The following is a 137,743-nucleotide window of genomic DNA, read 5'->3' on the forward strand; positions in this document are numbered from 1 at the left end:
TTTGATGCAGGAATTTCATTAACAACTCTTTGGTAAAGCAGAAATTTCTGATAAAAGTGAACTTTTTCAAAACAACTCTTATTGATTGGAATATTTATCATCTTCTTCTTCTTTCTGGCGTTACGTCCCCACTGGGACAGAGCCTGCTTCTCAGCTTAGTGTTCTTATGAGCACTTCCACAGTTATTCACTGAGAGCTTACTATGCCAATGACCATTTTTGCATGTGTATATCGTGTGGCAGGTACGAAGATACTCTATGCCCTGGGAAGTCGAGAAAATTTTCAACCCGAAAAGATCCTCGACCGGTGGGATTCGAACCCACGACCCTCAGCTTGGTCATGCTGAATAGCTGCGCGTTTACCGCTACGGCTATTTGGGCCCATGGAATATTTATCAACAACTCTTTGTTAAGTAAAATCATCCTTAATAACTCTTTGCTCCATCGCCAAACCAAACCATTTCATTGAATTAATCAAGTACAAGAATATGAATGGTAAGGAGAGGCAGATGGTGTATATTTTGCTGGCGTTACTTTCCAACAGGTCGCCGGTTGGCGCTGACTGCTAATCCGTCCACTGAATGATTTTCAGTTGTTGCTTTCGCTCTCTGGTTCCGTTCGCTACTCGCACACTGCTGTGGCTTTCACGCGCTCTTCTTTGCTGCTCCGCTGCTTGATCCGTTCGTTATGCCGTTCGATTTGTGAATGAGCTGGGAGCAGAACAACCAGTGGTTTTATTTGCTCGAGCTTCGTTCACCGATGGCGAGTGGTGGGGCTCTCGCTTGGTTGTTTCGTCACTCCGTTCGCTACTCGCACGCGATTGGTTATTGCTTTCGCGCTTTTTTCGTTGATGGTGTGATTCTTCGCTGAGAAATAAAAACTTCAACTCTTTTAATTTTTCATGCAAAGTGACCAACTTTGATAAACTATATCTCAGTTATTTATGGACTGATTTGAATGAAATTTTAACAAAATATCAGAAATAACTTAAATTTTACCATATGTTTTTGAGTGATTTTTCCAATCACACGTTGAAAAGCAGTAACGGTTTGACTAAAGCGAATTTTTTGACGATTTTTTATGATTGACATAACTAAATATATTGAAGGAATAGCTTCATGGTATCTTCAGAAAAGTTGTAGATTTTGACGAGATGAATAAGTTTGCTGAAGACAGTTTTTGTGTAAGGCTATCAGATTTTAAGATAAAAAGTTTTGAATTTTTCGTCGAAAATTACAGTTTAGTCAAACCGTTATTACTTATAAACTTGTGATTGGAAAAATTTTCAAAAATATATGTTAAAATTCAAGTTACATCTGATGTTCTGTGAATGTTTCATTCGAAAATATTTCCATAAATAACTGAGATCTAACTTACCAAAGTTGGTCATTTTGTATGGAAAATCGAAAGAGTTGCAAATGCATGCGAATAAGTTGGGGCCTTCCTTAGCCGAGTGGTTAGAGTCCGCGGCTACAAAGCAAAGCCATGCTGAAGGTGTCTGGGTTCGATTCCCGGTCGGTCCAGGATCTTTTCGTAATAGAAATTTTCTTGACTTCCCTGGGCATAGAGTATAATCGTACCTGCCACACGATATACGAATGCAAAAATGGAAACCTTGGCAAATAAAGCTCTCAGTTAATAACTGTGGAAGTGTCATAAGAACACTAAGCTGAGAAGCAGGCTCTGTCCCAGTGAGGACGTTAATGCCAAGAAGAAGAAGAAGAAGAAGAAGATGTGAATAAGTTCTCTGTTTATTCGACAAACAAACCTAATATTTCATGGGTACACAACAGCAACAGAGTACATACACAGGGATTTAGTTGAAATCTGGAAACGTAGCTCAATCTTGAAATCTTGAGCAATTTCACAAACCAGATTCTGGATTAACAGCTCAGCAGGCTTCTAGCAGCGAGGTACTTCTCACTAAGCAAGTTCGGAGGAGCTCTTACCAGCTCGAAAGCGGAAATGGAATGAAACTGAATCCAACGAAGGCAGCATGTTTTATAACCTTGGAATAGAAGATGATGCTCCTCCCTTTTGTGCTCTTTGCTTTCTGATCGACCAATCTGGGAAATGAATATGTGCCAATAATGTGTTTTGCTTGGAATTACTTGAAAATTGCGGAGAATACTAATACGTGAGAAATTGGTCGAACATGAATTGTTGGAATGATTGGCATTCCCTAAATATTCAATACGAGCTATTGATAATTAATAGTTTTCTTTATTATGACGGTAAATTTCTGATCCATGGGTGCCAAAATTATTACAATTGTTCAATGAGAATGTCTTTTCAAAAGCATTCTAAATATGTCGCAATTTTGTCACATGGGATAATTTTCCTAATCAAAGTGTTCCCACAAAATATGGAACATAAAAGGCGCTGTTGGAAAAGCCACTCTATTTTGCAATCGTTGTGAAATGTTGAGCACTCACCCCGACGGCACTGCAGCAGCGTCCACGAGTACAATCTCAAATGGTTGAGTCATAAATTATTCACGACAAATGAAATTTTGTATGAGGCCGTGAAATTGATTTAGGAATACTAGAAGTTATAAATAAAGTCGGAAATATTTCTCTTTTAACTCTTTTCCACAAATTTGTTGGCTCTGAAAAGAACCGATGGCTTTGTTAGCTTCGATGTTGTTACGAATAACTGCTCGGACCAGCAAAACTCAGGGGGCTTCTGGTATTTGCTCCTAACGGGATTGCTTCTTGACCACCAATGATGATTTCATCACGAGTCGAAATTTTGAAGCGCGGGTCAACAGCTCCTCGGCCGATGAAATTTGCGGCGGCGATGACGATGGCTGGGTGAACGCAAACAAGCGGTGAACCACAAAGCGAGAATGACTCGCCCGACCGTGTTCACAGTTCGACCGCAATTTCTCCTGTGGACTGCTTCCTCTACTTCTTCTAGGCGGCGGCAGCGGTGATGGCTTTAGCTTCGGACGGCATCTTCTCTCGCTCGCTCGACAGTTTGATTTGAGCGAAGCAAGACAAACGGGGGCGTCCTTCGCTATCGATGTCTGTGCCTGAGAAGCACGCCCGGTCAGAACAAGCCGATCTGTCACCTGCTGAGATGCGAGCCAATCGGAGAGTGAAAAGCAAATGACGTCAAATTTTCTCTAGTCACCCCTATTTATAGATTTGCTTGAAATCAACGTTCTCTTTTAAAACAGTTATTAAACTATTTGGACAGGTATGTGGGATTCAGTAAGTAAACGACATGAAGCTTTGATGTCTTGGCTTTCGATTGAGATGCTAATCAAGAAATTTCGTTAAGCCAGCGAAAAGTTATAAACGTTTAAAATATTTCATGCCAACGTAACGCTCTTGGTTTTGAAATTCCAATTTTACTCCTGTATAGAGAAGAGAGACGTACTTCTACGTCAAAAATCGTCAAAAAATTCGCTTTAGTCAAACCGTTACTGCTTTTCAACGTGTGATTGGAAAAATCACTCAAAAACATATGGTAAAATTTAAGTTATTTCTGATATTTTGTTAAAATTTCATTCAAATCAGTCCATAAATAACTGAGATATAGTTTATCAAAGTTGGTCACTTTGCATGAAAAATTAAAAGAGTTGAAGTTTTTATTTCTCAGCGAAGAATCACACCATCAACGAAAAAAGCGCGAAAGCAATAACCAATCGCGTGCGAGTAGCGAACGGAGTGACGAAACAACCAAGCGAGAGCCCCACCACTCGCCATCGGTGAACGAAGCTCGAGCAAATAAAACCACTGGTTGTTCTGCTCCCAGCTCATTCACAAATCGAACGGCATAACGAACGGATCAAGCAGCGGAGCAGCAAAGAAGAGCGCGTGAAAGCCACAGCAGTGTGCGAGTAGCGAACGGAACCAGAGAGCGAAAGCAACAACTGAAAATCATTCAGTGGACGGATTAGCAGTCAGCGCCAACCGGCGACCTGTTGGAAAGTAACGCCAGCAAAATATACACCATCTGCCTCTCCTTACCATTCATATTCTTGTACTTGATTAATTCAATGAAATGGTTTGGTTTGGCGATGGAGCAAAGAGTTATTAAGGATGATTTTACTTAACAAAGAGTTGTTGATAAATATTCCATGGGCCCAAATAGCCGTAGCGGTAAACGCGCAGCTATTCAGCATGACCAAGCTGAGGGTCGTGGGTTCGAATCCCACCGGTCGAGGATCTTTTCGGGTTGAAAATTTTCTCGACTTCCCAGGGCATAGAGTATCTTCGTACCTGCCACACGATATACACATGCAAAAATGGTCATTGGCATAGTAAGCTCTCAGTGAATAACTGTGGAAGTGCTCATAAGAACACTAAGCTGAGAAGCAGGCTCTGTCCCAGTGGGGACGTAACGCCAGAAAGAAGAAGAAGATGATAAATATTCCAATCAATAAGAGTTGTTTTGAAAAAGTTCACTTTTATCAGAAATTTCTGCTTTACCAAAGAGTTGTTAATGAAATTCCTGCATCAAAGGGTCGAGTTTCTCCCCACGAATATTTCCAGCCAGGACCAGTCATGGAGGACAATCCATCCCGAGCATCACGGCCCCCGCTTCCAAAATTCTCGAGTACGGAAATTGGAAAATTAATACATAATGCTCATCTTGTACATCCCTTGCCAAGGCATCAATTTCATATAGCCTATTTCTCAGATTAACGCAATAGACTAACATGTAGAAAAATTTCAGATCAATAGTTGCTTATTACAATTGGTCAGGAAACAGTTTATTGAACAGTATTTAAAATCTGTCGCAATTTTAATACATTTTCCAATTTAATACTCGAGAATTTAGGAAGTGTCCCCCATTATATGATAAATCAACGATGCTGTTAGAAATACCATACAATGCTGAGTAGCATGATGTTATTACGGTCCGACGGCGCTGCAGTGGTAAATTCTCAAATTCATGTAATTATGTGGGGTAAATTATGTGAACCAAATTGTAGTATACCGCGATATTTAGATCATTATAGATAAATCAGTAAATATCATCCAATAAACCGTTTTATGAACGTATGTTGGCCCTGAAAAGGGCCGATTGAGCTTGGATGCTGTGACCACGAGTTTACCACGAGGCGAAATCTAGAAGCGCGGATCGGTCAACCTAGAAATCTTGAGCGATTTCACAGACCAGATGCTGGATTGGCAGCTTGAAGAATGACAGCTCAGTAGATTTCTAGCAGCGAGGTACTTCTCGCTGAGCAAGTTCGGAGGAGCTCTTACCAGCTCGAAAGCGGAAATGGAATGTAACTGAATCCAACGAAGGCAGCATGTTTTATAACCTCAGAATAGCAGATGATGCTCCTCCCTTTTGTGCTCTTCGCTTTCTGATCGACCAATCTGGGAAATGAATATGTGCCAATAATGTGTTGGGCTTAGAATTACTTGAAAATTGCGGAGAATGCTAATGCGTGAGAAATTGGTCGAACATGAATTGCTGGAAGGGTTGACATTAACTAAATATTCAATAAGAGATATTGATAATCAATAGTTTTCTTTATTATGACGGTAAATTTCTGATCCATGGGTGCCAAAATTATTAAAATTGTTCAATGAAAATTTCTTTTCAAAAGCATTCTTAATATGTCACAATTTTGTTACATGTGATAATTTTGCTAATCAAAGTGTTCCCACAAAATATGGAACATCAAAGACGCTGTTGGAAATGCCACTCTATTTTACAATTGTTGTGGAATGCTGAGCACTCACCCCGATGGCACTGCAGCAGCGTCTTGTGGACTGGTTCATATTCTTCTTCTTCTTGGCGGCGGCAGCGGTGATGACTTTGGCTTCGGACGGCATCTTCTCTCGCTCGCTTGACAGTTTGATTTGAGCGAAGCAAGACAAACGGGGAGGTCCCTCGCTGTCGATGTCTGTGCCTGAGAAGCACGCCCGGTCAGAGCAAGACGATCTGTTGCCTGCTGAGATGCGATCGAAGCGGAGAATTGAAAGCAAATGACGTCAAATTTTCTCTAGCACCCCTATTTATAAATTTGCTTGAAATCAACGTTCTGTTTTAAAACAGTTATTAAACTATTTGGACAGGTATGTGGGATTCAGTAAGTAAACGACATGATTCTTTGATGTCTTGTCTTTCAATTGAGGTGCCATTCAAGGAATTTCGTTGAACCAGCAAACAGTTATAAGAGTTCAAAATATTTCATGCCAATGTAAGGCTCTTGGTTTTGAAATTCCAATTTCACTCCTGTATAGAGAATTTTTATTTTACTTTCAAACTGTGCGGCATAATCAAATGCAAACGCATTCAGTTCCCGATGGTTAGTGCCTGTGCTTTAACTGTTCATAAGTCGCAAGGTGGAACTTTCCCCGAGGTCGTGTACGACTATGACAAAAGCCAGGATCAGCAATTGGTATATGTTGGTTTGTCGCGGGTTACATCACTGCAAGGACTATTTTTGACAAACTCTACCAATTCTTCCCAGTTCCATCACGCCAAAGGCAGCAATTCCAAGGGTTGACTTGAGGAATGAGCTGCAGCGCTTAGGCAATCATCGATTAGTGACGCTTTGAGACGAACTGCGTGAAATACTGGATCATAGCGGCCAAGCCTGCATATTGATGAGTATCAATGTACAGAGCCTAAATGCTCATGCAATGGATATTGCTACAGACCAAAGCACTGGACCGATTCAATCGATTACCACGATCGAAGCACCCGAGCTATCAAACATCTAATCTACTGGAGGAGTTTGGTGAACTACAGCTGGAGCCAGAAACCGATCACCCAACCAAGCAACACAAGGAAGCAACGACCAAACAAACAAATTCAATCATCTGGCATTATTCCTGGAACACCATACACTGGTTCTCGAAACCACAGAACGACAAATGGTTCTTTTCAGGACTACCAAAATGAGTCCAAAAAGAGTTAACTTCTGAAAACTTCATCCGATCAATAACAACACAAAACTAGTACACTTACAAATTCATGCACATGACAAATCAAATTACTAATCATCGTAGTTCTACGTCAACCCCGCGGTAATGTAATAGACATTACCCACCCCAATTTTTTTTTTTCAGAAGCTTTCAAAGCTGAGTTCAAATAGAGCAGAATGCCACTGTAATACAATATACCATAATATTTCATATGTTCCTATGACGGCAAATATTTAAATTCATAGAATTTACCAAGGAAATTATTTTAAAAATTTCACTAAGACTAGGCAACTCTTCCTCAGGAGATTTCTACACGATTCTCTTCCAAAAAAAAAAAAAATTTATATAGTTTTTCTTAAGGGAGAAAAAATGCTAAAATAGTGGTAAACAATATTTTTTTAATACGTTTTGAAACTTTCATTGAAGGGCCCTCTTGGAATTTTATTAGTTACCTCAAAAATTCACGGAGGGATTCTGTTGAATCTTTAACTATACTGTAGCGTCATTAATGGACTCACTTCAACTGCTCGAATAGTTACATCAATAGTTGTCTCGCTTCCGCTCATGTGCCAATATTATTAGAAGATCACAGCATCCGATCGGATTACCGATCGTTATCAGATCCTATCTCTATACCATCTTCCCGCTTATCGATAAAACTCGATAGCCATCAGAGCTCTAACTCAGTTACAAATAAACTCTTAACCGCATCACACTGTATATCGCCGCGTATATTCAGTCGAGCGAATAAAGTCGTTCTTTCGTCACACCCCCCCAAAATCGAAGCACAATCATTCCAAATTCAAAGTATGGTCCTTCGAACCGGATGATTTGCTTTTGGGAATTGTGCTTGCGATTTTGTCGTCGTCGGTTTGGAGTGATCTCGAGTGATTTCGTGCAAAAACTGTGACTGATCGAGAAAAGAAACGGACAAGTGGATAAATGTAAAACGAATCGAATTGAACGATTGAACCTTAAGTTGCGTGGTCGCTGTGATCAAGTGGTTGGTGCTATCGGTCGCTGATAAAGTGCAAAAAGAAGCCACCGAAGAATATTTCAATTGTGAAGCCGTGCTATTGAGAGTGAGGAAGTATTGTTCCAGATTTCTTTGGCGCCGAATTCGATAGCTTGGCTTGGGTGTCGCTGAGCAGCGTGGCTTGGGCATCACCGCGTGGGGTGGCTTGGGTACCTTATCAACGACTGTAAGTACTGAACTGCATGCTGCATGTGACCCGATCGTCAGGAAATACCACTTTTCTGCAATTTCCTGCATCGCTGAATTTTTGAGAATTTTTGCATGAGCTGATTGGTAGTAAATCGTGGATTTTTAGAATTTGCTGATCTGTGTTAAGCACGTGTATAGCCTACTACGATTGTTTAAGTGCTAATGATGGCTCCAAATTTGAGAAGGTTGGCGAAAGGAGAGCGTTTCTGCCGCGATTCATTGAAGAATTTAGCGCATTTGGTAGATAACTATCAAGAAGATAGAGATAGGGTAATGCTTGAGGGTTGGAAGGAGCGTTTAGAGGAGATTTTTGATGATTATAAGGACACTAGGTTGCAGTTAGAGGTTTCTGAAGATTTCCAGAACACGCTCAAGCAACAGTTGGAAGCAAAGGCACTAGAACAATCGGAGGCAGGAATAGAAGTTGATCCACAATCTCTCGAGCAAGTGAATAGAGAAGCACGTGCAAATTTTGAATCCACGTATTTGAGGCTGAAGGGTTTCATTTTATCCAAAATTCGCGCTAATGGAGATATTCCTCGGGAACCCACACTGGTCCAGGCACCGGTACAGCAGATTCGAGTAAAACTACCGGAGATCAAATTGCCAACTTTTGACGGCACTATTAAAGAATGGCCGTCGTTTCGTGATTCCTTTCAGTCGCTAATTGCCTCAAACCCGCAACTCAGCGACGTGGATAAATTTTCCTACCTTCTTTCGTCACTCTCGAAGGAAGCAAAGCGTGTGGTCGAGGTGATTGAGGTAACCTCCGCCAACTAAGCAGTGGCGTGGGAGCTCCTTGAGAAGCGGTATGAAAACAAATACCTGATTGTAAAGTCGTATGTTGAAGCGCTGTTTTCTGTCGATTCAATAAAGAGGGAATGCCATGAGTCTTTACATCGCCTAATAGATACTTTCGAGCGTAATTTGATGATGCTGGAGAAAGCAGGAGAACAGCCAGCCAACTGGAGTACGTTGTTGGTCTTCATGGTCAGTTCTCGTCTAGATCCTGCAACGTTACGTCACTGGGAGACTCATCGAAAGTCAACCATGGTCCCTACATACACTGAACTCATTGATTTCCTACGCAGCCATAGCCTCGTCTTGCAATCAATCGACACTTCCAAAGGTCGACCATCCGATCCCTATCGCTCCTCCACACACCGTCCCCCTACACAAGCAAACAAGCCGAATTTAGCACATTCAGCCATTACCCCTCAAAAATCCTGCCCCTTCTGTAAACAGGTAGCTCACTCGCCCTACCAATGCGAAGTGTTTCGAAAAATGACTCCTGCACAGCGGTTTGAAGCCACGAAGAAAAACGCTCTTTGTATCAACTGTCTGTCACCTTCGCATATCGTTAAAGCTTGCATGAGTGGAACCTGCAGAGTGTGCCAGCAAAGACACCACACAATGTTGCATCAGAGACCCGTCGTCTCGTATAATCCATCGGTCCAACCAATCATCAAACCGTCAGACTCTCAGCCATCGTCGTCCACAACTCCGACCAACCGTCCTCAGTCTAGTCTTCTGCATAAACAGTCTCAGCAAGTCGAAATCCAAACCCAAGCCACCGCGGTCCCTGCCCCTCAAACCAGCCACTTTTCGATGACTTTCACCGAAGCCCAGCGCACTGTTCCTGCCACCGTTCTTTTGTCGACGGCTCTGGTGAAGGTTTTCACTTCATCTGGTTCTCCATTGTGGGCCCGCGCCTTGTTGGATTCTGGATCGCAGCTGAACTTCGTCTCGGAGAATCTCGCCCAAAAACTGAAGCTTCGTCGAACCAAGGAATTCGTTCCAATCAGCGGGGTTGGCCTTTCGTCCGTTTCGTCCAAACACACCACACCTATCCGTATCCAATCCCACTGTGCTGATTTCGAAGAGACTTGGAAATTCCATGTGTTGTCCAAGCTAACTTTGGAGCTGCCGAATCAAGCTGTCGATGTTTCTCGATCTAATTGGCCTTCGGATATTGTATTAGCAGACCCAACATTCGACCGCCCTAGTTCAATCGATTTGATACTAGGCGTGGACATCTTCTACGACCTGCTCCGTGACGGTCAACTCAAGAATGGATGCGGAGAGCCAGTTTTGCAGAACACCGCCCTAGGATGGGTGGTATCCGGAAAGGTAGAAGGGAAGGTTCCTGTGTCGGTCTCCCAGCTTGCCCATATTTCGCCAAGTTCTACGATCGAGGACCAGTTAGCGCGGTTCTGGGAAATAGAATCGTGCTACATCCAGAGCACGCACTGCGTTGAAGAAGCAGAATGCGAGGAGTTTTTCGCAAAAACGACTGTAAGGGATTCTTCTGGCCGTTTCATCGTCGCGCTTCCTACCAAACCTTCGTTGATCTCGAAGCTTGGAAACTCCAGAGACACTGCCAATCGTCGCTTCTTTTCTCTGGAACGTCGCCTCAATACTAGTCCTGCACTTAAGCAAGCTTACTCCGCGTTCATCCATGAGTATGTCCAGCTGGGACATATGAAGATTATAGAAGATGAACAACCGGGTCCATTTCCGGCTTACTATTTGCCTCACCACTGCATTGTCAGACCAGATAGCCTCACCACCAAATTACGGGTGGTTTTCGATGCGTCTTGTACTACCGACAGCGGCATTTCCCTCAACGACGCTCTTCGAGTAGGTCCTGTCATCCAGGACGACTTACTGACCATCGTCCTTAGATTCCCAAAGCCCCAGTTTGCCATCATCGCAGACATCGAAAAGATGTATCGGCAAATCCGAGTGCGGGATTCAGATCAGCCTTTACAAAGAATCCGATGGAGAGATTCGCCGACTCAACCATTGCAAACCTTCCAGCTTACTACGGTTACTTACGGAACGTCTTCGGCTCCGTACCTTGCGACAAAATGTCTGCAGAAACTTTCCGAAGAGGGTGCCGAAAGTCATCCCGCTGCTGCCATTGTTCTCGGTCGTGACTTCTACATGGACGACATGCTCACCGGAACCGATAGCATCGATGAAGGTCGGAATCTCTGCCAAGAATTAATCGAACTGACTAACTCAGCTGGTCTACCTCTCCGCAAATGGGCTTCAAACAGTTCGGCCATTTTAGAAGCAGTACCTTCGCATCTAAGGGATGAGCGAACTCTTTTCGAGCTCGATTCCTCAGCCTCACCCATAAAGGCATTGGGACTTCAATGGGACACTACTTCGGATCTCTTGCAGTTCAGCGTTCCGACTGAACTGCAAGAGATCCGGACTGTCGGACATAGCTCGCTTGTTTGACCCTCTAGGTCTAGCTGGTCCTATATTGGTTCAAGCAAAGCTTTTTCTTCAAAATCTTTGGAGAGACGGTTGTGAATGGAAGGAGCCGCTCACAGAATCTCGTCAACATCAATGGTTAGAGCTTCGAGATAGTTTTCGTCAACTGGCCGACCTCAGTATACCCCGATGGGTTGTCGCAACCACCAATGTCGTGAGTCTCGAGCTTCACGGATTTTCCGATGCGTCTGAAAGAGCGTACGGAGCTTGCGTTTATATTCGCGCGGTATCCAACACTGGTAGCATCCATGTCAACCTACTTACTGCTAAATCCAAGAAGGGAAAGGGATTGAAAGGAGGAGTTGTAAGTCTTCCTCGCCTCGAACTTTGTGGCGCTCTCTTGCTGAGCCACTTGTTCGAGAAGGTCGAGTCCAGTTTGAACCTGAAGGCCAAGAATTTCTTCTGGACAGATTCTGAGATCACGCTCTATCAAATTACCGCAAACCCTTCTCGTTGGAAAACCTTTGTCGCCAACCGTTGTTCAGAAATACAGCGGATTACAGCCAATGGCATATGGTCTCATGTGCCAGGTTCGGAGAACCCTGCGGATATAATCTCCAGAGGAATGCCTCCAGCTCAACTTCGTGAACACATTATCTGGTGGAAGGGACCAGATTGGCTTTCGCAACCATCCAGATTCTGGCCGGCTCTTGGTCGTCCAACTAACCGAACGTTCACTTCCGAGGAACTAGAGGAAAGGACAGTATCGCTACCCGCCCAAATACAGACCCCAAACGAGCTCTTTTCGTTGTATTCTTCATACTCCAGGCTCGTCCGAATCGTTGCCTTACTTCGTAGATTCGCGCATAACACAAAGACTGCAGATAAGGGAAGTCGTCGTACTGGATTCCTCTCTACTACAGAGATCAACGAAGGCACAGTAATTCTCGTGAAGCTTGCACAGACAGAACGGTTCGGTCAGGAACTACTGGATGTCGCACGTGATAAAGAAATGAAACCCAACTCTCGCATCGTCGCTCTCAACCCGATTTTGGTAGATGGCGTCCTGCGGGTCGGTGGCCGGCTGCGCCATGCTCCTATTTCGTTCGAACAACGCCATCCGAAGATTTTGCCGGATAAACATCCTCTCACCGAGCTAATAATGGTCCACTACCACTGGAAACTCTTACACGCCGGACCGCAGCTTCTCGCCGCGGTTGTACGGGAACGTTTTTGGCCGCTTCGGGTCAGAAATCTTGCTCGACGAGTGGTCCACGCTTGCACACGCTGCTTCCGCTGCAAACCGAAGGTTTTGGAGCAGCTTATGGGAGAACTACCACCTGAACGTGTGCAACCAGCCTTCCCATTTCTTCACACCGGGGTCGACTACTGTGGCCCATTCATGTGTCGTCCTACCCGCCGCGCCACGGCAGTGAAATGTTACGTCTCGGTGTTCGTCTGTCTTGTGACAAAGGCGGTCCATTTGGAGTGCGTAGCAGACTTGACCGCCAACTCTTTTCTAGCCGCCTTGAAGCGTTTCGTTGCTCGCAGAGGCAAACCGAAGCTAATTCAATGTGATAATGCGCTCAATTTCCAAGGAGCTAAACGGGAACTTGAAGAGCTAGCCCGTCTGTTTCGGTCTCAACAGCATCGAGATCAAGTCACCCATAGTTGTTTGGAAGATGGAATTACTTTCAAATTCATCCCTCCCAGATCCCCGAACTTCGGTGGACTCTGGGAGGCGGCTGTAAAGTCCATGAAGAACCATGTGCGTCGGACCGTAGGGAATGTGATTCTCTACCAGGACGAATTTTGGACCTTGCTAACCCAAATAGAAAGCTGCCTTAATTCTCGTCCTTTGACACAGCTATCATCGGATCCAAATGATCTAGAGGTGCTCACACCTGGGCATTTCTTGGTCCATCGATCGCTCACAGCCATCCCAGAGCCCAGCCTAGCCGACATACCGTCCTATTGACTGGACCGGTATCAACAGACCCAGGAGTACGTCCGTAGAATCTGGAGTCAATGGCAGTCCGAATATCTGTCCGGGCTGCAGCCTCGTACTCGGTGGACCAAGCGGCACAACAACATCCAGGTTGGCACGTTGGTACTGGTGAAGGAGGACAATCTTCCTCCGCTGAAATGGAGCATCGGACGTATCACGAAGATCTACCGGGGAGACGACGATTGCATCCGAGTCGTCGATGTGAGGACAAAGGACGGAGAATATCGCCGAGGTATCTCCAAGATCTGCGTGTTACCAAATCAACCCGAAGGTGGCGACGCCGCCGAACCCAAAGAAGGAAACTAGGATCCTTCCATCGAACGCAGTGTTCCACTGCGCACCATTGGGAGGTCAAATGGCCTCCCATTCATGTAAGTCGTTGTATTTCATTATATTTCAAAAAAAATAATAGAATTTTCGTCCCCCTGCGTCTGCGATGTCATCGAGCACCGATCTACCACTACGAGAGAGGTTCAAGCTGGCTTCAACGGTCTGTAGCTGACCCAATGCATCCACTGTACGTCGGATAGACTTGTGGATCAGCTAGGTGGAAAGCGAAGACTTGAGATACCAAGCTAGTAACCAATCAACGTCGAATCCCGCTTCGAAGGATGTTCCGCTACCCAACTCATCATCACTCATTGAAGGATGTCACCATTCACCAAATCAGACTCATCAATGCACAAGCGCGCTCAGTGCTTCGCTGCCAACGGTCATCGTCCGATAGAGGACCCGTGGAGGCCGGTTGCCTCCGCTCCAGTTAAGTATTGTTTTTATTGTGTTCTCGATAGTATGAAAAAGCCGCCTATGTTTGTTTGCAGTATACCACCCCGAAGACGACGACCCGAGGAGCCCGATGAGAAGGAAGCCCAACACCCACCATTCACCCCATTTCCATCCAAGCAAGGCCAAGGTCAGACACGATCGGCCATACCCGAACAGTCACATGGCCCGATCCAGCAATTGCCGAACTGTCGCCGAAATAGCACGTGGAGAAGTACCTAAATACTGGACGAAGTTAGCGCGAACACCGAATGAAGACGGCAAGCAGGAGACCCAGCAGCAGAAGGAGCGACATGCCATCGTAGCACGAAGAATAAGTTATTTGAACTCTCAAGCGACGGATAAAGCGGATTGGAATTGGAAAGAACCAATAATGAATTCGAAATAGTAGATTAGGACATAGTTTAGTATGAAGCCCGGCCAATAGGATTAGTAGATAAATTAGTTAAAATTTGCATTTTCACGGTGGCCGGCATGTTGAATCTTAAACTATACTGTAGCGTCATTAATGGACTCACTTCATCTGCTCGAATAGTTACATCAATAGTTGTCTCGCTTTCGCTCATGTGCCAATATTATTAGAAGATCACAGCATCCGATCGGATTACCGATCGTTATCAGATCCTATCTCTATACCATCTTCCCGCTTATCGATAAAACTCGATAGCCATCAGAGCTCTAACTCAGTTACAAATAAACTCTTAACCGCATCACACTGTATATCGCCGCGTATATTCAGTCGAGCGAATAAAGTCGTTCTTTCATCCCCCCCCAAAATCGAAGCACAATCATTCCAAATTCGAAATCCTACAGATTCTTTAAGTTGTCCGTAGGTGAAATTCTTTAAGAATCCTTAATGATTTTGAAAAATCTTTCGGATCATTTGTTATAATAAAAAAAGTGTGGAGATTGGGAAAAATCTGACATTTCAATTAAATTCCTGATCTAATTCTTTAGCAAACTCCTTTAGAAATCCATAGAGGATCTTTTGGAAGGTTTTAAAATAAAATTATTGATTAGTCATTTATACTTACCTTACCAGTCAGGCTAAGGCCTGGGTGGCCTCTGCTGTACGTAGGAGACGTCTCCATTCGACTCGGTCCATGGCTGCCCAGCCACGCATTCTGCGAAGGGTCCGCAGATCGTCCTCAACTTGATCGACCCATCTTGCTCGCTGCGCACCACGTCGTCTTGTGCCGGTCGGATTGTTTTCGAGAACCATTTTCACCGGGTTGGTATCCGACATTCTGGTGACATGCCCGGCCCACCGCAGCCTCCCAATTTTTGCGAGGTGGACAATTCATGGTTCATCCGCCTTCTCCACGTTCCGTCTTCCATCTGCACTCCGCCGTAGATGGTCCGCAACACCTTCCGTTCGAAAACACCAAGGGCGCGTTGATCCTCTGCACGTAGGGTCCATGTTTCGTGCCCATATAGGAGTACCGGTCTAATCAGCGTCTTGTAGATGGTCAACTTCGTGCGATGGCGAACTTTGCTCGATCGGAGCGTTCTACGGAGTCCAAAGTAGGCACGATTTCCAGCAACGATGCGTCTCTGGATTTCTCTGCTGGTGTCGTTGTCGGCGGTCACCAGTGAGCCCAAGTACACGAATTCTTCGACAACCTCGATTTCATCACCGTCAATATGAACTCGAGATGGGGGCGTGTAGTGTCTTCTCTTGAGCCCCTCGCTATCATGTACTTCGTCTTTGACACATTGATGTTCAGTCCGATTCGCCTAGCTTCAGCCCTTAGTCGGATGTACGTGTCCGCCATCGTCTCAAAGTTGCGTGCAACAATATCAATGTCGTCGGCGAAACCAAGTAACTGAACGGACTTTCTGAAAATCGTGCCACTCGTGTCTATCCCCGCTCTTCTTATCACACTCTCTAAAACAATGTTGAACAGTAAACACGAAAGGCCATTACCTTGCCGTAACCCTCTGCGAGATTCGAAGGGACTCGAGAGTGTCCCTGATACTCGGACTACGCACATCACTCGCTCCATCGTCGCCTTGATCAATCTTATCAGTTTGTCCGGGTAACCGTATTCGTGCATAATCTGCCATAGCTGTTCTCGATCGATTGTATCATGGCCGATTTAAAATCGATGAATAAATGATGTGTGGGTACATTGTATTCGCGGCATTTCTGCAACACCTGGCGGATGGCGAATATCTGGTCTGTTGTTGCTCGTTCGCCCATAAATCCTGCCTGATATTGTCCAACGAATTCTCTAGCAATTGGTGATAGACGGCGGCATAGAATTTGGGAGAGTACCTTGTAGGCGGCGCTCAAAATTGTGATTGCACGATAATTGGCGCAACCCAACTTGTCGCCCTTTTTGTAGATGGGACACACGACACCTTCCATCCACTCCTCCGGCAATACTTCCTCCTCCCAAATCTTGGAAATAACCCAGTGCAGCGCTCTTGCCAGTGCATCACCACCGTATTTTAGCAACTCGCTCGGAAGTTGGTCCACTCCAGCGGCTTTGTTGTTTTTCAACCATCTAATCTCCGTTTCTACCTCTTGGAGATCTGGAGGCGGAAGTCTTTCATCGTCCGCGCGTGCTCCCAAAGTTATTTCCGTGCCATCTCCGCTACTGGCCACATCACCATTAAGGTGCTCGTCGTAGTGCTGCCGCCACCTTTCGACCACCTCACGTTCGTTCGTGAGAAGATTTCCGTCACAGTCTCTGCACATGTCGGCTTGTGGCACAAAGCCTTTGCGCGAACGGTTAAGCTTCTCGTAGAACTTCCGTGTGTCTTTAGCGCGGAACAGCTCTTCCATCGCTTCGCGATCTCGTTCTTCTTGATGGCGCTTTTTTCTTCGAAAGATCGAGTTTTGTCTGTTCCGCGCCTGTTTATACCGTGCCTCGTTCGCTCTCGTGCGGTGTTGCAGCATTCTCGCCCATGCTGCATTCTTCTCATTCTTCAACTGCTCGCATTCGCCGTCGTACCAGTCGTTTCTCTGATTCGGGACCGCTGGACCTAGTGCTGCTGTTGCGGTACTACCTATGGCGGATCTTATGTGCCTCCAGCCATCTTCAAGAGTGGCGGCGCCAAGCTGCTCTTCCGTTGGTAGGGCCACTTCCAACTGCTGCGCGTATTCTTGGGCTACTTCTGAGTCCCGTAGCCGCTCGATGTTAAGCCGCGGCGTTTGGCTTCGACGCGAGTTGTTCACCGTCGAAAGTTTTGAGCGCATACATACAGCAACTAGATAGTGATCCGAATCTATATTCGCACTGCGGTATGTGCGAACATTGGTAATGTCAGAGAAGAATTTTCCGTCGATTAGAACGTGGTCGATTTGGTTCTCGGTTAGGTTATCGGGTGATCTCCAGGTGGTCTTATGGATATCTTTGCGGGGGAAGAAGGTGCTCCGGACTACCATACCACGAGAGGCTGCAAAGTTGACGCATCGTTGGCCGTTGTCGTTAGATACGGCATGCAGACTGTTCCGCCCGATCACCGGTCTGTACATCTCCTCTCGTCCTACCTGTGCGTTCATGTCGCCAACAACAAGTTTCACGTCACGCGGAGAGCATCCGTCATAAATCTGCTCCAGCTGCGCGTAAAACGTCTCCTTCTCGTCGTCGGGTCTCCCTTCATGTGGGCAGTGTACGTTGATGATGCTGTAGTTGAAGAAACGGCCTTTTATCCTCATCTTGCACATCCTTGCGTTGATCGGCTGCCACCCGATAACGCGTTGTCGCATCTTGCCCAACACTATGAAGCCAGTTCCTAGCTCATTTGTGGTGCCACAGCTTTGATAGAAGGTAGCCGCTCGATGCCCGCTTTTCCACACCTTCTGTCCAGTCCAACAAAGTTCCTGCAGCGCTACGATATCGAAGTTACGGGGATGTAGTTCGTCATAGATTATCCTGTCGCAACCTGCGAAACCAAGTGACTTGCAGTTCCATGTTCCAAGTTTCCAATCGTAATCCTTATTTCGTCGCGTGGGTCTTTGCCGATTGTTCCGGGTCGTATTATCTCCTATGTTATTCGCAATAAGGATTTTTACGGGTGGCTTATTGGGCCTACGCCAACACTCCTGTCTCGCCGGAGCGCCATCGTGCCAGCTCTGTTTAACGTCCCAACTAACACTAGGACGATCGCGCTGATGGGGCCACCACCTTGGATTTAACTGTGCGCGATTCAGCATTTCTTACTCAGCCGCTGGATACCAGAACAGACGCTGTTTGAGCCGCACCTCCTGGTGAACAGACGCTCGAGACGTACCTCCTCAATCTAGCTGATGTCAGAAGGACAACAGTGCCCAGGCTGCACTACCAGCTAAGTACGCAATCCTTAGCTGGCGGTCTTTGTCATCGTTTGACCCGTGGAAGCGTGAGGTAGGAACTTGTGAGGACCAGAGCTGTGTTGAACGCTCCTTCCTAGTTGTCGACTCACCGTTTTGCAGCCCATAAGTCATTTATGTGACCATGAAAAAGGCTAGTTGTATTTTTTGGGATGAATTTCATGGATTGAAAAAGGGCAGAAATCATCCAAGTAATCCTTAAAACTTCAAGAAAATTTTTTTAAAGTAATTCAGAAAGTTAAATTGCACAAGAAACAGTAGAGGTAATGTTTTAGGCATAGAGATTTGCTAATATCTTAAAAATAATGAAAAAATATATTAAAAACATTTTTGGGGATAGTTTAAAAATTATCCCTTACTTGTTACTTGTTTGCAAAATGTTTGCAAAATTGCTAAGATTTTCTTGGTTAATCGCGAGAAAAGTTCAAAGAGAAGTATGAGGTATGGGCTACTTATTTCACGAGTGACAAATTTATTAAAGAGCCTAAAGAAAACCATGAAAATGTTCGAAATTTTTTTTTAAAGAATCTCTGGAGATTCCGGGATAATTTGTTGCAGAAATCCATAATGGAACATTTTAAGAAATTTTTGGAGGAAGAACTAAAAGTTTCTCGATGAAAAACTTCAAATAATCTCTAAAAAAATGACACGCAAGGAATTATAAAAAAAAAATTCTGAAGGAACTCGTAAAAGGTATTCTGATAGAAATTGCATTTATTAAATTATATGTTTATCCATTTATCCATTTTGAAATGCTTGTAGGAATACAATCATATTGTCTTGGAAGAATCCTTCGATAGTGTTGTAGATAAATTTCATGGAACATCACTGGAGAATTATGTGGATAAATATTTGATGATATATTTCAGTGAAGGTTTCAGACGAATTCCCGGTTGAATTCCTGATGAATTTTCAAGAATAGCCATGATCAGCTATTGCTTGACAAGCATACATGACAAATTTTATAGGAATTTAAATAGATTTTTTGTCATAAGGTGTATTGGAGAAATTCCTGGAGGATTCCTTGAAGAAATATCTTGAGGGATCTCTAAAGGGATCTCTGGTGGAATCCTTGGAGTAATTTCCAAAGTAATACCTGGAGCTATTGTAGGAATCCCTATAGATATTTTAGAGGAATTTTGCAAGGAATTCCTGAATGAAATTTTGTGAAATAATACCTGTACGAATTCTTGTAATGGTTAATTAAGGAATTGGTGACCATGACAGTTCAAAACAAAACAAAAATGTCATGGCTCGTTCATTATTCAAACCCGAATACAAAAAGACTGGAGCTCAGTGGTAACACGATTTTTTCGGTTTTCGGAGTTTTGCATTTTTGCTCCATGAATACAGCATAAAATTGAATTTGTTTATATGTATCGCAACGGAATTATTATGCTTTTGCTGTTAGATTCCAAATAATTGGAAATCTGTTTTTATAACTAATAAAGCTAAGAAGCAAACTCTGTTCCAGTAAGGTCGTAACGCCAGTAAAATAAGAACAAGAAGAGTAAGAGATACGGTAGCTCTAAATTTCAACAAGTGCTAACAAGGTAAAAACTCATTCCACTACTTAGAACCAAGATGGCCGCCAGATCGTTTCATTTAAATTAAAACTCTTATTTTTCACTCGACTTCAAGAAATCACTAACTATTGAAAACTTGGTTCTTTGTCGTACAAAAAATGATGTTTGCATTGATTGTGTTATACATCAAAATCGTAGAACATGATTAAGAAAATCGTTCATTTCATAGGGTTAATACTTTTGCTCACGTAGTCAGTTTTTTCTCATCTTTCTGATGGTGATCTCAGAACTCAAACGGGTTTTCTGACAAAATTCAAGAAGACGGCTAAATTTAAAATGGTCGCCAAATTTTTTTAGCTTCATATGAAAGCTACATCCTTCCTCTATACGATATATTTCCAGAGGAATGCATGGCGTAATCCTTGCATAAATTTGTGAGGAAATCCTAATTGACTTTCTGAATCAATTAGTGGAGGAATGCCTAGAATTCCTGGAAAAATGCTCAGACGAATTACTGAATTAATTTATAGAGGATTTTTGGAACATTCTCTTTGATAATTTTTGAAGGAATCTCCTTGATCAAATTTAAAGAGGAATCCCTAAAGTAAGTTCCCGAGGAGTACCTGAAGGAACTGATGGAAGAATCCCTGAAGCTTTTCCGGACGAAATCCCTGCAAAACTTCCTGGGGGAATTACTGGAATTTTCAGAGATATTTCTGATGAAATTGCTGAAGACACTCCTGATAGAACACCTGAAGTATACTATGAGGATTTTTTGGGGAGATTCTCGAAGGAATCCCTGGAAAACTCCTTGAAGAAAGCACTGGTGGAATTCTTGGAGGAATCAATCCTAGACGAATTTTTGAATGAATGTCTGAAGTCAACTTCTGGAGAATTTCTGAAAAAAACGCCGAAGGAATTTTTGGAAGAAATTCTGGAGGAATTTCTGTATTTTTTTTTTTCTTAAGGAATCCCTGGAGAATTTCCTTAAAAAACTCATGGTGTGATTTGCTGAGGAATTCCTGGTTAAATTTTTGGAATAATTTATGAAGGAAGTATAATTTATGAAGGAATTCGTTTGGGAATTCTTGACGGAATTTCTAGAGACATTTCTTGAAGAGTTCATAAGGCCATCCTTGAAGGGATAACAGCATGGATCTCTGAAAGAATTTCTGCAGGAAACCCAGAAAGGAAATTGCAATTAAATTTCTGAACCTCTTCTTTTTCTTGGCATGACGTCCTCACTAGGACAAAGCCTGCTTCTTAGCTTAATGTTCTTATGAGCACTTTCACAGTTATAAACTGAGAGCTTTCTATGCCAAATTTCTGAAGATGTCTCTGATGATTACTTACACATTTAGAAAAAATCATTGATATTTACGTCATATGTGCCCGACATGTTGAAGCAAGTAAAATGACGAAAATCAGTCAAATTGGACGTAATTTTACAAAAATAACGTATTTTAAGTTCAAATACCATCAAATTTACGTCATTTCACTTTTAATTCAAGCATTTAGCATACCATGAAATGTACTTCCAAAGTAATATTGGTTTTTTCTTAGTTATTTTATACACACTAATCCCTGGTGGAATTTCTTAATAAATCGCTGAAAGAATTTCTGGAGCAATCAACATTTATGACAAAATATAAAAAAAGGATTTGACTCTCAAAATTTGAGCAAAATCAGAGCATTTTTGAAAAGCAATCTTTTCCGTATTTGTATTCAATTAAATTTCTCCATACAAACGTCAAGCTCGTTCAGCCCCCGTTAGAGTTGAAGGATTCCGCACAAATTTTCACAGCTGATTATGGGGTCCAAAAGAACAAATTTGGAGGGTATAACTCAAGACATTGTTGTTCAATTATTATGGGCCACTCTAACCTGGATATAAGAAATTAATGTTATGTTTGACATGATACTAATGAAGAAATTCAAACAAAATCATAGCCAAAGTTCTTATTAACCTTCCAGTCGTCGCGCGGTTAGCCATCGTCAAAGCCACTACGCTGCTGTTGTGGACAAAAAGCGAACTTTTTTCACTAGTGTTGTACAAAATACAACAGCGCGACGACTGAAGTGTTAAAAATCAAATCCCACCTCAGCCTCGGGCTGAATTTCCCCTTAATAAAGAGTCAATCAATCAATCAAATCCCACCTCACTCTAAAGCAAATTCAAACCCCTATCAACCAAGGTAACCAGTACATTGTTTGTCTGTTCGAAACGTTGAAGCACGGCTGATGTAATTCTAATGCATTTTCAAACACTCACTTACCTTTACACATCACTGACAGCACATAAAATAGAGCAATGTCTTTGTCCTCCCCCTTTCCAGAAACTGGACCGCACCAAACCGCGTGCGGATTAATAGACAGCGAAGAGCAACTTATAAGAAGGACTCCTCCTAGAAGGGGCATCTACCTCGCGTACGTACACGAACACCGGATAATTTGCAAGAAATTAGGGAAACGTGAAAGTTTGCAATCTTGCAGCGGCAAACGTAGCACGACGACAGCCCGGGACAACGACGACATCGAGGGATCTGTTTAATTAAATTTAGCAAATTAAATTTAATCAAACACAATGTGCACTCCTTGGACGTGGTGGCTGGAGGTGGTTGAGATTTCCAGATTGGGAAAGGGAATGTAAATTTAATCTGAAAGCTCCGACAACGCGACCGCACAGTGGCGTCGCATGGTCGCAGAAAACCTCAAAACCTTATGTTCTCTAAATCACTTTTTAACATTAGTTATAGTCTTCTGTACCATTGAGTGATTAATTCCAAAAAATTAAAATTGATCAGATAACGTTGGATTGTTCTAACAATGTATGTTGGAAAATTGAAGTTTATTGATTTTACAATCAAGCCTCCATGCCAAACACTGTCGAATGCTTTTTCTATGTCTAGAAGAGCAAGACCAGTAGAATAGCCTTCAGATTTGTTTGAACGAATCAAATTTGTTACACGTAAAAGTTGATTCGTGGTCGAATATCCATATCGAAATCCGGACTGTTCATTGGCAAAAATTGAATTTTCATTAATGTGCATTCCGTTCAAAACGACCTTTTCAAAAAGTTTACTGATGGAGGAAGCAAGCTGATTGGACAATGCTAAAAACTTCAGCAGGATTTTTGTCCGGTTTCAAAATTGGTCCGTCCTTTGTATGAGGGCGCGCCACTGCACAACGACGAAGACGACATCGACCGAAGAAAGCGATCTTTTATAGTGACATCGTTATTAAGCTTTCATTTTGATGAAGACAAGTCATCGGATAAGGGGGAGAAAAGAGAAATCCTTGAAGGAAAAGTGCCTTCGTTCGTAGTTCATGCTAATTTATGGTAATCGCTGATTAAATTAGATAATTGATGTCATCTTTTTTAGAAACAATATTCCTTACAAATTTATTCACTGATTGCAGGGAAACAGGGCACGAAGGGTCAACAGTTGAACCAGAGCCAACGCAATCAGAACCACGGGTTGTCCAAGCTGGGCCAGGATGGTGCTGCTCCGATTGCAGGGCGTCCTTCCAGCGGCGGATTCACACACGCAAACCTCAATCTCGCGACCGCTTCGATCCTCGGTATAGCACGTAGAAGTCGTTGACGATTCGTTGTCCACGTTCATCTTGGCGCACATGTACGTGATGTTTTCAACTGTGGATGAAATGGAATTCAGTAGTGAGATTGATTGCTACAGGGATTGCGTCAGCAAGGCGACATTTAAACTTGTCCCTCCCGTGAAAAATATAAAATATGGAATATTTGCCACACATTGTGATGTAAATGATCATTTTAGAGCGTTTCCCAGATATCTTGCACTACCTTTGAATAAATGCCTTATTTTTGGAGGAGCTTCATGTTATACATTTCTTGACATTCCAAATGGTAAACATGTCAAATATGGTTCGAAATATCTTCAAAACAAAACTATGGTATATTCTTTCGCATTAGACCGGTTGAGAAAGATATGCTCATGATTTAGTACAGAAACTGCAATTTATATAGAACAACCTTCACGAAATTTGAAAAAAAAAATCAAGAGGGTCAATTTCAGCTGACATCTCTAGGTCACATGCTGTGAAAAATCGAAATATACACTGATCGATCTGGAACTTTGGGGAATTGTTATACAACACTAAAGAAATCAAGAAAAGATATTCGAGAAGGAATTTGCAAACTTCATTTTTTTTACTTTTGCCAGCTTTGGGCCACTGTGCACTATGTCGTTTATAACTTATTTTTGAATTGAGATAGAAATACTAAAAAGAAACTTTTACCCCTACTTTTTAATGGTCCCGGCAAACTTCGTCTTGTCATCAAGTGGGTTGTTAAAAAACCTCTTTTTTCTTATTCCGATTATTTTGGGACTTACCTGAACTTTTCTTTATAAAATACGTCGGAGTATTGGACGAACGAATCAGTGAAAGAATTATGCGGATTAGTTGACTCGTTTTCAAGCCAACGCGTGACATACAAACATCATTCCATTTTTATTCAGAACTAGTGGTCCCGGCTGTAGCGCAACCAGGATTTGGCTCTGGGGGGGGGGTTTGTAAACTCCAAATTAATGCTATTTGTGAAGGTATTTTTAGTAGAAAAAATCGACTTGAAGAATGTAACTATTTTAACAACATTCACTATTTTAACACGCATAGTACAAATTGATTAAACAAGAATAAAATACTTTGACGTGACTGTAAGGACTGCTCATTTTATAAAGTGGACACCTTGTTTATGCTATATCTTTTTTATTTATTTAAAATCGTAATCTGTTTTCTGCTAAAAATCCTTCGTTTTTCAGGGCATTTTATTAGAGTTACGAAAATAACATATTTGTAAACTTTTGATATAATATACAATTTTATGTTGTCTTTTGAATGCCGTCAAAAGATATTTTTCTGATTGCCCCAATCACAGATAATCACAATCAAAGTAGGCATGTGAGAAAAACGACAATAACTCCCTAACGGAAGGAGATAGCGAATTTCTTCAGTCATCAAATTACGCATTTTTCAACACCTCTAAAAGTGATTCATAGACTACTTTGATGAGGTCTTCTTCTTCTTCTTCTTTCTGGCGTTACGTCCCCACTGGGACAGAGCCTGCTTCTCAGCTTAGTGTTCTTATGAGCACTTCCACAGTTATTAACTGAGAGCTTACTATGCCATGACCAATTTTTGCATGCGTGTATCGTGTGGCAGGTACGAAGATACTCTATGCCCTGGGAAGTCGAGAAAATTTCCAACCCGAAAAGATCCTCGACCGGTGGGATTCGAACCCACGACCCTCAGCTTGGTCTTGCTGAATAGCTGCGCGTTTACCGCTACGGCTATCTGGGCCCCTAATGAGGCCCCTGATGAGGTATTTGAAATGAAAACGCTAGAGCCTGAAAACAAATTTTGTTTGGACCTCCCTATGTCACCGTAAGAATAAAGCTCTAAATCGGTCAATTTAAGAGATAGAAAAAAAAAACTTTTTTTCGGCAATGTTGCTTGAAATTGAATGGTCTACAACTTGCTGAAGGATGTATAATATAATTTCTACAAATAAGAAAGATAGTTACGCAATTTCTATGAAAACATGGACAACCCTAATTTTCAATAACACCAAACAAAGGGCCTTACTAATACAAACAACTTTGTGGAAGACCGTTTTCGTCTAATGTTTCATTCTAAAGCTCAAAATGCATCTTTCCGCGTAAAACTGATTCCTGGACCACTGTGCAGTGTTTTTTAACCTTTGGGCGCAGTTTCGAATCAAAAGATTGACAAAATTTAGAGTTTCGCCCTTTTTGAGGCACAACCATCAGATGCATAAATTTTAAATAGATGAAAGGTATTCTAATATCGTAAATCTTGAAAACGACGAACTACTTTTGCATACCGCAAAATATGTTCATAATCCGCTCTTTTTCTATAGGCTCAAGCACTATAAGACATTACGAAGCCAGTTTTTAATTATTATGAATCATGATATATTTTTTATAGCATAATAATCTGGATAAGTAAAAGAACTTAAGCACTGACATTTAACATATTTAAAACTTCACTTTACCTAACTTAACACTTGAGAAATATGAGCTTACGAGTGTGTGCTGCTATCCATGCTTTGATGATTTTTTTATCAATCTTTTGTATCAAATCTAACTCTGTTGAACGGCACAATTTTAGATGTAATTTCAATATAACTTCGGTGTAAGGCGATGGAAAATTTTGAATGAGCTTAATTTTCATACCTTATTAGTTTAGCTTACACAAGACGTTTCTAGTTTTGCATAGATCATAACTAGAAATTGGAATAATCGAGATACAACAGACGAATTTCACGCCAACTCGACACGCGATTGGCAGCTCTCTTTTAGAATTCAATGAAACTTTCTGGGTATGAAGACTATGTGAAACTAAGATACTTTGCATATTTTGTTTTTTTTTAAATCTATCTAGACTAACATTTGGAAAGAGTCAAACTTTTTTTATTTTTTTTTTTAAACCCATATAACGAAACTGGAACGATAACTGGAAGGTTAATGAAAATGAGCTTAAATCCATATACAACCTTCTGCAACTATGTTCATTAGAGTATCCACTAGTAAATTTCTCAATCTGAGTTCATTTGAATGCGATTGATAAGTAAACGGAACCAAACAGTGACATAGGGTCAATTTTCAATATATTTGAAACGAATATTCCGTACAAACTTTGAATCGAATGCGCCAGCTGGGGGAGCAACCAAATGAGTTGAAATTTTGAGAGAGCTTTTTTCATACCCTAAGGCATATATCTAGGGGGTGCCCCGTTGAGTTTTACAACTTTTTTGTTTAAGGGCCAGTCTAATGTATAAGCTTCCATTTCAATTGGTCACCCTGACAAGTTAAGAAACACCAGCCCTTTATAACCGAAAAAGACAAGAGAAAAATCATCGTACACTTTAGGTTATACATTTTTTCTGAACTATTGAACTCTCTAATTCTTTGTGTGTTAGTTTATGTTAAAGTTGAAAATCTTCTTCGATTTGTTTATAACTATACAATTTTTTAGATGAATTTTAAAATAAAGATCTGCAAGTAAATTTATAACGATAAATTCAAAACGGTTGTTGTATTCCATAGACTGAGCAAGTGGCTCGGTAGCTTAGTTGGTAAAGCGCTCGTCTAGCATACAAGAGTCCTGGGTTCAAATCCCAGCCGAGCACGTGGATTTTTTTTTTTCATAATTTCACCCATAATTTGTCCATCTTTACCACGCGTAATTAGTTAATTAATATAATTTACATAATTTAACTGGCTTCGTAATGCTTTAAAGCACTTGAACCTATGAAGAACAAATAAATTGTGAGAAACAATTATGACATGTAATTGAAGCTTATCATTGGCAACATGTGAACAACATCGTTTTTCTTCGCGTTTGACGTTTCACACTATCGCTATCTGCAGGTTGCATGAAACGGTATTTTGGCAACATGTTCACCATATTAAGTTAACTGGGCGATGAATTTAAAAAAAAATGCTTTAAGTGTTGTGTCTGTTTATCTGTGGTACTAGAATACCTTTTGAATCTATTTAAAATTAATGCGTATAATGGTTACGCTTCGTTTTGAAAATCACTTTTGTTTTAAATACTCAGTCTAGGGAATACAAACAACTAGACAACTAGCATTGCACTTTTTTATGGTATAATCCTTCTGATAATCACGGTACACTGTCTAAATATCACTGATTCATATCGTTTTTTAGGTCTCATTAAGAAAATAGCAAAAAAAACTTATTTATCCGCCAGTGACTCTGAGAGGAATCCGCTAAAGGTCCAAACGCAATGATAGCGGAACGCCAACGGAAAACTTAACCGGTTCGCCAGCATGAATCACATCTCGACTGACCCGTAAACGAATGCAATTGAACCAACACCAAGTCAACAAGCATGTTGTAGTTTATGCTGGCGAACCGGTTCCGCATTCCGTTGCGCTATCATTGCGTTTGGGCCTTAAGTATTGTCTTAGAAATTTGTCAAGGATAAATGTGGAATTCTAAAAAAACATGAACAAATTACTTCGTTAATTGCAATGCATACGCAATGTCAAAGCGACATTAGAGTGCATTCGTGCCCATTTGACAGTTGTGTTTGATAACAAATTTACAGTTAGTTGTCTTTAATTGTGAAATGTTGCAATGAGCAGACTTGCAATTGAAAAGCGTTGCAATAAACGAATGGTCACTGTATTTTACCAAATCGTTAGAGCAGAAGCTTTATGAACATCCTTCTTTTTCTTCTTCTTCCTATTCTTCTTCTTTTTCTTCTTCTCCATGGCATTAACGTCCTCGCTGGAACAGAGCCTGCTTCTCAGCTTAGTGTTCTTATGAGCACTTTCACAGTTATTAACTGAGAGCTTTCTTTGCCAAAGTTTCCATTTCCGCATTCGTATATCGTGTGGCAAGTACGATTATACACTCTATGCCCAGGGAAGTCAAGGAAATTTCCATTATGAAAAGATCCAGGACCGGCCGGGAATCGAACCCAGACACCTTCAGCATGACTTTGCTTTGTAGCCGCGGACTCTAACCACTCGGATAAGGAAGGCCCCTTTCTAAACATTAAGTCATGAATTTATAGGAAGTTGTGTACTCCATAGATAAAAATATTCTAGTCAAACACATGTCAGAGGGCGCTGAAGAGTTAGTATCATACACATAGAATTCCAGAAGAGCATCTTCAACATATTCAGCTCAACTTATTCAAGCTTAACTTGAACAAAAACTTCTAATGCAAAGTGTCAAACGTCCCGCGTTTCGCGGGATACAGCCATTCAAGCCACAACTGTAAGCAGTTAATAAACTTGCCTGCATAACTAATGCTTCACAGCAGCCATGGTAGTTGAACAAAAGTGTAAGTTGTATAAAGTGATGATCATATGTTGCATATATTCTTAGCAGCGCTTTTGTTCCTCACTTTCATAGCATTTTGATAGCAAATAGAACCAAAGTTGAAGCAACGTTGGTTTATAATTTAGTTTGGTTGTCTTAGAGCCTCTCTATAATAATTGAAGATGAGCTGTTCCTCAAGATCCAAACTCTGTTGTTCCATATGCGACATATAATTGAATAACAAGCTTTTACCATTTTTAGCAACACTTGTTTAGTCACTTTTTCAACAATACTCAAACGGGTCAAAACGGTAGTGAAGATTTGTTTGCTTTGATAAGCTTTGAATTAAACTTTTCAACCACCCATAATATAAAAGCTTTTAAACATAGTTGTAGGTAGATCGTTGTTTAAAAATTGCAGAAGTGTGGTAGTAACCATTTTCACCGATTAAAATTAAAATTTTCAATCACAAGTATCGTTAAACTTTCCAAGGAACAATTTCTTCTTTAAGAAAAGTTTCTGAGAGCTGTTTTATTCAGCTATTGATTGTTTAATAATTGCCTTAGTAAAAATAAAACTATTATTCAAGCCTTATTCGCGCAGAAAGGGAGAATGTATTCAATAATAAACCATTTGATTAACGTAATATAGTACATCTTTATTCAATGACCTTACCTCGGCTGAACATTAATAACATTATAAATAGACTCTACAATGTGTATTCGACAATTAAAACACCAGTTGTCCATCGAACATTTTGAAATGCTTGATCATCGTTTGTCTAACAAGGGTTTATAACGAGTACTAATTAAATTGTGGAAGAAAAGTTGAACAAGTCCTAATTATATATGATCAGAGATACAGTGGTAATTCAACAACATGTTTTGATAACGTGATTATTCATCTGTTACTAAACTGTAATCGTGGGCTTCGTGGCCGTGCGGTTAGCAGCGTCAGTCGTTTAGGCGTATTGTGTCACGGGGTGTGGGTTCGATTCCCACTCCGGTCGGTGAAAACTTTTCATCAAACGAAAAATTCATCCCTGAGCTACTGGGTGTTATGTATTGTCCGTTGCCTAATGTTAGTGATTGTTCAGTCTGTGCAACCTTTGGCTGAAGACGGTGTAAATTGTCTTATTTGTCTTTATAATAAAGCTGATAGCTTGAATAAGTCTTGCGTTTGAGACCTTTTTAAAACCAATGTTCAACAATGATGTTAACATATACCGCAGACAAGCAAAATACTTAGACAATGTTTAAACAACATATGTACGATAATTTGTTCGAGTATCTTATTATATCTTTGAATACTGCTCTTTATATAATGTTCTATAAAACCTTGGTTAGAGCAGTAGAGAAGCATGTGCCTGTAAATAGGAAGGTCCTGAGTTCGAGACTCGACATCCCAACAATGTTTGATGAATTGAAATTTAATAATGAAGTGCCAAATTCCTGGGCATCCAGATATGAGTATTTGATGAAGTGCGCAAATAACTACCAATGTTTTTGCTCTTTTCATTATAAAACAATTGTTGAAGAAACATCGAACAAACATTTTTTGTAAGTTTATACAATTAATTCTATAAATAAATATGATGTCTAATTCAGTTTAACAAAACACTTAAACAGACTTATTAATGGCATCTACAACTTTTCTTCGACAATTTAGAAATAACATGTCATGAAATCCTGTCAAACAAACGCCTAATAAGCATCTCTGGATGTTTGGTTTATACCTGGTGGATTAAATGTTGAATAAACATTATAAAGTCTACTTATAATGTTACTACTGTTTAACAGCCAAGATAAGGTCATTGAATAAGCATGTACTAAAATACGTTAATAAAATGGTTGTTGTTGAATAGATTCTCCATTTTTGGGCGAATAAGGCTTGAATAATAGTTTAATGTTAACTAAGTCAATCATTAAGAAACTAACAGCATAATAAAACAATTCTGAGAAACTTTTTTTAAAGCAAAAATTATTTCTTGGGTATTTTCAACATAATATTATAGCACCATATATAATTGTTTGACTTAACTGAGCATTTACATCATGATTTAGGCCTAACATGATTGTAAATCACACAACACATGAAAATGATATTTAATTTGGTACGAGATCTTGTAGAGCGTCCTGCGATTCGCGGGACATATCTCGTTGCTTTATTTTAATGAAGAATGACCATCTTTCCACTTTGCCTTTTTCAAGCTTGCCAAGTCCTTCATAGCCTTACTCGTAAGAGATTAAACCTACCCTAAGTTTGTCCTGATGAGTGGGTGATTAGTAGATTTATCACATCGCTTTTAGACAACGCGATTCATCATTGGATAATGGAGGTCGTATGGATTACGTATTAAGTTGATTTAGATTACTAAAGCTCTAAGATGGTATTGCTCATTGTGTGTAATACAGCTAATACCCAGATGCTAAAGTATGATTCGTGTAATACACCATGCTCAAATCAACACTCCATTAACGAAAACCCTCCCTGCTGATAGGTAGGTTATTTACAGTACGCAACATCCCGCCAAGTCTTACTTGCACCGTTGTATCGATAGGTGAACCTCGCGCACACCTCGCCTCTCACTAACCGACACGCAATTTGCGCCGGCTTGTCTTTGTACTCGTTCCACATGTACTCCGTATCGGGCACGTTGCTATTATCTGCAAGGATGTAGGTGAAAAAACATGAGTCCATCATCCAATCATAGGCAAACAGACGTATCACTGATTAAATTTTCATGGACCACTTATTTAACGATCATTTCAAATTCACTTTGTTATAAACCTCACAACCAGAGCATGCACATCACTTTTCTTTGTGCATGGTTGATGTTTCACACTAGCGCCATCTGGTGCTTTTGTTGCACAAAACAGTATTTCGTGCAACGTGTTCACCAGATGAAGATATGAGAAAAAATGTAAGTGTTACGTCTGTTTGTCTGTGATCCAACTATGATCCCTGCGAACACACTCACTCGTGACCACCAGCGGATGAAAGCACGGAATCCCGTTGGCCTTTTTCAGTAGGCTTTCGCACGTCACGTTCTTGTACTGACTGTCCTTGTTGTACTTTGGCCCCAGCCAGGTGAACCGAAAGCAGTACGGATAGTTTTTGTATTCCTCCGCCGGGGAAAGTGTCGTCACCAGAGGGTCATCTTCATCATCGGTCGCTGCACATTTTCGGAAAGCAAAACCAGAATCATGACCGAGTCTTCATTTGAACATGTTCAACATCCTACATGTTCTTCACATCCAAGAACAAATAAGTTTTGGCGAATTCTAGACTAACATTTGAAAACACTCTATCTAACGAAAGTTGCGAACAGAGGTAATCAATGTTAAAGTTTGAGTTTTGTTTACATTTGCGACAAACGGTGTTTTCAAATGTTCGTCTAGATTTCTGTAATTTCCCGGAACCGAATTTCACACGCCTGAAAGTCCCAGAAATCACTCAAACACCAATTTCACCCATTCAAAAACAATTTTTCCCACAATTGAATTACCCCCATCGGCAGCGATCACACAACAGCAATAAATCATCCCCAACAGTAGCAGATAATTCGATTTCATTATTTCGGGTGCCTTATCTTTCCGCGGGTGTATTCACTTTCGTATACCGGAAACGGGACGGATTCCCCAAAAGGCCCATAAATCACGGCCGCCGTGCGCGCGTTGTCACTTTATGACAAAGAAAATGCCAGCAAACGACTAATCAATTGCCAGGCCGCAAGACGGTTCCCTTTCTCAGGTCGCTCACTTGAAGCCATTGTAGACAACAGCAGATTTCAATAAATTGTCACGCTTATCTTATCTTTCGGTCATCATCGATAGATAGCAGCCAGGGGCGGAGAGGTTCGTCCCGTCCCCCCGAAAAGTGAAGCACTTCAAATGGCTTCAAACACCCTTCAGAAGGCCTATCTATCGCGTCTTGAGTTGAATGTTATCTGTGGAAAACAGGTGGCTGATTCACTTCGTCATATGGAGAAAGAACATTCTTTGGAATTCGAAATGGAAATGTTTCCTACAGTCGGAAGATAATCATTTCAATGGATGGAGCTTTCGTGCTGTTAGGATAAATAGAGCTTTTCCCATGATAGCGAACATCGAGCTTTACAGCCGGAAATGCAACTATAGGAGAAGATAGCCAACAGTGTCGTGTGGCAACGGAATCATCGCTTTCAAAATACTTCCGTTTTGAGCCTAAAATTTCTTATTTCTTTTGCAACAAGTGAGGATGTTTCATTGACATTTTATATTAAACTGCAAATGTTGTATAATTTATATTTTTGAAACAGTACTGACATCTATCACTCGTTACTGTATACTATATTTTGTTTTCTAGAAATTTTAGGCGTGTTTAAAAAAAGTTTCAAGTGTTTTTTTTTTCTTATTTAGCTGATATGGGGTAACAACATTTATCACCCATGTAAACATTGTTCGGCAATGTTGAAAATATCGTTACTTATTAAAGCCGAATTTTAAGGTCGAAACAAAGACAAAATAAATATCTTCATGTTCCTTGCAGTTGCCTAAAATGTTATGGCACATAAGGCAATAGAACAAAATCTAGAATTCCGTGAAAAGTGTACTGCGATCTGTCAAACTTGGGTACCTTTTGCAGTACTAAGGCACCAAATGCAGTACTTAGAAGTAGGGAGACTTACGGCTTCGGCACCATTCGACTATTATCGGCAACCTAATTTCAAACGTCAAGTACACAGTATTTTTCTATCAAAACACATCAGTGGAAACATATAGATGATTCTTTGTTCTGCCCGCTTCCCGCTGGCGAGATTTCCGAGACTAAACAAACGATATCGCCGGAGATGTCATCAATTCAAATGAGCACGCCTCAAAATGCGACTGATTTGGAGCTGCCGAAGAGATTCACCAGCAGTTGTTATGGGAAAGTTGCCGAAGAGAATGAGGCTGCCGACAATAGTCACACTGACAAGGGATGTTCGCAGAGTTGTTAAAACGTTTCCAAAAGCATTTTGCCAAGTCTGTCGGTGTGAATCGATAGAGGATTGAGCAACGCATAAATGTAAATAGACAAACACGGAATTTGTCTGCTGATGTCCTAGAAAATTACAAAAGAAGCACGGCATCGGCTTAAGCTACCGAGAATACGTAAGTTCCCCTAGTACCCATCTGAACAGATCTGAACCCTACTAGGATGCAGGGTCACTTGGGCACTTCCATGATTCACTTTGGCATGGGGGGTTTTCTCGGCCGGATTGTCTGAAACTTTTCAATAAGAAGCACTTTAGTACGACGCATATTGTGACCAAATATGAGCTCTATAGCTTTCAAAAAACCCCACTGCCGAAGTGAATCAAAAGTGTCAAGAATGGGATCCGGCTCCCTACAATGTTTCCATTCGTCTCTGGCCAAAATTTTACAAGTAATTAAATATATTTAGGAATTTCCTCCTAGGATTCCATCAATAGTTCCTACAGGAATTTTATCAAGGCCTTTAGTTTTCATTAGAGTTCGCCTTGGGATATCATCAGGAGTTCCTCCAGGAATTCCATCAAGAGTTCCTTCAGAGATTTCACATAGAAGCCCTCCAATGATTCTATCAGAAGTTCCTCCGGAGATTAGATCAGGAGAAGTTTCTGTAGAGATTACATCAGAAGTTTCTCCAGAGATTTCACCTGGAATTCCTCCAGAGCTTATATCGGGAGTTCCACAAGGATTTTTTTTTTTATTTTAAGCATTCCATCGGGAATTCCTCAAGGAATCTTATCATTAATTTCTTCAGAAATTTTAACAGGAATTTCTATAGAGATTCATCTAGGAGTTCCTCTAGAGATTAGAACAGAAGTTTTTTCAGAGATTCCACATAGAACACCCCCAGAGATTTCATCAGAAGTTCCATTAAGGCTAAGTAGCCCGTCATTCGTTTTGGCAACAATGATGACTTTTCAGCTTGCATTTTAAAGTGATAAAACTCAGTCTTGATAGTTTATATTGACTTGAAAAAGTATCACTGTACGCGCTAACATGCATAAAGTATGCTGATACTTCTTCAGCTGTGTCAGTGCAACCCCAACTGATTTCTTTGATTCAAAATCGTGAGATGAATTACCAACAATCATCAACGACGCATACAAATTTCAATGATGGCCTACTTCGCCTTAAGGATCCCGTTAGGAGTTCCTTCAGAGATTCCACTAGAAGTTCCTAAAAGGATTACTTTCATAAGTAAGGGGTTTCATAAAAAGACCTTCTGGGGATTATTTCAGGAGTTGCTCCGGGGTTTTCATTAAAAGTTTGTTCAAAGATTCTAACTGGAATTCCTACAGGAGTTTTCTATTTAATTCTATCAAGAGTTTCTCTAGGGATTCCATCAGAAATTCCTCCAGGGATTACATCAGAAGTTTTTTCCAAGGATTCCTTCAGAAGTTTCTTCTAGGTATTTCATCTAGCGTCTTTCAATAGATTTCATCAGGAGTTTCTGCATAAATTCCATCAGAAAATCTTCCGTGCATTTCTTTCGTTATACTTCAATTATTTCATTATAAAATCCTCCTGGGACTCCATCATTAACACATTCTGGGATTCCTTCAGGGTTTATACTATCAGGAATTCTTCCAGAGGATCGTTTAGGACTTCAGTGTTATTTTGGGTTCCATCAGACTATAAACCACGAATTCCTCCAGGAATTTATAAAGGGATTCTTCCAGGGGTTTCTCTAGTCTTCAGAATAATTCAAAGGATGCCTCCCGAAATTCCTCAAGCCATTTATCTCGGTATTGTTTAGGGAATTCCTACCGGAAAAACTCCAAAGATCTTCAAGGGTTAACAGGAATTCCTCCAGAGATTTTACCAGACTTTTTTTCTAAGTATTTTGTCACTGGAATTACTCAAGAGATTCCTTCCGGAATTTCTCGCGGAATATCTTCAGGGGTTCTTGGGGGTTTTCAGGAATTCCTCCATCAATTAACCCATACTGGAAGGAATTGATGAAGAAATGCCCTTAGGAATCCTCGGAGAAATTTCTGGTAGATTCTTGAATTAACTCCTTCAGAAATCCCAGGTCGAATGCCTCGTAGGGTCCCTTCAGCGATACAAAGAAGAATCTTTGAAGGAAACACTGGAAGAATTAATAAAAGAACTTATTGAAGACTTTCCGGGAAATAACCTGGAGGACACTCTCAAAAAATTGCAAGCGGTATCTCTAAAGGAATTCCTGGTAGAATCCCTTGAAGGAAATTTTTTAAACTCTTTTGCAGTATTTTTTGTGGAAACCCTGAAGACTTTCTGGTGGAATCCCAGGAAGAGCTCCTCGATGAATCCTTGGAGAACTTCTGGGTAGAATCACTGTCAGAGTTCAAAGAGTAAATTCCTGCATGTAAAATAACTGGCAGATTTTTGATTGAAGCAATTCCTGGTGGAATTTCTTGGAAGGGATTCATTTAGAAATCTCTACCAGAATTTCTAGAGGAATTTCTGAAGGAATCGTGGAAATAGGAATCTGTATAGAAATTCCTAAAGTTTCTCGAGGAAGAGAAGCTTCCTGAATAAATCTTTGAATAATTTTCCGGTGGAATTTTCGAAGTAAACATTGGATGAATCACTGCATAAATCCTTTTGGAATTTGTTGGATGAATCCCTAGAGGAATCTGTAGAAAAAACACAAGCTTCCTTTAGGAATTCCCAAAACAACTCCTGGTGGAATTTAAGGAGGAAGTCCTGAAAAAAAGTCCTTGAGAAATTTCTGGTAATGGATTTCTTGAGGAACTCCTTGAGAAGCATCTGAAAAAATACTTTGTGTGATTCTTGCACGATCGAATCCTTGGAACTGACTTCTAGAATAATTCCTGAAGGAATCTTTGAAGAAATTGTTATAGACATCTTTGGAGGAATTCTGGGAGGCAAGCTTGGAGTAACCTCTGAAGAATTACTCAAGAAATAACTTGAGGATTTTTTCGGATTAATCTTTGAAGGAATAAAAGGATTAAATTTAGTAGAGGAATCTTTGAAGGAATCTCTGGAAGAATGTCACCTAAAGGTATGCCTTAAGGATTTTCCCCGAGGGAATTTCTAGTTGAAGCTGTTACTGCTAATTACTGAGATGTCCGATTTGAAAACTGTCTTCGGCAAAGTTGTAGCTGATGAATGTACATATCTCACAGTATTCACGCAGCTGTAATCCCCAAGAGCACATGGGCAAACACTATGACCGATTGAATGAATTGATTGCTTTTCCCATAGTAATTCCCATATAAGCTTTGAAAGGTTTGTGCAGTGTCAGTTTTCATCCAAATGAGCTCAAATTTTGGGAGGGCACTCAGAATTTGATTTAGGATCGAATGAGCGTTGTGGAGAAAAAACAATTTTTTGAACCACTCTAATTTATATTCAGAAAACTGTGATTTCTGGGAATCTATGACATCTGGTCGAATGACCATGGTTTACCTACTCTTGCCCACAGTTGACCAGCAGAAGTTTTCTCGTTTTATTTTGTATGGGGAAAGGCATCTAACTTCAAATATCCCAAATATTTTTTCGAAAATAGTTCCCAATTTTTGAGAAATAATTCGGTAGATGCTTTTCGCCATACACATATTTTTCGGGTTACCTTTTAGCGAGTAGCGAATCAGGACATGCATGTAACCCATTAGTTGAAAGTCCCCGTATTCCAAATTCTTACACTCAGGCAAATGGACTATCGATAAACATAGGAACCCCTTATGAAAATTCGCCACAAGAAATCGGATTGATATTCATAAATTTGCCTTATGAAACCAGAATTTGAAAACAAAAAACGTTTTCGCGGCAACCTGGAATCGAACCAAGAAGTTTGCGATCGATAGGCCCGAGCGTACACCACGCGCCTATCGACGCCTTGATGTGGAGTGATGCTAAAACGATACATAAAGCGTTCGTATTGCAGTATTCGTTCCACCTTTCATAAGGCAAAATGTATGAAATTCGATAGTCCAGTTCGCTGCGTGTACTCAAGGTCACGCTGTAAAATTTGTTAGATAATAAAGATTCCAAGCACTCACACTAGAAGTTGTCATTGGATATAGATCAGTAGTTATATATGAATAACGATGACAGTTTTAAAGAATAATAAATTGAACAATGTTTGATATTCCAATAACTGAGCGACGCTAATATTTCAGAGGATTTTTTTTGACGTAGAAGTACGTCTCTCTTCTCTATACAGGAGTGAAATTGGAATTTCAAAACCAAGAGCGTTACGTTGGCATGAAATATTTTAAACGTTTATAACTTTTCGCTGGCTTAACGAAATTTCTTTATTAGCATCTCAATCGAAAGCCAAGACATCAAAGCTTCATGTCGTTTACTTACTGAATCCCACATACCTGTCCAAATAGTTTAATAACTGTTTTAAAAGAGAACGTTGATTTCAAGCAAATCTATAAATAGGGGTGACTAGAGAAAATTTGACGTCATTTGCTTTTCACTCTCCGATTGGCTCGCATCTCAGCAGGCGACAGATCGGCTTGTTCTGACCGGGCGTGCTTCTCAGGCACAGACATCGATAGTGAAGGACGCCCCCGTTTGTCTTGCTTCGCTCAAATCAAACTGTCGAGCGAGCGAGAGAAGATGCCGTCCGAAGCTAAAGCCATCACCGCTGCCGCCGCCTAGAAGAAGAAGAGAAGCAGTCCACAGGAGAAATTGCGGTCGAACTGTGAACACGGTCGGGCGAGTCTTTCTCGCTTTGTGGTTCACCGCTTGTTTGCTTTCACCCAGCCATCGTCATCGCCGCCGCAAATTTCATCGGCCGAGGAGCTGTTGACCCGCGCTTCAAAATTTCGACTCGTGATGAAATCATCATTGGTGGTCAAGAAGCAATCCCGTTAGGAGCAAATACCAGAAGCCCCCTGAGTTTTGCTGGTCCGAGCAGTGTTATTTATCCGTAACAACATCGAAGCTAACAAAGCCATCGGTTCTTTTCAGAGCCATCAAATTTGTGGAAAAGAGTTAAAAGAGAAATATTTCCGACTTTATTTATAACTTCTAGTATTCCTAAATCAATTTCACGGCCTCATACAAAATTTCATTTGTCGTGAATCATAAATCAACCATTTGGGATTGTACTCGCGGACGCTGCTGCAGTGCCGTCGGGTGAGTGCTCAACATTTCAAAACGATTGCAAAATAGAGTGGCTTTTCCAACAGCGCCTTTTATGTTCCATATTTTATGGGAACACTTTGATTAGGAAAATTATCCCATGTAACAAAATTGCGACATATTTAGAATGCTTTTGAAAAGACATTCTCATTGAACAATTGTAATAATTTTGGCACCCATGGATCAGGAATTTTCATAATAAAGAAAACTATTAATTATCAATAGCTCGTATTGAATATTTAGGGAATGCCAATAATTCCAACAATTCATGTTCGACCAATTTCTCACGTATTAGTATTCTCCGCAATTTTCAAGTAATTCCAAGCAAAACACATTATTGGCACATACCCATTTCCCAGATTGGTCGATCAGAAAGCGAAGAGCACAAAAGGGAGGAGCATCATCTGCTATTCCAATGTTATAAAACATGCTGCCTTCGTTGGATTCAGTTTCATTCCATTTCCGCTTTCGAGCTGGTAAGAGCTCCTCCGAACTTGCTTAGCGAGAAGTACCTCGCTGCTAGGAGCCTGCTGAGCTGTTAATCCAGAATCTGGTTTGTGAAATCGCTCAAGATTTCAAGATTGAGCTACGTTTCCAGATTTCAACTAAATCCCTGTGTACGCTACTCTGTTGCTGTTGTGTACCCAATATTAAGCTTGTTTGTCGAATAAACAGAGAACTTATTCACATCTTCTTATTCTTCTTCTTCTTGGCATTAACGTCCTCACTGGGACAGAGCCTGCTTCTCAGCTTAGTGTTCTTATGACACTTCCACAGTTATTAACTGAGAGCTTTTGTTGCCAAAGTTTCCATTTTTGCATTCGTATATCGTGTGGCAGGTACGATTATACTCTATGCCCAGGGAAGTCAAGAAAATTTCCATTACGAAAAGATCCTGGACCGACCGGGAATCGAACCCAGACACCTTCAGCATGGCTTTGCTTTGTAGCCGCGGACTCTAACCACTCGGCTAAGGAAGGCCCCAACTTATTCGCATGCATTTGCAACTTTTTCGATTTTCCATACAAAATGACCAACTTTGGTAAGTTAGATCTCAGTTATTTATGGAAATATTTTCGAATGAAACATTCACAGAACATCAGATGTAACTCGAATTTTAACATATATTTTTGAAAATTTTTCCAATCACAAGTTTATAAGTAATAACGGTTTGACTAAACTGTAATTTTCGACGAAAAATTCAAAACTTTTTATCTTAAAATCTGATAGCCTTACACAAAAACTGTCTTCAGCAAACTTATTCATCTCGTCAAAATCTACAACTTTTCTGAAGATACCATGAAGCTGTTTAGTTATGTCAATCATAAAAAATCGTCAAAAAATTGGGGTGGGTAATGTCTATTACATTACCGCGGGGTTGACGTAGAACTACGATGATTAATAATTTGATTTGTCATGTGTATGAATTTGTAAGTGTACTAGTTTTGTGTTGTTGTTGTTGTTGATCGGATGAAGTTTTCAGAAGATAACTCTTTTTGGACTCATTTTGGTAGTCCTGAAAAGAACCATTTGTCGTTCTGTGGTTTCGAGAACCAGTGTATGGTGTTCCAGGAATAATGCCAGATGATTGAATTTGTTTGTTTGGTCGTGGCTTCGTTGTGTTGCTTGGTTGGGTGATCGGTTTCTGGCTCCAGCTGTAGTTCGCCAAACTCCTCCAGTAGATTAGATGTTTGATGGCTCGGGTGCTTCGATCGTGATAATCGATTGAAACGGTCCAGTGCTTTGGTCTGTAGCAATATCCATTGCATCAGCATTTAGGCTCTGTACATTGATACTCATCAATATGCAGGTTGGGCCACTATGATCCAGTATTTCACGTCTCAAAGCGTCACTAATCGATGATTGCCTAAGCGCTGCAGCTCATTCCTCAAGTCAACCCTTGGAATTGCTGCGTGATGGAACTGGGAAGAATTGGTAGAGTTTGTCAAAAATAGTCCTTGCAGTGAAGTAACCCGCGACAAACCAACATATACCAATTGCTGATCCAGACTTTTGTCATAGTCATCCAGACTTTTGTTGCTTTCAATTCTCCGCTTCGATCGCATCTCAGCAGGCAACAGATCGTCTTGCTCTGACCAGGCGTGCTTCTCAGGCACAGACATCGATAGCGAGGGACCTCCCCGTTTGTCTTGCTTCGCTCAAATCAAACTGTCGAGCGAGCGAGAGAAGATGCCGTCCGAAGCCAAAGTCATCACCGCTGCCGCCGCCAAGAAGAAGAAGAGGAAGCAGTCCACAGGAGATTTTGCGGTCGAACTGTGAACATGGTCGGGCAAGTCATTCTCGCTTTGTGGTTCACCGCTTGTTTGCGTTCACCCAGCCATCGTCATCGCCGCCATCATCAGATTTTGACTTAAGCCCGGTGATCCACTACCTGTTACTGTTGTGCGCCATCCACGTCACGAAACTTTCGGTTCGTCGTTTAAGCAAATAACTTGCTCAAATTTATACATTTGAGTTGAGGATTCCCCGTTTGACCATGGCAATCAACTGATAACATCCCGCAGTGTTATTTATCTGTAAGAGCATCAAAGCTAACAAAGCCATCGGCCCTTTTCAAGGCCATCAAATTAGTGGAAAAGAGTTAAAAGAGAAATATATCCGACTTTATACATGACTGCTTATATTCCTAAATCAATTTCACAGCTTCATACAAAATTTCATTTGTCATAAATAATTTATGACTCAACAATTTGTGACTGTATTCGCGGGCGCTGCTGCAGTGCCGTCGGGGTGAGTGCTCAACATTTCACAACAATTGTAAAATAGAGTGGCATTTCCAACAGCGTCTTTGATGTTCCATATTTTGTGGGAACACTTTGATTAGCAAAATTATCACATGTAACAAAATTGCGACATATTAAGAATGCTTTTGAAAAGACATTCTCATTGAACAATTATAATAATTCTGGCACCCATGGATCAGAAATTTACCGTCATAATAAAGAAAACTATTGATTATCATTATCTCGTATTGAATATTTAGTTAATGTCAACCCTTCCAGCAATTCATGTTCGACCAATTTCTCACGCATTAGCATTCTCCGCAATTTTCAAGTAATTCTAAGCCCAACACATTATTGGCACATACCCATTTCCCAGATTGGTTGATCAGCGAAGAGCACAAAAGGGAGGAGCATCATCTGCTATTCTGAGGTTATAAAACATGCTTCCTTCGTCGGATTCAGTTTCATTCTAATTCCGCTTTCGAGCTGGTAAGAGCTCCTCTGAACTTGCTCAGCGAGAAGTACCTCGCTGCTAGTTTATTGGATGATATTCACTGATTTATCTATAATGATCTAAATATCGCGGTATACTACAATTTGGTTCACATAATTTACCCCACATAATTACATGAATTTGAGAATTTACCACTGCAGCGCCGTCGGACCGTAATAACATCATGCTACTCAGCATTGTATGGTATTTCTAACAGCATCGTTGATTTATCATATAATGGGGGAACACTTCCTAAATTCTCGAGTATTAAATTGGAAAATGTATTAAAATTGCGACAGATTTTAAATACTGTTCAATAAACTGTTTCCTGACCAATTGTAATAAGCAACTATTGATCTGAAATTTTTCTACATGTTAGTCTATTGCGTTAATCTGAAAAATAGGCTATATGAAATTGATGTCTTGGCAAGGGATGTACAAGATGAGCATTATGTATTAATTTTCCAATTTCCGTACTCGAGAATTTTGGAAGCGGGGGCCGTGATGCTCGGGATGGATTGTCCTCCATGACTGGTCCTGGCTGGAAATATACGTGGGGAGAAACTCGACCCTTTGCTGCAGGAATTTCATTAATAACTCTTTGGTAAAGCAGAAATTTCTGATAAAAGTGAACTTTTTCAAAACAACTCTTATTGATTGGAATATTTACCAACAACTCTTTGTTAAGTAAAATCATCCTTAATAACTCTTTGCTCCATCGCCAAACCAAACCATTTCATTGAATTCATCAAGTACAAGAATATGAATGGTAAGGAGAGGCAGATGGTGTATATTTTGCTGGCGTTACTTTCCAACAGGTCGCCGGTTGGCGCTGACTACTAATCCGTCCACTGAATGATTTTCAGTTGTTGCTTTCGCTCTCTGGTTCCGTTCGCTACTCGCACACTGCTGTGGCTTTCACGCACTCTTCTTTGCTGCTCCGCTGCTTGATCCGTTCGTTATGCCGATCGATTTGTGAATGAGCTGGGAGTTGTTGTTGTTTGTTGTTTGAGAGGGACTTTAACCCGAAGGTCATTCGTCCCTTATCGCTGGGTTTTACAGTTGGTCCAGTAATCCGGTTGCAGTCAGGAATCCAAGAAGATCCGTTTCCTTTGTTGTTGATAGCACCTCATCCAGGGTGCCACCCAAGTTATAAGCCAAGCGTTCATTATTGTAAGTTAAGCAATCAATTAAAATATGGCGAACAGTTAGTGGGGAATTACAAGAAGTGCAGATTGGAGGGTCAACTTTATCGAGGCGGTATTCATGAGTAAGACGGGTATGGCCAATTCGAAGACGGGTGAAAATTTTCCGGTGTTTGGGGTTACTATTGTCGGGCCAAGGGAAGATTGAAGGTTTGATAATTCTAAGTGAGATGTCTCTACTGTGGTGCCATTTTGTGTTCCAGGATTCAAGAATTCTCTCCTTTGTCCATCTCAACACGTCGATAGATGGAACGGAAACATCCTCTGGGTTCACACCACGACCCTCTCCAGCCAATCGGTCCGCCTCCTCGTTACCATGAATGCCAGAGTGGCCTGGCACCCAACAGAAGGTGACCCCATTGGTCAGAGCGAGTCCTTGGGCTTCCTGAAGCCAAGGATGTTTTAAGGAATAAGAATTCATTTCCTGGAGACAACTGGCAGAGTCGCTGAAGATAACTGTACTTTGAAGATTCTGAGGTGAAATGAGATGGACAGCTTTCATTAAAGCATAAGCTTCGGCACTGAAGATGGAGTAAATTGAAGGGAGCGCAGAACTAATATTAGAGACATTTGGGCTACCTGTGATGCCATACCCGACCTTACCATTAGATACAGAGCCATCGGTGTATAAATGTTGGAAAGTGCTGTATTTGTCTGCAATAAGTTTGTGGAAATGGGGTTGAATTATTGATGAGGGATCACCAGCTTTAACTTGGCTGAGAAGAGAAAGATCTATTTTGAGGAGTGGTTGATTCCAGGGTCTATTTTTGGATCGAGGAAGAGTAGCTATGGTGGGGAAAACTTGATTAGTAAGAGATTGAAACTTTTCGGTTGTTCGTTTGATTAAAGGGACATTGTATCGACCGCCAAGACTTAGCCACCTGGTAGCTTTGGCCACTAGGCATGTTGTCAGATGATACTCAAAAGGTAATTGTCCTGTCTCGGCCATTATAGCAGAGGTGGGACTAGTGCAGAAAGCGCCTGATGCGTACCGAAAGGCTTTGTTGTATAGAGGACTTAGCCTTTTGTTGACGAGATCCCCTCCTCTGCTGAACAGTCCAACGCCATAGAACATTTTGGGTAAAAGCCAGCTATTGATTATTTGGTTGATAGTTTTCCTATGAGCACAGGGTATACGAGATCCTAGGACTTTAATGAGATTGGTTCTATTGCAGATTTGTTTGCGAACGGAATTAAGATGGTGAATAAAACTTAGGGACCGGTCAAGATGTATTCCAAGGATTTTTAGGGATATTTGAGATTTAATAATAGAATTGTTGAGGGTTATATCAGGAAGTTTGGACATTTTTTTTCTATTTTGACTAATGTGGAGGAGCTGAGATTTTTCGGGGGAAACAGTAAAACCATTTTCATCAGCCCATTTAGCTATGGTATTTACTGCGGATTGAATTCTTTTCCTGGCGAGTGACTTCATACTATGAAAAGTGATTATGGTTATGTCGTCTGCATAAACAAGGATGAAAACATTAGGAGGAATAGTTTTGAACAGGGACTGTATAGAAATAAGGAAAAGAGTGGGAGCTATCACCGAACCTTGAGGAATACCATTTTCCTGACATCTCAGCTCAGATCGGTTATTGCCTAAAATGACCCTGAATCTCCTGTCTTTGAGGAAGTTTTGTACATAACGACCCATGCGACCTTTGATGTTCCATTCCTCAAGTGATTTGAGGATGGGAAATCGCCACGCACGATCGTAGGCCTTCGAAAGATCGAGAGATACAATGTCACCATGCATTCCCCTCTCCAGGTGAGAGTCAATGATATCCTCGAGTTCAGTTAGGTAGTCGTCAGTAGATTTATCAGGACGGAAAGCGAACTGTCGATCATCAATTAAACCTTGGGATTCCAAGAGAGTGATAAGTCTTCTATTGACCATCTTCTCAAGAATCTTCCCAATGCAGTTCAAAAGAGTTATGGGACGGAAACTATCGGCACTATTTTTATCTTTACCGGGCTTAGGTATGGGAACAACTAGACCTTCTTTCCATGAATCAGGTATTTCACCTTGATTCCAGATATTGTTGAAGATTGTAAGCAGGATGGTTTTACCAATAAGGGGAAGATTCTTGATGAGAGGGTAGCCCACATCATCAGGACCAGCAGAAGAGCCATGGACTTTGTGGAGAGCCCATTGTAATTCATCAAAGGAGAAATTACGGTTGTATTCCTGGGAATCGTCTGATTCAAGATTAAGGGGAGAGGATTCAATGGAACTTTTACGGGAAATAAAACGGTCGGAATAATTGGAAGAAGAGGATGATTGGGCGAAATGGTCTGCAAGGTGATTAGTGATAGTGGAAGGGTCCTCAGTAATTTGGTTATTAATTCGAAGTTTAATGGACTGTCTGGCTTTTTTGCCACTTAGTCTATTGATTTTATCCCACAGTTCTTTTGATGAACTTTCTGGGTTTATGGAAGAAATGAATTGATCCCAACTATCCTGTTTGGCCAACTTGACTGTTGCTCTTGCAGCGTTCCTGGCAGCTTTGAATTCTGCGAATATTTCGGAGTTCTTACGATCCTCCTTTGGCAACCTCTGAAGAGCACGAAGTTTTTTACGGCGGAGCTTGACTGCAGAATGTACATTAGAATTCCACCAGGGGACAGATTTCTTACCTGGAGCACCACTAGATCGGGGGATGTGATTTGAAGCAATTTGAAAGAGTTGTTTTACGAAATCATCAGCAGAATTGGGAGGATCAACGGTGAAAGCATGAAAGACCTCATTCTGGTAATTAACCCAGTCAGCCTGCTCATACTTCCATCTAGGACGACATGTTGAAACAGGAGGAGCTCGATTCAAAGAAATGACAATTGGAAGATGGTCGCTACAACAACAATCATCATGGACCATCCAGGATAACTGGGAACCAAGGCTATGGGAACATAATGAAAGATCAAGGGCTGATGAATTTCCTGTAGAAGGACAAATTCGAGTATGGGTACCGTCATTCAGAAGAGTTAGTCCAAACTCGTCGAAGAGTTGCCCTAACATCACTCCACGGGAGTTATTATCGGAACAACCCCATAGAGTAGAATGGCCATTGAAATCACCCATCAAAAGGATTGGAGATGAAAATTGATTAAGAAGTTTGGAAATATCGGTTTTGATGGTTTTATTGGGGAGGTGGCCAGGTATGTATAATGAAAGAAGTGTTACTTTATATGGGTAATCTATTTCGATGCCTATTGCGAGTACTGAGGAGGAAACATCAATTTTACGGTGAGGAATATCACTTTTAATGGCAATTGCTGTTCCAGTTTTAGAAGGGTTGTCAGGGTTTTCACGGATATACAGTGTGTACCCTTTAATGAAATTTGGTGGTGTTTTCGATTCAGGCATCATTGTTTCTTGGAGAGCTAAACAAATGGGATCAAATTTAGAAATCAGTAGTTGTAACTCTGGTATTCTAAATTTAATTCCACGAAGATTCCATTGTAATGCTAGGCAGGATTGAGATTGGGATTTGGGGGAAAACTGGCTATTTACTCGGTTTGTTGTGTTGGCCATTGTTGGGACGTGAGCGAGGGGAGTCAAGGCGAGTGGAATCCATAAGATTTTGTAGATCGAGGATACCAGGGGGATTTGCAGGGGATTTGTTCAGGTTGGTGTTTGATTGGGTGTTTGAGAGTTGAATTTGGTCAGCCAGAGGTTTCTTAGTGATCGGGGCATAAATTTCAGTTGTTGGGTGTCGCTTATGTTTTTGAACGCTTGGCTTAATAAAGGCAGCACTTACCTGGGTCGAGGTGCCACCTTTCGGTTGTTCCGTTGTCGATTGCTTCGCGCTGGAGTCGGTTTCCATCTCGGAGCAGCTTTCATCGTCCTTCGTAAGCTGGATTCGCTTGCTTCGTTTCTTCTCCTTCTTGCTCTTGCTCCTTCTTTCCAATTCTTCAATCCGTTTGGTGAGCGTTGCGATGGTCTCCGTCAGTTGCTTGATGGAGCTGGGAGCAGAACAACCAGTGGTTTTATTTGCTCGAGCTCCGTTCACCGATGGCGAGTGGTGGGGTTCTCGCTTGGTTGTTTCGTCACTCCGTTCGCTACTCGCACGCGATTGGTTATTGCTTTCGCGCTATTTTCGTTGATGGTGTGATTCTTCGCTGAGAAATAAAAACTGAAACTCTTTTGATTTTTCATGCAAAATGACCAACTTTGATAAACTATATCTCAGTTATTTATGGACAGATTTGAATGAAATTAGACAGAATATCAGACATAACTTAAATTTTAACATATGTTTTTGAGTGATTTTTCCAATCACACGTTGAAAAGCAGTAACGGTTTGACTTAAGTGATTTTGACGTAGAAGTACGTCTCTCTTCTCTATACAGGAGTGAAATTGGAATTTCAAAACCAAGAGCGTTACGTTGGCATGAAATATTTTAAACGTTTATAACTTTTCGCTGGCTTAACGAAATTTCTTTATTAGCATCTCAATCGAAAGCCAAGACATCAAAGCTTCATGTCGTTTACTTACTGAATCCCACATACCTGTCCAAATAGTTTAATAACTGTTTTAAAAGAGAACGTTGATTTCAAGCAAATCTATAAATAGGGGTGACTAGAGAAAATTTGACGTCATTTGCTTTTCACTCTCCGATTGGCTCGCATCTCAGCAGGCGACAGATCGGCTTGTTCTGACCGGGCGTGCTTCTCAGGCACAGACATCGATAGTGAAGGACGCCCCCGTTTGTCTTGCTTCGCTCAAATCAAACTGTCGAGCGAGCGAGAGAAGATGCCGTCCGAAGCTAAAGCCATCACCGCTGCCGCCGCCTAGAAGAAGAAGAGAAGCAGTCCACAGGAGAAATTGCGGTCGAACTGTGAACACGGTCGGGCGAGTCTTTCTCGCTTTGTGGTTCACCGCTTGTTTGCTTTCACCCAGCCATCGTCATCGCCGCCGCAAATTTCATCGGCCGAGGAGCTGTTGACCCGCGCTTCAAAATTTCGACTCGTGATGAAATCATCATTGGTGGTCAAGAAGCAATCCCGTTAGGAGCAAATACCAGAAGCCCCCTGAGTTTTGCTGGTCCGAGCAGTGTTATTTATCCGTAACAACATCGAAGCTAACAAAGCCATCGGTTCTTTTCAGAGCCATCAAATTTGTGGAAAAGAGTTAAAAGAGAAATATTTCCGACTTTATTTATAACTTCTAGTATTCCTAAATCAATTTCACGGCCTCATACAAAATTTCATTTGTCGTGAATCATAAATCAACCATTTGGGATTGTACTCGCGGACGCTGCTGCAGTGCCGTCGGGTGAGTGCTCAACATTTCAAAACGATTGCAAAATAGAGTGGCTTTTCCAACAGCGCCTTTTATGTTCCATATTTTATGGGAACACTTTGATTAGGAAAATTATCCCATGTAACAAAATTGCGACATATTTAGAATGCTTTTGAAAAGACATTCTCATTGAACAATTGTAATAATTTTGGCACCCATGGATCAGGAATTTTCATAATAAAGAAAACTATTAATTATCAATAGCTCGTATTGAATATTTAGGGAATGCCAATAATTCCAACAATTCATGTTCGACCAATTTCTCACGTATTAGTATTCTCCGCAATTTTCAAGTAATTCCAAGCAAAACACATTATTGGCACATACCCATTTCCCAGATTGGTCGATCAGAAAGCGAAGAGCACAAAAGGGAGGAGCATCATCTGCTATTCCAATGTTATAAAACATGCTGCCTTCGTTGGATTCAGTTTCATTCCATTTCCGCTTTCGAGCTGGTAAGAGCTCCTCCGAACTTGCTTAGCGAGAAGTACCTCGCTGCTAGGAGCCTGCTGAGCTGTTAATCCAGAATCTGGTTTGTGAAATCGCTCAAGATTTCAAGATTGAGCTACGTTTCCAGATTTCAACTAAATCCCTGTGTACGCTACTCTGTTGCTGTTGTGTACCCAATATTAAGCTTGTTTGTCGAATAAACAGAGAACTTATTCACATCTTCTTATTCTTCTTCTTCTTGGCATTAACGTCCTCACTGGGACAGAGCCTGCTTCTCAGCTTAGTGTTCTTATGACACTTCCACAGTTATTAACTGAGAGCTTTTGTTGCCAAAGTTTCCATTTTTGCATTCGTATATCGTGTGGCAGGTACGATTATACTCTATGCCCAGGGAAGTCAAGAAAATTTCCATTACGAAAAGATCCTGGACCGACCGGGAATCGAACCCAGACACCTTCAGCATGGCTTTGCTTTGTAGCCGCGGACTCTAACCACTCGGCTAAGGAAGGCCCCAACTTATTCGCATGCATTTGCAACTTTTTCGATTTTCCATACAAAATGACCAACTTTGGTAAGTTAGATCTCAGTTATTTATGGAAATATTTTCGAATGAAACATTCACAGAACATCAGATGTAACTCGAATTTTAACATATATTTTTGAAAATTTTTCCAATCACAAGTTTATAAGTAATAACGGTTTGACTAAACTGTAATTTTCGACGAAAAATTCAAAACTTTTTATCTTAAAATCTGATAGCCTTACACAAAAACTGTCTTCAGCAAACTTATTCATCTCGTCAAAATCTACAACTTTTCTGAAGATACCATGAAGCTGTTTAGTTATGTCAATCATAAAAAATCGTCAAAAAATCACTTAAGTCAAACCGTTACTGCTTTTCAACGTGTGATTGGAAAAATCACTCAAAAACATATGTTAAAATTTAAGTTATGTCTGATATTCTGTCTAATTTCATTCAAATCTGTCCATAAATAACTGAGATATAGTTTATCAAAGTTGGTCATTTTGCATGAAAAATCAAAAGAGTTTCAGTTTTTATTTCTCAGCGAAGAATCACACCATCAACGAAAATAGCGCGAAAGCAATAACCAATCGCGTGCGAGTAGCGAACGGAGTGACGAAACAACCAAGCGAGAACCCCACCACTCGCCATCGGTGAACGGAGCTCGAGCAAATAAAACCACTGGTTGTTCTGCTCCCAGCTCATTCACAAATCGATCGGCATAACGAACGGATCAAGCAGCGGAGCAGCAAAGAAGAGTGCGTGAAAGCCACAGCAGTGTGCGAGTAGCGAACGGAACCAGAGAGCGAAAGCAACAACTGAAAATCATTCAGTGGACGGATTAGTAGTCAGCGCCAACCGGCGACCTGTTGGAAAGTAACGCCAGCAAAATATACACCATCTGCCTCTCCTTACCATTCATATTCTTGTACTTGATGAATTCAATGAAATGGTTTGGTTTGGCGATGGAGCAAAGAGTTATTAAGGATGATTTTACTTAACAAAGAGTTGTTGGTAAATATTCCAATCAATAAGAGTTGTTTTGAAAAAGTTCACTTTTATCAGAAATTTCTGCTTTACCAAAGAGTTATTAATGAAATTCCTGCAGCAAAGGGTCGAGTTTCTCCCCACGTATATTTCCAGCCAGGACCAGTCATGGAGGACAATCCATCCCGAGCATCACGGCCCCCGCTTCCAAAATTCTCGAGTACGGAAATTGGAAAATTAATACATAATGCTCATCTTGTACATCCCTTGCCAAGACATCAATTTCATATAGCCTATTTTTCAGATTAACGCAATAGACTAACATGTAGAAAAATTTCAGATCAATAGTTGCTTATTACAATTGGTCAGGAAACAGTTTATTGAACAGTATTTAAAATCTGTCGCAATTTTAATACATTTTCCAATTTAATACTCGAGAATTTAGGAAGTGTTCCCCCATTATATGATAAATCAACGATGCTGTTAGAAATACCATACAATGCTGAGTAGCATGATGTTATTACGGTCCGACGGCGCTGCAGTGGTAAATTCTCAAATTCATGTAATTATGTGGGGTAAATTATGTGAACCAAATTGTAGTATACCGCGATATTTAGATCATTATAGATAAATCAGTGAATATCATCCAATAAACTAGCAGCGAGGTACTTCTCGCTGAGCAAGTTCAGAGGAGCTCTTACCAGCTCGAAAGCGGAATTAGAATGAAACTGAATCCGACGAAGGAAGCATGTTTTATAACCTCAGAATAGCAGATGATGCTCCTCCCTTTTGTGCTCTTCGCTGATCAACCAATCTGGGAAATGGGTATGTGCCAATAATGTGTTGGGCTTAGAATTACTTGAAAATTGCGGAGAATGCTAATGCGTGAGAAATTGGTCGAACATGAATTGCTGGAAGGGTTGACATTAACTAAATATTCAATACGAGATAATGATAATCAATAGTTTTCTTTATTATGACGGTAAATTTCTGATCCATGGGTGCCAGAATTATTATAATTGTTCAATGAGAATGTCTTTTCAAAAGCATTCTTAATATGTCGCAATTTTGTTACATGTGATAATTTTGCTAATCAAAGTGTTCCCACAAAATATGGAACATCAAAGACGCTGTTGGAAATGCCACTCTATTTTACAATTGTTGTGAAATGTTGAGCACTCACCCCGACGGCACTGCAGCAGCGCCCGCGAATACAGTCACAAATTGTTGAGTCATAAATTATTTATGACAAATGAAATTTTGTATGAAGCTGTGAAATTGATTTAGGAATATAAGCAGTCATGTATAAAGTCGGATATATTTCTCTTTTAACTCTTTTCCACTAATTTGATGGCCTTGAAAAGGGCCGATGGCTTTGTTAGCTTTGATGCTCTTACAGATAAATAACACTGCGGGATGTTATCAGTTGATTGCCATGGTCAAACGGGGAATCCTCAACTCAAATGTATAAATTTGAGCAAGTTATTTGCTTAAACGACGAACCGAAAGTTTCGTGACGTGGATGGCGCACAACAGTAACAGGTAGTGGATCACCGGGCTTAAGTCAAAATCTGATGATGGCGGCGATGACGATGGCTGGGTGAACGCAAACAAGCGGTGAACCACAAAGCGAGAATGACTTGCCCGACCATGTTCACAGTTCGACCGCAAAATCTCCTGTGGACTGCTTCCTCTTCTTCTTCTTGGCGGCGGCAGCGGTGATGACTTTGGCTTCGGACGGCATCTTCTCTCGCTCGCTCGACAGTTTGATTTGAGCGAAGCAAGACAAACGGGGAGGTCCCTCGCTATCGATGTCTGTGCCTGAGAAGCACGCCTGGTCAGAGCAAGACGATCTGTTGCCTGCTGAGATGCGATCGAAGCGGAGAATTGAAAGCAACAAAAGTCTGGATGACTATGACAAAAGTCTGGATCAGCAATTGGTATATGTTGGTTTGTCGCGGGTTACTTCACTGCAAGGACTATTTTTGACAAACTCTACCAATTCTTCCCAGTTCCATCACGCAGCAATTCCAAGGGTTGACTTGAGGAATGAGCTGCAGCGCTTAGGCAATCATCGATTAGTGACGCTTTGAGACGTGAAATACTGGATCATAGTGGCCCAACCTGCATATTGATGAGTATCAATGTACAGAGCCTAAATGCTGATGCAATGGATATTGCTACAGACCAAAGCACTGGACCGTTTCAATCGATTATCACGATCGAAGCACCCGAGCCATCAAACATCTAATCTACTGGAGGAGTTTGGCGAACTACAGCTGGAGCCAGAAACCGATCACCCAACCAAGCAACACAACGAAGCCACGACCAAACAAACAAATTCAATCATCTGGCATTATTCCTGGAACACCATACACTGGTTCTCGAAACCACAGAACGACAAATGGTTCTTTTCAGGACTACCAAAATGAGTCCAAAAAGAGTTATCTTCTGAAAACTTCATCCGATCAACAACAACAACAACACAAAACTAGTACACTTACAAATTCATACACATGACAAATCAAATTATTAATCATCGTAGTTCTACGTCAACCCCGCGGTAATGTAATAGACATTACCCACCCCAATTTTTTGACGATTTTTTATGATTGACATAACTAAACAGCTTCATGGTATCTTCAGAAAAGTTGTAGATTTTGACGAGATGAATAAGTTTGCTGAAGACAGTTTTTGTGTAAGGCTATCAGATTTTAAGATAAAAAGTTTTGAATTTTTCGTCGAAAATTACAGTTTAGTCAAACCGTTATTACTTATAAACTTGTGATTGGAAAAATTTTCAAAAATATATGTTAAAATTCGAGTTACATCTGATGTTCTGTGAATGTTTCATTCGAAAATATTTCCATAAATAACTGAGATCTAACTTACCAAAGTTGGTCATTTTGTATGGAAAATCGAAAAAGTTGCAAATGCATGCGAATAAGTTGGGGCCTTCCTTAGCCGAGTGGTTAGAGTCCGCGGCTACAAAGCAAAGCCATGCTGAAGGTGTCTGGGTTCGATTCCCGGTCGGTCCAGGATCTTTTCGTAATGGAAATTTTCTTGACTTCCCTGGGCATAGAGTATAATCGTACCTGCCACACGATATACGAATGCAAAAATGGAAACTTTGGCAACAAAAGCTCTCAGTTAATAACTGTGGAAGTGTCATAAGAACACTAAGCTGAGAAGCAGGCTCTGTCCCAGTGAGGACGTTAATGCCAAGAAGAAGAAGAATAAGAAGATGTGAATAAGTTCTCTGTTTATTCGACAAACAAGCTTAATATTGGGTACACAACAGCAACAGAGTAGCGTACACAGGGATTTAGTTGAAATCTGGAAACGTAGCTCAATCTTGAAATCTTGAGCGATTTCACAAACCAGATTCTGGATTAACAGCTCAGCAGGCTCCTAGCAGCGAGGTACTTCTCGCTAAGCAAGTTCGGAGGAGCTCTTACCAGCTCGAAAGCGGAAATGGAATGAAACTGAATCCAACGAAGGCAGCATGTTTTATAACATTGGAATAGCAGATGATGCTCCTCCCTTTTGTGCTCTTCGCTTTCTGATCGACCAATCTGGGAAATGGGTATGTGCCAATAATGTGTTTTGCTTGGAATTACTTGAAAATTGCGGAGAATACTAATACGTGAGAAATTGGTCGAACATGAATTGTTGGAATTATTGGCATTCCCTAAATATTCAATACGAGCTATTGATAATTAATAGTTTTCTTTATTATGAAAATTCCTGATCCATGGGTGCCAAAATTATTACAATTGTTCAATGAGAATGTCTTTTCAAAAGCATTCTAAATATGTCGCAATTTTGTTACATGGGATAATTTTCCTAATCAAAGTGTTCCCATAAAATATGGAACATAAAAGGCGCTGTTGGAAAAGCCACTCTATTTTGCAATCGTTTTGAAATGTTGAGCACTCACCCGACGGCACTGCAGCAGCGTCCGCGAGTACAATCCCAAATGGTTGATTTATGATTCACGACAAATGAAATTTTGTATGAGGCCGTGAAATTGATTTAGGAATACTAGAAGTTATAAATAAAGTCGGAAATATTTCTCTTTTAACTCTTTTCCACAAATTTGATGGCTCTGAAAAGAACCGATGGCTTTGTTAGCTTCGATGTTGTTACGGATAAATAACACTGCTCGGACCAGCAAAACTCAGGGGGCTTCTGGTATTTGCTCCTAACGGGATTGCTTCTTGACCACCAATGATGATTTCATCACGAGTCGAAATTTTGAAGCGCGGGTCAACAGCTCCTCGGCCGATGAAATTTGCGGCGGCGATGACGATGGCTGGGTGAAAGCAAACAAGCGGTGAACCACAAAGCGAGAAAGACTCGCCCGACCGTGTTCACAGTTCGACCGCAATTTCTCCTGTGGACTGCTTCTCTTCTTCTTCTAGGCGGCGGCAGCGGTGATGGCTTTAGCTTCGGACGGCATCTTCTCTCGCTCGCTCGACAGTTTGATTTGAGCGAAGCAAGACAAACGGGGGCGTCCTTCACTATCGATGTCTGTGCCTGAGAAGCACGCCCGGTCAGAACAAGCCGATCTGTCGCCTGCTGAGATGCGAGCCAATCGGAGAGTGAAAAGCAAATGACGTCAAATTTTCTCTAGTCACCCCTATTTATAGATTTGCTTGAAATCAACGTTCTCTTTTAAAACAGTTATTAAACTATTTGGACAGGTATGTGGGATTCAGTAAGTAAACGACATGAAGCTTTGATGTCTTGGCTTTCGATTGAGATGCTAATAAAGAAATTTCGTTAAGCCAGCGAAAAGTTATAAACGTTTAAAATATTTCATGCCAACGTAACGCTCTTGGTTTTGAAATTCCAATTTCACTCCTGTATAGAGAAGAGAGACGTACTTCTACGTCAAAATCACTTAAGTCAAACCGTTACTGCTTTTCAACGTGTGATTGGAAAAATCACTCAAAAACATATGTTAAAATTTAAGTTATGTCTGATATTCTGTCTAATTTCATTCAAATCTGTCCATAAATAACTGAGATATAGTTTATCAAAGTTGGTCATTTTGCATGAAAAATCAAAAGAGTTTCAGTTTTTATTTCTCAGCGAAGAATCACACCATCAACGAAAATAGCGCGAAAGCAATAACCAATCGCGTGCGAGTAGCGAACGGAGTGACGAAACAACCAAGCGAGAACCCCACCACTCGCCATCGGTGAACGGAGCTCGAGCAAATAAAACCACTGGTTGTTCTGCTCCCAGCTCATTCACAAATCGATCGGCATAACGAACGGATCAAGCAGCGGAGCAGCAAAGAAGAGTGCGTGAAAGCCACAGCAGTGTGCGAGTAGCGAACGGAACCAGAGAGCGAAAGCAACAACTGAAAATCATTCAGTGGACGGATTAGTAGTCAGCGCCAACCGGCGACCTGTTGGAAAGTAACGCCAGCAAAATATACACCATCTGCCTCTCCTTACCATTCATATTCTTGTACTTGATGAATTCAATGAAATGGTTTGGTTTGGCGATGGAGCAAAGAGTTATTAAGGATGATTTTACTTAACAAAGAGTTGTTGGTAAATATTCCAATCAATAAGAGTTGTTTTGAAAAAGTTCACTTTTATCAGAAATTTCTGCTTTACCAAAGAGTTATTAATGAAATTCCTGCAGCAAAGGGTCGAGTTTCTCCCCACGTATATTTCCAGCCAGGACCAGTCATGGAGGACAATCCATCCCGAGCATCACGGCCCCCGCTTCCAAAATTCTCGAGTACGGAAATTGGAAAATTAATACATAATGCTCATCTTGTACATCCCTTGCCAAGACATCAATTTCATATAGCCTATTTTTCAGATTAACGCAATAGACTAACATGTAGAAAAATTTCAGATCAATAGTTGCTTATTACAATTGGTCAGGAAACAGTTTATTGAACAGTATTTAAAATCTGTCGCAATTTTAATACATTTTCCAATTTAATACTCGAGAATTTAGGAAGTGTTCCCCCATTATATGATAAATCAACGATGCTGTTAGAAATACCATACAATGCTGAGTAGCATGATGTTATTACGGTCCGACGGCGCTGCAGTGGTAAATTCTCAAATTCATGTAATTATGTGGGGTAAATTATGTGAACCAAATTGTAGTATACCGCGATATTTAGATCATTATAGATAAATCAGTGAATATCATCCAATAAACTAGCAGCGAGGTACTTCTCGCTGAGCAAGTTCAGAGGAGCTCTTACCAGCTCGAAAGCGGAATTAGAATGAAACTGAATCCGACGAAGGAAGCATGTTTTATAACCTCAGAATAGCAGATGATGCTCCTCCCTTTTGTGCTCTTCGCTGATCAACCAATCTGGGAAATGGGTATGTGCCAATAATGTGTTGGGCTTAGAATTACTTGAAAATTGCGGAGAATGCTAATGCGTGAGAAATTGGTCGAACATGAATTGCTGGAAGGGTTGACATTAACTAAATATTCAATACGAGATAATGATAATCAATAGTTTTCTTTATTATGACGGTAAATTTCTGATCCATGGGTGCCAGAATTATTATAATTGTTCAATGAGAATGTCTTTTCAAAAGCATTCTTAATATGTCGCAATTTTGTTACATGTGATAATTTTGCTAATCAAAGTGTTCCCACAAAATATGGAACATCAAAGACGCTGTTGGAAATGCCACTCTATTTTACAATTGTTGTGAAATGTTGAGCACTCACCCCGACGGCACTGCAGCAGCGCCCGCGAATACAGTCACAAATTGTTGAGTCATAAATTATTTATGACAAATGAAATTTTGTATGAAGCTGTGAAATTGATTTAGGAATATAAGCAGTCATGTATAAAGTCGGATATATTTCTCTTTTAACTCTTTTCCACTAATTTGATGGCCTTGAAAAGGGCCGATGGCTTTGTTAGCTTTGATGCTCTTACAGATAAATAACACTGCGGGATGTTATCAGTTGATTGCCATGGTCAAACGGGGAATCCTCAACTCAAATGTATAAATTTGAGCAAGTTATTTGCTTAAACGACGAACCGAAAGTTTCGTGACGTGGATGGCGCACAACAGTAACAGGTAGTGGATCACCGGGCTTAAGTCAAAATCTGATGATGGCGGCGATGACGATGGCTGGGTGAACGCAAACAAGCGGTGAACCACAAAGCGAGAATGACTTGCCCGACCATGTTCACAGTTCGACCGCAAAATCTCCTGTGGACTGCTTCCTCTTCTTCTTCTTGGCGGCGGCAGCGGTGATGACTTTGGCTTCGGACGGCATCTTCTCTCGCTCGCTCGACAGTTTGATTTGAGCGAAGCAAGACAAACGGGGAGGTCCCTCGCTATCGATGTCTGTGCCTGAGAAGCACGCCTGGTCAGAGCAAGACGATCTGTTGCCTGCTGAGATGCGATCGAAGCGGAGAATTGAAAGCAACAAAAGTCTGGATGACTATGACAAAAGTCTGGATCAGCAATTGGTATATGTTGGTTTGTCGCGGGTTACTTCACTGCAAGGACTATTTTTGACAAACTCTACCAATTCTTCCCAGTTCCATCACGCAGCAATTCCAAGGGTTGACTTGAGGAATGAGCTGCAGCGCTTAGGCAATCATCGATTAGTGACGCTTTGAGACGTGAAATACTGGATCATAGTGGCCCAACCTGCATATTGATGAGTATCAATGTACAGAGCCTAAATGCTGATGCAATGGATATTGCTACAGACCAAAGCACTGGACCGTTTCAATCGATTATCACGATCGAAGCACCCGAGCCATCAAACATCTAATCTACTGGAGGAGTTTGGCGAACTACAGCTGGAGCCAGAAACCGATCACCCAACCAAGCAACACAACGAAGCCACGACCAAACAAACAAATTCAATCATCTGGCATTATTCCTGGAACACCATACACTGGTTCTCGAAACCACAGAACGACAAATGGTTCTTTTCAGGACTACCAAAATGAGTCCAAAAAGAGTTATCTTCTGAAAACTTCATCCGATCAACAACAACAACAACACAAAACTAGTACACTTACAAATTCATACACATGACAAATCAAATTATTAATCATCGTAGTTCTACGTCAACCCCGCGGTAATGTAATAGACATTACCCACCCCAATTTTTTTTGCGTTTCGCAAAATCTGTTTGAAAAAGTCCTCCAGTAATTTTACCGAAAATGTAGGATTTACGTTGTGGACAATTGTAAAGAACACATCCAATATATTTTTGCAATCTTTCATTGCAAATTTTGGAAGATTCGATTTGCTTCCTCCACTCCAGGAGCAATTAATCAGAACTTGTCGTTCGAACAAGCAATCCACGAGTAAGTAAGACATGTTTTGACCGTTACAAGTGTCTCCGTTCGGGCCAATGATTTTCCGCATGTAATTTATCTGCAATAAAGTTCAAGTGAACATGCACCGTGTCCAACTTGAGTACAAGTTCTTCGTGTGCAAGTTTATTTCGAACTTGAACACTAGCTTGAACACAGGTACAAGATGAACGCAAACATCATGGACCTGTATTGTACACAAGAGCGTGGCTCAAGTTTGTACACAGGTTTGAACATTGAGTTTGTACACGGTTCATTTGTACTTTTGTACACACGGTGTACGAACATTGTCGATGACGCGGTTCGTTCGGAAACGTTATCAAAAGCGATCGGGTGTGAACCAACAGCAGTGATGCGACATCGCACTCTAGATCAAATTCACTGCAGAATGTGTGATCACGTGGTCATTATCCATGCTATTAATGTTTTTCAGTGACCAACACATAGTTTCAATCTATCTGCAACACTGTCGAAAATATCGTAATGATAAATTGCCATTTTATCTGCTTAATTTAAAGCTAAACTTCAGTTTCGACAGTTCATGTCATCGCGAACAGACGCGTTTATACTATCGCTCCCGCGTATCTAACTTCGCTGCGACCGTTGCAGCTAACAGTTTACTCTCCCAATTTAACTACGCCGCCGAATTTGGCAGGCTCAGGAGTGCATTGCCATCCACCAAAGAAAGCCGACCAATAAGTGGCCAAAAGTGCGAGATTTAGTGCCTAAGTATCTCCGGTCTGTGATCAACATCCATCATACAGCGTTGTTGATAGCATCGAACAAAAGAAGTTATTTGCCTTTGTTCTTGCTCAGACGAACAACCGCCTAGTGAGTGGCATCTCGTGCTGTGCGGTTTGTTTCCATCGTGTCTGTAGAAAATATCTCCACAGTGGTTAATTAAAACTAAAGCGTTCTGTTGGTCCCCCGACATGCCGTCGGGGCTAGACCCCTTTCCCCTAGGGGACACGGGTCCGTCCAACTGTCGTGATGGGGAATTTGCAGGCCCTCTGTTTCCTGAATGGGGAGACCCTCAAGGCCATCACGGTCAATTGGTGATGATGAGAATGCAAGCTGTCTCGGGGAATCTTCCTCAAGCTCCTTTCCTCCTTCGAAAATCTGTGGAAAGTTATCTGGGAGTGAAGATAGACGGAGCCTACCCGGAAAAAGGAGGAAGCACGTACGTGCTGAAAATACGGAACAAAAATCACGTTGAGAAGCTGAAGAAAATGTCAACACTAGCTGATGGCTTTCCGATTACGATTGTGGAACATCCGGTGCTAAACGTTTCGAAATGCGTTATCAGCTGCAGTGACACTTGTGCCTACTCTGATGAGGAGCTGGTTGAAGAGCTGAAAGACCAAGGTGTTAAAGAAGTGCGGAGAATTACAAGGCGCGACGGAGGACAACGAATCCACACCCCAACCATCATACTGACAATCCAAGGCACCGTCATCCCCGAGGACATCTATATTGGATGGATCCGATGCCGTACCCGTCCGTTCTATCCCACACCAATGTTGTGTTATTGCTGTTGGGATTTCGGACACACGCGAGCCCGTTGTCAGCATCAGAACAACCCTACATGCGGTAATTGCTCTGGCAAGCATAAGAACGATTTTGAAAATCCCTGCATCCTCGCCCCGTTCTGCAAACGGTGTAATACCGACAACCACCCTCTCTCAAGCCGCAAGTGTCCCATCTACGTTAAAGAGAATGAGATCCAGCACCTACGGGTTAACTTAGGTGTCTCCTATCCAGCAGCAAAACGGCAATATGACCTAAGATACGGACCCAAATCAATGGCATCTACCGTAGCAGCTAGCAACGATCGGCGTTTTACTGAGCTCTCGGCGAAACTCGATAACGTCCTGAAGGAAGTTAAAAGCAAGGATGATAAGATCGAGGCTCTACTCTCCGAAATTAAAGCCAAAGACGCCCGCATCGAGCGGCTCGAAGCCACGTTGAAGCTCACACCGCAGGAACGGTTGAACACAGTAAAGGAACACGGCACTATCAAGGACCTTGTTGACAAGATCCACTCTTTGGAGTCGGAGTTAACAAGGAAGGACAAAGAAATCGCTATGATCCGTGAAATTTATGTCCCCAAAAAAGCTGGTAACATTGGAAACAAAACTACCAAGTCCGACGCATCAAACGGGCTTGATACCGGACACGATGACACCAATTCTCCAAGCACCAATCAGCCCGAATCGCACGTCAAGAAAACAGGCACGAAGAAGAAAGCCACCAAAACCGACAGTTATGAACGGCTAAACAAGCGTACCAAAAACCGTCTTTCGCCAAATACGACTCCAGAATGTATACTCGCCTCACCTGCTGACATCGAAATTTCTTCAAGTGACGAACCAATGATGAATGCATCTGGGTACATATCCGACACCTAAACATCAGATCGCCTATCTAGTCCCTTCCTAGACCTACATCTCTGCTTGCAGTAAACAGCAAAACTAGCATTGCAGTCTTCCCTCGAAAAACTTTTATTGAAACTGATTTGAAAAGGGAGCGGACTAGCCCTGTAACAGCAATTCCCAACAATCACACCCCATCAATCCAACAACTAATTCTACCTACAACCCCCAACGACCTGGCAATTTGTACTGCGCAACACACCTACCCGGCGGAGCTACCGAGCAGTCGAGGCACCGCCAGTGCGGACGTTTATGCCACACCGGAACTGACGGACAACCCTCGACACTCCGTGGCGGCCGGAAGAGGGACGGACAAGGGAGGTAACTCCTATCCCCCTGAGGACAACGAGGGAGTCAAGGCACAACCAATACAGTCCGTGCCACAAGAATCTTCGCTGGATATGTATTCTGCACGACAGTCCTGCATCAGTGAAGCTCTATCGACGACCGGAAACCGAACACAACCTCGATTCGGTCCTGAAAATTTCCGCTGGCCGACGCTGCCACAAAGTACAAGGTCCAACGCAGCGTTATATGACGCATACCAACTGACACATAGAGGGACGGCTGCTCCAAAAGCAAGCTCTTCTGATCACCCTATCTGGGATGTAGAACATGCTTCTCAAACGGAATATATTGACGATACTTCTAGTCCGTCAAACCGACGTGAGGTCCCAGAAACAGTACATTCCACCAGATCACCCAACCCGAACACCAGGTCATCGTCAGAACAACCTGGCTTTCCGTACCCACAAAGGAGACCATCTTTTCCTTCTGTCAACAGTTTATTTGCAATCCAGTGGAACATGAATGGCTACATCAATAATTTACCGGATCTAGAGCTTCTCGTTAGAGAACAGCAACCAGTCATACTGGCCATTCAAGAGACGCACCGGATCAACACCAACCGGTTGAATCAGTCCTTACAAAGACGGTATAGTTGGATCGTCAAATGTAATGCGAATATTTACCATTCGGCTGCTATTGGAGTTCTATCAAGTATTCCTTTCTCCCCGCTTCAAATCAACACGGACCTACCCATTGTGGGAGTTAAACTCGAATATCCATTCCCTTTGTCCGTGATATCGGGATACCTGCCCAATGGACACCTCCCGGATCTCAAACTTGGCCTTTATAACGCTCTACAAGGCCTAAGAGGTCCAATACTAGTTATGTGGGACGTTAACGGTCATCACCCGGAATGGGGTAGTATTTCACCAAACGATAGAGGCTCACTCATTATGGAAGTAGCAGAAAAGCTTGACCTAGTTGTTCTCAATGATGGAGCCACTACCTTCACCAGAGGCCAACGGAGTTCTGCAATTGATGTCAGTTTGTGTAGTCCAAGTATAGTCAACCGATTCCTCTGGACTGCTAAAGAAGACCCTATGGGTAGTGATCACCATCCAATACTCATCCACACCAACCAACAACCCCAAGCTATTTCCCGTCGCCCGCGCTGGAAGTATGATCAAGCAGACTGGTCTCAATTTCAAGGTCTGATTGACGAACACGTTTCCGACACACCTCCGAATAATATCGAAGAGTTTCTCAATGCATTGCACCAATCGGCTTTAACAACTATTCCTCGCACTTCTCCAAATCCAGGTCGAAAATCGTTGCCATGGTGGTCTCCGGACATTAAAAAAATCATCAAAGCGAGAAGAAAAGCCCTCCGTGCTGCTAAGCGTTTGCCTAATGACCATCCAGAAAAATCCCAACTAATGGAAATCTACCGTTCCAAACGCAATGAATGCCGCCAGTGTATTCGAGAGGCAAAACAGCAAACATGGCAGGACTTCTTAGAAGGGATCAATGCTAACCAGACTGCTTCCGAATTATGGAATCGAGTCAACGCCTTAAATGGCAAACGAAGAGCCACTGGAATGACACTTCGGTTACCAGGGGGGCTCACCAGAGATCCCCTCTTGATAGCCAACGCTCTAGCTGACCACTTTGGTTCTCTATCCTCGTTGGACCGATATGATACAAATTTCATCCGGAAGAACCAAGCAACTGTCGACAGCATAAACAACCTAGTTATCCCAGAAGATAAAACTCCCCTCCGCATTAACTCTCAGTTCCGCATGGAAGAATTAAACTTTGCCCTACGCCATTGCAAGAGCAAGTCAGCTGGTCCGGACGATATAGGGTATCCAATGTTCCAGCACCTCTCTACCGTTTCAAAGGGAACTCTCCTCAATCTCCTGAATAAAACTTGGATCGAGAATACTCTACCGAAGTCCTGGACTCACAGCCTAGTGGTGCCAATCCCTAAACAAGGAAAAGCCGCTACTTCCCCTGGCGACTTTAGACCAATCTCGCTAACATGTTGCGCCAGTAAAATACTTGAACGGATGGTAAATCGCCGGTTAGTCCGTTTTTTGGAAGACAATCAATTTCTCGATCATCGGCAACACGCTTTCCGTCCTGGGCACGGAGCAGGGACATATTTTACAGGGCTAGGAGACGTCCTGCAGGATGCGGTGAGCCAAGGCTTACATGCTGACATCGCCTCTCTGGATCTCGCTAAGGCCTATAATCGCGCTTGGACACCGCACGCTATCCGTCGGCTAACAGAGTGGGGCCTGCGCGGACACATTCTTCACTTTTTGAAGAACTTCCTGAAAGGCCGAACTTTTCAAGTTATTATCGGCAACAATCACTCCACAACCCGTACTGAAGAAACAGGGGTTCCGCAAGGATCCGTGATAGCGGTTACTATCTTCCTTGTACTGATGAACAACGTTTTCCAAGCATTGCCGAAAGAAATTTACATTTTCGTTTACGCGGACGATATAGTCTTGGTCGTAATCGGCCGCACCCTCAAATTCATCAGACGAAAATTACAGGCAGCAATCTCTGCGGTAGCTAAATGGGCGGCTAACTCCGGTTTCGACCTCTCGGCGGAGAAAAGCGCTATTTCTCATGTATGCTGTTTTCGTCATCGTGTCTTACAAACTCCCGTTACGGCAAACGGATCTCAGATTCCCTTCAAGAAAACGTTAGTGATACTTGGAGTGCATCTTGACCGTGAACTACGGTTCGACGTCCACTTAAATGAGATTAAGAAGAACTGCAAAACCCGAATCAACCTTCTCCGCACCTTATCTAAACCGCACAAAAGTAGTAATAGAGAAATCCTTGTCAGAATAGCGAAGTCCATCATCAACAGCCGACTATTCTACGGCATTGAACTCTTCTGTCTGGCAGGTGATTCTCTTATGACCCGCCTTGCCCCTACATATAACCAATCAATTCGAATAATCGCTGGACTACTACCCTCCACTCCTGCTGATGCTGCCTGCGTGGAACTTGGAGTTCTTCCATTCCGATATCAAGCCTCGGAAACCTTGTGCTGCAGAACAATCGCTTATTTAGAAAAGACAACCGGAGATCACGAGGTCTTCCTCCTCAGAGAGGGGAACAGAGCTCTAGACAGCCTGGCCCATCAGGAACTCCCCCCGGTTGAACAGGTCCACTGGGTCGGAGCCAGAAGGTGGGATGCTCCAGATTTCCACGTAGACACCTCGATCTCGAAACGATTCCGAGCAGGGGATAACTCTCCTGCTATGCGTTCTCACGTCACAGAGCTGCTAGCTAGCAAGTACCGCAACTACCATCACCGGTTCACCGATGGTTCCAAGTCCTTTGACAGAACCGGCTTCGGCGTTACCGACGTTGAAAAAAGCTATTTCTATCGATTACCTGATCAATGCTCCGTTTTCTCGGCCGAGGCTGCTGCAATCCTTTTGGCCTCTACAACTCCTGCTCCCAAACCCGTCTGTGTTATCTCCGACTCTGCTAGCGTTCTCGCTACCCTCAATTCATCATCAACCCGTCACCCATGGATCCAAGCTGTCCAGAAGAATTCACCCTCTCACACTGTCTTCCTTTGGGTACCTGGTCATTGCGGGATTCAAGGCAACGTGGAGGCTGACCATCTTGCATCGAAAGGTCGATCCGGTCGTATGTTTACCCGTTTTACGCCTGGAAAAGACCTGAAAAACTGGGCTAAATCTCAAATCCGCTCGTCTTGGACCATAGAATGGGTAAATTCAAGAGATAAGTTTATCAGAAAAATCAAAGGAGAAACAAAACGCTGGAATGATACAAACGATCGTCGTGACCAACTAGTGTTATCTCGTCTGCGTGTCGGACACACCAACGCTACTCACAATATGGGCAATGAGCGGCCTTTTCGCAAAAAGTGCGATGTCTGCAATACCACGATGACCGTCGAACATCTGTTAATCAACTGCCCTTGTTTTCAAGCACTTCGGGATCGCTACAATATCCCCGATAGTATCAGAGATGCGCTTGCGAATGAAGCTCTTAATGAAGCAGCAATAATAGCTTTCTTCAAAGATGCGGGACTTTACAACAAAATTTGAGACGCTAAAGATGTAATCTTAAAACCACTAAACGATACACGACAACGCTGACACCAACTTACTAGCGATATGGATTACCGAAGGACTTTGACGCCTAGAAACGATACCTGATGACGACTATGCTGACCATAAATGGCTATCGATTTGGTTTACTATATGGATTTCAACGCTTACAATAGAATAGCTTACAATTTTAAAATGTATATATAAAATTCGAATGACAGGGGGGCCTCTCAACGCGAAGCCCTCTTACACAATGATGGAGACGAACCAGCCACAGGCTGAAAGTCTCGATAATAAAGATAATAATAATAAAGCTAAACTTAACCCATCAGTGATATTCATAGTCTATCGCCATCAATGCACTGGTGATGGAGTAGACAGCATGATGTTGATGTGATATGGAATGATCCGATTTATATCGCAGTCGGCCTGTACAAATCAGCAAATTTTAAGCATTGATAGTGACAACGAGCAACTCTGCCACTAAATTAATATATTAAATCCCGGAAGATTTCTTTTTGTTCAAAAATAAAAATGTTTTGTGATTTTTATTGTCCTGAATTTCAGTGGAAAAAAGTATACAAATTTCTCCTTGAATTGATTTAGTCTGAAAATCTGTCAGAACTTTCTGAATTCCATCAGCAATTTTTTGAGCGGTGTAAAAACGGCAATCATCATTATATCATGCTTATTTAAGCGTAACACCAACTGGTGAACATTGCACATGCGTTTGTACTCAGGATTTGTACACGGGTTCGTACTCGCGTTTCGTACTCGGGTTTGTACATGGGTACAAACCTGTGCGCAAACTTGTACATTGCGCTCGTGTTCAAGTTCGTGTACAAGTTTCCTTGTACAGCATAAGCATTGGATGCAATGTTCAAATGAGTGCAAAAACATACGTTCGCGTTGGGTTCATGTCACACCGTGAAGACTGTTAAGGGGATATATAAATACGTCACAAAATGTCTGTGATTATACGGTTGGACCTGTTTCCCCACATATCTCTCTCTCTCTCTATAGCGTGATGTGGACGCCCCTTTAATCGAATCTTGCTAATATACTTACAAGTTTGTTCTGATTGGATTCATCAGCCAAATCCGTTTCCAGTTGCCTGATTTCTTCTACAGTTGCTACCGGCGAAAATTTGAATTTCGGATCCATTTCCGTATTTTCGTGTCGGACACGCAGGGCTGCTTGCATCTTCAGATCAAAGTCGCTTTTTATTGCCGCAACAGATTTGGCGAGAGATGCCTCAATTTTACTTGTAATGGCATGGATAATACAATCACTCGCCTTCTCGATTTTCTCTGAGATCACTTGGATGATATTGTTTTCCAAGTTTCCGATCGGTAGCTGTAAGCAAAAAATAAAAATTGATTAGCAAACTGAAACAAGAGCAGTTCCGTAAAATGGTTTCATTCGTCGTATTTTTTTAAATTTAAGTTAATGCGTTAACAAACAGCCGTATCACCTACCACACATTCATTTCAAATCCATTGCCTAGCGTTAGTTTGAAACTTCAAATAAGTGGTTAATATAAATTTAGTTAGTATTACATCTGTTTATCTGTGGTAAATGATTATTTATAGTAAAAAACTATAATTTAACACAGACACAAAGACATAACAATCGGATTTATTTCATCGCACAGCATTGGCCGTTCATGTTTTCGGTACAATGTTTAAAATTGATTATTGTTCGAACTGTTACGTCTGTTTGTTTGTGCTATTAATATTATGGAACTTCTCATGAATGACGTATCTAAATATGAAAAACGATCTTTCTTTATTTTTTTGACGATTTTTTATTCCCAAATCCGTTTCTAAATGTTGGTATAGGGGAAATGTACCAATTTTCGACCCATTCATACAATTTTGGCCTACTTTGTATGAAAATCCGAAAATTGGCACAGAATTCTTGTAGGTCGAAAATTAGTGTTCAATAAGGGCTCTAGGTAGGTATTGCATTCTATATCCTAGCGCTAGTCGTATTCTACTTTGGCTGTAACACTATATTGCAGTGGTACTTCCAATTGACTATTGATGCTGAATCTATTAGTGAAACATATATCCTAAAATAATGCCCTGAATTGTGCATTTTTCGCATAACTTATGATCTGTAATCTGAACATATCTTTTTCTTTATCTGATAAACATTATTTTCTTGCTGTTTGACTTTGAGAAGCTGATCCAGCTTACAGTTTCTCAATCATATGATTACGAAATTAGTGATTTTATTGACCATTTTACTGGTAAAGGGACTTTATTGACTTCTAAAAGACCGAAAGAAGTGACCCAATTACTAAAAGTGTTATTGAATAATTATGTCATATTTTTCAATGATGAAGCATAATAAGTTACATGAAATTTGCTAGTCAAGCTATTTAAAACAATTATTGTGCTTGAAAAAGTTGTTTTTTTTTTTGCACCTATATAGGTGCATCAGTTACCATAGTGGAGGTTCCCATAGGGTTTGCGCCACCCGGATAAAAACGTATCATTCAGTGAATGGAATAAACCATTAATGTACAATATAACGTATTGGATACAATACAGCGTATTGTAATTGAATGTCGAAGCAATATTATTCATGTTTGGATAAACAATTCAAAAACAATATAATATGTTGTAACAGAACATTGTATTGTTTTTAATTGGTTTTATACCTTACAATTTTGGTCAAATTCCTATTTTCGCGTAAAACAACTGTTGCTTTTTTCTATGTAGCTTTGCTGAAAGAAATAAACAAAACAAGTTCAAAAAGCAAGAAATGTTGGGTGGAAAATATTCAAAAAGTCAAAATAAGTAGTTTTTTAGAACCCGCATAATTCTGAACCGTACGCTTACTGTTTGCAAAACTGTTTACAACCATCTGCGACAATATTTGGATGTTTTCGTATAACAGAAAAAATAACAATAAACTCACCCTTTCACGAACGGTTTTAACAGTTTGGTGAATTGTGATTGGGCAAACTACAATATGGGAAATAGGCGGTTAAGTTATGTAACCACTCAAAAACGCCGATTTTCCCGAACAAAATTTTACGTTCACAGTTTGTGTAATTGTCGATTTACTGTCCATTTTTGGTCCAATCCACTGTAAAGCAAACAGTTTCGATACAGGTTAACTATAAATTTGAAAGAAAGCAAAGAACGTATGTGTAATTGTTGATTTACGGTAATTTGAAGTATTTCAACCCTTTGTTTCACTGTTCTGTTATAATTTTACCATTATGGAAGCAGTCATAAATTATCTAAATAAGAAATAATGAAACAAATAAAGACGCGTGGAAGAAACTTACTTCAATTAGATCGACTACAGATCCAATTTTTAGTAAATTTACATCACACACACTTGTTTCATTTGTTCTTGTATAAATAAAAAAGGTTTTTTTTCGATCCTTTCTTGACCCATAACGTAGTTGGAAGAAAACAATTAACTTTTAAAATTATGTTACAATTTTTATTTAGCACATTTTCATTAAACAATTATACAAACCAATATTTGATGATTTTTCACAGCATTCTATAAAATCCACAAGACTTGTTCATATTGCCACTTCTTCCCCTAATGGAACTTAGTAAAATCGATACAAATTTATGTAAAAAGTATTTTTAAATCATACACATCGTCTGGAGAAGCACATTACTTCCGTTATCTGATGTTTTAGATATGCTTCTCATGAACGTGTAATTCGTACCGAACACTTTTTATTTTCTTCCGGCGGCATGATTCCAGTTCCAAACACTCGATTCTTCAGTTCACTTCCCGTTGCAGGTAGCATAACCCGTTTCATCATCTTGCATCTTGTCACTATCGGCCACAATGCGGAACGGATCTTAACGGAAGCAACGAGAGTTTTCTTCGCTAGTTTCAAAACCAAAATTATTTTTCACTCACCCTGAATTGTTGAAATCTGGATTTGAAAAACAAACAAACGCGACGGTTTGCAGCAATACGATGAAAATTTGCATGTACGGATCGGTTACAAATACCAACATGCAAAACAATTTGCCAAACTGTTGAATTTACGTATCATATGGTATAATCGGAATCGGCACAGTGCATCTGTATACTGATGCGCGCTCGCAAATACATTGGACATAATAATGCCAGTTACACGCATTGCCAAACTTAGCTTAGCTTAGCTTAGCTTAGACTGACTACACATATCAATGGTTGCTATTCCGTGATTGACCGAAGTCAGTGAAAATGCACAAAGAATCAACTAGAAGTTTGACTGGGATTGGCCATAATCTTCTTCAGTGTGCATAATTCAGTGCCTCTATTTATACAGGGTCAATAACGGCGCCGGCCACGTCCTTGCAGTCAGGTGGGATTGAGGGAAGGAATGTTAGTGTGTAACCTTTGCTATTTGGAGACCGTGTTTGCCTCTGCATCTCCACAAAGGTTACTGGGAGGGATGTTTGTTAATGGGGAGGATCGTTGGGTCACAGGATTCACTTTGATAAGCAATTAGACCATGATAAATAATTATTTGTGAGATATAAACATGATTATGCCGACACTTGGGGTGACGAACCATTCAAAGTTTGTTGAACAAATACCTAAATGAAACATTCCTAACACTCCTATTCTTATGCCGACACTTACAGTGACGAACCATCCAAAGTTTGTTGAATAAAGTGAACCTTTCGGAAGTCTACACTTGTAGTGTCCAACCATTCAAAGTTTTTTTTATTACAAAAATAAAGGTAAAAAGAAAGGGGTGTTTTGCATAGCATAGCATAGCATAGCATAAACTGACTGTACATGTCAATGGTTGCTACTCCGTGATTGATCGGAACTGGTAAGAATTGCACTACGATCCAAATGAATAAGGGATGGGAGTTTCCGCTTACTCTCGAAGTGCAATTTTAGCAGATCTAATATTATTGATCAATAACGGCGCCGGCCAAGTCCTTACAGTCAGTTGGGATGGGGAAGGAATGTTAGGGTGTAATGATTGTTGCTTCTAGAGACCGAGAATACCTCTGCATCTCCACAATCACCACGGGAAGGGTGTTTATTAGTGAGGAAGGAAAAGATCTGGGAGTCACCTCTGGTCGGTGATGCGATCCATGGACAAGGGGGAAATATACGACTTGTATTTAAAGCTAGTTTTGTATTTTTGTCTCGAGAAGTTTTTGGAAAAATTACGTCAACATCTATAATGTCGAACAATTCAAAAGACGTTTTTATTAATGACGAAAACTGAAAATTACATGTATATATTTTAACTTATATGAAACAGGAATAATGCCGACACTTGTAGTGACGAACCATACATAGTTTGTTTGAAAATTACATATGAGTATTACTGTGCATTTTGTCTCGATATGGTAGAAGTTTTAGAAAATACGTCAACATTCACAATGTCGAACAATTCAAAGGATAATTTTTAATAATGTCAAAAAGAGAAAAATATATGTATATTCAAATTGTATAAGAAAAAAGCATAATGCCGACACCTATAGTGACAAACCATACAAAGTTTGTTTTAATATTACATAAAAGTTACGCTTTCAAGAAAATATGTGTTATCATAAGCATGAAACGAACTCACCAGTTGGCCATCCATTCTCGACTGAACACAAAACTGACACTGACAGCAAAACTTCTTGGCGTCCCGAAAATAAACCGTCTTGCTTGGGCCTTCCCAAATACGTACCCAGCAAGACGCTCCAAAACAAAGGGAAAAAAAAAAATCTCCGGCGACGAAAACACGCGCGAAACCGTCAACAAACTCTATCGGACGACGCAAAACCGAACCGTCCTGCTTGGGCTTCTCGAAGCACTACCCAGCAAGACGCTCCAAAACAGGGGGAAAAAATTCTCCGGCAACGAAAACGCGCGAATCCGTCAGCTAAATCAATCGGACGACGCAAAACCGAACTGTCCTGCTTGGGCTTCACAAAGCACTACCCAGCAAGACGCTCCAAAACAGGGGGAAAAAAATTCTCCGGCAACGAAAACGCGCGAATCCGTCAGCTAAATCAATCGGACGACGCAAAACCGAACTGTCCTGCTTGGGCTTCACAAAGCACTACCCAGCAAGACGCTCCAAAACAGGGGGAAAAAAATTCTCCGGCAACGAAAACGCGCGAATCCGTCAGCTAAATCAATCGGACGACGCAAAACCGAACTGTCCTGCTTGGGCTTCACAAAGCACTACCCAGCAAGACGCTCCAAAACAGGGGGAAAAAAATTCTCCGGCAACGAAAACGCGCGAATCCGTCAGCTAAATCAATCGGACGACGCAAAACCGAACTGTCCTGCTTGGGCTTCACAAAGCACTACCCAGCAAGACGCTCCAAAACAGGGGGAAAAAAATTCTCCGGCAACGAAAACGCGCGAATCCGTCAGCTAAATCAATCGGACGACGCAAAACCGAACTGTCCTGCTTGGGCTTCACAAAGCACTCTCCAGTTACACGCATTGCCAAACTGTTGAAAAAAGGTTAAATGTAGTGAAATATCCCTGTGTTAGTTTGAAGCGGAAAAATAATCACACACAATTTGGCAAAATGTGATGTTACAATTTCACTGTATTTCATGAGCATTCATCCCCAAATTGTTCAACACTATTTGGACACTGAAACAAATTGTTACTGTTCGGTATGAAGTACGAAAATCATTTCATACAGTAATAAGCTCTTAGTTCCATATTGTTCAACATAAAAGTAATTATTTGTGGTACACTAACCTTTACCAATAAAATAAACATTCTGTTTGGAATGTAAAGCAAACTATATTTTTCTATGCGGGAAGTCACTTGACATTAGCTGACATGCAACCATGATACAGTTTGTTGAATTGTTTTTGTATTGTACAACAATACACGAATTGCTTATCAAGACAATACATGAACAATATATCATATTGTGTTTTCAAAATATTTGTATGAGAAAATATCTATATTTGTATTGTTACGATACTTAACCACCCATACATTATATTGCAAAAATCTCATATACCATACAGTGAACTGTTGAAAACAATATATTGTACTGTAATTGTATTGTCATTTTACAAAATACTGTATTGTATTTCCAATATATTGAATGGTACTGTTTCAATACGTTATATTGTTTTTGTATTGTATTTTTTATCCGGGCATTAAAGGAACCATGATTAAAACATACCTCCACTGTTCCTATTATTGGTGCAGAAGTTTTGGAGCGTAATTTTAAATGAATCGTATGTTTCATATATTGAAATTATAGAAGGATTGGAAATCTCTTGACTGATACGTTAAAATAACATTTTATGATTTTATCATAATATTTTAACTATGTTCCCTTCGGTGTACCACTAATGGTACATTTGCCTTACTAAATTCACAATACCGTATTCTTACCTGTCCTTCATTAGCCATATATTCAGCATGGTAGCTGATTTCCTCATGTGAAGCTGGCGTGTTCTGTCCTATTTCTTGAGCATTTTCCAACAAAACGGCAACCTCTGATCCGCTGAGCAGGGACACCTCAGATTGATCGATGACTTGTTGCATGTTGCCAACTTCGGCAGCCGTAATAGAAGAAGCGACTGGAATGCTGGATTCGACTGGAATTACAGATGTGATGATCTGCAGCTGTTCTTGCTCGACAGGATTCTGCTGGAGTGGTCGTTGTGATGTCTTGCCGGGTACTATTCGCGATACTACAGAAAGAGGCTTTGGAACCATCGGCTGGTTTTTGTTGATCACGGATTGCGACTGATTAGCAATGGACGGATCTGCTATATAAATATACAATATCAGTGGCGAATATCACGAAAGAGTACGGAACACAAACCTTGACTTAACATATGATTAAAATCATATCCCGTGGTGGCTTCACTCTTTTGTTTTTTTTTTTGCTTCTTCCGAGTTGCAAAATCGGAAGTATCTGTCGATTGCCCTGAAAGGTCCGCTGCTTCCTGCTGGGCCTGCTCGTAGGAAGGAATATTCCTTTTCTTTACGATGCAGGGAAATTTTGTCCATGAAGCTGCTGGCTTCGATGAGGCGTCTTTCGAAAGCGATGCAGCATTTTTGTTTGGCCACAACAACCCGTCACTTTTCACCCACTGCTGCGGAACCACCGAAAGCACAGGGCCTTGTGCTTCTTGGGTCTGAACAACGGCAAAACGAACTGAAAAAAAACTCTTGGTTAGTTGTTTTTATGAAATCTCGACGCATATTTATTATACCTTTATTCATTTCAAACTGTGAAGCGCTTCGAAGCTAAAACCTATTTAGACCGCCACAAATTTTTCACTCTGATATTTTTTCATGAGCGGCAGCGTACAATCAAAACAAACCGGCAGTGTGTCCAGGTAACTTTGTTGATACATTTATTCAGCTACAGCACAACTCTATTGGGATAAGAATCACCATCTCAAAACAATGCCTGAACACTATAGCTGGTTAACCGTTATGGTAATCTTTATTTAGTGATGTTATCATGGATGCGATTGATAAATAAAAACATCCTAATAAGTAATTGCCGCAGACATGAAAATGCAATAATGATATTGAACTTTCAATATTTACTGTCTTAGGTTTTGGGAAATTTTACCGTAAATGTTATCAATGAATAAATTAAAAGTTATAGATATTTACGTATATTAAGTATATGCGATATTGCTTAGCATATAGTATTAACACCCAATTAGTTATTAGGGTGTTTCGAAATGTTGTACTTGATTTGCTTTTGGAGGTTTCCTTCTAATCATGCAAATCAAGTATAGGTTTAATTTACAGAATATTTTCAGATGATCAAACAGCCCTGGAGTCATGGAGGAAGCTTATCGATCGGCAGCACCGTGTATCAAATCTCCCCAAGAACTATCATAATATATGCTACCTGTAAACCATGTGTAAAGTATACTTATATAACCATAACAGGTTGGAGTTAAAATAGATATCACAATTAATTCTCAGTATACTAAACGTATTTTTCGTATAAAAGGTCTCAAATGTATTTTTTTGTTCAAGCTGAGGAAAGATTTTTAACATGGTTGTGCAAACATTTATTCAACTGAATTCAAGCATAATTGTAAAGCTGATTCTATTTTTAGAACTCATTCTCCATAACATACTGAATCTGTTTATGCTGTTATAAAAGCATTGTTCAGAAGTTAAAGGTGCCTTAAAGAATTGCAATTCGCCTGCAAATTGTCATACCAGTCGTAATGAAGTGTTTATAAAACGCTTTTTCCGTGATTTTAAAATTAAATTTTGTAGTCGAATAAACGTTTTCAAACACTTGATAAACAGCATCATCTCGACTCTATTGCTTTACAGTTTCTCCAAAACTGTGTGAATAAAGCTTGTACAAATGTTGTACTTGAAAATACTTCAGATGTTATTGAGCATGACGCTGAATAAATACGTCGCTATGAGGTTTGTTCGATGAACGAATGTTAGTTGGGATATTTTGATAGGACGTAAGGATAATTCGTTAGTTTTGATAACAAAGTGCCTGGATTAATTTGATATATTCTTCCCGCCAGGAGCATTACTGTTGCCTGTCGAACAATTCGAGGAGCATGCTTCATGCATATCCACTATATGATGATAAATAACAATTTATCCTGACGTCCAATCAAAGTCCGGCAAAGTTGTACCTGGAAGGAATTCACATGAGAAGATTGTGCTCACTTTTCCATAAAATATTATTCCATAGAAATCTCCATATAAACTTTAAATGGTATGTGTACATTCAAATTTGTTTCGAATCATTTCAAACTCTGGGAGGATGCTATTTATCATAGTAAAAACCGTTTGCATAGGGGAGCTAAAATTTAGAAATTTGCATCACTCTATTGTTCATAGCATCAGAATTCAAATATGGAGAAGACTAATCTTCACCTTAACAGATACGTTACGCCGCATGTAACGCCCCTTTTGCTCCCACTTTCAACAACGCCTCTGCGCACTTTGCATTTTGACGTTTCATTTTCTGTTTTCTTTCTTTTCCTCCATCTCCGCAGTTTGACACTTTGTTGCTTCGTGTCGCGATTCGATTGACACCCAAGCGGCACTTTCATATCGCGGAGTTTTCGTCGTCTCGGGAGGGAAAACTGTTGAATTTTCGGTGTGAAAAACCTGTGCATTCCATTGTAGACTAGGCGGAAGATTGTGATTTCGTAGGAAGGATTCCGAATATTTGTATAGGTAAGTTTGAACGTGGTAGGATTGAGTGAAATTCGATTGTAATCGAAACGCTAAATTGCACCGACAGCAAAATGCACACGGTTTTGACCCGGGGGAATGCAATCCTGGCCTATTCCCTGAGCGTGTTGGCCTTCCTGACCTTCTGCTGCTTCGCGTCGACGTTTTTCTACGACTACCGAACCAATGCCAAGATCAACACGGTCAAAGTGCTGGTGTAAGTAAACCATAGCTCCGAATCCCAAAAGACCACGTAAGCGATTTTGTGTCTTTCTTCTTATTGTAGGAAAAACGTTCCGGACTTCAGCGCTTCCCGGGAGAAGAACGATCTGGGCTTCCTGACGTTCGATCTCAGCACCGACCTGAATGGGCTGTTCAACTGGAACGTGAAGCAGCTGTTCCTCTATCTGACGGCCGAGTACAAAACGGAGCAGAACGAGCTAAACCAGGTGGTTCTGTGGGACAAGATTATCCTCCGGGGCGAGAACGCCAATCTGGACTTTAAGAACATGAACACCAAGTACTACTTCTGGGATGATGGCAACGGTTTGAAGTAAGTTAATGAAGCGGAACTGGTAGAATCTGATCTCCTATTCAGGGTTGGTAGCAGATCTCTATTTAAAGTCTTGGTCCTTATTTTAATGTTGGTCTATTTTTGATGGAAGGTCTCTAAAATTTCTGTTCGATCAAAATGTCTCTAAAGTCACCATTTCCCTTTTCCTAGCTACTTTTCAAGCACTATTTTTTGAAGTACACATAATAGCGAAAATTGTACCTACTATTTAAGGCAGAACAAAAGTTTTTGCGATATCATAATTAATTTTCAATCCAACCTAACTGAATCATGGGCAAATGTTCTCGCAGTTTATTTGGAGAGATTGTGACAAAGATTTAACATTAAGTCGGCTCAAAATTTATAAAATGTTTGAAAATCCAATCTCCCACATCTTTCTTGTCATCGTTTTCATAAAAATAGTATTCTGTGAAATTTTCTACTTTTCCGGTGGCGATTTGAAGATGGTAGACAATGTAGGTTTATATGGAAATTACTTTGGAGAAAATTTGAAAAATGTTCCAAACATGTCAGTACTGTAATGTAACTTATTCTTTAATGTTAGTAAAAAATGTTGCTGAAGAAACAAATCCTTTTTGAGCTAATTTTGTTTGGGATTTTTGCAAAAGTTTGTAGTGCTATTATAATAATCCCATATGGAGCTAATTATAATAGTAAACATGAATATCTTTTTTTAGGGGCTTTCTTTAGCCGAGCGGTTAGCGTCCGCGGCTACAAAGCAAAGTCATATGCTGAAGGTGTCTGGGTTTGATTCCCGATCGGTCCAGGATATTTTCGTAATGTAAATTTCCTTGACTTCCCTGGCCCTAGAGTATCATTGTACCTGCCACACGATATACGAATGCAAAAATGGCAATTTAGGCAAAGAAAGCTCTCAGCTAATAACTGTGGAAGTGCCCTTAGAACACTACGCGTAGTAGCCGGCTCTGTCCCAGTGGGGACGTTAATGCCAGGAAGAAGAAGAAGATGAATATGTTTTCTCCCATTTGAATAGCTCTCTTCAGCAACTTTCGTTATAATGGTTTGAACAATGAATTTTCACTATCAGATGATAAGTTTTTACTTACATTCCAGTACTAACTTGTTTGGGAAATTTATCAAAATTTCTGCATAGTAATTTCCATATTGAGGAGCCCAGATAGCCGTAGCGGTAAACGCTCAGCTATTCAGCATGACCAAGCTGAGGGTCGTGGGTTCGAATCCCGCTGGTCGAGGATCTTTTCGTAAAGGAAATTTTCTCGATTCTCAGGGCATAGAGTATCTTCGTACCTGCCACACGATATACACATGCAAAAATGGTCAATCGGCAAAGAAAGCTCTCAGTTAATAACTGTGGAAGTGCTCATAAGAACATCAATCTGAGAAGCAGGTTTTGTCTCAGTTTGGACTTAATGCCAGAAAGATGAAAAATTTGCATATAAACCTACATCGCCTTTGGGCAACCTTTAAATCACCACCGAGAAAGCTAGAAAATTCACAGAACACTATTTTTATGGTAAGAACGGTTATGAAGATATAGGATCGGATTTGCAAACTTTTTTCAATATAAAACATTCCTAATATAACATGAAATCTTAGACAACATTCCTTATTAAATCTGGACATGATTTTCATGAAAAACATTGGTTGGATTTGGATAGAATCTTCTGTAGGATTTCACAGACCCCTAGCCACGATTTTCAATCAATTCGGGACATTGTTTTTTAACATCTTGGGTATGGTTCCAACCTGTTTTCGACATAATCCCGAGTGAGATTCTTACAAAATCTTAGACTGAATCTAAATTTTAACCACATGAACACCAACTGCTTCTTCTGGGACGATGTAAACGGTTTAAAGTAAGCTTAAGAAGCAGGGCTGGTAGCTGTTCTCTTTTAGAGGCTCGGTCTCTGTTTTAATGCAGGTCTTGGAAAAGCCAGTATCAGGTCTCTAAAGCCTCTTATTCACCAAAATGGTCTATAAAGTTACTTAGTCTCCTTGTGAATGAATCTTAGTGCAAAATAATGGGGCTACAGAACCTTCAGAAATTCGTCCGTGACTTTTCCACAGGCTCTTCAGGAATTTCTAGACCAGTGATCCTCAGTTTTGTTTTTTTTTTAACCATTTTTATTTTTGATAGTGGATAGTTCTAGTAATGGTTTAGTTTGATGTTTAAAAAAAAAAGACACGGACACCGTCTTCAGCCATTTAGCTGCACAGACTGTAACTTAACACTAGACAACGGACAAGCATGCTCCAGTGGTACAACCGTGAAACATTCCTGACGAAAAGTTTCAATGGCTGAAGCAGGAATCGAACCTGCACCCCATGACACGATGCGATTAAATGCCTGACGACACTAACCGCACGGCCACGAGGCCCACCATGTTCTTAAATAATTCTTGATTTCAGAGAATGCTATCAGGAACTGCTCCTGGGATCTCGCTTGCAGGGCTGAGCATTTTCGAAAGCATTATGTGAAACACGAAGGCTTAAGTGTGTCGTCCTGTGTGGTGACGAACAACTACGGCGCTTCGGTTTTTGTACGACACTCATTCGTTTCTAAGCAACGAACAAGAGAGGTGAAATAAAACTCAATCAAAATGTTTGAATTTGAATTTTAATTCATTGATATTTATATTTTCCAGTTTATTTTTGTACGTTACAAAAATTACAATATTTATCATAAATGGGTAACTAAACATAAAACCATTTTTTTTTTAGAATTATGAATTTAGTAGCTTAAGTGCCGGTACCGGGAGATCTCCCCCTATGCACTTAGGTAATAAAATATACTACAATAAGACAGGGAAACTACACACCCCGCTGTGAGGAAGAAATGAAGTGTTATTGAATTATCCATTCAGGCAACATAGTATGATGAGCAGGCTTCGAAAAATGCTGAAACATACTGTCTGTTATTGGTCTGATCTTGGCTCGCAAAGTCGCTTTGAGGAAATCGTCTTTTGAGCTACTACAATGACGTAGTCGGTAGAGACGAGGTAATTTGAAATTATCGAACAGGTTGTAACAGATTTTGCATACAATAATACATACAAAAAACTAAGTTCTATTATTTCTCACAACAATTCTATTACAAAATGATATACCGTTTGTTAGAGTGCGACATGTCAAGCAATCCCCTAACGCAATTTGAATTATATCCACCACTATAGTAGGCTATGCTTCTTTGAATTTTACTGCGTCGTGAATAAACTCTTTCTTTTTCGTTTCAACCTTCAAGCAAAGTAATTCGTTCTTTGGCTCACTCCCATTTTCCAATACCGTTTTATTCAGTTACTTGCGACGTTTTTGTACCAGTGTAAAATCGACTCAAGTAGTGTTTTGTTTTTATTCGTGGTTAAGTCATGCTGTCTCTCCATACAACGGAGCGGTGAAAGTAGCGGTTACGTTGCGAAAGTTGAAAATCTTGCTTACGCCGTTCTGAAAATCCGGATTTAAACGTGCTAAAAATGTAAAAAATTAAGTTGGTTTAGGTGGAACGCGTAGAACTTCGTCTGCGAAACACGTGGGATCGATCAAGTAAGTTTGTTCACTTTTCTGACTCAAGACTGTTTGAATAAGTTTTCGAGAAATATTGACGGTGTTTGTTTTAAAAATTATTCATATTGTCGCGCGCCCACCAAATCGGAACGCGCGTGTGGGAAGTTGGGGTAATTCTTGAAAGCATCCTTAGAGAAATTCCTAGTTGAAATCTTAAGGAAATCCTGAACTATAAATTAGTAAGAAAGCCCTGGAGCAGGTAATGGTTGAATTCTGAAAAATAATGTTAACGAAGTCTTAGAGGAAGCCCTAGATAAATATATGTAAGCATAGGAAAAAATCTTAGAGGACTTAAGGTGTACTTGAAAAAAATCCTGAATATTGTTTGAAGGATTTCTTGATGCAAACTGCCTATCTCAAAAATAGGTAGAAGGGCGGGACGATGGTGCGAGCCTACCCACTCTGTCATCGGTGGGCGTCGGGCGTGCTAACTGGTATAGCATGGCCTATGGGGCTCTGCCTGCACAAATCATGTTTTCTTTCTCTTTCACTTTTTTGTGAATTTGCTAACAACAATGCCATTAAAGTAAATCCAATACAAGAATGCAGTGCAGAACCTCATAACGCCTTTTTCGGTAAACGTATTTCCCAGCGTGGGGGTTTATAGGGATGTTTGTGTAAACAACGCAGATTGGCCATGGCTAGGGGGTGCGTTGATATTAGCAGATTAGCAGATTAGCAGAAGGATTTCTTGATGCAAACTCTGAGGTAATCCTTAGAAAAAATTCAGGTTGAATTCTTGAAGGTATCTAAAATGACGTTCTTGGAGCAATGCTTAAGAAAGGCCGTAAAAATTACTAATAAAACTCCTGGGAAATCTTTGGAGTATAATGTCTAAAGGAAACTTTGGCCTTCATGATTAATACGTACAGTAATAGAAGCAGTAATACTTGTGGTAATGTTACGAGGAACTCCTAAAAAAATCTTAGATAAATTTCTGGTCAGTTTGTATGAGCAACCAAACTCTTATCCCCTGCCCCTTGTTGGGCTACCTTTTGTTTGCTTAGTCCTTGTATGGTATCTTTTTGGTTTATTTTTGGTTCCTATTTGGTCTCTAAAGTTTCTAATTTTAAGACCGCTACCATCCCTGAAAAAAAAACCAATCTGATGAAACTAACTAATCGATTTTCAATTCCAGGGGACATCAAAACGTGACGCTGACTCTGTCGTGGAACATCATCCCCAATGCCGGTCTACTGCCGAGTGTGTTCGCCCATGGGTTCCATTCGTTCAAATTCCCCGAATCTTACATGCCATCGCCGGTCTAACCGGTTCGTTGGAGAAAAGACTTTTTTAGTTTGTATCTTTCGATCGATAACGCACCGTTAAGCAGCTACAAAAGCGCAAGAAGCTGTGGAAGTCTAGTCGGGATCTTGAGGAGTAGGATTCCGACCGAGGAAAGTAAGGACAGAAACCTAGTAAGTATTTGGTTCCGAGATAAATTAGGTTCATGTGAGTGGATTAAAAAGTTGAAATGTCTGTCAGTCAACGAAGGGTTCTTGGTTCTTGGAAAGAAAATCCTTAAGTAGTTGGAGGTAAGTATATTTATAAAAACAAAGATTTACAAACTAACTAATCGCGTCCTGAGCGTACTTCTGAAGTAAGCTTTCATGTCGTCATCGATCTTCATCGCCTTGACCAGGTCAGATTGCAGCAGCTTCTCCAACGCCTCCCGTTTGCTAATCCAGAATAGCAAATTGATCAACAGCACAAGTCCTTCATTCTTGAACTGTTCGTTCACCACCTTAAGCTTGCCAACGTTGGCCACGATGTCCTCCACGTTCTCCTCCAAGCTGTGCAGGAAGATGGTGTTCTTCTGTTTGGCCAAACAGAGCAATGCCTTCAGGACGTTGAAGTCGATGACGGTTTTCTTGAGCAAATTTGGCAGCATTCTCAACCAGAGCGTGAAGATTTCTTGGCTGTTGGGAAGGGAAGAAATGTAAGCGCTTGATTAAAGACGTGCAGCGGGATTCTGTCTTTAGTAATGCTCCAACAATTCCCATTTTTCAATCAATGATCTGCACGGCGATCACTGGCGAGGCTCGTTTGAAAGTGGCAAACTCCATTCTTCGACGAACCAAAGAATTTTCAAAAATCCACAAACCAGGAGAAGAGATGAGAGAAATCTTTTCTTTTTAAACCGGTTAGTCAAGTAATTCCAGAGTATGCCAAATCCTTTCCCCACTAGGTCTGTTAAAATTATTATAGTCAGGAAACATCAAAGATGACGAGATGAGGGTGTCTTTCGACGTAGCGGCTCTTTTCTCCAGCATTCCAGTAAAAGATGCTCTAAATCTTCTCAAGGACTCGTTTTCACCCCAAAGGACGGATGCAGCATGGAAAGGAAAGGACAAGACATACATGAGGTTGGCAAGATTGTGCATGGACGAGAACTACTTTCAATTTCGAGGAAATTTCTACAAGCAGACGATAGGAGCCCCAGTAGGACAATAGAAAACCTCTCTCCCCGTTTTTTGTGTTTTTTTTTAATTTTGTGGAAAATTTAAAGAAAAAAAAAGTATTACTGGATAAATGAAGGAGGTTACTTCAACGACATTTTCAGCGTTATCAAGCAGAAGGATCTACTTAGGATTTTGGTTTCAATCAACAACATACACAAGGATATCAAGTTCGTCGGCTTATATCACAATTTTACGAAAGGTTTCTTCACCTTGGAAATTGAATGTAGCTGAAAGTATAAAAATTTGCAAATTCAACAACCGGCAGACTTAAGTGGGCTGGTCACTCAGTGTACCAAAAATGAAGCATGCCAAAAATGGAATCCCACTGTATAACAATTCTACCCCAAACTTACCCGTACTCTCTCCAGAGGCGATCGTTCAAAACGATAATATCGCAGAACAAGATCAGAATCCGATTGCGCGTGTCCTGAGGCAACTTCGCCTGAATGTAGACTTCCAGCAGAGTCTTGAGCAGTCCTCGGGTGTTCTTATTGATCGAGACGCAATCCGTCTCCAACAGCATGTACCGCAGAACCTTCAGCAACAAGGAGCTCACCTCCGGCGAACGGAACTTCCAGTTGTTCACACAGCGCTCCACATAATTGACCACCTTGTCGTAGTTCTTGCTCCGATCCGAGCGGAAGTTCTCATTCAAGCAGCAGTAAAAGTAGCAAATGTTGAAGTTCTGCGAGTAGCACTTCTCGTCCACGTTCCGCTCTTTGTTCTCATCCGTCGTGCTTCGACCCTTCCCGGCTCCTGCTCCAGGGCTCTGATAGAACGGGAACCCTTTCAAGATGTGATTGCAGAAATGCTCCGCATATTGTTCCCTGAACCAGCGGGTCATATCAGCGTTGTTCGTCTCGCGGCCGTATATTACGACCAGCTCCCACAGCTGGATGGCAATCTCCAACAGGAGCCCTAAAGTGGTGGCCGCCTCATGCGAGAGCACGTGTTCGGCCGTTTCGCCGCCTCCGGAAGTAGGACGAACCTCCAGCCAGGACTCGAACAGCAGTGGCATCAGCATCTGGACGTAGGTTTTCAGCTTGCGACCTTCGTCGATCTGATCCGATAGCGAGAGGTTGCCCTCGCCGATGGACTTCCGGAAGAGGCATGTAAGCGGGCAGGGTTGGTACAGGCGGTGGCGGACCAGCGGAAAGTGCAACGGAGCGCGGTAATCGAAGACGTTATTGAGCGGTAAAGACGTGGCCGGGATGTGCGTCGATTTGGCGGTGAAGCTAGAAGCAGGAAAAACTTGTATTAGTGAAATTATAGATACTTGAAGCCTCTCCCATACAAGTCAGCGTTACATGGATTTCTCCTATTTCCCTATAAATTTCTTCCAGATTGTTGTTTACGATAAACATCTATTCCAAAGCGGTATAATACGACTGCGTAAAGCTATCAAAAATCATGAGCAGCTCTCTCAGGAAGCTCACTAAGCTGATTACAGCAATGATAAATGGTATGCTAAACTGTATGACGAACGATATCTTGCCAATTGTTCAATCAGCCGGGTTCAGCTTGGAATGGTTTTGAACAGATCCAGTAAATTCGTTTGCGTCGTAGATGATCGCCCGAAATATTTCAAAAGATTGCAGACCTGTCTTTGCCTGTACACCAGTCTGAAACATACAACAAAACCACGAAAGGATTCGCCTAGAATGTCAATGTGTCTATAGTCAGTGATACGGTGCTGATAATAACGTTGTTCGTGTAACATGGAACTCAAGCCTACTACGGGCTCCAGAAGAAGTTGCGGTCAAAAAAGATTCACTTTCGTTCCATATGTACCATTGACAAAACCCTAGAACTACGGGCCTATGCTTGAAGACCTACAAGCTCTTATAGTTCCCGAACGTTGGGTGCTTATGACCATCTTTGGCGACCTACTCGCACAACTATACGATAAACCCAGTAGGTATCTAGAAAATGGCAAAAACTGGATAAATATTATGAGCAAAACCTGTAGTAAGAATGCGGGATAGAGACCATACAAAAATAATGCACGCTTCAAATCCGGATTGACAGCCGAGGTATCATTTTCAACAGATCCAGTAAATTTGTGTGTTGATTGGTGGGGATTGCTTATCAAACCTTCCGGTCCGCCTCATAGTTACGTACTATTTGGTGCTGGGTGTAGTTCTTGTTTTTCCAGCTGTATTGAAAAGCATGAGCCATAGTCTTTGGCATACAATCGGGTCTTTCTTTAGCAGAAAAGAACCGAAATGTCTATCGACGACCGGTGATTGCTAGCAGATATAGTGGAGAGCTTGTCTTGATACGTTCATCGCTTCAAGCTAGTTGAAAAACTGAATACACTGATTGCCTGTCGATCAGAGCCGAACTAGGCATAGATCGTCTACATACATCTGAATCTACATGTCTCCGATGTATTACATCGTTCCAGGTGGGAGTTATCTGATATGTGAATATGGTACCATAACAGAATTTTCCATCTGAACGAAGTGATAAATCATAATATTCCGCAAACTGTATCACACATCTACAGAATGTATTGCGTGAAGTTAAGACACAGCAGAGTATTGGGTACATAGGACCAAGTCCCTGCCGGGTGGCGCGAAACTGATGAGCGATAGACAATAGAATCAACAACACTGCCATAAGGGATAGTAAGCATGTGACTATTGTCGAAACTATGATTAGGAGGCAAATCAACATCCCAAGATCAAATTTTTGTTACAACCCAATGTAGGTATTATTAAATTAGGCTGTAGAAAATGATAAATATCTGATCACTTAGGAACCTTGCAACAGGTAATAAATGCCCGTAGTCTGTTTTATTCGAATACACATGTATAAATTGTTAAAATTGCCGAATCATACGCGGAATTTATTAAACGGATCATGAAATTAGGACTGAAATCATAATGATGATAGATTATCAACTTTCCTTTCGTCTTGCTATTTGTTACCGTTAGAATCACCAAACTGATTGGTTTCCCACTGCTTACACCAATACAACAGCACGAAAACTGAAGTATTATAATCGCGCGTTGGAACTTTCAATATCCATATATTACATCAATAGTGAATTCTTGTATGTAGCCAGTATAAATAACAGAATCATCAACTTCTTGAACATTCTTCAACTGAAAACAGGATGCTTGTTTTATCAAACATGCTCAATCTGCACCTAAAATCTCGGATCCAAATAGTTTTCTAAATAAAAATTGTATCTAAATAAAACGTGTAGGCCAACAAAACATAATTGAGTAGGAGTTTACAAGTTACTTAGCACATGAAAAGCAGTTTAAATTAATCTATTACTAGATCAACACTAATGCTCACATTTTTATATTCTCATTTCATCATGGTCCTCATTGCTCGAGCGGAGACGAACACCCTGGAGATGGAAAAATCGACAGCGCTACGATAAGGAAACGTAACAGATGAGAAACTATCGATACATTTATCAATTATAAAACCCCGTTTTAATGTTAACACTTTGTTTCTGTTTTTTCTGTTTTTTTTTTCGTTTCAGCAATCAAATAACCGAACCAACTCTACTATCTTTTCGTTTCTTCTTCGTTATACTTATAGTCCTTCTGGCACTGAACCGAGTGGTGCGCCTTCCGCTTTCTTACTGGTGCTGTTTTTCCTGTACATTTGGCATAGTGTCGGAGGTGGTGTACTGTATTTGCTATACAACGCACTACTTTCGATATTGTGCTTGGCGTGTGGGGAAGCAGTACTAGTGGTGAAGCGGAGGGCGCCATTCGGTTTAGTGCCAGAGGGACTAAATCTATTTAATGTATCTGAAGCTTGTGGGACCGCTTTAATTCCGGCGCCTGCTTGTGGAAGATCCCGGTGTGCTAAACGGTATAGGACATGTTAACGGGGGAGGCTTGGTAGGTCCTCACCCAGCCCGTGTCTAGATGGGCGGATAATTGTCTGCCAGGGTGTGGATTGAGCAATTACAATTACAATTACAATTACAATTACAATCCAGTAAATTTGTGTGTTGATGTGGACATTGTCGGCCGAATATTTGAAAAAGTGGCAGGCCTGTACATCCGCCTATGTGGTCAATGAATCATGGTGATTATTGGATCCTTTCTGACAGCTGATAAAAACGTTAGTTGAAAAATACACATAGTTTGTGGTTTACTATGAGTTCCAGAAGTAGCTGCAGTCAAAAAAGATTCTCTGAAATCTCTTGGGGTTGCCGAATGCAGCCTTGGCGGCGTGCAGGAGAACGGTATGTGGCTGTGAAGTATAAACTACGCCCAACCCTACGCATAGCATAGCATAGACTGACTGTACATGTCAATGGTTGCTACTCCGTGATTGATCGAAACTGGTAGGAATTGCATTTCGATCCAAATTAATATGAGATGGGAGTTTTCGCATACTCTCAAAGTGCAATTTTAGCAGATCTCATATTATTGATCAATAACGGGGCCGGCCAAGTCCTTACAGTCAGTTGGAATGGAAAAGGAATGTTAGGGTGTAATGATTGTTGCTTCCAGAGACCGAGAATACATCTGCATCTTCACAATCACCACGGGAAGGGTGTTTATCAGTGAGGAAGTAAAAAGATATGAAAGTCACATTTGGTCGGTGATGCGATCCATGGATAAGGGGGGGGGGGGGGGGGGGGGGGGGTGAATACGACTTTTATCCAAAACTATTTTTACATTTTATTCTCGCGGTGAAAAGATATTTTAAGATAGATTATTAACAAAATACGTCTACATACAAAATGTCGAACTATTCAAAGCTTTTTTAGTAATGACAAGAACAGAAAACTATGTGTAATAAAATTATATTTATTAAGAATAAGGATTTATGCCGCCACTTAAAATGACGAACCATGCATAGTTTGTTTGGAAAATACAAGAACAATAATAATAGAAGTTTAAAAAAAAGTGGAAAGTGAATTCGTGAAATAGTCATGAATATTTTGTAAAAAAAAACCGTATATGATATCTTCAAGAACACGTGACCTTGTAGTACGCCGACATTCATAATGTCAAACTATTCTATAATGATTTGTAGTAATGACGAAAAATGAAAGGTATATGTATATTAATATTATTTAAAAACAGAATACGACACTTGTAGTGACGAACCATCCATAGTTTGTTTGAAAAATTCAAAAACGTAACATTGCCTCAATATAAATGTGTAATCCTACACTGAACCAAGAAATATCATAGAAAATATTAAAAACCTCACATACCCTTGCGATAATTGAAATCCAATTCATTTTATGTGCATCCAATAATATTCATTTAAAGAACACATAACACTCATTATGATATTCAATACCATTCACTTACCAAAACTGTGAATTGTATATGAACAAAAGTCATCTATGCAATCCGATAAATGTTATGTGATTTGCCGATGTGAAAATTCGTTCTTATTGTTTCCTTATTTTATTCGTACTTTCGTGCTAACGAGTTTCATAATTTCATTGTGATGGATTTGAATTGCTTTAAATTATAAGCGACTTAAATTGGAATTATAACGTCAAAGAAAGGTGAAAGGGTAAGTAAAATATTCATAACATAAATTAAATGTAAATAAATTTTGGAATTGAATTTACAGGAAATATCACTTGCTGGAGATGGCGGAACAAGGACGAAAGGAACAGAATGCTCAGAACAAACAGAAATGTCCAGAATCGTATGGGATGTGTTGTTTTTAGTTATTATTACACCAATTAATGTGATCGGCTATCCAATGTAATTATTAGGTTATTAAATAAACGGTGTTTCAACTATAATTATATTGTAAATTCTACTAAAATATGAAATCCAAGCATAGCAAATATATTATAATATCATATAGAAATCACTGACAATACTAGTATTTATCATCTGAATTTAACATAACATTCATTGGCAACATCCAATGGTTCATATCTTCAATATGCATGAGATGTATGTGTTTTATCAGATGAATCTAATTAAAACGAAATCGCATAAGTTTATGTGATCAATTGATGAGCGTTATGTGAAAAGCTATATGGAAAAAAACTATATGTGTTTTCAGATAAATCGGACATGATTACTTGGTTCAGTGTAAGCATGAAACGAGTTCACCAGTTGGTAATCCATCCTCGACTTAACACAAACATCCTTTCGCACTCGTAAAACGTGAACCGGTCACGATTGACCTTGATTCTACAGAAACATGGAACAGAATCAAAGGACTACGAAAGTTTGCTTGGGCTTCCCCGGAGTAATTTGAAAATTGAATTGCTATAGAAAATGTTCTATAAGTGAACCTAGATTATGGCATGTGTTCATGTTTTTTTTATAAAAATTAACTGTATTATTATAATAATAGATTAATTTGAGTATAATTTCAAGATTAATGATTCCTTTTTTATATTTTCTACCCTATTAGTAAGACAAAAGTAAATTCCTATGACGCTAGCGAAAAACGTAAATTCGTCAAATACAATCTAACTCAATCATTTGCTGGATTTTTTAGAATGCTGGGCATTAAATTTACGTAATCCAGGAAGCGATATAGAATCTTTCACGTAGTCTTGAACCAGAATCTTTTACATTATTTTTACGGAATAATTGACGAAGAATCAGCGAACAAATACCAATTTTTTAGCATGATTCCTTAGAATTCTTCAAGATTTGCACCAAATATGGGACAACATCTCACAAAATCCTAGGCAGGCGTTTCACATAAATATCCGAAGGATTTGTGTGATATCCCAGATAGATTTCTCACAGATTCCAGCTCGGACTCTGAAGAAAAGATTCTGAAAAATTCTTACCATAATTCTCACAGAAGCATCTCGCAAAATCTGGTGTAGGATTCTCAGACCGCTGAGTATGATTCTTATAAAATCCTGAATATCATTCTCACGGAGTCCTGGACTGGATTTTCAAATGGATCCTGTGCTAGTGTCTGATGTAAATTAAAATTTCACAAGATTATTACTAAATCTTGGGAAGATCACAAAATCCTAAACAAAATGCTTTGCAAAAATCATCATTTGATCAAGTTTTTCAGCATGAACTTTTGGTTAATTTCACGAAATTGTTAAATTTTTTTGTGAATCCAAAATTTTGTTCCACCGCATAAGGGCAACTTCAGCGGTGGTCCATATTTCCATTTCATTTTCATTCCAAAAATGGCCCTGTAAAAATTAATTAAACCAGTAAAAAGAGACCAAACCGCACGCGCATGCACCGGTTTTTGTATTTTTTTTTTTTCGATCCATTTCGAACTTGATCAACAAAAACAAAAATGTTGCGATGCTTGGAAAAAGCGGGGAAATTTCCTGGAGGAATTTCAGAATAAGTTCACCACCGGAGGAAGTCGCATTAAACATATCGCGAAATTTACAATGGAGTTCTTGGCAGAGTTCATTTATCCCAGGATTTCTGGCGGACTTAGGAATAATTGGGGTTTTGCGTATTCATCTCTGCGTAGTGGAACTCCTGGTCGACCTTATCGAATAATTTCCGGTGGAATTACGACATAGCAAACGGACTTTCTTGAAGGAACTCCCGGTAAGAATTTATTTGGAATTCCTGGGAACGGAATCATCAGAAATTCTTGTCGGATCTCTTAGAGGAATTTATGAAGGAATTCCTGGATAACTCCCGAGAGGATACCGGAAATTTCCTAAGAGCATTCCTGGAGCAATACTTTGCGAGATTTCTGGACGAACTCTAGTAGAATTCTGTAGGAAATGCTCAGAGGAATCGACGGAAAAAATCCCTGGAGGAAGTGCCCGGATAAATTCTCTTAAAAATCCCCTGAGGAAATTCTTAGAAGACATTCAAGGAGGAATTCCTGGTGGAAATCCTTGGAGGAAGTCCTAGTGAAAATCCTGTTAGAAACATTGGAGGAACTTTAATAGAATTGCGTGAAAAACTCCTGGAGATCTCTGTAGGACTTTGTTGAGGAATTTTCAGATGTATTGTCGTAGAAATTTGGGGCGGAATCCATGAACGAATTCCTAAGGGATTCCCCGGAAAAATAAGCTGATGATGCATTGCTGGAGGAAGAATGAATATTGTTGAAAAAAAACAGCAGCGATAGAATATTGTTCCTTTTTTTGTTTACCTCAAATGAGTAGGGATCATAGACGGTGATTGTTTCAGCGATAAAATCCGAACTGATAAACAAACATGTGTCAAACCAGTTTTGCAACAGTTCCAATCTTGGTCCAAACGGTCCAAACCCAACCAAAAATGAACCAGACAGTTAGCCTGTTCCAAAAAAAAATAGACCATAAAACTAGTATGAGCCTCTGTACGTACCATAAATCCCAATGAGAATATATACTAAGGTGTGGAAGAAGAAGCAACGGCTATGTATTAGTAAAAAGAAAAAACGTAAACAAAAATAACTACGTCACTAATTTACACGGCTTCTTATGGAACCTCGCTCGCTTGTGTTGTGAAACATTTTGCACCGTACACGGATGTCACGCACACTACATGTCTTTTCCTCACCTCGGTACATATTCTCATTGCATAAATCCTTTTGTTCTTTTGACTTTTACTGTGCACCGTGTGTTGGTGCTGCGCATTTTTTTAAACTATCGGACAGGTTTGGGCCGGAGGTTCTCCGATTTGCATGAAATTTTCACCAGAGGTAGAGCTCGTGGATACATGACCAAAAGTGAAATTCAAAAAAATTATAGTGGCCTATTTTCCCGGAAAACTCTAGATGAATTTTCACGATTTCTCTATATACCTCAAACTTTGAAAATTCATATCTCCTGAACTATGCATCGTAGAACAAAAGTTTTTTAGTCAAATCGAAAGGAAATTTTCTCAGCAATCTATTAAAAATATAAAAAGAGAAACATTTCTTGGAAAATTTTTCACCATGGAGAAAATTGTCGGAAAAATAGCGGAAAAACTATCGTCTGTATCATGAAAAAATTTCAAAAAAATATTTTTTGTTTCATGAATCCATGCTCTAACTTTCGTCCATAGACGCCAAAGTGGTATCTTTTACCGTTTAGGCGACAGAACTGAAAAACCGATGACCACCCGCACGCTTCCCATAGGAAAATGTGTTCTATTGTGGGCCTCATAACCGTGCGCTAACGGCGGCGGTAATTTGCACGCATTGTAAGTGTAACACAGTAAACCATCCTTTCCTTTCCAGTCAGAAGAAGCTTTTCGTCAATCGGCCACTCTCCATTGGTCTCTCCATTGGTCTCCATTGGTCTTGTTACAATCAATCATTATGGTAACGTTTGAAGGATCAAATCTCAAGATCCACTTTCTTTGAAAACTTATGAATATATTGTTAATATGTTGTTTCGGCCAGGACGCCTTTCCTACGTTGTGTCTTTTACGATAAAACGGACGGCAAATCAAGCGAACGGCTTCACTTTAACAGATTTATTACCACTGAGAGGCAGCATGCCTACTCGGTGGAGAAACGAAAGAAACTACATTCTAACAAATTCAATGGGTGCGCCTTATATAGGCGCACGATACGGCCAGACAAAACATACAATAATTATTCATTACGCGCGTACGCTTCTTAATACAGTTTGGCGCGCTGTTGGGTTGGCGCCAACTGTAGAGGCTGCACGCTGACTGGCAGTGGAATATTCCACAGCAGCCATCAATGGAACAATAGATAGCGTCCCTGAGTGTTATACAGTTGATTGATATGATATACATGCAAATACTATACTATATTCTTCCAAGGAACAATCAGAATTTATATCAAATATATCACTTTGTATAGAAAACAAAACAAAAAATTTATTCGCGCGCTTTTAGTTAATTATCTAATCATTTGATAAATTGAACAAAATTTAAAAAAAAAAAAGCAAGAAAATTACAAATAGCACTTTATGTATACATAAATATCCTTTTTGCTTGGCAACTATATGATACTGAGGGTCAAGCATGGGAAACACTCAATCAGTTATTGTGTTTCCCTCACTCGCTTCCACGCACAGTCGGGAGCGAGAAAACCGTTTTTTTTAACCAAGCCGAACGTTTCAATTTCCAGTGCCCATTCTGCTTCTTCGGCGAGCACTAAGCGAAACAAAAAACGGCATCTGATCAGTCGAATGCAATACCAAAATTCGGACAAAGAACAAACATTTAAAAAGGGCCCAAGAGGTCTTGAGCCTTTTTTTAGAAACATTGCTGTTGAGCCCTTTTAAGCCCGCCCACGCAAACTAACCCCACTATCAGAAAGATTGGTGTAAGCTCTTCCTGATAGTGGTATTGGTGAGCGTGATCGAGTTGGATTGGGTTCAACAGCGGCTTGCAAAGCCAATGTTTACCAATGTCGATGTGCCCTTTTGAAACGTTTGTCCAGGAATGATTGTTTACATTCTGATTCCGTTCGAATGGCATTCGGGTTTAAGTGCTAATGAGCGTTCACTGAATGGCAGTCCACACCACGGAATGATTCAGTGAGTAGGAATCCTCTCAGTCAGTTCAATGCATTCGGCGAATGGATGCTAAGTGCATTAACTCGTGCCTCGCAGATCCAATGTATTGGTATTTACTTCTCTTCGCGTTCCTTCCGATTGTCGCTTTTACACAATCGGTTTCGACGCTTTCATGCTACACTCCACCTAGGACGGTTCAGCTATCACTGAATGTTCGATAGCAGCAGATGTTTTGCTATTTTTCATCGGTGGCGTTCGGGTGAGTGAGTGAATTTTCCCAAGCTTGCTGAGGGTCAGTTCCTATTACCTATATTATTGAATGTTAGGATCGTTTTCAATTAAAGACTGTTGGTCTCAATAGTAAAGGTTACGAATAAAGGACATACAAAACACCCAACAGACCAAAGGAGAGTGCTCCGATTGACGAAAAGCTTCTTCTGACTGGAAAGGAAAGGATGGTTTACTGCGTTACACTTACAATGCGTGTAAATTACCGCCGCCGTTAGCGCACGGTTATGAGGCCCACAATAGAACACATTTTTCTATGGGAAGCGTGCGGGTAGTCATCGGTATTTCAGTTCTGTCGCACAAACGGTAAAAGATACCACTTTGGCGTCTATGGACGAAAGTTAGAGTATGGATTCATGAAACAAAAAATATTTTTTTGAAAATTTTTCATGATACAGACGATAGTTTTTTCACTATTTTTCCGACAATTTTCTCCATGGTGAAAAATTTTCCAAGAAATGTTTCTCTTTTTATATTTTTAATAGATTGCTGAGAAAATTTCCTTTCGATTTGACTAAAAAACTTTTGTTCTACGATGCATAGTTCAGGAGATATGAATTTTCAAAGTTTGAGGTATATAGAGAAATCGTGAAAATTCATCTAGAGTTTTCCGGGAAAATAGGCCACTATAATTTTTTTGAATTTCACTTTTGGTCATGTATCCACGAGCTCTACCTCTGGTGAAAATTTCATGCAAATCGGAGAACCTCCGGCCCAAATTGTCCGATAATAAAAAAAAATCCCCTGCTGTCTCGTTCTTTCTCACGGGCAACTAGAAAATAGAGCACACAGTAAAAGTCAAACGTTTTATGGCATTCAAAGGCTCATAAAGTAAAACTGAAACATTATTTGCAACACCGGTGCAAGCTGCAATTTTTAAGATGGTCCAAAATTTTGGAACTAACCGATGATTTGACCACCGGTGAAGTTGTAATTGTAATTGTAATTGCTCAATCCACACCCTGGCAGACAATTATCCGCCCATCTAGACACGGGCTGGGTGAGGACCTACCAAGCCTCCCCGTTAACATGTCCTATACCGTTTAGCACACCGGGATCTTCCACAAGCAGGCGCCGGAATTAAAGCGGTCCCACAAGCTTCAGATACATTAAATAGATATAGTCCCTCTGGCACTAAACCGAATGGCGCCCTCCGCTTCACCACTAGTACTGCTTCCCCACACGCCAAGCACAATATCGAAAGTAGCGCGTTGTATAGCAAATACAGTACACCACATCCGACACTATGCCAAATGTACAGGAAAGACAGCACCAGTAAGAAAGCGGAAGGCGCTCCACTCGGTTCAGTGCCAGAGGGACTATAAGCATAACGAAGAAGAAATGAAAAGATAGTAGAGTTGGTTCGGTTATTTGATTGCTGAAACGAAAAAAACAGAAAAAACAGAAACAAAGTGTTAACATTAAAACGGGGTTTTATAATTGATAAATGTATCGATAGTTTCTCATCTGTTACGTTTCCTTATCGTAGCGCTGTCGATTTTTTCCATCTCCAGGGTATTCGTCTCCGCTCGAGCAATGAGGACCATGATGAAATGGGAATATAAAAATGTGAGCATTAGTGTTGATCTAGTAATAGATTAATTTACACTGCTTTTCATGTGCTAAGTAACTTGTAAACTCCTACTCAATTATGTTTTGTTGGCCTACACGTTTTATTTAGACACAATTTTTATTTAGAAAACTATTTGGATCCGAGATTTTAGGTGCAGATTGAGCATGTTTGATAAAACAAGCATCCTGTTTTCAGTTAAAGAATGTTCAAGAAGTTGATGATTCTGTTATTTATACTGGCTACATACAAGAATTCACTATTGATGTAATATATGGATATTGAAAGTTCCAACGCGCGATAATAATACTTCAGTTATCGTGCTGTTGTATTGGTGTAAGTAGTGGGAAACCAATCAGTTTGGTGATTCTAACGGTAACAAATAGCAAGACGAAAGGAAAGTTGATAATCTATCATCATTATGATTTCAGTCCTGATTTCATGATCCGTTTAACCCTCTAATACCCAAATTTTTATTTTCGATCTAAGTATCATTTCTAGTTATCTAAAATCGTGCTAAACACGTTTTGGGCAATGATTTATTTTTATTCGCCAATCTATGAATTTTGGTTTTTGATTTTTATAATTTATAATTATTTTTGAACATCCCTATCCTTTTCCATTTTTTCTTGAAGCCTCTTCTAGTTACTGATTTTTGGCAACAATAAAAATTCAAGTTTTCACGGTACTTTTAAAAATAATAAATTTCAAATATTTTTCTGAAAATATTTTTATTTTCCGTGTAAATAACGGAAACACATGTTTGGAATTATTTTAATACCACCAAGCCCTTCTTCTGTTATAGGTTAATAAAAGAAAAATATAAAAGGTACGATTTTTTACATTACACGTTAAATAAACCCCAGGCATTTGTAGGTTATATAAGAATACAATTTTTCAAACAATTTTCAAAAATACAAAAAAGTTTCAAAAGTCATAAAACACTTTTCTCATATGCGTGTTATGAGTCAAGATTTAAGCCAAAAATAAAATCATTTTGATTTCCGAGCTACGAAAAAATACACAAAATTCCAAAGTGTACCCCGTCTAAAGGCGGGGTTGGGTATTAGAGGGTTAATAAATTCCGCGTATGATTCGGCAATTTTAACAATTTATACATGTGTATTCGAAGAAAACAGACTACGAGCATTTATTACCTGTTGCAAGGTTCCTAAGTGATCAGATATTTATCATTTTCTACAGCCTAATTTAATAATACCTACATTGGGTTGTAACAAAAATTTGATCTTGGGATGTTGATTTGCCTCCTAATCATAGTTTCGACAATAGTCACATGCTTACTATCCCTTATGGCAGTGTTGCTGATTCTATTGTCTATCGCTCATCAGTTTCGCGCCACCCGGCAGGGACTTGGTCCTATGTACCCAATACTCTGCTGTGTCTTAACTTCACGCAATACATTCTGTAGATGTGTGATACAGTATGCGGAATATTATGATTTATCACTTCGTTCAGATGGAAAATTCTGTTATGGTACCATATTCACATATCAGATAACTCCCACCTGGAACGATGTAATACATCGGAGACATGTAGATTCAGATGTATGTATACGATCTATGCCTAGTTCGGCTCTGATCGACAGGCAATCAGTGTATTCAGTTTTTCAACTAGCTTGAAGCGATGAACGTTTCAAGACAAGCTCTCCACTATATCTGCTAGCAATCACCGGTCGTCGATAGACATTTCGGTTCTTTTCTGCTAAAGATAGATCCGATTGTATGCCAAAGACTATGGCTCATGCTTTTCAATACAGCTGGAAAAACAAGAACTACACCCAGCACCAAATAGTACATAACTATGAGGCGGACCGGAAGGTTTGATGAGCAATCCCCACCATTTGACCACCGGTGAAGTTGCCCTAATATTAATTCTGAAATGTGGCTCGCGTTTTAGAAAGGTTTGGCAGACCTGTTCTAGAGTAACATTTGAAGAAATCGGTAGAAGATCTACAGCAAAAAAAATCAAACTTTTCAGAATTCATTATGCTTAACCCATGCTTGTTTTGGACATAAACGGGAAATATCCTCAGTGAGGCCCTGGCAGAATCTGTGCTTGGAGCTCTGCAGTGACCACATAAGTTGATATTAAGTTGATTCTTCAGTTATTGACATGCTCCTTTTTATAATCAACTGAGGGTGGTTTTAAAAATGAATGGAAATTGACGAAATGGTAGCTATTTGCAAATGCCTTGTCGGAGGTCGGGTACGCAAAGGTTATTTTTATTTTTTGTTTCTTTATTATGTGAATTTTAGCACATAGGCCTTTTCATCTAACAGGTCCGTCTATGCATTTGTTTACATCGGTGGAGGACCGGTGCATACACGGGGCTGTCATTTTCATAGAACTGTCAAGAGCTTCCCGAATAGGCCTTTTCACATATGGCTAGTTCTTCACCTGACTGGGAATGAGCCTCTGTACGTGCCATAAATTCTTTTGTTCTCATGACTTTTACTGTGCGCCGTGTGTTGGTGCTGTCTCGCTCTCTCACAGGCAACTTAAAAACAGGGCGCACAGTAAAAGTCAAACGTTTTATAGCATGCATAGGCTCATGCCAGATGGGCATCCCACGAAAAATGAGTAAAGAAGGCACTATGGGCGATCAGGTGGCCAATATTCGAAAAAATGACTTGTTCTGATCGTTTTTTTTTTTTTTTTTGTACATCATTCTATAGTAAACACTTTTATTAAGTTATTCCTGGAATATCAGGGCACGATCTTTTATATTTTAATTGATACAGTAGGTCAAAGTTAAAGTTTTTAAGATAAATGAAGAATTCAGTGCACACACAAGGTACACATTGAATACAATATACTGCATAATCGTAATATTTTATACAAATCTTTATACACTGTCTGAAAGCTTATTCAAAAAGCTATCTTTGAAAAATAAAATGAAATAAAAATTCGTACTTTTGGTCGAAAAAATATATTTGATTCTATATCGAAACTTTACACATCCCATACTTTTTTGTCCCAGGCTGAAATGTATTTCCAAGGGTACTTTGAGATGTAAAGATCTATTAAAAACAGTTAAAAAATAATTTAGAGAATAACTGAGTACCGCTAAATCATTCATATCATCATTTATAAGTAAGATCTATCATTTATAATGGTTTGCACAACGTTAATCGCATAAATGGCTTATATGCATCATTAGTAACAAAACTTATTATTTAGCTATAGGTCCTATTCAAAAGTTAGTCTCGAAAACTTGTTTTTGAAAATAAAACATCAAATTTGTATCACAAAACTCATAAATACGACATGAAACGCAAAAAAATATTTTGGCCGCCAGTCTGTATGGAAACCGCCCATAGTGGAAGGATGGCCTGAGGGGCCAGCCTTTGAGCCCAACCATGGGGTCTCACCATTGTGGGTTTTTAAGGTTTTTAACGTAGGACGATGAGGACGATAGACACAACTTATAAAAAGGGTACGTGCGCCTTTGCTAGGCCGACTTCTGCAGCCGAGAAGAAGAGAAATAATCGTTGACATGGTTGCGAGTGATAACTTTGTTGTTGGATGGATCTTACCCCCGAAATCGAAATCTTTCAGGGAGCCGAACGTAAAGGTTAAGTCGATTAGGAAAAGCTGTTTGCCGAGGCTATTTCAGCCGCATTTGTTAAATTGCATATGCACTGACCCTTCTCTAATATTGGTAGGTGGTTCTTAGGGTAAAGGGTCTGAGGCCATGGCCTGTACATTCTGAATGGGCTTGTTTTAGTGGGTCGGCAGAGATGCGCCAGCCCCACACTTCGTATGTCTGCATCTACTAGTAATTTGTAAGATTCTATGCCTAATACCAAACGGTATCGCTTGTCATAAATTTGATTGCCTCTTAGGGCCTCAATCTAGACTAAAATGTTTTGTACTCGTTCATTAACGTAGTCGAATGAAATCTTTTCAAATCATTTCAATCAAAATACTCACGGATTACTCTCATCCCCGGTGGTATCCATGGGTTCATCCTTCGCCGGCCCCACCTTTCCGTCGCCCCGCTTACTATCGATCAAGATCCTCAGCATACCGATCAATCGCATCAGTACCCGCGTTCTCCACTTGGTGTTGGTTGACTGTTTGTTCAAGCTCAACGTCAGCGTCCGCTCCGGTTTGGATTCGCTTCGCAGCTTGGAGATCATATCCAGGAACTGCGGGAAAATCTTGTCCCTGTTCAGCAGCACCAACTGTGGCAAATGCTGCAGAAAGGTGTCCAACAGGAGCAACGAGTCCTCCTGAATTCTCGGCTGGATGTGGGTCATCGCACACCGGAGGAACGACAGCAGAACATCGAAGAAGGGAAGCACGTTCTCCTGGCCGGCGGCGGCGAACAGCAGCCCCAGGGTTTTGTAGCAATCTCGCCGAACATCTCGTTCGATGTCGATGGAAATACTGGCGATCGATTTGATGGCCGTACTCAAGTGATTGTCCGTCACCTCGGTGGGCAGTTTAGCGAGGATTTCTCGCAGACCTCGGAGGCCTTCACATTTGGCCGTCGGATTGGTGTGCTTCAATTTTGCAAGGCAGTCCTGTCAGAAGCAAATTACAGTGATTAAATTCTTTGTGCATGATTTTCATAAAAATATGTTTAAATATAATTCGTATAAATTATTTGTTCCAATGCTAAAACACAAGTAGTGATGACCCAGACTCACCTTAACGGTCAGACTCCGACTGGAGAGGACATTCGCATCCGTAAGATTCCGTTGCTTGATCTGATCCGGTATGACGATTTTGCGCACTTTGAAATTGGTTTTCGTCACATTGGTACCCTTCGGAAGTTTTGCCCCTTTGAGCGAACTTTTCAGTTTGATTTTACTCTTTTCCGCTTTCTTAAATTTTCTCGAATTTCCACCCATTTTCCTTGTGAAAATCTGCAAAATTTCCCGCAAATCGAACTCCTGAACACGACGCACTAACGTATCAAAACAAATAAACGCAAGCACGTGTCGCCGTCGTGAAATCTGACAGCATGCATGCTGTCAGTGCAACAGTGTCAAAAAAGTGCATCCCAACCAATACAAACCGACTCCAGCTGATTGAACGCGAAGTCATTTTACATAACTTTTGAGGTAAGTTCGGATTTTCCATCATTTTACTGTATTTTAACGTTAATTTTACATCGATTTTAGGGCACGTGCCGCAGCATAAACGAACCATGGGCGGTTGGATGATGGAAATCGGCAGGATGGCCCTCTACATGACGTTCCCGGTGGCAATGTTCCACTGGTTCAATCAGCCGGAGTATTTTGAGAAGTGGGTGACGGAAACGAAGCGCCAGATCTATCCTCCGGAGAACAAGGAACACCGGGAGGCCGTGGAGAACTGCATCCGGACGCTGCGGGAGAAGAAAGACCGGGAGCTGCTTGCGGCGCTGGAAGAGCTGGAACAGAAGGAAAAACAGTAGAGTGGTGGATGGTTCTTGTATAAAATAGAGAATAAATTGGTTTATTTAATTAAGGAAGTTACTGTTTTATTAATATGGTCACTGGCAGAAACCGAGGAAGGTTTTTAAATTATAATGAATAGGAAACCTTGGGAAAAATTGACGTAGTAATTATGGCATATTGAGCACATACCGAGTGCGGGACTACGTTGGAACCATGTGGCGCTTTCACTGCCTTTGTTCAGCATGAGATAACAAATTAGTGCGATGAAGACACCAAACCGATCCGACGTATCGTTTTGACTCATATTCCGAACACTTAAGGACAACGGTGACTTCAAATGCATCTGATTGGCATAAATTGGCTGATATTTGTGTAAATTTTAATTTCTTCGCAAAGTCTAATGAATAGAGATAGAAAACTATAGAGGACGAATGTCGCTGCTGTTCCCTTTGTTCTCGCTCAGAAACATGTCGGGTACATAAGTGTCAAACTGCATACTTTTACGCGTTGACATTTATAACCCCGTCTATCTCCGCCAGCAAAAGATGTTCCTGCAACGACGCCAGCGACATTCTTCCTCTATAGTTTATTACCTCTATTGTCTAATGTCGAATTCGTTTTTGAACCTACACTCAAAATAATCCAAACGTCATTGTTACGTGAAAACATACGTGGTTTTTTTCCATCGCACTTTCCACGTAGCTCTTACGTTAATCATAGGTAGCCCAGAATGAACGCATGAACTTTTGAACTTCGTCCATTCCACCGGCGCTACACGTAAGAGCTACGTGGATTTTCCGGTAGCCTTTACGAAGCGTTTTAATAGGACCTAGATGGTTTTGCATTAAATTTAACTGGAATAAAGACCAAACTTATCTCTAATTGGCTTTGGAAGAAAACTAATTCCCAATTGGAAAATGTAAACAGACCTAAAAGATTGTGATATTTTTATATTCAATCTGAGCATTGTGAATCCTGTTTCACAAATGTTGTGAGTTTGTTCTGTCTTGTCTTGTAGCCTTCGCCTTCGGCGTGCTATAATTGACAGAGGTTATAAATCAGGTATAAAATATGAAATAATGCAGGGATTCTTCGGTATTCAAAGCATATTTACCTTGAAATCAATCTAACACAGGGTTTAAAGTTCAGCAGCTTCTGAAGTTCCTCAAAAATCAAGCGGGCGCCATCTTAGGATTTGCGCTCAACACCGAATGTACGCACAACATGCAGATGTCAAAATGAACTTAGGCACTTACGTGAATTTCACGTAAGTGCGATAGGTAACCTCAGTAACAATTATTGATTCACTATTTGATGGTTATGAATGGCTAAGTGATCTTTATTTTAGTAAGGTAAAGTGGAGGCAAAATGAATTTGGAATGATCTACGTGATTTTTCACGTAGCAATGACGTTTGGATTTTTTTGAGTGTAGGTTGGAACTGGCGCAACCCGTTCTGAATCACAGTTTCAACCCCAACCCGGTTCAGGTTCGACCGAACCACAATTAGCTTGACGTTGGTTTGTTTATGTGTTGATCACCGACCCAGTTCCTAAAAACGAAAACGACATAACTGTTAGCTGTTGGGTGTACTAGTGATCCTTTATATGAGAGATTAGCGGAAGAAAAATGGAACGATTTGGCAACAGACCAGCAGTGCTGAATTTGCTCGGCGTCGAGAATAATATTATAACACGGACATGACTTTCTCATAAAAAGTGTATTTTGTTTCGTTATAGATCTTTGAGCTACATATCCAAACTAATAAACAGCAGAACAAATTACTAACTAAATATCGCATTGACAAACATTCAAAAGAGGTAAATATTTCATATTTTTTGCTCTATGCAGAACAACTTTCACCGAAATAATTTCAAGCGGATTACATTACTCCTCAAGAAAAGTTCAAAACAAACATAACGCATATTCGTTTGGCTCACGCTTTGACAGCTCTCGCTGCTCGATTAGCTCACACTTGACAGAAATGTCAGCTTCCGCGTATCTCTCTAGCTGTGATGTTAAAGTCACCAAAATAGCTTTGGTGAGCGAATTTGACGGATAGCGCCGACAATTTTTGTCGCATAGGATTCATCGAATGTAGCGCGGTTGTTGCACCATGGCCAGATTCATTTCCCGAGCGCGTGCACGGAAAGAAATAACAATTGTGATTTAAAAAAAAACAGTAGCGGAAAATCAACTGATGATCATTGTCGTTCTACTATTATCAAACATTTTAATAAAAATAAAATGCTTTTAGAAGTGCGCAGCAATGCTAAATCGGTCTGATGTATTGCAATTTTAGGGAAAACTTTCCGTTTTACGGTTCAACGAAAAGCTACCGCAGCTGTCACATCACTGATTTGCACTGGTAAATCATCAGTAGGCTTCAAGGTATCATTCAAGGTATCCAAGGGGATACCGTCTTGATGATCGTTGTTTGTTGCTATTTTTCATAGCGTTCTCTCTTTCAAGCATACTATGATTGAATTGTTTTCTTCAATGATGGAATGATTTCGAAGCCTGCGGTAGAACTTTGACAGCTGCGGTAGAAATCTGCGGCTACCGCAAACCGGAAAATTTTCTTAACAACCGTAATATTCTGCGCAGTTCATATGTATTTTCCACACGTTCTCCTATAATTGTTTTTAATCCACTTCGATACCGTCAATTCGCCCCCAAACTGGATGGCGTACACTCAGCTTAAGGTGATTATAAAACGAAGCCAAACAAGGGCACAAGACTGGAGAATCTGACAACAGTTTGCGTTGAAAACCAATCAATCTGCTTGCTTGCTGGTGGTGACTAATGGGATAAATTTTCAACGGTGAGAGCTGTTTGGTTCTCAAGTCTTGTGCTTTTGAAAATTTGAGGTGTGGCTTTGTTCTATAATCACCTTAACGCAATTTATAATTAAGTATTGAGTTGTAAATATTAGTATATATTAGTTGTGTTGCTAGAGGACATCTTGAAAATTCACTGAGATTCTTTCAGAAACCCTTCTGAAATTATTATATGTAGTTATTTCTTTGATCGCTCTGATTTTTCCAATAACCTCCTTGGGACTTCCTATTGGACTATCCCAGAAACCCATCTTGGGTTATTATGGAAATCTTTTCAGGATTCTGCTGTAAAATTCTGTAATTCTGCCGTAAAATTCTGGAATTCTGCCGAAAATGATTTAATGATTGCTTTCCAGTGTAATGGAATCTATTTTAAAAATCTGGGTTCGGGGATTCTCACAAAATTTCTCGGGATTTCTTCTGGAAATCCAATCGAAATTATTATTTAAATTCTGATATTTTCCTCGTAATTCTTCAGTATTTCTTCCGTGAAACTCTTTGATAGTTCTTCAAAATCCCTTTGAGATTCTTTCCGAAAAATGTCTTAGATTATACCTATTATTCTAGAATAATCTCGGAAAGACGCCTGGGACTATAATCAAATAAATCTATTATTTCACTTCACTTTCTTTCGTGCAAATTCTTGGGATTCTTTCGGAAATTCCTCTGGAATTCTTTTGTAAATCCCAATGGAATTCTCCCATAAATCCCTGTGGAATACTTCCGAAAATCCTGCTAAGAATCTTCCAGATGACGGGGATTTTTTTAAATCTTTATTTATGGAAATCATCCGAAAATTCCTCTGTAATTGTTTGTAAATCCTCCTTATATTCTTACAGAAATCCTTCTTATATTCTTACAGATTTATTGCTATTGATTTTATTGTTTCTGCCTGAGATAATTTTATATATCCAGAATTATTCCGAAAATTCCTTCGTGATTCTTTAGAATTTTTTTCTAAGATTTTTTGAGAAAAAAAACTCTGTGATTCTTCTGGAAATTCATAAGGAAGTGTTTTTGATTTTTTTTCGTGATTTATCATTGATTTTCCTTGAAAATTTTCTTAAATCCTTGGCTGAATTTTCTGAAAATCCCTCTTGACTTCAAATGGAAATCCTCCAAGAAAACTACCGGACAGTCACTGGGACTTTAAAAAAATACCTATGAGATTCTTTGATTACTGATTTCTTTTTCTGAGCATCTTTTGAAAGTGACTTTTAAATGGTTCTGGAAATTCCATTTGAAATTATTCCGTAAATCTTTCTGGAGCTCTTCTGGACATCGTAATTATTCTGGAAAATATTCATGAAATCGTCTGGATGTCTGTGACTTTTCATTGAATCTTCAGGGGTTCTTGCGAAATAACTTCTGGGATTCTTTTGGATATCACTGTAAAAAAACATTCAAAATCCATTCGAAATTCTCCTGAGATTGTTTCAGGAATTTACGAGAATCCTTAAAATAATTCCTTTAGAAATCTCCCTGATAATATTTTAGTGATTTCTCTGTGGTTCTTCTGTAAATCGACCTGGGATTCTTCCGGAAATCCTCCTTTAATTCCAAAGCAATTTCCAGAAGAATTTTTCAGAAGGATATTTTTAAGAATCCTGTATATTTTTCCCTAAGAATCTCAATGTATTTAAACAAAATACCAGGACAATTTACGGTTGAATCTCACAAAAACTTCCGGTGGAATTCTTGAATGCTTATCATTCAAGCAGAATTCCAGTCGTATTTCCGGATTAATTTCGGCAGGTTTTACGGAAGAATTTCTTGAAAAATTCCAGTAAAATTTCTGGAAGAATCTTTGAAAGATGTTTTGAAGTCCTCCAGCAGGATAACAGAAAGAAATCTGGGGGTATTGTAGAAGAATTTCCGAAAGAATCCTAGAGAGATAGTCGAAATAATAACAGTTTTCTTGAAAAATTCAGGAAACTCCCAGAGTCTAGAGGTAATTCGGGAAGAATTTCTGCAAGAATCCTTAACAGAAGGATTTGAAGGATCCTCAGAAAGATTTTCGAAAGTATCCCAGAAGGCTTCCCGAAAGAATGCTAGAAAGATATCTGGAAGATTTCCTACAGGATTTTTGGAAGAGTCCCAGACAAATTTCAAGAATATGGACGTAAAAATCTCAGTGGCATTTTTAGAATAATTTCAGAAAGATTTTCGGAAGCATCCTCGAAAGTATTCTAAAGGGATTCCGAAAGCATCTAAGGTGATTTCCGGAAGAATACCAGAGGTATTCTCATAATAATCCCAGAAGTATTTCCGGAAAAAGGCCAGAGTTATTTTCGGAGGAATTCTCGACGAATTTGTTGTAGAGTCGTAGTACATTTTTTGGCAAAATCCTCTAAAAATATCCAGAAGAATTGCATCAGGATTTTTGTTAGAATCTTCCATTGAATTTCCGAAAGAATCTTCGAGAATTTCGATTCAGATTTTGATTTCCAGGATTTCAAAAGTAATCCTTAAGGAGATAAACGCAAACTCACATACAGATTTATGCAAATATTCCAATAAGATGTCCAGAAGAATCACAAAGGATATCCGAAAGAATCTCAGATATAGTACCGGAATGCTAACGATGTTTTTTAGATGAGTTCAAAGCGATATCTGTAAGTATTCTGTGATTTCCAGAAGAACTTAGAGAAAAATCAGAAATGATCTTTAGATTTCCAGAACAATCCCAGAGAGGTTTTGAAGGATTCATAAGTGATTTAAGGAAGAATCCCAGGAGGGAAATTCCATAGAATTCTGGAGTAATTTCTGGACCAATGTCTTTTTATATGCTGTATCAATATTTACAAGTAATTATAATAAACAAGTATTTATGGAACAATAACAATTTTAATTTATCGCCATAATTGAACGACAATTTTAATTAGAATGTGCATCCACCACATCATCCCTCTCAGAAGGATTGTGATTCTAAATATTTTTTGCGGTGATTCAGAATTGTAATCACATTCTAGTTTAATTGTATGTGGTGTCATTCAACATTTAAAATAAGATTCGTTAAGCCGAACATGTTGATCCTTCGACATTAACCAACGAGCATTGCTTGAAATAATGAGATTTTTTCGATTACTTTGATTACTGATTTCTTTTTCTGAGGATCTTCTAAAAGTTACTTTCAAATGATTCCGAATCCCGTTTGAAATTATTCCATGAATCTTTCTGCAGTTCATCTGGACATCGGAATTATTCTGGAAAATATTCATGAAATCTTCTGGATGTATGTGAATATCCTTTAAATCTTTCAGGGATTCTGGCGAAATAACTTCTGGGATTCTTTTGAATATCACTGTAATTTGGATTTATAATTCTCATGGGATTATTTCAGATATTAACGATAATCCTTCATACAGAAGTGATGTTTCTGTGAATCGCCTTGGAATTCTTCTGGAAATCCTTCTATAATCCCAAAACAATTCTCAGAAAATTTTTCAGAAGGATATTTTTAAGAATCTCAATGGAATTTCTGAAAAATACCAGAACGATCTACGGTTGAATCTCACGAAAACTTCCGGTGGAATTCTTGAATGATATCCGGAAGAATGACAGTCGTATTTTTGGATGAATCTTAGCAGGTTTTACAGCACAATCCCAGCAAAATTTATTGAAAAATTTAGAATAGAAAGATATCCGAAAAAAAAAACTCCAACAGGATTTTTGTAAGAGTCCCAGGAGTATTTCAAAGATATTGGCGTAAAAATCTCAGTGGAATTTCTTGAAGAATTTCAGAAAGATTTCCGAAAGCATCTCGTCATTTTTGGAAGAATACCAGAGGCATTCTCATAAGAATACCAGAAGTATTTCCGGATAAAAATCTAGAGTTATTTTCGGAGGAATTCTCGAAGAATTTCTAGTAGAGTCGTACATTTTTTGATAAAATCCTCTTTAAATATCCAAATGGATTGCATCAGGATTTATGGAAAAATCTTCCATAGTATTTCGAAAACAATTTTCAAGAATTTCAAAGAATTTAATTTCCTGGATTTCAAAAGTAATCCTTAAGGAGATACACGCAAAATCACATACAGAGTTCTGCAAAAAAAATCCAAAAAGATGTCCAGAATAATCGCAATGGGATATCCGAAAGAATCTCAGAAGTAATACCGGAATGGTAACGTTTTTTTTGGATGAATCCCAAAGCGATATCTGGAAGAAAATTCAGAAATAATCTCAAGATTTTCAGCAGAACAATCCCAGAGAGGATTTGAAGGATTCATGAATGATTTAAGGAAGAATCCCGGGAGACGCTCCCAAAGAATTCTAGAGTACTTTCTGGAACATTTTTTTTTCATATGATTTATATATAAAAATACTTTGATTCAAATATATTTCTTGTGTAGCATTAAGTTTAACTACAGACATAGCTCGTAACATCAATAATAAATTAAATTTATAAATCTTTTAAACACATCCAAATTAAATAACAGTTCAAAGAGTAAAATACCATTCTCATGAGTTTTTGAGAATCATATGGTCGGTGTTTAGACAGACCAGACTAGATGAATTTTGGAGCTCTAAGGATACGTAAAGAACTCCATCAATTTTAAATCTTCCATGTTATTTTGATACAAATGTATCATCAAATAGATAAGTTCCATTATTACAGTAAATATCTATAATATTTTGATGTTTCCCATGTTTGGGGTACATTTTTCTTACTCGATTGAAAAAAACACTTGGTTCAGTCTGTCTGAACACCGACCATATCTATGTTTGTTATTTGATATTTAAATACTTGAATTGGGCTGTATCAATATTTACAGGTAATTATAATAAATAAGTATGTATAGAACAATAACAATTTTAATTTATACCCATAATTGAACGACAATATTAATTAGAATGAGCCTCCCCCACATCATCCCTCTCAGGAGAATTTTGATTCCCAATATTTTTTTTTTTTTGCGGTGGTTCAGAATTGAAAATATCAAAAGTCTATTGTAATCACATCCTTTTTGTTCAATTGCATGTGGTGTTATTCGATATTTAAAATAAGATTCGTTAAGCCGAACATGTTGATCCTTCCACAAGAACCAACAACAAGCATTGCTTATGTTAAGAGATTTTATCGTAATGCACAACCAGCCTAAACGTTCTTCCCCTTTTGTATATGTACTAATTATAATTTCAAATTATTTTAATTAAATTAGTTGTGTTGTCTACTATTGTACACGGCAATATGTTTCAAAATAAGTAGCTCCGCTTTTAAAACAAACTTTAACATCGATCAACCAAACCATAGAATATCCAATAGCGAAAAAATAATAATAATAACCGATCATTGCAAATCGAGCCGAACTGGCGCTCTTTCCGTGCGCACGCGCTCTGTCCGTGCGCACGCGCTTTCTGCAGAGCTGTCAAACAGACTTTTGTGCCTTTCTTCTTTCGCTCTCCTTCAACTCAACAACTCAGCACGATCCACCTCCTGGTGGATTGGTGAGCTGTCTGGTTGTTGCAGATGAACAATCATCGTGTAGCGCGACATCATCATTGACACTAAGCTTGCAACTCACCAGAAAATCGTGGTACAATTAACAACGGCCCTTCTTATAAAGGATCACTAGGGTGTACCAATATTAATGTTGATTTGATTATTTTTTGTATTGTTTTAACGTAAAAGTATGGAACAACATTTTGACTCAAATGCCGAACACTGTGTTTATTCTGTCTCATTTTCCGAACACCTTGATTCAAATTCCGAACAGCACGATTAGATCATATTCAAATAAATAATTTCGCACATAAATTTATCTGAGCTTGTTTTACTGGTCTCAAACGAGAGAATCACCACTACTCCCGTGGTAAAAATAATATTGGAGACGTTAAAATTGAATTGCAATTGACTGCCATTTCCTTGTTATTCGGTGACATATTTCAGCGAAACATTTCAACCAAATCGCCATACAAAAACCGAGTGTTCGGAATATGAGTCTGTTCGGAATAGGGTCCTAAAGCCCTGTCCCTGTTGGAATAGAGGTAGTGTCGCACCTCAGGTAGAAGAATCGTCGGTTGAGAAGCATGCACCGTCGTAGGTAAAAGTGTGGATGTTCGTTGAGAGAGGTATGATATTTGTGTAGGATATTGAATTGTAAATGTATACCTGGTTTGAATAAAGAGAGTTGCAGCTGCTGATTGAGGTATCAGTCAGTTAGCTGCCCAGTTGAAGGAAACATCTACTGTATTGTATCCTCCACCGATGTAAATAAATGCATAGACGGATCTGTCACATGAAAAGGCCTATCGGATGTGGACGGGCTAGCCTCGCTGGGATCTGCGTGGTCTTAGCGGACTAGCTCTTCAACAGTCCCAATGTTGGTGCCAAACGCTTAAGTTTAGGTCAAAAACATATGTTTACTCAATTTTCTAATGTTCTCCGATGGTTTGAGTCCAAAAAACATTTTTTTATGTTTTTTTTAAATTTTGTCACACCCCTTGGTTTAAACTCAAGTTTTGGGTGTATTTTGTTTTCCGTGTCCCTTCCGAAATGTCAGAAAGGAACAACCCCGGTGTTAAAAAGTTGAACCCCTGTGGCATTTTTGTCGACTAAGCGAACGTCAAACATGATCTCAAATGTCAAGGTTCATTTATGGATCCAATTTTTGAATTAAAGTTTTAATGTGATATATCCGTTATTTCAGCGGGAAAAAATGCTAAAGTAGTTGCAGTAACATGCTCTTTCGTGATATTAAATGAAAACAAGATTTCATTAAACATTTTAGGACCCTATTTGTGACAAAACGGTAATCCCGAACTTCTTTTAACAATACTGCATTAATAAGGCAGCCTAGTTAGCAATGCAATTTTATAATATTAGCTAGTGTGAAACATGAAACGGTGAAGCCTTGAATGTACTTTCGATGAAGCCATTAAAATTCAACATGAGAAATATTTCAGAAAAAAAAACTGCGAGAGTAATGTTGGATCTAGAAGAGTTTTTGGAGCAATTCTGGAAGTAAATGTTAAGGAGACCATATGAAAATGCTTGGAGGGAAAACTAGAGGAAATGATGTAAAAATTTTTGATGATCTTTTGTGGATTTTCTTGAAAGAACTCCTCTACACGCAGCGAACTGGAATTTCATACATTTTGCCTTATGAAAGGTGGAACGATTATTGCACTCAGGCAAATGGACTATCGATAATCATAGGAACCCCTTATGAAAATTCGCCACAAGAAATCGGATTGAAATTCATAAATTTGCCTTATGAAACCAGAATTTGAAAACAAAAAACGTTTTCGCGGCAACCTGGAATCGATCCAAGAACCTTACGATCGATAGGCCCGAGCGTACACCACGCGCCTATCAACACCTTGATGTGGAGTGATGCTAAAACGATACATAAAGCGTTCGTATTGCAATAATCGTTCTACCTTTCATAAGGCAAAATGTATGAAATTCGTTAGTCCAGTTCGCTGCGTGTGCAATACGAACGCTTTATGTATCAGTAGATGAAAAAACCGAATTTAGTACTATACCATTTAATTCCACTAGAGTTTGTATACTTTGACAGATACGTGTATTTCGACCTCAACTGTAAGGCCGTCTTCAGTGTCGTGTACTAGACTAGACGCGTATCTGTCAAAGGATACAAACTCTAGTGGAATTCAATGGTAAAGTACTAAATTCGGTTTTTTCATCTGCTTCTAGGTATTCTACTAAACAGCTCGAAGATTTATTATCAGCTTTATGTATCGTTTCAGCATCTCTTCACATTGTGACATGTGCATTCAACATGTCATTCCTATTCCTACATTTTAGCATATCCAGCAGACCACACCAGTGGAAACATGCGATCGTAAATTACCGTCATAGGCATTGAACCATCAGTTCAATGCCTGCTCAAAATAGTCAGCACTTATGGCAACTGCCAGAAGTGTCGGGTAACAATTTATTGAACCATGCTGTTGCCATCCGCAGGCATGGCCCTTTTTGGAATACTCTATCTTTCTCTTTTCCGCATGCATCGATCACTGATAGGTGATCGCCTACATGCTGTTTCACATAGATCGAAGCTTCGAGTGTCTCCAGTAGGACCTTGTAACAAATCAATTTGAAATAAAGAATCATTCTTGACTGGAAAGCGTGAGAGTTCATACCTCTAGTGATGACAATCGTCCAAGTAGAAATGAACGTTACATGGCGACCGTAACTAGTCGAATCTATTAAGTGTTGTGTTCAAGATGGAGAAAAATACGAAATTAGGACTTTGTTTAGTGCTTATCTGTGTCGCAAGTGGGTTCATGTTAATTGAATTTTTATCTGCTTACCTCAAAGATATGAAAGCGATAAATGATATGGCTAAAAACGCCATCCACTAGAAAAGTGATTCCCCCAGACAATGGAATTTGGACCATTGAAACTCGAACGCAAAGCAAATTAGTGAATGAACAAAGTCCCAAAATGGGCAAAACTGATTCGAAATCGGACGTTGTACATAACGCGGATCCTCAGATCCGAATCGTGAATAATCAAGAAATTCATAGTGAGTTCCACGAAGAACATGCAATCAAGCTGAACATTATTCTGGTGGTTGTATCGGCTCAGCTTATTTTAGTTGTGTACAAAATGTGGCGCAGAAGAGTGCAGCAAAAAGCTATTAGAAAAATTAAATCCATCGCGGAACTAGACAAAGTCTAGTACAAAATCGAACAAATAAAGACAATTTGCAAGTGCGCGGAACGACCCGATGGTATCTTAATGATTCCTGATAAGGTGAGGAGAATAATAACCTGAACCAAAACGAGCGTTGAGGAGCGCGCCTCCCTCGTTCGTCATCAACGCGAAGAACAACTCATCAATGGGCGTTGAGGAGTGCGCCTCCGCCCCATCAAACGAGTGTTGAGGAGTGCGCCTCCACCGTTAGGCAGAATTAGCTGTAATCTATGTAAGTAAATTTTGCCTGTAAACAATTGTAACCAACAAAACAAAACAAAAAAAAAAATTTTGTCCATCAATGGAAGAATTGTTTATCAAGTTAAAAAACGTTTTATTAAATTTTAAAAAAGTACCAAATCGTCGATACTCAGCGACGCATTTAACAAGAGTATCGAAGTTAAGTAAAATATTATACAACAAAATTTTAGCTAATCTAGTGAATTATACAGTAAGTGAACAGACAATTTACAAAGAATCAGCTTCCAAGATTTTCACAGAAATCAGTGAAATTTTAGACACTAAATTGGGTGTACCATCGAAAACATTACCATCCTTCAAAATATTGTGTAAAGTTATATGCATATTTCTTAAATCTTATAATAGAATCAAAATGACTTCTATAGCTGAAACAATTAAAATCGTGGCAGCACTTGTTCCGCAATACAGCGGATCGGTGGATAAACTACCAGCTGTTATATCTGCGCTTACTGCTCTGAAATCGCTTATTACGAACGATAACAGGGCAGCGGCGATTCAAGTCGTGCTATCACGTTTCGATGGCAAAGCGCGCGCCGCGGTAGGTGACAATCCTGCTACAATAGATGCAATAATAGACATACTGAAAGATAAGTGTAACAAAAGACCACATCCGGAAACGGTAGTGGCAAAGCTGAATGCAGCAAAACAAACCGGTGACATAAGTCAGTTTGCGCAACAAATAGAAACGCTCACTACGGAGTTAGAAAAGTGCTACCTGGCAGAAAATGTCCCGGTTAACACTGCTACTAACCTAGCCACAAGAGCCGGTGTAAAAGCTCTCACTGCTGGTATTCGCAGCAGTGAAACTAAAATGATTTTAAAAGCAGGACAATTTAACACGTTATCTGCTGCAGTTGAAAAGGCTATCGAAAACGAACCAACCAAAGAGCCACAGAGCATTTCGCAAATGATGTATGCGAAAAGAGGTAGTTTTCAGTCACGTGGTAGAGCAAATACCAGACAAAATCATAATCGTGGATTTAATAGAAATAATAATGCCCAAAACAATTACAACCAGAGACGAAACAATTTCAATAGGTTCCAAAATAATTTTTACCGTGGACAGCAAAACACGTTTCACTCTCGAGGAAACCCGAGAGGAAGAGGAAGACACATCGGTCATTCGACTTACTATGCACATACACAGTACCCTCCAGAAAATGCTCAAGAAAGGCAACAACTAATTCCTACGTATCAAATGCAGCCTACACAGCATTTTGCAGTCCAACAACCTCAAAACGTACAAAATAATAGTGATATCCACCCTTTAGGGGTACCACTCTGGCGGCATATACAATAAATGTGACCGCCACCAACTACGTACAGCTAATGCTCGATATGACAGATTCCCAATCTTCATTCATTGTTGATTGTGGCTCGGACATATCGATTATAAAAGCTAACAAAATTAGGAAAACACAAATTTTTTATCCCTCTGACAAATGCGATATAATCGGAATAGGTCAAGGTAATACAAGCACAATAGGAACAACGCATGCAAATTTACTAATCAATGGCATGTTAATACCACACAAATTCCACATAGTAGAGAAAATTTTTCCTATCCCCACCGATGGTATTTTAGGGAGAGATTTTCTCGTAACTTACAATTGTAAAATAGACTATGAGTCTTGGTTACTGCATATACCTATGAACTCAGAAACGTTAGAATTGCCAATTGTGAATAATTTTCAACGCCAAACTATCATTCCCGCCAGATGTGAAATCATCCGAAGACTCAATAATACAAATTTAGCAGAAGACAGCGTGATTTTTTCCCAAGAAATTTCAGATGGTGTATTTTGTGCAAATTCAATTGTAAGCATGAACAGTTGTTTCATTAAGTTTATAAACACGACTAACAATGATTTCATATTACCATTAGGATTTACACCAAAACATGCCCCTTTAGCGAAATACCACTATTATGCCTCAAATGATGTACCATGCGACGAAATGAGAAAACAGAAACTAAAAAATGAAATTATAACACAACATTTAGAACCTAATATTAAACAAATAGTTGAAACCCTGTGTCAAGAGTTCAACGACATATTTTCACTTGAAAACGATATTTTGACTCATAATAATTTCTATGAACAAAATATACAGCTTAACAATGAAAAACCGGTTTACATCAAAAATTATCGAACACCGGAAAGCCAAAAATCTGAAATTAATGCACAGGTCGAAAAAATGCTAAATGAAAAAATTATTAAAAACTCAACTTCACCATTCAACTCACCGATACTATTGGTTCCTAAAAAGTCCTCACCAGACGAGAAAAAATGGCGTTTGGTGATTGATTTCCGGCAGTTAAACAAACTAATAGTACCAGATAAATTTCCACTTCCCCGTATTGATGATATTCTAGATCATTTAGGTCGAGCAAAGTATTTTACTACACTTGATCTCATGTCCGGATTTCATCAAATACCTTTAGATGAAAACTCCAAAAGTTATACAGCCTTCTCCACCGACAAGGGACATTTTGAATTTAATAGACTCCCTTTCGGACTAAACATCAGCCCAAATTCATTTCAACGTATGATGTCCATCGCTTTGAGCGGACTACCACCGCAATGTGCATTTCTCTATATTGATGACATCATTGTGGTAGGTTGTTCCGTGAATCACCACATTACAAATTTATATAAAGTATTTCAACAATTAAGAAAATTTAATCTTAAATTAAACCCGAAGAAATGTCATTTCTTCAAAAATGAAGTGACGTATCTCGGACACAACATTTCAGAAAAAGGCATACAGCCTGATAAAACAAAATATTCCGTCATCTCAAACTATCCTGTACCCAAAAACGCTGATGACGTACGGCGATTTGTTGCGTTTTGCAACTACTATCGTCGGTTCATCAGAAACTTTGCAGAAATAACTAACCCCCTGAACAAATTATTACGAAAAAACACGCCATTCAAGTGGAGCGAAGAATGTGAGAATTCATTCGCCACACTAAAAAGCAAGTTAATCTCACCACAAATTTTACAATTCCCTGATTACGAAAAGGATTTCATCATAATTACAGACGCCTCAAAACTTGCTTGTGGTGCAGTACTTGCTCAAGTTCATGATGGATTCGAATTGCCAGTCGCATTTTCAAGCAAAGCATTTACGAAAGGCGAATCAAATAAATCAACGATAGAGCAGGAACTGACTGCAATACATTGGGCGGTCAATCATTTCAGACCATACATATATGGTAGGAAATTTACTATACGTACAGACCATCGACCCTTGATATATTTGTTTTCGCTTAAAAATCCTTCTTCTAAACTAACTCGAATGAGATGGGATTTAGAAGAATATAATTTTGAAGTAGAATACATCAAAGGAAAGTCCAATGTGTTATCAGATGCGTTATCGAGAATACAAATTACCTCTGATTCTCTGAAACAAATGTTTATAGTCACAAGATCAATGACAAAACGAAAAGATACCAAAAATTCTGACCTTTCTTCACAGAAGCCTGATCAACTTCACGTGTACGAAGCTCTGAACAATTTGGAATCATTCGATTTGCCAAAACTAACTTTCTCATACAATATAAATAAAACGTGTGTATATATGACCATTTATGATAAGAAATTTCGGAAGAGGTTATCTCCAGGGATAGCACTCGCATTGGAAAAACCCGGAAAAACTAAGTTAAACCTTGAAAACATACTACAAATTATCGATGGCAGGCCTGCCGATAACACAAATATTATGGGAACAATCCCGAAAAAGCTAGCAATACAGAAAAACGACATTATTTTTAAACATATCAATATAAACAGTTTCAAAACAATAGGTAATGCTGTTCTTAGGAACGCTACCATATTAATTTATGAAAAGCCTGTTGAAATATCAACAGTAGCAGAAATGAACGGTATATTGAAACAATACCATAACTCCCCAACAGGAGGTCATCCAGGAATAAACAGACTATATAAAAAACTCAAATCGTTGTATTCTTGGCCAAACATGAAACAGACGCTTACAGATTACGTCAACTCATGTGAACTTTGTAAAATTAATAAACACGCGATACCAGTAAAAACGCGTGCAGTAGTAACGACTACACCTAACAAAACTTTTGAAGTTGTGTCCATTGACACCATCGGACCGTTTGCACTCACTGAAAAAGGAAACCGCTATGCAGTAACATTGCAATGCGATCTTTCCAAGTACGTGATTGCGATTCCTGTCCCAGACAAATCAGCTGCTTCAATAGCTAAAGCAGTTGTAGAAAAATGCATTCTTATATATGGACCAATGAGTTTCATAAAAACGGACCAAGGAACCGAATACAAAGGCGTATTCGATGAAGTATGCAAATTACTGCAGTTAAACCATACTTGTTCGACCGCTTACCACCCCCAAACGATTGGTGCTGTAGAGCGCAACCATAAATGCTTAAACGAGTATTTAAGGATCTTCGCTAATGATCGTACACATGATTGGGATGAGTGGTTAGCATTTTATTGCTTCGCATATAACACAACCCCAAACACAGACCATGACTACACCCCGTTTGAAATTATTTTTGGTAAAAAACTAAACACTTTTAAAATCAGTGAAAATCTACAAGTTGATCCACACTACAATCTAGATTCTTACGTAAACGAATTAAAATTCAGACTTCAAGTTACACATGCCAATGTTATACAAACAATAATTAACAAAAAAGAACAACGAACAAATAAAATAAATGACAGAATTAAATCTACAGATTTGAAGATAAATGATACAGTATATTTACAGATTCAAAATAGACATAAGCTACAACCAGTTTATGCTGGTCCTTATAAAATAATCCAACTACGAGAATCAAATGCAATAATTAAAGACAGTAATAATAAAACAATGGAAATACATAAATCAAGACTTGTATTGAAATAAATAACTATAATATATAATAAATACAGAAGAGAGATGCTCCCACCTTTTCCTTAAGGGGAAGGAGAGTATTAGGAGAGATAACATAATATACATTTTGGAAAATAATTAGATTATAAAACATATTTACGAGATAACAAAATTCAAAAATAATAATAACAATTGTGAGAGACATTTGAAGCTGAACCTTTCTATATAATTATCCTTTCTCGCCCGTAGGGGAATGGTGTGACATGTGCATTCAACATGTCATTCCTATTCCTACATTTTAGCATATCCAGCAGACCACACCAGTGGAAACATGCGATCGTAAATTACCGTCATAGGCATTGAACCATCAGTTCAATGCCTGCTCAAAATAGTCAGCACTTATGGCAACTGCCAGAAGTGTCGGGTAACAATTTATTGAACCATGCTGTTGCCATCCGCAGGCATGGCCCTTTTTGGAATACTCTATCTTTCTCTTTTCCGCATGCATCGATCACTGATAGGTGATCGCCTACATGCTGTTTCACATAGATCGAAGCTTCGAGTGTCTCCAGTAGGACCTTGTAACAAATCAATTTGAAATAAAGAATCATTCTTGACTGGAAAGCGTGAGAGTTCATACCTCTAGTGATGACAATCGTCCAAGTAGAAATGAACGTTACAACATCAAGGCGTCGATAGGCGCGTGGTGTACGCTCGAGCCTATCGATCTCAAGGTTCTTGGTTCGATTCCAGGTTGCCGCGTTAACGTTTTTTGTTTTCAAATTTTGGTTTCATAAGGCAAATTTATGAATTTCAACCCTATTTCTTGTGGCGAATTTTCATAAGGGGTTCCTATGTTTATCGATAGTCCATTTGCCTGAGTGTAGGAATCTTTGGAAGATCTCCTACAGTAACAACTGGGGTAATCTGTGAAGAAATTAGTCAATAACTAACTGTTGAAATTTGTATATTGTTGTATTTGTGTGTTAAGCAAATTTAGTTCAGTGCATGCTGTTCTTCTGTAAATGAGCTACCGAGTTCAGCAAATGCACTAAAACACAGACAAACAGATGTCACACTCTCATCATTGGCCATCGACCACCTTTTTAACGGTCGGTTCAAAAATATGGTAGGTGGCCGATTCACCACCCGCAGCGCTCGCATCGTTTTTGTTCGTGTTTGACGTTTGCACACTACCGCCATCTGTTGGCCTATCGGCCAAACACACCGATTTTAGCATTGGGCGTACATGTCCTCGTGACTATGATTTTGATCGACATTTGTTCGAAGTGTTACGTCTGTGGTTAAAAGTTGCTGATTATTGGTCATCAAACGTCAACATCCCACCGCAAAATCGCCAGTGTTTGGAGGGGATTTTAACCTCCAAATTGCCAAATAACCTTCAAATCATCACCTCCAAGTTAGTTCTAATGCCCTCCGTTATATGAAATATGGTGGCGCGTCGATCGTCGCAAGTTTATCGTTAAACCACAGACAAACAGACGTAACAGCTTGAACAAAAATGATTAAAATTCATCACCCATATGTGAACTAGCGACATCTGTTGATCAAGTTGCACGAAAAGTGATATTGGCAACACTGACAACAAAATTGAACCTAAACGAAAATTTAGCAACACTGGCCGCATAATCTGTCAGATGTACTTTGTTTTGATTTCTTTTTGCTGGAAGAGCTAGTGATCGTTGTAAAAAATGATAAGGGATCGAATATTTGTGAATATTTATTTAAGTTGTGCAACTACTACACTAACTACTACAACACACCAATGTTTTCAAAATTTGAAGACAGAAAAGTAATCACGTATGGTGAAAAAGGGAACCACTATGTCCATAACTGGTACACCTACCCTTCTTCTTCTTCTTTTTGGCGTTACGTCCCAACTGGGACAAATCCTGCTTCTCAGATTAGTGTTCTTATGAGCACTTCCACAGTTATTAACTGAGAGCTTTCTTTGCCGATTGACCATTTTTGCATGTATATATCGTGTGGCAGGTACGAAGAGACTCTATGCCCTGGGAATCGAGAAAATTTCCTTTACGAAAAGATCCTCGACCAGCGGGATTCGAACCCACGACCCTCAGCATGATCATGCTGAATAGCTGCGCGTTTACCGCTACGGTTATCTGGGCCCCTACCCTATACTTTGCAAAATTTCAGCTTTATCGATGTAATGGTTCACTCTTTGGAACCTGTTTTTCGAATTCACTGCAACCTGGGAGGGAGGCACCGATACTACACACGAAATATAAGACAACGTTATTTTGAACTGCAAGATAACTCCAGCTTGCCAACAACAATCAAGGCAGGCTTCGAGAAAATCGGTAGTTTCCTTTTATTGTGCACCTTCGATCTTTCCTGACAAACATGAAAAAAGGGCCACAGTTTTCTATGCACTAAATATTCATTTTCATTGGAAAAAGTAGAACGATGCGTTTTTCAATGCTTTATGTTCAATCAGATTAAATGGTGCTCACGTGACATTACTTGTGTTACGTGCATGAATTGATTTTCATTCGATTTTTATCACTTTTGAAGATATACGAAAATGTGTTTTAATCAGTTACGCGCTTTTTTCATGTTAGTCCAATGTTTGAGATCTGGGCTCACAGTGACAGTTCGTGACAGCGGAATCTCGGCTCACTATGACGTACAGAAATTTTGTATTGGTTTCTCCCTCCCAGACTGCAACCAGTAATATCTCTTTCGACCTATTGCTCACTCGACCTAATGTTCCTTGCCAAATGCAATCGATGAACAAAGTTGACGTTTGAGTGCACTCTTGATCGAGCGTCGATCAAATTCTTCCCAAATGCTGTCAGTTAGTCCTTTCAAAACAAAACTTCACCAGAAGTAAACACGAGTGCGTGTTTGAGAAAACACATTTTCCACTAAAATCCTCGTAAAATCGAAGAAAATTTGTGTTCCGCAATAGCCAACAACTCGCACAGCATTAGAATCACATCGTGAAAATGGTAGGTCTACGATTAACTCCAAATTGAGCTTTAATTTCAACCAGCAACGCATCGACTAACCTCTTCATCCCATTCTGTTTACCTCTCCCACCCACAACAGGGCAAAAAGAAGTTTATCGACAAAAAGAAAGCGGTCACATTTCGATTGGTGAACCGCAGTCAGCAGGATCCGCTCTACGTCGACGAAACGGCCCCTCAGCATGTGCTGGTTCCGATTTCGGCACCCGGCAAGGGAGATCCTCGCTCCTTCGCAAGTGCAATGCGTCCGTCCAGTTCCGCTGGCCAGGTAAGCAATGATTTTTTTTCTCAAGGGTGTTCCAGACAAAATCAATGCTCGATACGACATGGTGCTGAAACCTAAAATGGAAAAATATGCTAATTTTTTTTTTAAATTTTGTAGAACGAATCACCTTTCGTTTAAAGGTTCTACCGGATCGATTTGTGCAAAATGATCATATCTGATAGAAGGTGACATATTGTCCGGGCTAGTAGCAAGCCTTTTTTAGGACTATTTAACTGCAAATCTCAAGGAAACATGTTTAAAAAAAACGTAAATAGATAGTTGCATACCTCTAGGCCAATACTTCTCAAAGTGTGCATTACGGCGAATGACCTAAATGATATCTTTTGTTTGTTTAAAAGGTCCTACAAAAATGACGTTAGTCATTGGCGCTCTGCTTGATATGACCCCATCTGAAATTTAACATCTATTGCATTTTCCTCTTCCAGATGGACACAGAAAAGCGCAAAAAAGAACAGGCCAAATTCGGTGTCTACTTCGACGATGACTACGACTATCTGCAGCACTTGCGGGAACCCGGCCGCAACGAAGTGTACTGGGAACCGGTGGAACCCGCCAAAACCGCCGGGGCCGAGAAAGTTAGCATCAAATTGCCCAGCTCGGTGTTTGCTTCGGAGGTGGAAGAGGCGGAAGGTCTCACGAAGAAGAAGGCACAACAGCGTCCGGGTCCACGACCGGATTGGGACCCAGACGTAGTGGCTGCCCTGGATGAGGACTTCAACTTTGAAGATCCCAATAATGAGCTGGAGGATAATTTTATGGAACTGGCCATGGGCGGAGAGGGTGCCGAAGACGATGAGGATTTCTTCGACGAAGAAGACGAAGATGGGGAATACAGCGACGTTGATTCTAACGATGCGGCAATGTCGGACGACGATGACGAAGAACGGGACGGATTGGGACCGTTGGCTTTCGATCGGGAAGAAACCAAATCCAGATTCACAGAGTACTCCATGAGTAGTAGTGTGATCAGGAGAAACGAACAGTTGTCGCTGCTCGATGATCGGTTCGAGAAGTTCTACGAACAGTACGACGACCCGGAACTGGGCGCCCTGGATTGCGAAGACATTGAAGGCCATGTGGAGATCAACGATAGTGTGCTGCTGCAGTATGCCGAAGAGTATCGGAAGGAGCGGGACGAGAAGTACGATGTGGATTACGATAAGCAGTGGGACAAAGAAAGGTAGGTGGATTGACAGCAATAGAATCCTTAGCCTTAGCCCACTAAATTCGTTGAAGTGACCAGACTTAGGGTATCGCTTTTCGTAGGAAAATCCCTAATTTCGACCATTTGTCCCACGTTGGAAAGTGACTCGCAATGTAAATCATTTAAATGTCCCTTATTTCCAGAGCAGTTGTTAATGTGAATTTTGCAGATTTCATCTTAAAAATGTTCTTAAATAGTTTTTAGCAAGTTTTTTTAATTGGAGACATGTTTTACTGATTTTAGGGGAAGGGGAAGATGGGAGGAAATAGGGGGGATGGTCCCTTGAAGAGGGAAATCCCATAAGCGAAATGAGAGCATGTAGCTCCATAGCACAGTGGGTTCAAACAGCACCCTAAAAAGGGCACTGTAAAACTCATGAGCATAAAGAGAGCCTGGTTAAGAATAACAGAATGTCCTGAAAACTCATAGTTCTGAATTCAGTTTCACTTAATATGTAATTGGAATCGCATTTGCACAAAAACAGGACAGTTACATATCAGGTGATACGAAGTTCCACCATCGGATTCTCAACTATCACACACAAATGAGTCAGCACCTTGAATATTTGCCATGTGATAGTTGAGTGGGCTGTCAACGCTTTGACCAAGAGACTGCCATTCTGCTTTGACAATTTTTTGTTAAATACTTCGCCATCCTTGGAGATGGCTCAGTAATGAACAATTTTGTTTGACGACACGACTCCAAACTATTGCAATATTGCTTGTACTGAGTAGCCGCCCAAGAATTTATCTGAAACTTCACCTAGCACTTCGAAATTGGATTAGCTGGCTCAGGGCCAATGAAGCAATGGATGCTCCATCGTGAGCTAGCTCATCAGCCAATTCATTTCCAGCGATGGAAGAATGGCCAGCTACCCATACAAGGTTTACAGAGTTGACTGATTGATTTCAGTTCCTCAATTTAATTTCGACATGCGATAACAAGCCTAGACTTTGAGTTTGCCGAAGCAAGAGCTTTCATAGCAGCTTGACTATCTGACATACTTCTTTGTCAGACATCCACTCTTCCCGTAAAGGGAGTTATATGATGAATTTCCTATTAGGAAAGTGACAAGCAATTGTGAGATCACTCGATGCATGGACAATTGTGTCCCAATTCATCAGAAGTGGAAACATCCAAATAACTAGGATTCCCAATGGACGGAGATAATCCATGAAATTTGGTAAACAACTAACAGTTTGTGGAGTATAATGGGGCCTTCCTTAGCCGAGTGGTTAGTGTCCGCGGCTCCAAAGCAAAGCCATGCTGAAGGTGTCTGGGTTCGATTCCCGGTCGGTCCAGGATCTTTTCGTAATTGAAATTTTCCTGGACTTCCTTGGGCATAGAGTATCATCGTACCTGCCACACGATATACGAATGCGAAAATGACAACTTTAGGTAAAGAAAGCTCTCAGTTAATAACTGTGGAACAGAGGCGTCTCGTCAGCCTGTTCAACCTGTACATTGAACAGGTAGACCGTTTGAATCAAAATCGTACAACTAATTTAAATAACCAAATCAAATTCAACAAATCTTAAAATAGCAAGAGGGTTTACAATATAGTGTGGGTTCATACGCACTACATAGAAAATAGCAAAGTAATTGTCCAAGGCGCCAAGAACGATCGCGTAGTGTGCTTAGCTCTCGCACCATGTAAAAAGCTCGCTTGATACCCACAGCACGAGCGTGATACTTCACTAAAGACAGCAGCGCAAAAGTTGAAGAGACATGCCGTCGGAAAACACTACTGTGATTCAATCTGTTCAACTGCAACTGTTGAACCAAATCTCATATAACTAAGGTCCCACATACATTCACAGCTTAGTAATCTGTATACCACATAACATATGTGGAACTTAGAAGGACTTGAAAATCAAACCTTAATCAGTTTTATTTCAATTCTATGTTTTACGATCAATATCCAATATGATAGGGAATATTCAATATGATCTACTGCAGGTAGTAAGTATAGTTGAGTACCATATTTGGAAATTATTGTACTTTCAAAATTTCAAGACGTTGCCTTTGCATTTTTTTTAAAACATAAAAATTAACATTTACTTAAATAATCCTTTTTGTTATGGCTATAGCGGTCATGCGACTCAAAGATAAAGGGAGTCTATAGAAGATTTTTTTTTCAACAAATGATTGAAATGTAGAATACAGGTCGCTTCGATGCTTACTGACTTTAAAATGGCTTGCTCAATTTTCACCACCTAATAAAATTTCAATCTTGTCACTCCCTTGCAACGCCTATCCACCTATTCATTTCAATCATTTGTAAAAAAATCTTCTATAGACTCCCTTTACCTTTGAGTCGCATGACCGCTATAGCCATAACAAAAATAATTTAAAACAATCACGATCGATACCTTCTCCTACTTAAATAATCCTTTTTATCAGATATTCAATCTTTTAAAAATTGAGTGTCTTATATATCACCTAAGCATTCTATTTTGCAAAGTTCAATAATAATTTGGAACATTTGTGAAATAAAAAAAAAAATGTCAATTCACATTTCCATCCAAACTCCCAAAAAAATGACATCTCAAAAACCGCTAAAATTGAATTCATTGTATCGTTTTGTCTCAAATTCCGAACATGACTCATATTCTAACACTTGACTCTAATCAACTATTTTCAAATGAATCTTCAACTTTTCGGAACAGGATGATCAACTCTTTTTCAATTCAAGTCCTCTATATTAAAAAGTATTGAAAATATTAATTTCAATCTTCACAATCGCCGCTGTTCAGAATATGAGTCTTGTTAGAAATTTGAGACAAAACGGTAAACTGTGTAGATCCCAAAACTTTTTCATGACTTTTAATCGATAAAAATTTAAGATTCAGTCTAGAAAAATTATAAGCGTATAGAGCGTATAGTATTATTAGATCTTACTTCTGAAGCTGAAGCTTCTATCTAATAAGGTAAACATTTTGTGTAACTAGATCAAGATTGTAAAAGATTGTAAAACGTAATACTTGGGCATTAATCAATATTTCCAATTAAAAATGGACTATGATTGAAATACTGCTTAAAACCAATGTATCATGGCAATGACAATCATTTCAATTTGCATAAATCATTAAGATCTGACATTCAACATTGAGGACTGTTCATTTTATAAAGTGGACACTTTGTTTATGCTATATCTTTTTTATTTATTGATAAAATCGTAATCGGTTTTCTGTGTATTGTTGACCTATTATTCTAAAATGCTATAAAAATATAAAATCTTTGAAAATGCTTTTGGTTGAAGAGCTAAATAGTTTTTCCAAAAACTCTTAAAAAAAGCTGTCTGTCAAAGTTTAACATTAATTTTCGCAAAACAATAATCCTTATTTTTATGAACAAATTCTACTAAAGGTAAAGCTTTAAAAATATCAATTATATTCCACCATTCTATGACATTAGGTAACTTTAGTGATTTACCCATTTATGGCCAAATTTGCTGATACACCATCCTTTCACTCCCAGCAAAAGAGAACAGTAAAAAGCGTGTTCAAAACTAGTTTTGATTACTAAAAAAACTATATTAGTATAAACGAAAGCTAAATCGTGAGATTAAACCACAGTCTTAAGTATAAATTTTACTGTTTATGGTAGTTTACTAAAAAGTCTCATACTTTTAAAATCATGTACGCATATTCATCGATCTACAGCAAATTGTAAACAGTTTTCTCCGAATTTTTCAATTGGTAATCTCAGAATAACATATTATGAAAATAATATGTGGAAAATGAAATCGATTTCATTACAGTAGTGTTGCCAATTTTGATGATTGTCAATGTACTTTGATAGGTCTTCTAAGAATAAAGCAATTGTGTTTCTGTTGTGCTTTGAATGTGACGTGGGGACTTACTAAGTAACTCTATGAAGGCGTAAGTTATTTGTCATATTAATACTATACTAGGACTTCCGTCAGGACGTACTTTTACACAAAAAAATCTACTCATATCAATTCCCATCAAATTTAAAAAAAAAATCTTTAAAAATATACGGGAAAATTGATTTTATTATATCTGTTTAATTTTTGCTCCAAAAATAACTTGATTTTTTCCATCAGGCTTCTGATTGATGATGCTTTCGAAGAACAAGCCTTTTTGGAAAATAGAAAATATAAATTATCGAATTTTCCAGCCAATTTCTTACAATCATTGATTTTGATAACCTCAAAAAATCGACTGATCTAATCGTTGTTCCATATTCGTGTGAAATTTAATTATTTTGGAGAATTTTTATTATCATAACATTGTACAATACTAGTCGAACGATGTGCAAAAAACCGATTGAAATTTCATTGATTAATAAGAAAGATACAGCATGCACAAGGTGTCCACGTTATAAAATGAACAGTCCTTATAATTGAAGAGTTTTTCACCATTTAGGATGGATGTGGCTATTCGCTAAAAAAAGCTAATCCGTTTCAATTCTCTTAAAGTAGAGATCAAACATAATAGAACATTAAAATACGTTCCATTAGCACAAATTTTTAGATACAAATTGGCTACTTTATTGTAAATTTAAGGCGTCCGGAACCCAAAAATGGTGATTTGAATGATTAAACAATTGCAGGACACATGGCTATCCAAATCAATCGTTTCTCAAAAGGTTTACACTGATGCATTTTACTTAAAACTCCTTGATATAGTGGCTACATTATAGACCATTCGGGAAATTATGTAAGAATATGTCCTAGGAAGTATGATAAGTTTTACTTACTCTCAAATAGAACATTGAAAATTTGTTAGCAGTAGGCGTTTGGACCTGAGTTTAATCATAGTAACCCTAGATAATAAATGAAAAAATAAATCTTGTCATTCAATGTTCAACTCTCAAACCAAACAGTAGTTCTTTCTACGACAATATACTAAGAGGTTTTGAGCCCAGATTGAAACATTTCCACTGAAATATGTCACGAGTCAACTCTGAAGTAAGCGGTGTAGGAGATGGTGTTCAAGCAACTCACGGAAGGAGAGAATTTCCTCAAGTTACTCATCATAGTCATAGTCTGTCAAGTCTACCCTCAATAGAGCGATTGATCGGCAGAGACAACTGGACAACGTGGAAATTCGCTGTCGAGACGTTCTTAGAACTAGAAGACCTCTGGGAAGTTGTGAAACCAATACCAACCGCTGAAGGAGAAATTATCATTGATGCAACCAAAGATCGCAAGGCTCGCGCAAAAATAATTCTACTTTTGGATCCTGTTAATTACGTTCACGTCAAAGATGCGAAGACGGCCCGCGAGGTATGGGCGAAACTGGAGGCAGCTTTCGAAGATAATGGCCTTACCAGACGAGTAGGATTGCTGAGGAAACTCATTACAAGCAGCCTTTCATCGTGTGATTCTATGGATTCTTACGTCAACGAAATCATCTCTACAGCTCATCAATTACGCGGGGTCGGATTTGAAATATCTGAAGAATGGATTGGGACCCTCTTGTTAGCTGGATTACCCGAAGAATACAAGCCTATGCTGATGGCACTGGAAAATTCCGGTATCCCGATCACTGGCGATAGTATAAAAACAAAATTACTGCAGGAAGTTCATTCATCGTCGGACAAAAACGCATTTGTAGGTAAGCATGTATACCCGTATAAGCAGAAGCAAGGCGCAAACCATCCAAGGTCAGCTGAGCAGCCGCCGAAGGGACCAAAATGCAAGCACTGCCACAAGTTCGGTCATATCGCAAGAGATTGTAGAAAGAAGAAGGGATCTGCATTTTCTGCGGTATTGTCCACCAACAACGAAGAAGAGAGCGATGCCTGGTATTTTGACTCGGGAGCTTCAGATCATTTTACCAAGGATAAGTATTTATTAACGGAGCAACGACCGGCGACTGGTACAGTATTAGCAGCAGATAAGGCACCGATGAAGATCGAATCATCCGGAATCGTCAAGCTAGCAGCAAAATGTTGTCCAACAGATCCTCCAATCGAAGTCAACAACGTGAAATACATTCCAGAGATGTCGAATAACTTGCTATCAGTAAGCCAGATTGTCCGTAGAGGCCATGAAGTACATTTCAGCAGAGATGGTGTGAAGGTTATCAATCCAAGTGGAGCAGTAATTGCAACCGGCATTCATGATGTTCGCAAAGGTCTATTCAAGTTCGATGAAGATAAGAGCGCTGGAATGTCCTTAACATGTGTATCATCAAGCATGCAGCTGTGGCATCGAAGGATGGGCCATCTCAACATTTCCAGTTTGAAGCAGCTTAAATCTGGTTTAGCGTCTGGTGTTATGTTCGAAGAAACTGAAATTGAAAATTGCGTCGTATGTGCCATGGGAAAACAAACTCGCTTGCCGTTTCCGAAGAAAGGACACAGGGCGGATGAAGTTCTGGAGATTGTTCATTCTGATATCTGTGGACCCATGGAGGAAAAATCACTCGGTGGAAGTCGTTATTATCTATCCTTCACTGATGATAAGACAAGACGAATTTTCATGTATTTTTTGGAACGAAAAAGTGAAGACGAAGTCATGCGAGCATTCAACCAATTCAGGAGTTTTGCTGAAAATCAAACTGGACGAAGGCTGAAAACGTTAAGAACTGATAATGGAAAGGAATTCACAAACAAAGCTTTCCAGAACCTTTTGAAGAAGCATGGTATACGACATCAGACATCTGCTGACTACAATCCAGAACAGAATGGTATGGCTGAGCGCGTTAATCGTACAATTGTGGAGCGAGCGCGCTGCATGTTATTTGAAGCGAAGTTACCGAAAGTTTTTTGGGCAGAAGCAGTAGCAGCGGCTACATATTTGGTAAATCGTTCTCCAACGAAGGGGCACAAGCAAACACCAGAAGAAGCGTGGTCTGGACGAAAACCAGATTTGTCCCGAGTACGTGTGTTTGGATCAAAAGTCATGGTTCACGCTCCTAAGCAAAAGAGAAAGAAATGGGATGCCAAATCAAAAGAAGCTATATTCGTGGGATATGAAGAAGAAACAAAAGCCTATCGTCTATACGATTCCGTTAAGAATACCATATTCAAGAGTCGAGATGTTCTTTTTATCAATGAGTCAATGGAACGAGATCAAGAAAAAGGCAATAATCTATCAAAACGATCAAGAAATCACAATTTTGTTAGCCTAGATTTTTTAGAAGATATTCCTGTTACTAATTCGAATAATGAACAGCCACTCAATACTGGAGAAGAGAGATTGCAAGTTTCCCATAATGGCGTGATTAGCATAGCATAGCATAGCATAGCATAGACTGACTGTACATGTCAATGGTTGCTACTCCGTGATTGATCGGAACTGGTAAGAATTGCACTACGATCCAAATGAATAAGGGATGGGAGTTTCCGCTTACTCTCGAAGTGCAATTTTAGCAGATATAATATTATTGATCAATAACGGCGCCGGCCAAGTCCTTACAGTCAGTTGGGATGGGGAAGGAATGTTAGGGTGTAATGATTGTTGCTTCTAGAGACCGAGAATACCTCTGCATCTCCACAATCACCACGGGAAGGGTGTTTATTAGTGAGGGAGGAAAAGATCTGGGAGTCACCTCTGGTCGGTGATGCGATCCATGGACAAGGGGGAAATATACGACTTATATTTAAAGCTAGTTGTGTATTTTTGTCTCGAGAAGTTTTTGGTAGAAGCTTTAAAAAATAGGTCAACATCTATAATGTCGAACAATTCAAAAGACGTTTTTATTAATGTCGAAAACTGAAAATTACATGTATATATTTTGAATTATATGAAACAGGAATAATGCCGACACTTGTAGTGACGAACCATACATAGTTTGTTTGAAAATGACATATGAGTATTACTGTGCATTTTGTCTCGATATGGTAGAAGTTTTAAAAAATACGTCAACATTCACAATGTCGAACAATTCAAAAGATAATTTTTAATAATGTCAAAAAGAGAAAAATGTATGTATATTGAAATTGTATAAGAAAAAAGCATAATGCCGACACATATAGTGACGAACCATACAAAGTTTGTTTTAATATTACATAAAAGTTACGCTTTCAAGAAAAAATGTGTTATCATAAGCATGAAACGAACTCACCAGTTGGTAATCCATTCTCGACTGAACACAAAACTGACACTGACAGCAAAACTTCTTGGCGTTCCGAAAACAAACCGTCTTGCTTGGGCCTTCCCAAATACCTACCCAGCAAGACGCTCCAAAACAGGGAAAAAAAAAACTCCGGCGACGAAAACACGCGCGAAACCGTGAGCAAAATCTATCGGACGACGCAAAACCGAACTGTCCTGCTTGGGCATCACGAAGCACTACCCAGCAAGACGCTCCAAACAGGAAAAAAAATTCTCCGGCGACGAAAACGCGCGAAATTGTGAGCAAAATCTAACGGACGACCACTGCAAGTTTCCCATAATGGCGTGATTCCAGACGAACCCGATGATGACGACGAACTGCAAGAATCTGAGGTTTCGCAGTATTTTTCGCAAACAGAAAGCAGTAATGAAGATAGTTCAGACGATTCCAATGACGTGACAATAATGGCGCTCCCTCCACGAACAACTTCAAACCCACCGTTGTCACCGGTGTTGAGGCGCAGTGGACGGGAGCGCGCATTCCCTGGCAAGTATAACGATTATTATCTTCCAAACAAAGGTTTGCCGTCGTACCCAATTACAGATGTATCCCGAGAATCAACCAGTCGTGAGCATCAACAACAGCAGACGAATGAGGAACCACCACCAATCCATGGTTTGAAGGCAGTACGGAACATCAAAGATCCCCGAACTCCAACAGAAGCATTGAACAGTGATGATGCGGAGCTGTGGAGAGCTGCCATGGATGAGGAGTTTCAAGCGCTACTAAAGAATAATACGTGGGATTTAGTTGATTTACCAACCGGTGCGAAAACGATTGGATGCAAGTGGTTATTCAAGACCAAGGTCGATGAAAAAGGGAACGTCGTCCGATACAAAGCAAGGATTGTCGCACAAGGTTTTACTCAAAAGTACGGAGTGGATTATGATGAAGTATTCGCTCCTGTGGCCAAACAAGTTACGTTCCGCATGTTGCTGAGTATTGCTAGCCATAGAAAGATGTATGTGAAGCACGTAGATGTTAAAACAGCTTATCTTAATGGACAACTGGAGGAAACTATATATATGCGGCAACCTGAAGAATACAGCACTGGATCCGAGCGCAAAGTTTGTCGATTAAGGAGGAGTTTATATGGATTGAAACAATCGGCGAGGGTCTGGAACAGAAAAGTCGATTCAGTATTCAAGATGTTAGGTTTCAAACAGTGTCGAACTGATCAATGTTTGTACAAGCGCAATACTACAGGAGGAGAGACAGAATTTATTCTGATTTACGTTGATGACATGATTATTATTACAGCAACTGAAGAGGAATTTGTGTCGATCTACAACCAGCTTGAGAAGAACTTTGCCGTTACAAATCTAGGAGACGTACGAAGTTTTCTGGGAATTGAGGTAGAGAAAGACAATGAAGGATACAAACTCAATCAGCAAGCATACATTCGCAAGTTAACCGAAAGATTCAATTTGCAAAATGCGAAGCCGTCCAAAGTTCCAATGGACACAAGCTATTTACAGGAGAAGGAGGAGAGAGAACCGTTATCTAGCAATTCGCAATATCTTAGCCTTATCGGAGGTCTCCTGTATATAGCAGTGCAAACCAGACCGGATATATCCGTAAGCGTTTCGTTACTGGCTCAGAAATCAAGTTCACCGAGTCAACAGGATTGGAATGAAGCGAAGAAGGTACTGAGATATTTGTATGCAACAAGAGATTATAAGCTGAAGCTGAGATCATCACGAGAGAACCTATGCATGTACGTTGATGCTGACTACGCAGGAGATTGCAGAGACAGAAAGTCGAATTCCGGGTACCTAATCAAATATGGAGGAGGAGTTATTGCTTGGGGTTCGAGAAAACAGACAAGCGTAGCTTTGAGTTCAACAGAAGCTGAATTTATTTCCCTTGCTGAAGGATGCCAAGAATTAATTTGGACTAAGCGACTGTTGGAAGAAATTGTTGAAGAAGATATTGGACCAATCACCGTATTTGAAGATAATCAAAGTTGTATAAAACTCGTCGAAGGTGACCGAATCGAACGCAGGAGCAAACACATTGATGTACGATATTTCTTTGTGAGAGATCTGCAGCAAAAAGAAGTCATCAAGATGAAATATTGTCCAACCGAAACAATGCTGGCAGATATTCTTACGAAGCCTCTGCAACGTGTACGTTTGGAGCAAATACGAAAGATGATCGGAATACTACCAGATCCAATCGAGGAGGAGTGTTAGCAGTAGGCGTTTGGACCTGAGTTTAATCATAGTAACCCTAGATAATAAATGAAAAAATAAATCTTGTCATTCAATGTTCAACTCTCAAACCAAACAGTAGTTCTTTCTACGACAATATACTAAGAAAATTATACTTTGTTTTGCATTTTAAGTGTTAAACACCTATATTATAGATTTTGTAGAATTTAAAAGAAGTAATGTGCTTCATACCAGGATGGATTGGTTAATAAAACGAATTTGGAAGACTAAGAGAATAATTAGGATGCAAACGTAGTGTTCGCCAATAGGAGATAAACATCTTATTATTCACCACAAGGTATTTAAAATTCTATTAAAAGAGAATGCATAAGATATTCAAAAAGATTACTAAACATTCAAACCTTTAGTTTTATATCAATGAACCTACACCATACTAATGATAACTTAGATACTATTACAAATTACGATGAACTCTATGAAAGATTAACTTTTTTCCAACCTTTTTTCACAAGAAAACCATCAATTAATATTTTGATACTGACATAAAGTTGTTCTGGTGATTACCTAACTTAAAACTTAGCCTAAATTAAAAAAAACTAATACATAATTTTGTCCCGAAAATTTAGCTCAAAATAGTTAAAAAAAGTAACTTTTCGACGAAAAAAGTGACTTTAGTTGAAATGGCTTCAAAAATGAGACTTTAAAGTGACTGGCTTAAAATAAGTGACCAAGTCATTAAAAAGTGACTTGCTACCAGCCTTGCGGTATATCTAGTATAAAAGACACCGAACTGTCATTGCCGATGGTAAACAAAAACTATATGATTCGAGCAGTAGACCAGTTGCTGCAAAGATTGCAGACATTAAGATCGGGAGACTTCGACAACGTTGGGAATCAATGTCTGAAAACAAAACACATTTTTTATATTTTTCATAAAATGTAAATGTTTCTTTTATACTTTCGATAATTCATGTTCCATAACCACAGAATGTGATTTTTTCGAAAATAGTAAAGGAAATACTATTTTCGAAAAAATCACATTCTGTGGTTCTGGAACATGAATTTTCATTGCGTAAAAATGCTTCTGTTTTCGAAAATCTTTCCATTCACCTGAAAAAAAAAACTTCATGCTAGAAAAAAAAAAACATGGATATATTGATTCAATTATGTCGGATATCAGTGGCGTGAATTTAATTCTAATGTTGTTTCAAAAATAGTTATTTCCATTTCCTTCACGGAGAAATCGGATTACCCAAAAAATAACTTCTTTTTACTCAAATTTAGGTAAACTGCATTTCGTTTTTACCCACGGTTGGGTTGTTTTGCCCCTCTCGCAACAGCAATGTTGTCAAAAACAGAGAGAGAGAGAGACGCACGCTATGTCTGAACCAGACGATTATAAAAATCGAATGTACATCGGATTTTTTCTCGCTAGAGATTAGTATTTGATCTATATTTTCATAATCGGAAGGATTTAAAATATTCTATCGGTGAAATTTTGATTTTTAACACTTTTCAGCTATTTTTCATACTAAAACCCATAAAAACCTCGTTTTTCGGCGCCTTTAAGCCCACACAAAATGTATGGAAAAAAAATTACCGATAGAATATTTTAAAACCTTCCGATTATGAAAATATGGATTAAATACTGATCTCTAGCGAGAAAAAATCCCATGTACAATCGATTTCTATAATCGTCTGGTTCAGACATAGCGTGAGACGCGACCCAGCGTCGAAGTTCAATGGAATAAGCCAAATTTGGGTTCTTACGAGTTTACCTAACGTTAAGTTGTTTTAACCCATCGCGGAGACTTCGAAAACTAACGCTGGGTAGATTTTTTTTTGCACTTAGGGTTCATTCAAATATTACGTAACGCAAAATTTACCCATTTTAGACCCCCTCCCTCCCCCACGTAACAGTTTTTGTATGGAAAATTTTAGTTTTTGTATTTAGCGTAACACTATGTAAGACCCCCTACCTCCCCCTGCTGCGTTATGTAATATTTGAACAATCCCTTAGTTGTTTGTTTTGCCGTTGTCAAATGGAAACAACCTACTGATAGGTATATATCTGGGAGGGAGAAACCAATACAAAATTTCTCTACGTCACAGAGAGCCGAAATTTTGTTGTCACGAACTGTCACTGTGAGCCCGGATCTTAAACAATGGACAAACATGATAAAAGCGCGTAATTAGCCTAAGCATATTTTTGCATTTCATCAAAAGTAGCAAAAATCGAATTAGAATCAATTAATGCACATTCAAAAGTAACGTCACGAGATCACCATTTATTCTAATTGAATATAACGTATTGAAATGAGGCTCTTTTTACTGTTTTCATTAAAACTGAAAATCAAACGCATAGAAAACTGTGGCCCTTTTTCAATGTTTGTCCAGAATGATCGAAGGTACACAACAAATGAAAACTAGCGATTTTCACTAAGCCTGCCTTGATTGTTGTTGGCAAACTGTTATCTTGCCATTAGGAAAAATTTTGTATCCAATTTCGTGTGTAGTATCTGTGCCTCCCTCCCAGGTATATATCAGTTAACCCAAATTTGGGTTATCCCACGGAAGAGCCGAATTGCGTCAAAAGAAGTTAAAGTTGGGTTGATTTGCGCTTCGTGTTCGTTGCCACTCTGGATATATGTTATCTTTGGTTCACCTCAATACTACGCCGATTTATGTATTGGTGATGTAACTCTTTTGTCATTTCGATGTCCTTATACCAGCATGCAAATATTAAAATGGGTACCTTTTTTTGAGCTCCAGTTCCACTTATGTTATTTGTGTATACGCTCAAAAGCATACATGTGTGGAAACAACCCGTTCAACGGAATTAATTGAACACTTTTTCTCTTTCCCGAAGATTTGTACACTCTAAGAAGTTTCCTGATAGAATGTTGTTTTGTTCAGAATAGATCGAGTGTCCATACATCCATATCTAAAGGGCGAAAACGAAATTATTGCGACACATTCAACAGGCCATAACTTTTCTACCATTGGGTAAAAATCAACCAAATTTTGCACACTTTCTCATTGATGTGTATTGTTTACATGCTGTCAAACTCGAAGACGTCGTGTTTTTCGATTCAATGAAAATGGAGGTGAACGGGTGAACAAACGCGAGTCGAGAGAACAAATTCTTTCCAAACACCTGAAATTTCCTGACCTGTAGCACCGGCAATTGGGAAAAATGTTGAACATTCACCATTCAACCGTCTCCAGAGTGTTGAAGCGGTTCCAGGAGCGGTTGACATTACACCACGGCAAAGGAGCTGGAAGAAAACCGGGACCGGAGAACAAAAACAAACGGAGGGAAAGGTGAAGCGGATGATTAAAGCAAATCCCAACGTCTCAAGCCGTGATTTAGCTAAAAAGATCGGCATGTCGCAGAGCTACGTCCATAATGCAAAGAAGAGAGCTAGACTACATACATACAAGGTACAGAACTTCTCAAACCGCGATGAGCGGCAACAATCGATGGCTAAAACTCGGGCACGGCAATTCTACGAGAAGATGCTGACAAAATATGGCTAACAATCAAATGCACACCAAGCATATGTAAATTTGATTCATCCATTGTTAAACTAATAAATTGTGGTCTTTGGTGAAGTTAGCGCAGTCAATATGGAAAAAGACTGTTCTTAGAGTGTTGAGCATGCAAGTATTCTGCTAACTTTCATGCAATACGACGTCGGTTTTTCTCGACACGTTCAACCCAGCCGATTGAACAGGCTCAGGGAGATAAAAAAAAGCCCAGGAAGAATGTGGGTATTATGTATATAAATGAAATTATCGCATTTATTTTTTCTTCGTAGACTGCTCCAATTTTTATTTTTTGAATAATATGTGATTTCTTATTTGTTTTCTCTACAGATTATTGTGGAATTTATGTTTTTGATTTTTTTTTTTTTAAGAAGGATTAAACTTTCTAACGTAATTGTCGGATCGCCACCGAAGCGGACGGCGTACAAATTATTCGCGATGTGCTCTTCCCAAGTAAAATTTTCAGCTGACTAAGCTGTTACTCAGCTACTACTTGGGTTACGCTGCATTCTTACGATGTTCAAGTATTACGACGCTCATTTTAAATCCACATCTAGCGGCGGCGGTAACAAGCAGATATGCGCGCAATTCAACACAACGTCAAAATTCAAGTAGGCTTGAATTGTTCGTTCTTCAAAGACGCGAATGTTTAAAATGAGCTAAATCTGAAACATTTGGTGATTTTTATTTTGTATATCGACATCATCAGTTAATCGCATTCCGTGGATTTTTCTTGCAGAGCACAATACACTCATATTCACATATTGGTTGCAATGCATAAAGACCGAGAAAATTATTTAAGAAAATCATTAAAAAAAATCTGAATTTCTGCCGGATACACGAGATTAATATGTGACTGAAAATATTTCCTAGTCAAGTAAAACGTAGCAGGAAATTGTTAACATATCCATCACTGCAGTTATCTTACTAAATGCAAGAATTCATATTTGCACATTGATACATTTTTTTATTTCTGATATGTTTTGTGGCGGAAACGTGCCAAATCCGGTTAATCACCAACTTACTGTTAAAATAGGCGTTATTAACCAAATTAAAAAAAAATATTTCTTGTTGGGCACGCGACGCCTCTGTGTGGAAGTGTTCATAAGAACACTAAGCTGAGAAGCTGGCTCTGTCTCAGTGGGGACGTTAATGCCAATAAGAAGGAGTATAAAAATACAAAGTCTATTTACATTCAAATGTTCAAAGAAGATGTAGCGATGGTTAGATAAGGATTCAACATCTGAAACATGCCTATTCATCAACTCGTGAGTGATTCTGTTAGAGCAGAGCATTATGTCTAATACTTCTTCTCAAGCAGATACCATGAAGATTGGGCGATTGCCTATAATAAGTAATCCAAGATTTGTACTATTTTAGTATTCGATCAGACTGGAGCTTCCCAAATTGATAGCTGGGCTGCTCCAGATGATGTGCTGAGTATTAGCATCACTGCTCACAATCAGCAGATGGCCTTTTCTTAGACAATGTACGACAACTCGTTTGAAATCATCCGTTGGGGATGGTGCATCATGTGGTAGATACACCGTATGATAGACGTATTTCCTATTGTGGTCACCAACAGAAACATCAATTGTGACAACACATGCATATCTGGTTGTTGGCTCAGAAATAAATGTAGCAGGGATTGATTTATCAACGAGCACGTATGCATGAGGCATGACACGCGAATTCGCCATTTCATGTTTACTGAAAGTAACAAAAACTGAGTCCACAAGATTACCAAGACAGAAATTCCCCTACGAATGTAAGGTTCTTGAATAAACACCTCTTCGGCTGTAGCATTTTGCATGGGTATGCAAAGATTGATCGCTGCTGTTTTTTTATGCTACAACATGATCTGAGCTACCCAAGTAACATTGGTAGCTGAACAACAGCTTGGTCAGCTAAAAAGTTCTTTATACAGCTTTTTTTCAGCTAAATAATCTGTTATTCAGCTGCCAATGCTACCTGTGTATCCACTACCCAAACTTACCTATTAAGCTTCTTACAATCTCAGCACGAAAAAGACCAGCAGCAGAAAAAAACGTTTACTCTCAAAAGTCGCCAAAGGCGAAAAGCACAGAATACACTGTATAGAACGTATAATGCGAAACCATAAAACTGAAAATTTAAACTAAATTACAACATTTTTATAGTCCCACCCTTATTTAGCCTCAGGATTGAGACTGAAGAAGGGCAGCCGATTATCTCGGAATAACACAAAAGGACACCTGCACCATTGCTACGGGTAGTACAGGAAGGGCACAATACATTAAAGGGCGCCCTTGTACTCCGTTTGCGGTTAGGTTTTATTTAGACCCCCCCCTAACCATTCATTCTTAGGCACGGTAAGCTTAAAGCCGCATGAATTAGGGATCACCTGGGAGGCGGACTTTTACCATTGGAACAGGCAGTCCGTAGTGTTCATTCTTAGCCAATTGAAACAATCGCTACCGACACTACGCGGCTATCTAGGCTGCTCGGGAAAAGGAAGCTAATATTGATGATTAACCCTTGATGTACCCAATCAATTCCTTCTAGTTTTTTCAAAAATCTTCCAAT

General features: G+C 39.8%; 6 protein-coding genes across 6 annotated transcripts; 3 read left to right on the forward strand and 3 right to left on the reverse strand.

Annotated features, from left to right (window-relative positions):
- Positions 1-23,303: 23,303 nt before the first annotated feature.
- LOC110681389 lies at positions 23,304-32,615 on the reverse strand. The gene is made up of 4 exons (XM_021857135.1): positions 32,353-32,615; positions 31,825-32,019; positions 31,385-31,510; positions 23,304-23,641 (listed from the first exon to the last, which is right to left on the reverse strand). The coding sequence occupies exons 1-4, from the start codon at positions 32,417-32,419 to the stop codon at positions 23,394-23,396; spliced, it is 636 nt and encodes a 211-aa protein (XP_021712827.1). The 5' UTR covers positions 32,420-32,615; the 3' UTR covers positions 23,304-23,393.
- Positions 32,616-37,862: 5,247 nt separating this feature from the next.
- Positions 37,863-74,245, reverse strand: LOC110681391. The gene is made up of 6 exons (XM_021857137.1): positions 74,036-74,245; positions 73,642-73,977; positions 73,206-73,582; positions 66,912-67,199; positions 58,793-59,075; positions 37,863-37,867 (listed from the first exon to the last, which is right to left on the reverse strand). Exons 1-6 carry the CDS (start codon positions 74,043-74,045, stop codon positions 37,863-37,865), a joined length of 1,299 nt encoding a protein of 432 aa, XP_021712829.1. The 5' UTR covers positions 74,046-74,245.
- Positions 74,246-75,816: 1,571 nt separating this feature from the next.
- On the forward strand, positions 75,817-81,607 carry LOC110681388 (signal peptidase complex subunit 3-like). The gene is made up of 4 exons (XM_021857133.1): positions 75,817-76,004; positions 76,072-76,218; positions 76,288-76,554; positions 81,257-81,607. The coding sequence occupies exons 2-4, from the start codon at positions 76,076-76,078 to the stop codon at positions 81,384-81,386; spliced, it is 540 nt and encodes a 179-aa protein (XP_021712825.1). The 5' UTR covers positions 75,817-76,004; positions 76,072-76,075; the 3' UTR covers positions 81,387-81,607.
- Positions 81,608-81,639: 32 nt separating this feature from the next.
- LOC110681387 (testis-expressed protein 10 homolog) lies at positions 81,640-99,826 on the reverse strand. Its single transcript, XM_021857132.1, has 4 exons — positions 99,493-99,826; positions 98,771-99,366; positions 82,934-83,815; positions 81,640-82,037 (listed from the first exon to the last, which is right to left on the reverse strand). The coding sequence occupies exons 1-4, from the start codon at positions 99,694-99,696 to the stop codon at positions 81,680-81,682; spliced, it is 2,040 nt and encodes a 679-aa protein (XP_021712824.1). The 5' UTR covers positions 99,697-99,826; the 3' UTR covers positions 81,640-81,679.
- A 22-nt stretch (positions 99,827-99,848) lies between these two features.
- LOC5567496 (protein PET100 homolog, mitochondrial) lies at positions 99,849-100,301 on the forward strand. The gene is made up of 2 exons (XM_001657424.2): positions 99,849-99,909; positions 99,970-100,301. Exon 2 carries the CDS (start codon positions 99,996-99,998, stop codon positions 100,242-100,244), a length of 249 nt encoding a protein of 82 aa, XP_001657474.1. The 5' UTR covers positions 99,849-99,909; positions 99,970-99,995; the 3' UTR covers positions 100,245-100,301.
- A 19,391-nt stretch (positions 100,302-119,692) lies between these two features.
- LOC110681390 (protein LTV1 homolog) lies at positions 119,693-121,357 on the forward strand. The gene is made up of 3 exons (XM_021857136.1): positions 119,693-119,854; positions 119,955-120,140; positions 120,584-121,357. Exons 1-3 carry the CDS (start codon positions 119,852-119,854, stop codon positions 121,340-121,342), a joined length of 948 nt encoding a protein of 315 aa, XP_021712828.1. The 5' UTR covers positions 119,693-119,851; the 3' UTR covers positions 121,343-121,357.
- The last annotated feature ends 16,386 nt before the right edge of the window (positions 121,358-137,743 follow it).

The sequence above is a fragment of the Aedes aegypti genome, unplaced genomic scaffold (genome assembly GCF_002204515.2).
Source record: "Aedes aegypti strain LVP_AGWG unplaced genomic scaffold, AaegL5.0 Primary Assembly AGWG_AaegL5_hic_scaff_793_PBJ_arrow, whole genome shotgun sequence".
NCBI classification, from domain to species: Eukaryota; Metazoa; Arthropoda; class Insecta; order Diptera; family Culicidae; genus Aedes; species Aedes aegypti.

Coding starts and splice junctions, on each gene's coding strand:
- LOC110681389 (XM_021857135.1), bottom strand. CDS start 32,419: ATGAAATCGAATTATCTGCTACTGTTGGGGATGATTTATTGCTGTTGT. Junction 32,020..32,352: donor TGTGATCGCTGCCGATGGGG/GTAATTCAATTG, acceptor GAAAATGTGCAG/CGACCGATGATGAAGATGAC. Junction 23,642..31,384: donor CTATCGATACAACGGTGCAA/GTAAGACTTGGC, acceptor TTTCATCCACAG/TTGAAAACATCACGTACATG.
- LOC110681391 (XM_021857137.1), bottom strand. Junction 73,583..73,641: donor TAATCATATGTTAAGTCAAG/GTTTGTGTTCCG, acceptor TTTATATAGCAG/ATCCGTCCATTGCTAATCAG. Junction 67,200..73,205: donor ATATGGCTAATGAAGGACAG/GTAAGAATACGG, acceptor TTTTGCTTACAG/CTACCGATCGGAAACTTGGA.
- LOC110681388 (XM_021857133.1), top strand. CDS start 76,076: ATGCACACGGTTTTGACCCGGGGGAATGCAATCCTGGCCTATTCCCTG. Junction 76,219..76,287: donor AACACGGTCAAAGTGCTGGT/GTAAGTAAACCA, acceptor TTCTTATTGTAG/GAAAAACGTTCCGGACTTCA. Junction 76,555..81,256: donor GATGATGGCAACGGTTTGAA/GTAAGTTAATGA, acceptor TTTCAATTCCAG/GGGACATCAAAACGTGACGC.
- LOC110681387 (XM_021857132.1), bottom strand. CDS start 99,696: ATGGGTGGAAATTCGAGAAAATTTAAGAAAGCGGAAAAGAGTAAAATC. Junction 83,816..98,770: donor ACCGGGGATGAGAGTAATCC/GTGAGTATTTTG, acceptor TCCTGCTTCTAG/CTTCACCGCCAAATCGACGC. Junction 82,038..82,933: donor CGCCTCTGGAGAGAGTACGG/GTAAGTTTGGGG, acceptor CCTTCCCAACAG/CCAAGAAATCTTCACGCTCT.
- LOC5567496 (XM_001657424.2), top strand. CDS start 99,996: ATGGGCGGTTGGATGATGGAAATCGGCAGGATGGCCCTCTACATGACG.
- LOC110681390 (XM_021857136.1), top strand. Junction 120,141..120,583: donor CGTCCAGTTCCGCTGGCCAG/GTAAGCAATGAT, acceptor TTCCTCTTCCAG/ATGGACACAGAAAAGCGCAA.